Source organism: Lynx canadensis, chromosome B1, assembly GCF_007474595.2.
Source record: "Lynx canadensis isolate LIC74 chromosome B1, mLynCan4.pri.v2, whole genome shotgun sequence".
NCBI lineage: Eukaryota > Metazoa > Chordata > Mammalia > Carnivora > Felidae > Lynx > Lynx canadensis.
In genome coordinates, this window is record NC_044306.2 from 103436218 (window position 1) to 103580396 (window position 144179).

The 144179-nt window shown below is 37.6% G+C and overlaps 1 protein-coding gene across 1 annotated transcript; it reads left to right on the forward strand.

Moving 5' to 3' along the window:
- The first annotated feature begins 36210 nt into the window (after positions 1-36210).
- On the forward strand, positions 36211-80576 carry QRFPR (pyroglutamylated RFamide peptide receptor). The gene is made up of 6 exons (XM_030311907.1): positions 36211-36550; positions 71200-71358; positions 74046-74107; positions 77830-78065; positions 79257-79354; positions 80117-80576. Exons 1-6 carry the CDS (start codon positions 36211-36213, stop codon positions 80479-80481), a joined length of 1260 nt encoding a protein of 419 aa, XP_030167767.1. The 3' UTR covers positions 80482-80576.
- Positions 80577-144179: the final 63603 nt, after the last annotated feature.

A 144179-nucleotide genomic window follows, 5' to 3' on the forward strand; every position in this document is an offset into this window, starting at 1 on the left:
GCTCAGGTCATGATCTCACGGTTTGTGAGTTCAAGCCCCATGATGGGCTCTGTGCTGACAGCTCAGAGCCTGGAGCCTGCTTCAGATTCTGTGTCTCCCTCTCTCTCTGTCCCTCCCCTGCTCATGCTCTGTCTCTGTCTCAAAAAAAAAAAAAATAGAACTATCCTATAACCCAGCAATTGCACTACTAGGAATTTATCCAAAGGATACAGGTGTGCTGTTTCAAAGGGGCACATGCACCCCCATGTTTATCAACAATATCAACAATAGCCAAAGTATGGAAAAAGCCCAAATGTCCATCGACAGATGAATGGATAAAGATGTGGTATATGTATGCAATGGAATATTACTTGGCAATGAAAAAGAATGAAATCTTGTCATTTGCAACAATGTGTATGGAACTAGAGGGTAGTATGCTAAGTGAAAGTAGTCAGAGAAAGAAATATAAGACTTCACTCATGTGGAACTTAAGATACAAAGCAGATAAACATAAGAGAAAGGAAGCAAAAATAATATAAAAACAGGGAGGGAAACAAAACACAAGAGACTCTCAAATACAGAGAACAAACTGAGGATTGCTGGAGGGGTTTGGATGGGCATATGGGCTAAATGTGCAAGAGGCATTAAGGAGGACATTTGTGGGGATGAACACTGAGTGCTATATGTAGGGGATGGATCACAGGATTCTACTTCTGAAATCATTATTGCACTATATGCTAACTAACTTGGATGTAAATTAGAAAGAATAAAGTGTTTGTTATTTAAAAAAATAAATTAAATAAATAAATTCCAGTTAGCATATAGTATATTAGTTTCAGGTGTAGAATTTAGTGATTCATCACTTACATATATCACCCGGTGCTCATCACAGCAAGTTACCTCCTTAATCCCTATCACCTATTTAACCCATCCTCTCCACTTCCCCTCTAGTAACCATCAGTTTGTTCTCTACAGTTAGGAGTCTGTTTCTTGGTTTGCCTCTCTTCCTCTCCCCCACGTTCATTTTGTTTCTTAAATTCCACATATGACTAAAATCATATGGCATTTGTCTTTCTCTGACTGACTTATTTCACTTAGCATAATACTCTCTAGGTCCATCCACGTTGCTGCAAATGGCAAGATTTTATTCTTTTTTTATGGCTGAGTAATATTCCCCTTATGTACATATACACATAAATACATATATATACATATACACACATAAATATACACACACATATCACCTCTTCTTTATTCATTCATCAGTCAATGGACATTTAGGCTCTTTCCATAATCTAGCTATTGTTGATAATGCTGCTATAAACATTGGGGCACATGCATTCTTGTGAATCATTATTTTTGTATGCTCTGGATAAATACGTAGTACAACTGGTGGATCATAGGGTAGTTCTATTTTTAACTTCTTGAGGAAACTTCATGCTGTTTTCCAGAGTGGTTGCACTAGTTTGCATTCCCATCAACAATGCATAAGGGTTCCCATTTCTCCACATCTTCACCAATATCTGTTGTTTCCTGTATTATTAATTTTAGACATTCTGACGGGTGTGAGGTGATAGTTCATTGTGGTTTTGATTTGTATTTCCCTGATGAGTGATGTTGAACATCTTTTCATGTGTCTGCTGGCCATCTGTATGTCTTCTTCAGAAAAATGTCTTTTCATGTCCTCTGTCCATTTTTTAACGGATTATTTGTTTTTTGGGTGCTGGGTTTGATAAGTTCTTTATAGATTTTTGATATTAACCCTTTATCAGATATATCATTTGCAAATATCTTCTCCCATTCCATCGGTTGCCTTTTAGTTTTGTTGGCTGTTTCCTTTACTGGGCAGAAGTTTATTTTGATGATGTCCTAATAGTTTATTTTTGCTTTTGCTTCCCTTGCCTGAGGAGACAGTTCTAGAAAGAAGTCACTATGGCCAATGTCCAAGAGGTTGCTTCCTGGGTTCTCTAGGATTTTGATAGTTTCTGGTCTCACATTTGGGTCTTTAACCCATTTTGAAATTATTTTTGTGTGTGCTATAAGAAAATGGTCCAGTTTCATTCTTTTGCATATTGCCATCCAGTTTCCCCAAAACCATTTATTTTTTTTTTTTAAATTTTTTTTTTTAACATTTATTTATTTTTGAGACAGAGAGAGACAGAGCATGAACGGGGGAGGGGCAGAGAGAGAGGGAGACACAGAATCGGAAGCAGGCTCCAGGCTCTGAGTCATCAGCCCAGAGCCGGACGCGGGGCTCGAACTCACAGACCGCGAGATCGTGACCTGAGCTGAAGTCGGACGCTCAACCGACTGAGCCACCCAGGCGCCCCTCCCCAAAACCATTTATTGAAGAGATGGTATTTTTCCCATTGGATATTCTTTACTGCTTTGTCAAAAATTAATTGACCACATAGTTGTGTGTCCATTTCTGGACTTTCTATTCTGTTTATCATTGGCTGTCTTGATTATTCGTTTAGTCAGATGTCATGGCATGTGTGCGTAGTTGCAAGTGTGACCATGTTCTTTTCTTCTTGTGTCCACAAATGGTTATATTTGCTATATTTTGAAGTCTAAAAAAGATCTAAGCTGTGCTGACTTTTTTAAGTTATAAATTCAGCAGAAAAAGCACAACCGTTTTTTGTGGCAAATGTAGCTGCGTTGTCTCCCACTTTTTATACACAAAAGGCTATAATGCACTGTAAGTTTGAAATCTAGCATAAGAAATAAGAAGTAGTCCAGAAAAATAAGTGCAATAAAAAATTATTACTAGGTGTAAGACATATTGTTATCATTATTGACCTTATTTCTGTAACATCTGGGTTAATCATAAAACGAGGTGACTGGACTTGATAAGTTGTTCTCAAAATTTCATACAGCAGAGTTTATAGAGATCAGTGTAATTATGTAGAGTAGGATTTAATTCCATTAAACTAATGGGTACCAAATTTATAATTAGGTTATATAATAAATCACAACCACTAAAAGCAATTTAATATGCCCATTCAATTAGTTGTAGGATAATACTTAACAGTGGATGAAAAAATAACATAACCAAAAATTTATGAAAAAAATGGTTGGCCAAAAGCTTAAAATGCCAAATATTTATCCTCTGACTAAATATTTTCTTTACATTGAAGGAAATGCCAGTGTCCTTCATTAGACTTAAACCCTTTTGTCTAATATATTGAAGACTGGGATTCTAAAGAAGCACAGTTTAAGAAGCTCTGGATTGTATCTCCAAGCTCTAAAATATGTAAAATGCCTCATGATCAAATGTTGCTTGTTCTGATTCTGATTGCTTTTCAGTTTACAGATGCCAGGTAGGTATTTTACAACTTTCTGTAAATACTAACTTAAAGCTTTTAATGAGATAGTCATTCAAAGTGGAAATTCAGGTACAAATTATGCTCTGGACCAAAGCTTCTGGAACATAGTGATTGCTCTGGACCAAAGCTTCTGGAACATAGTGATTCCAGTGTTGCTCAAATGTCTCCATGGAAACACTACTTCCCACAGAGAAAAGTGTATCTCAGCATATGGCTACTCTGAGGCCCATTACATGTGCACGATATCTTCGAAATATGGATTCTGTCTTTAAGAATTCTTAAAACTTCTTATAAAATTTTTAAGGTACTTATCACTAGAAGAAAAAAATAAAACCCTGAAGACGGAATGGAGTTCAGATGGCTGTACTCTTCCTCCTGAGACCTGTTACTCTATGAGTGGTGGGAGGTAGGGATGCACATTCTTAAATGCATAAGCCTCATCTTAGTTCACAGCCCCCTTTTATCCACCTAGCACAGACCTATCATCAAAATACCACTGTGAGGACAAAGAATTTTAATTCACCCACAATAAGGACACTGGTAGCCCTGTTACAGACTAATTGCAGGGAAAATGAAAAATAAGACTTTGTTAAATGTCAGGATTTGTGTCCACATTACCATTAGGCTATCTGCATTTATGTGTCGACTCCATTCCTAAGTGACTCATAATGTAACCTTGGGATCATTGCTTTTAGTGAGAATGGAAATATAAGTCAATTTTTCTAAACAGAGATGAGCCTCTCTTTTGTGATGCCTGAATCCTGCATGAAAGGAAACTGGTAAAAAGGCAGAAGTAGATGAAAGAGCATATTAATTAATGTGTGTTCTCTTTTTCTAAGGTAGCATTTTAAGCCAATCTGAGCCACTATTGAAATATTTTAAGCTTCTCTAAAACACTCCTGAATATTCAGATAGTTTATATGACATATATACCTATACTTTGGATTACTTAATTACTTCTTTTCATTTTACTTTCATTGTTCAGATCAACAGTAAATGTCTAAGGCATTGTCTTATTCACAAACAAAAAGAAAGGGAACAGGGAAGGAAATTACCTGTTTTGCAAGTTCAAGATTAAATAGACACAAAGAAAGTAGGTCTTGCAGCACGACCTCAAAATCTCTTGCTTCTTTGGCTTTTATGGGAACCATTCTTTCATTCATTTATTCAACAAGTAATTTTAAAGTTTCTATAATCTTTCAGAGACTGCTGCAGGTACTGAGAAATAGGTATACAACATAAAGCTCCAGTCCTTGAAGAGTGGACATACAAGAGGCAGGAAAGGGCACATACAATGCCGGGTAATGATCAGTGGTCCACAAAAAAATAAAGCAGGGTAAGGTAATAAAGAGTGCCCACACAATGCTATTAGAAAGAGTGCTCTGAGAGAGCCTCTTTAAGAGGCTGTCCTTGATGTGGGTCTTGGCAATGATTTCATAAATTTGACACCACAACCAAAGGCAATAAAAGCAAAAATAAGTAGGACTACATCAAACCACAAAGCTTCTATGTAGCAAACCACTGACAAAATGAAAAGGTAACGTACAGAATGGGAGAAAATATTTGCAAATCATATTCTGATAAGGGGTTAATATCCAAAATATGAAGAACTTCTATAATTTAATAGCAAAAAATCAAATCTGGTTAAAAAATGGGCAAAGGTTCTGAACAGACATTTTTCCAAAGACAACACACAGATGGGACAACAGGTACATAAAAAGATGTTCAATATCACTAATCATCAGGGAAATACAAGTTAAAACCACAATGAGATATCATCCTATACCATTTAAAATAGTTACCATACAAAAGAAATAATAAGAGTGTTGGTGAAGATGGGGAGAAAGGGAACTGTTGTGCACTGTTGGTAGGAATATAAACTGGTACAGCCACTGTGGAAAAAAAGTATGGAGGTTTCTCCAAATATTAAAAAAAAATGGAACTACCGTATGATCCAGCAATTCTACTTCTGGATATTTATCCAAAGAAAACAAAATCATTCCTGAAAATATATGCACACCTACACATTCATCATAGCATCATTCACGAGAGCCAAGAAGGAAACTATGTGTCCATTGATAGACAAATGGATAAAGAAAATGTACACACACATACAGAATATTTGGCCATAAAATTTTTTAAAAGACTTTTAATGTTAATTTGTTTTGAGAGAGAGAAAGTGCACGTAAGCAGGGGAGGGGCAGAGAGAGGGAGAGAGAGAGAATCCTAATCAGGTTCTGTGCTGAGCCCTACATAGGGCCCAAACACACAAACTGTGAGATCATGACCTGAGCCAAGATCAAGAGCCAGACGTTTAACTAACTGAGCCACCTAGGCACTCTGCCATTAAAAAAAATAAATTAAAAAAAAATAAGATTTTTTTGTGACAGTATTGATGAACCTTAAGAGCATTACACTAAATAAGTTAGAGGAAGACAAATACTATACAATCTCATTTATATGTGAAATCTAAAAAGCCAAAAAAAAAAAAGACAAAAACAAAAACTTACCAAACTCTTAGATACCGAGAATAGACTGGTGGTTGCTAGAGGCAGGGGCCAGATAGGGTGGGTGGGTGCACAAAATGGGTAAGGTGGTCAAAATGTGCAAACTTCTAGTTATAAGTCCTGGATATATAATGTAAAATATATATGAGAGAGAAAGAGAGAGGGAGGGAGGGAGGGATAGGGACGGGGGGGGGGAGGGGGAGAGAGAGAGAGAGAGAGAGAGATATGCTATGTGAACGGCAATCTGAAAGAAGTAAGGGAGAGAACATGGTAGAAATCTGGAGGAAAGATGCTCCTTCCTTCAGGGGAATAGTTGGTGTAGTGAAGGAAGAGCAAGAAAGAAGGAAAAGATATATAAAAATAAAATAAAAATTTTAGTATTATATAAATACATACATACATATATAATTTTTTTTTTTTTTTGAGAGGAGAGGGAGCATGTGGGCAGGGAAAGAACAGAGAGAGAAAGAGAATCTCAGGCAAATTTCATACTCAGGGCAGAGCATGATGTAGGGCTTGATCTCACCACTGTGAGAACACGACCTGAGCCAAAAACTGAGAGATACTTAAATGAGTAAACCACCCATATTTGAAAGTAGAGCTCACAAATGAGTTGTTTAGTGGGCTGAATGGTGGCTGCTAAAATGTATATTTTAGATAGATAGATAGATCTACCTGGATCTATGTATATAGAAAGAGAATATATATACATATGTATTTATGTACATCCTAACCCCTGGAACCTGGAAATAGGACTTTATTTGGGGTGGAGAGGGGGGCGGGGTCTTTGCAGACATAATTAAGGATCCCTAGATGAGATCACTCTGGATTATCCAGGAATGCCCTAAATCCAATGTAGGTGTCCTGAGAAGATAAAATACACGAGGTGGGGAGGGGGTGAGCCACATGATGATTAAAGCAGAGATTTGAGTTACATGGCCACAAGCCAAGGAAGGCTTGGAGTCACCAGCAGCTGAAAAAGATGAGGAAGGACTCTACCTTATGGCCTTTGGAGAGGACACAGCCCTACCAATACACCTTGAGTTCAGACTTGAGGCCTGTAGAGCAGTGACAAAATTTTTGTTGTAAACCACCAAGTTTGTGGTAATTTGGTACAGCAGCCCTAAAAAATTGGATATGCTCTATAAGAGGGGTCTGTAGCTCAGGGGAGAGAGCAGGGGTAGAGTTGGACACTTGGTAGTTGTCTGTATATAATTACATTGAAAGCCAGGGCTCTGAAAGTAATCCACAGGGAAACACTGTAGATAAAGGAGAAAGAAAGGGTGCCTAACCTGGGAGTAGTTCAACATGGAGAGGTTAAAATTTAAAAGGAAGTAACAGTACTCACAAGAGAATCATAGAAGGAGAACCAAGGGAAAGAGTGATGCCACTGCAGCTAAAAAGAGTTAACCAGCTTTATAAAATGATGCCAAAAGGTTGAGTGAAATGAGGGGGAAGACTTAACCATTGGATTTGTTGAGGTGAAGATTGCTTGTGATCCATCAAGAATGGGGTCAGTAGTGAGACAGGACATAATTTTAAGAGACTTCCCAAAGTCATCCAGCTAAAGAAGTCACAGACTTCTAAGACACAGAAAAGTTTAAATATTGTCGAGTCTTCTAGGTTCTGTTCTGCTTTGTTATGCAGATTCAAAAGGGGGATCATTGAGTAGAACTGGAATAAATGCTACTTATGAAATTTATTGGCATAATCATAATATTTTGATCATAGTGATTGTTTATTGAATGTTTATTATGTGCTAGACCCTATATGGAAGCATATAAAAATATAATAGGTAGTCCTATCCTTCCATCAACTTTAATAGGCTTTATTCCCATTTTACTGATGAGAAAATGAAATCTTTGGGGCTTAATACTTTAGCATACTTAGAACCTCTAACATTAAAGGATTCCATAATCTAAAGTCTGAGGCTTTTTGCATTTGGATAGGGAAATTGATACAATATCTTTTGTTGGATGATCAAGATATATTCTCTACTGACCTTCCTTTTCCACTTGGGATTTCTAGAACTCTAGAGCACAGATAAAGATTAAAGTATATCTGAAATATTCACTGCTCTGACAAGATGCAAAATCCACAAGAAAATAATGTTATGAATTATTATATACCAGGAATTGTGCTAAATGTTCTATGTGCATGAATTAATACAACCAATACATAATAAGGCCCAGAGTGCTTAAGTGATTTAACCAAAGACCACATCTAACAGGGAAAACTAAAATTTGGTCAGTCTACTTTTTTTTTTTTTTTTCAACGTTTATTTATTTTTTTGGGACAGAGAGAGACAGAGCATGAACGGGGGAGGGGCAGAGAGAGAGGGAGACACAGAATCGGAAACAGGCTCCAGGCTCTGAGCCGTCAGCCCAGAGCCTGACGCGGGGCTCGAACTCACGGACCACGAGATTGTGACCTGGCTGAAGTCGGACGCTTAACCGACTGCGCCACCCAGGCGCCCCAACTATAATAGAAATTAAGATATCTTAATTTTCCCCCATGTTTTCTTACTTTTTATTAAAAAGGAGCTCAAAAGTCTGGTGATTTTGTGGGTGAGGATGTACGTTTAGGTGTATGATTACATGAAGGTTTTCTTAAGAATCCAAACCTGGCCATGCTTTGACTTTCCATATTGGACATCAAGAAATGTGAATTTTTCTCATGATTTGTATTCACCTTGGGAGATCCACTGGCCTGAACCCAGAACAATTCAAAGACTGGTATCTTGGTGATCCCCTAGGCCTATGTGGCCCTAGTCACAATTTATTTTTCTTGGTGGCAGACACTGGCCAAAATCTGTAATTGAAAGAATAATCTCTGCCCAGAGAATTCCCAACCCCAGAAAACTCTGAGCAGCAGAGGCTTTTACAATTTCATGTCTCTTGTCCAGACTGTAAAAAAGCTACACAATAAATACAAAAAAAAAACCAGCAAGAAAGCTAGCAAACCAACAAATCACTGAATAGAATTTTAAGAATGAATGCATGAATCATATGTGCGGTTTGGTATTCTAGAAACTCAAGGGAGTTTATTTTACAGCCCATTCCCTGATAGGAGTGTAATAGACAAATTATGCCCTCAGATTCATAAATTATATCACTTACATCCCAATACCCTCTGAGTGGCTGTTGTAACACAGTCTTCATTCAGGTAGAAAAATCCTGGCAAAACAAGCTGAAAGAAGCACTGCTTAACTTATTTTCTCTACTTCTGAATGCCAGAGTTGGGACTTTTTATCAGATAGGATGTTCTTGATTCAGGTGTCTAAACATACACTCAGAAGGTAATTTCTAATTTGAGGCTGGATGAAGATTTACTTATTCCAGAAGCAAGCATCTATAGCAGCTTGAAGGCATTTTTCTAGGTGGTTAACAAAAATGAATTTCCCTAATATTCATAACAGCTTTTTGACAAAAGGTACTTTTGTGGTTTCTTTTACAGATGAAGGAGTTGCCCATGTTTCCCCAGTGGGTACATGGCAGAGTCAGGGTTCAAAACTGGGAAGCCTGATTAGTAGTACTTCATTGTGCTGCCTCACATGGACTTGCCTAGACTGCGTGTAGATGTGTTCTGTGGTAGGAATTACACATTTAATCATGTAGGTGACATACCAGAAGGTTACACAGTACGTGTGGATGACCTCCACCCCTCACTAAAGACCACAGCCTTTGACCAATGTAGCGCTGAAGGGCTTTTGTCAGTACCGGTCCTGTGTACTTCAGAATTCTCAGTACAAATCAGAGAACTTGGTCCTTAAGCAGTAGGCAATCAGTTTCTTCAGGAAGTTTTGCTTCCTTCCAAACACTGCACAAAATTCTGGCTAGCTGCCTTGCTTTACCAACTTCAGGCATTCTGTGGCTTGCTAAGTCTCTAACCTGAGCATCCCACGTCCACCTGCTATTTCGTGGCTGTGGTTGCTCTACAATCATCAGATTCTGCTGTGCTAATGGGCGATGAAAACACTTTGATCTCCCTTTGGCCGAAAGAACTACTTATTATTCAGACTCTGAGATAAAAAACTGATTTCCCATTCTACGACATGCTCACATTTCCTAGAAAATGTAGCATTGGTAACTATTTTTTTGTAGAAGTGACTCAGAAGTGGTTTGGGGGAGAATTTCTGTTTAAACCAGTGGCATGTGGGCTACATTGTCATGACAGTATCATGAGAACATCAGCAATCAGGTGTTACCCTCGTCATAAAACAACCCACAGGAATAATAAAGGATTCTGAGTATAGTCTTTGTGTATAAACTTTGCAGGGGTACATACACATGAGAGGGGACATTTCCCCTTTGTGGCTCCTTGAGAAAGCATCTGGCTCAATTAATCTCTTGCTCCATCATTTTGACAATTTATTGGTTTGCATGGGTTTTATGGTCATTATCCTAGTATAAGAATCTATAAAATCAGCATTATGAGCTCAATGCTATCACTTCCAAAATTTGGGCCACAAAGCTGGTACTTTCCAGTTGGTTCTATATCTGCCATTTGATTAGCTGTCATTCGTGAATAGATTAGACTCACTTATTATAAGAATGATCTATTTAATTAAACAAAACTCCCATTACTTAAAGCAAGGGAGTTACTTATATTAGCGATTCTTCAAACTTGACTAGCCATTAGAATCATCTAGGGAGGTTTAACCCGAAGACCCAAGCTGTATCCAAATCAGTTACATCAGTAGCTCAGGGGGTGGGATCCATTTGTCCTGCATTTTGAAGTACCCCCCAGGAGATTCCAATAAGTAGCTGAGTTCGGGAACTACTGAATTAGGAGATTTTAAAATATATTATTTAATAAAACTTACCATAATAGAGAACACTTGTTATATTTTTACCTGCTACATTCTAGGTACTGCTGTAAGCATTTTATGAATATAAACCCAATTAATTCTCACTATGACCCTATGGTACTATCGTTACCTCGGTGTTACAGTTGATGGAAACAGCAGACAGAAATTAAGTGACTTGTTCAAAATCACCCACGTGAAAAAGCAGCAGAGTAATGCTTTTTGCTCCGTCATTTTGGCTCTTAACCCTTATATTATTCTGCCTATTAAGTTTTTATGTTTTTAAATAGACCAGTTGTGCAGCAGCAGCAGCAGGCACACTTCTGGGTGCTTTTTACATACAGAAATACATTGCTGGTAATGAAAACTTCCTCAATAAATGCTAGTCTTATTGGTAACTGCTTGATCTATTGCTTATTGTTCTGGTCTCAGAATAAACCTCTTTTCAAATGTTTATAGAACTGACATTGAACCTTATATCATGTACCAGGAACTTTAGCTTAAAATCATTTGTTAATATTGGCAATGTGCATTGCTATGAAAATCTCATTAATATAGTTGTACTGCCTTTCACTCTCTTAAACAAACAAGTGATTCTTCCCCCTTCTAAACAAAGAAAGGAGTCTCTTGCTGTCCCCTGAGTGCTGCTGTTACAGAACATGAGGAGTGTTCCCCAATAGCCCTCTCCTATGTTGTGAACATTCTTACCCCATGCTAATAGTCTCTCCAACGTTCCTGATTTACCTCCTTTCAGCTTTATGGACACCCAAGTTCAGCACAGAAACAAACTGCTCATGAACCCACAAGATCCAGGGAGAACTTACCTTCTTCTGATGTGCAGCTGGAGGAAGAAGAGAGGTGTTCTCCCAGCCCTAGGCCCCAAGAAGCGGGGGGAGCCTCCATTACCTTCTCCCTAGAACCTATTTCCACTCTGCCTTATAATGATCATCAGAGTCTTGCTTATATGGGGCACATTTGAGGACATGCAGCTGGAGCCACTTAACTGTAGCTAATGCCACTTGAGCCTAGCTGGAGGCTCTGAATCTTTCCTCCATGAGGAGCATCAAAAGATCATTGTAAAGTTGGCATATCCATAGTCATTGGTCAGATAGACCGTTGACTTACTTCTGTGATCACATCTTTCTTTATATTTTAGTTTTAAGAACTGTGTCTCTATTTTTCTCTTCTATACACTTACCTTCACATTATAGCCTCTGATACAGTCCCCAAACTAAGATAATGGCACTTTCTTATTCGCTTTCACCCCCCTGGGGTCTGTACTCAAAGCCCCTAACTAGAGCCCCCAGCCTGGACTGGCCACCAGCAGCCAGATCTCGCTGATGCTGTCAGGCTCTCATGGCCCTCAGCCTCTCAGAATCTATTTGCCAATCTCCCCAGATGTTTTGTTGTTGTTGTTGTTGTTGTTGGTGGTGGTGGTGGTGGTGGTGGTGGTGGTGTTTTCTTTATTGCCAGCTGCTGAGACTTGTCCCAGTAACCTTTTGTGCCTCTTCAATTCTGGTGTGCTTCTGCTCTTTGGTCTTTTTAGCCTGATCCATCCCATGTGCCATATAAGCCCGGGGTTTGGCAGCCTTCTCTCCACTGGAGAATGGGGTTTGTGATAAATTATATGCACGTGGAATTTTGTTTTTACTGAGCTATGTCACAGGATTCTAGCATTTTTTCCCCCACCTGTCTCAGGATGGCTGGCAAAGATGTATCCTTTATTAAAGGGGCCAGGTTCTTTTCAGTAAAACATTTTAAACATCATTGTCCATCTGACCTCCACCCCAAGCTCATCCTCCCTTCACCCCTGCACATCCCTCCTCATATCCACTATCTATCAATTTCAATTCCTATTCCTCAGGCTGTGGCTGCATATTAGATTCACCTGAATCACTTTTTAATTAAATCAGGATCTCTGCAGACAGGGCCTTGGCAGTGGTGGTATTATGGGCTCTTCAGATGATTCTAATGTACCTCTAAGCCTGACTTAGGAAAATAGGTTTCTGTTCTTTTATATGAAGGCCAAAAGGCTCTGTCACCCAGAATTGCACTGTATCCAATTTATCATTTTATCCCTAATATATAACATAGCATGTAGCATATCTTTGAAAAAATGTATATTTGATGAATAAATAAGTATTCTGAAATGTGTTTGACTTTTTCCTGAGGCTAAAGGCCATGATTCCTGTTCACTAAACCTAACTGGCTAGAAAATTGAAACAAATACATTCCAGGTGTGTTTACATCCAATTATAAACAATTTAGATTTTGACATTTTGACATTCCTGATTGTCCCACTTGTTAAATTTTAAAATATTTCCCACATATATGGAGATATATATATATATATGCACATACATATTTTTTTCATTGTAGGAAAAAAATACTTATAACCAAAACAAAGTAAAAAGACATCTGTACTTGGTACCACCCAGAAATAACCATTGTTAATCCTTTATCATGTCTCCATTTAATATGTACACACATTTCTGCATGTATTAGATCAAATCATACCTTGCTTAATCCCTAATATACTGTGTGCAATCTTAGTTTTATTAAAGTGTAACTTATAGACAAGTCAGCTAAACATTAGGGAGGTTAAAACATAAATGTCAAAGTTCCCTAGAAGGACCCTAAGACTTTTCTAACATTCAGCTACAATATTAGTCTTGTGTTCCACTAGCGGTCAAATCCATAAACATTTGTGTTTGTAAAAATGAACCCAGGACAGTATAAAATATAAAAAGTTACTCCTCAGTGACTACAGATTGGGACAAAAAAGTATTTTAATGAAAAGTAAAACATTTCCTGAGGGGTTTGAGTCTTAAATTTATAACATTCTTTCAAACCTGTTCTTGCTTTAAAAATTTTGACAGAAAAAAAAATCACAATAACTAAAGCTTATCTACCACTCTTTTTTAGGAACTGTACTAAACATTTTACATAAGTTATTTTGTTTACTGCTTCTCCGTAGAAGCGTTCAGTAGTTATTAAAATCCCCAGATTATAGTCTAGGAAACTGAGGCTTAGATAGGTTAAGAAAGTCATCTGGGGGCGCCTGGGTGGCGCAGTCGGTTAAGCGTCCGACTTCAGCCAGGTCACGATCTTGCGGTGCGTGAGTTCGAGCCCCGCGTCAGGCTCTGGGCTGATGGCTCAGAGCCTGGAGCCTGTTTCCGATTCTGTGTCTCCCTCTCTCTCTGCCCCTCCCCCGTTCATGCTCTGTCTCTCTCTGTCCCAAAAATAAATAAACGTTAAAAAGAAAGTCATCTGACTTCTGCAGTTAGTAACAGAGCTGAGATTCATGGGTAAATAGGTTATGCCCTGACCAGTGTTCTGCTGTTAGTCTAGCAACACAAAAAAATATGTAGTGTTTGGACAAAACTTGTTTTTACTAAAAATCTATGTTGCTTATCTCCCTTCCTTTATTACATCACTCTAGAATTTAACTGGCCTCAAATTTAAGGCTTAAAATCCCCATTTTCCTTCTTGGGAAGTTAAGAATTTACCCATGTCTAATCTATACTGTTTGTCTTCTTATTTCCTAAAGATTTTCAGTAGCAGTTCCTCTACCACACCAGTTGTTAGTCCTCCTCATACTATAAGTTTACCAATCTGTTGCTGACTCCATGCACAATTGGAGGGGTTCACTTGAACAGTAGGACAACGCAGTTGAGCCCCTTAACTTGTCTCCATGGTTAAGTATATCCTTAAGTATTTTATTCTTCTTGATGATATTGTAAATCAATTTTTTTATTGTTTTCTTAATTTCCTTTTCAGATTGTTCATTACTAGTGCTTAGAAGCACAACACAATTGGTTTTTGTGTGTTTATTTTGTGTACTGCAACCTTGCTGAAATGTTCAATCTTACTCTTTTTTTGGTGTAGAATCGTTAAATACAATTTTTTAAAGGCATAAGGTATCTCCAATTTTCTTTTATGGTAATTAAGATGAATATAAAAATATCAAATATACACAGTTACATGATCTCATTTCCAAATTAGTGGATCTAGCTTTTACTTGTTCAACTTCTTGCTCTCAAAATAGAAAAAAAAAAAATTCTGGGGCGCCTGGGTGGCGCAGTCGGTTAAGCGTCCGACTTCAGCCAGGTCACGATCTCGCGGTGCGTGAGTTCGAGCCCCGCGTCAGGCTCTGGGCTGATGGCTCAGAGCCTGGAGCCTGTTTCCGATTCTGTGTCTCCCTCTCTCTCTGCCCCTCCCCCGTTCATGCTCTGTCTCTCTCTGTCTCAAAAATAAATAAACGTTGAAAAAAAAAATTAAAAAAAAAAAAAGAAAAAAAAATTCTTTCTGTCTCTATCTTTCTGTTGCTCTTTTTTTTTTCTTTTTTGCTATAAGAACTTTTCACAAAAATTAGTTTATTATAGGCCTTCCCCAAGACCACTCTTGTTAGATATAATCAAATGAAATTTCTGCTTATAATCAAATGAATTTCTGCTCTTTAGTGGAGTTCAGAATATTGGTATTATGCAACCTTATAATATTCTGTGCCTGCTTCTTTTTGTTTTTTTCTCATGTGATACCTAATGCTATGTTGTGGGAAACTTAAATTTTGGAGCTTCTCATCCCACTTTAGCCAGTTTCTATTTTAAAAATTCAGACCAGATCATATGGACATTTCTAAACATCATTAACTGGGTTTCTGGAAGCTTAGGATTCCCACCTAACTGTATGCCACATGTCCTACCTCTCCTCATAGTCAGAGTTGACAACAGTAATATTCTCAAGCTTTCTGTCACTCCCACCCTCACCATCAAGTCTTTCCATATTGGCCAGAATTAAGAACAGAATACCAGTTCTACCAGATACCTCTTCCTTCTGAGTGACAGAATTCTCAGCCAGGTGAAGAAAACATGTACTATATATTATGCTTTCAGACTATTTATACCTTTAGCTGATGTCTAGTTAATCCCTCATCTCTGAAAATTTTGTGATATTTTCTAAGAAAGAGTTGGTTATTACACCCTCTCTGGCAAGATAAACTCTAGAACATTCCCATAAAAGCATTGCTTAGCTCTTCTTCTACATGTATCCATTACTTCCTGTTGTGGTTCCTACCCTAAAGGGTAGAGAGCTCTTCAATGCTTCTGCTTCACTTAGTCAGCGTGTGTTTTTGTTTGTTTGTTTAATTTTTTAATGTTTATTTTTGAGAGACAAAGCATGAGCAGGGGAGGGGCAGAGAGAGGGAGACACAGATCGGAAGCAAGCTCCAGGCTCTGAGCTGTCAGCACAGAGCCCAACACAGGGTCTGAACTCATGAACCATGAGATCATGACCTGAGCTGAGTCAGACACTTAATCGACTGAGCCACCCAGGCCCCCCTTTGTTTGTTTTTTAAAAGGACCCTCTTTCAATGCTGTCTTCTAGTCATGAGTATTGGCAACAAGTATCAGAGCCAACCCTACCTTCCCCACTTTGTATTTCTCAGCAGTCCCTATCTCTAGGATAACCATTCCTACCACAGCCTCAGTGCCTTTGGAGAGGCTATTCCCTCAGTGTGAAATAAGTAGTCTTTTTCATCTCTAACCTTTCTTCTAGGCCTAAGTCACACTTCACTTTCTCTATTCAGCATTTGTGGATCTGCCTTGCTTGAATTTTTAGAAAATGTCTTTTCTGTGTATGGATGTGGCTTTTACCATCTTGCTTTGGGCTATGGACATTTGTGTCCATTCTGTCTCTTTAACAAGATCAGAGTTTGGCAAACTCTTTTCTGCAAAGGATCAGTTGGTAATGGTTTCTTCTTTGAGGGCCATACAGTCTCTGTTGCAAATATGCAATTCTGCCATTATAACATGAAAGAAACCATAGACAATATGTCAACAATGAGCATGATTCTGTTCCAGTCAAACAGTTTTATTTTTCCAGACACTGAAATTTAAATTTCATACAGTTTGCATGTGTCATGAAATATGTTCTTATGATTATTTCAACCATCTAAAAACGTAAAAAACATTCTGTGTTAATGGGCTGTACAAAAGCAAGCACTAAACCGTCTTCAGCACAGGCTGTAATTGGCCGACTTTGGAACTAGATGATGAGGTGCCTAAAGTCTAGCTATATTTTATGCCCCTGTGTACAAGCTATGGTGTTATGCCTATCAGAAGTTTTCTCTTAGGGGTTGGGATAGTAGGGGACTTTAATATCCCACTTACCACAATGGACAGATCATATAAGCAGACAATCAACAAGGAAACAATGGCTTTGAGTGACACACTGGACCAGATTGATTTAACAGATATATTCAGAACATTTCATCCTAAAGCATCAGAATACATATTATTCTCAAGTACACATAGAGCATTCTCCAGAACAGATCACATATGGGGCACAAACCATCCCTCAAAAGGTACAAAAAGATTGAGATCATACCATGCATGTTTTCAGATCACAGAGCTATGAAACTTGAAATCAACCACAAGAAAAAAATTTGGAAAGCCCTCAAATACATGGAAATTAAGGAACATCCTATTAAAGAATGAATTGGTTACCCAGGAATTGAAAGAAGAAAAAACTGCATTGAAGCAAATGAAAATGAAAACATGACAGTCTAAACTCTTTGGGATGGAGTAAAGGCAGTCATAAGAGGAAAGTACATTGCAATTCAGGCCTATCTCAAGAAGCAAGAAAGATCCCAAATACACAAACTAACCTTACACCTCAAGGAGCTAGAAATGCAGCAAATAAAGCCCAAAGCCAGGAGAAGGAGGAAAATAATAAAGATTAGAGCAGAAACAAACATTATAGAGACAAACAAACAAACAAAAACCAGAAGAACAAATAAAACTAAGAGTTGGTTTTTTGAAAGAATAAACAAAATTGATAAACTCCTAGCCAGACCTCTCAAAAAGAAAGGAAAGTGGGCCCATATAGATAAAATCAGGAGTGAAAAAGGAGAGATCACAACCAACACCACAGAAATGCAAACAATTATAGAGGAATGCTATAAAAAATTATATGTCAAAAAAACTGATCAATTTGGAAGAAATGGATAAATTCATAGAAACTCAGACATTAACAAAACTGAAAAAGGAAGAAATAGAAAATTTGAACAGACCCATAACCAGCAGAAAAATTGAATCATTAATCAAAAATCCCCCAACAAATAAGAGTCCTGGACCAGATGGCTTCCCAGGGGAATTCTACCAGCGAGCTAAAGAAGAGTTAATACATATTCTTGCCAAACTGTTCTGAAAAATAGAAATGTAAGGAAAGCTTCCAAACTCATTCTATGAAGCCAGCATCACCTTGATTCCAAAACCAGATAAAGACCCTACTAAAAAGGAGAATTATAGGACAATATCCCTGATGAACCTGGATACAAAAAATTGTCAACAAGGTACTAGCAAATTGAATTCAATAATATATTAAAAGAATTATTCACCATGATCAAGTGGGATTCATTTCTGAGCTGTAGGGCTGGTTCAATATTTGAAATCAATCAATGTGATGCGTCATATTAATAAAAGAAAGGATAAAAACCATATGATCTTTTCAATAGATGCAGAAAAAGCATTTGACAAAATACAACATCCTTTCTTGATAAAAACCCTCAAGAAAGTAGGAGTAGAAGGAACATACCGCAACATCATAAAGGCATATATGAAAGGCCCACAACTGATACCATCCTTAATGGAAAAAACTGAGAGCTTTCCCCCTATGGTTGGGAACATGACAGGGATGTCCATTCTCACCACTGCTGTTTAACATAGTGTTGGAAGTCCTAGCCTCAGCAATCAGACAACAACAACAACAAACAACAACAAGTTAAAGAAACCTTCAAAAAGAAGTCAAACTTTCACTCTTCACATGGAAAACCTGAAAGACTCCACCAAAACCTGCTAAAACTGATCCAAAGTTCAGCAAAGTTGCAGGATATAAAATCTTGTACAAAAATTGGTTGCATTTCTGTACACCAATAATGAAGAAGCAGGAAGAGAAATCAAGGAATCAATCCCATTTACAATTGCATCAAAAACTATGAAATACCAAGGGAGATGGAGGCGTAGGAGGACGCTGGGCTCACCGCGCGTCCTGCTGATCACTTAGATTCCACCTACACCTGCCTAAATAACCCAGAAAACCGCCAGAGGATTAGCAGAACGGAGTCTCCGGAGCCAAGAGCAGACGAGAGGCCCACGGAAGAGGGTAGGAAGGGCGGCGAGGCGGTGCGCGCTCCATGGACTGGTGGGAGGGAGCCGGGGCGGAGGGGGCCCGCCGGCCAAGCAGAGCCCCCGAGTCTGGCTTACAAAAGCGGAGGGGCTGGACGGAGTGTGTTCCAACAGCAAGCAGGACTTGACATCTGGAAGGTTATAAGCTAATAGCTCTGCTCAGAGAACGGGAGGGCTGGACGACAATGGGAGGGAGAGTTGTTGAGCCCTGGAGGACACAGCTCAGCTTGGCGGGGAACAAAGGCACTCGCCAGTGCCATCTCCCTCGCCCATCCCCCAGCCAAAATCCCAAAGGGAACCTATTCCTGCCAGGGAACTTGCTTGCACCCCACAAACACCCAATGCTGTGCTTCTTCGGATCCATCCCTCTGGTGGCAGCTCTGACTCCCTCCCGGTGCAGCAGGGCCCCTCCTGAAGTGGATTACCAAAGGAAAAGGGAGCTGGAAAAGCAAGCTGAGCCTGCCACTCCCGCCCCTATGCACCTTGCCAATCCAGACCAGCTAATACACCAGATCCCCAGCACCACAAGCCTGGCAGTGTGCAAGTAGCCCAGACTGCCACGCCACCCCACAGTGATTCCTGAGCCTAGGAGAGGGGAAGAGAAGGCACACACCAGTCTGACTGTGGCCCCAGCGGTGGGCTGGGGGCAGACATCAGCTCTGACTGCGGTCCCACCCACCAACGCAAGTTATTCAAGACAGCACAGGGGAAGTGCCCTGCAGTCCCACACCACTCCAGGGACTATCCAAAATGACGAAACGGAAGGATTCCCCTCAGAAAAACGTCCAGGAAATAACAACAGCTAACGAACTGATCAAAAATGATTTAAACAATGTACAGAGTGAATTTAGAATAATAGTCATAAAATTAATTGCTGGGCTTGAAAACAGTATAAAGGACAGCAGAGAATCTCTTGCTACAGAGATCAAGAGACTAAGGAACAGCCAGGGGGAGCTAAAAAAAAATGCTGTCAATGAGCTGCAAAATAAAATGGAGACAACTACAGCTCAGATGGAAGAGGCAGAGGAGAGAATAGGTGAACTAAAAGATAAAATTATGGAAAAAGAAGAAGCTGAGAAAAAGAGAGATAAAAAAATCCAGGAGTATGAGGGGAAAATTAGAGAACTAGGTGATGCACTAAAGAGAAATAATATACGCATAATTGGTATTCCAGAGGAGGAAGAGAGAGGGAAAGGTGCTGAAGGTGAACTTGAAGAAATAATAGCTGAGAACTTCCCGGATCTGGGGAAGGAAAAAGGCATTGAAATCCAAGAGGCACAGAGAACTCCCTTCAGACATAACTTGAATCGATCTTCTGCATGACATATCATAGTGAAACTGGCAAAATACAAGGAAAAAGAGAAAATTCTGAAAGCAGCTAGAAATAAATGTGCTCTAACATATAAAGGGAGACCTATAAGACTTGTGACTGATCTCTCTACTGAAACTTGGAAGGCCAGAAAGGAATGGCAGGAGATCTTCAATGTGATGAACAGAAAAAATATGCAGCCGAGAATCCTTTATCCAGCAAGTCTGTCATTTAGACTAGAAGGAGGGATAAAGGTCTTCCCAAATAAACAAAAACTGAAGGAATTTGTCACCACTAAACAAGCCCTACAAGAGATCCTAAGGGGGATCCTGTGAGACAAAGTATTAGAGACATCACTACAAGCATGAAACCTACGGACATCACAATGACTCTAAACCCATATCTTTCTATAATAACACTGAATGTAAATGGACTAAATGTGCCAACCAAAATACATAGGGTATCAGGAGAGATAAAAAAAACAAGACGCATCTATTTGCTCTCTACAAGAGACTCATTTTAGACCTGAGGACACCTTCAGATTGAGAGTGAGGGGATGGAGAACTATTTATCACGCCATTGGAAGTCAAAAGAAAGCTGGAGTAGCCATACTTATATCAGACAAACTAGACTTTAAATTAAAGGCTGTAACAAGAGATGAAGAAGGGCATTATATAATAATCGCAAGGTCTATCCATCAGGAAGAGCTAACAATTATAAATGTCTATGAGCCGAATACCAGAGCCCCCAAATATATAAAACATAAGCAACCTTATTGATAAGAATGTGGTAATTGCAGGGGACTTTAACACCCCACTTACAGAGAGGGATAGATCATCTAGACACATGGTCAATAAAGAAACAAGGGCCGTGAATGATACATTGGATCAGATGGACTTGACAAATATATTTAGAACTCTACATCCCAAAGCAACAGAATATACTTTCTTCTCGAGGGCACATGGAACATTCTCCAAGATAGATCACATACTGGCTCACAAAACAGCCCTTCATGAGTATACAAGAATTTAAATCATACCATGCATACTTTCAGACCACAATGCGATGAAGCTTGAAATCAACCACAGGAAAAAGTCTGGAAAACCTCCAAAAGCATGGAAGTTAAAGAACACCCTACTAAAGAATAAATGGGTCAACCAGGCAATTAGAGAAGAAATTAAAAAATATATGGAAACAAATGAAAATGAAAATACAACAATCCAAACGCTTTGGGATGCAGCCAAGGCAGTCCTGAGAGGAAAATACATTGCAATCCAGGCCCATCTCAAGAAACAAGAAAAATCCCAAATACAAAATCTAACAGCACACCTAAATGAAATAGAAGCAGAACAACAAAGACAGCCTAAATCCAGCAGAAGGAGAGAAATAATAAAGATCAGAGCAGAAATAAACAATATAGAATCTTAAAAAACTGTAGAGCAGATCAACGAAACCAAGAGTTGGTTTTTTGAAAAAATAAACAAAATTGATAAACCTCTAGCCAGGCTTCTCAAAAAGAAAAGGGAGATGACCCAAATAGATAAAATCATGAATGAAAATGGAATTATTACAACCAATCCCTCAGATATACAAATAATTATCAGGGAATACTATGAAAAATTATATGCCAACAAACTGGACAACCTGAAAGTAATGGACAAATTCCTAAACACCCACACTCTTCCAAAACTCAATCAGGAGGAAAAAGAAAGCTTGAACAGACCCATAACCAGTGAAGAAATTGAATCAGTCATCAAAAATCTCCCAACAAATAAGAGTCCAGGACCAGATGGCTTCCCAGGGGAGTTCTACCAGATGTTTAAAGCAGAGATAATACCTATCCTTCTCAAGCTATTCCAAGAAATAGAAAGGGAAGGAAAACTTCCAGACTCATTCTATGAAGCCAGTATTACTTTGATTCCTAAACCAGACAGAGATCCAGTAAAAAAAAGAGAGATACAGGCCAATATCCCTGATGAATATGGATGCAAAATTCTCAATATGATACTAGCAAAACGAATTCAACAGCATATAAAAAGAATTATTCACCATGATCAAGTGGGATTCATTCCTGGAATGCAGGGCTGGTTCAACATTCACAAAGCAATCAACGTGATACATCACATTAATAAAAGAGAAGATAAGAACCATATGATCCTGTCAATCGATGCAGAAAAGGCCTTTGACAAAATTCAGCACCCTTTCTTAATAAAAACCCTCGAGAAAGTCAGGACAGAAGGAACATATTTAAACATCATAAAAGCCATTTATGAAAAGCCCACAGCTAACATCATCCTCAATGGGGAAAAACTGAGAGCTTTTTCCCTGAGATCAGGAACACGACAGGGATGTCCACTCTCGCCGCTGTTGTTTAACATAGTGTTGGAAGTGCTAGCATCAGCAATCAGACAACAAAAGGAAATCAAAGGCATCAAAATTGGCAAAGATGAAGTCAAGCTTTCACTTTTTGCAGATGACATGATATTATACATGGAAAATCCGATACACTCCACCAAAAGTCTGCTAGAACTGATACGTGAATTTAGCAAAGCTGCAGGACACAAAATCAATGTACAGAAATCAGTTGCATTCTTATACACTAATAATGAAGCAACAGAAAGACAAATAAAGAAACTGATCCCATTCACAATTGCACCAATAACCATAAAATACCTAGGAATAAATCTAACCAAAGATGTAAAAGATCTGTATGCTGAAAACTATAGAAAGCTTATGAAGGAAATTGAAGAAGATATAAAGAAATGGAAAAACATTCCGTGCTCATGGATTGGAAGAATAAATATTGTCAAAATGTCAATACTACCCAAAGCTATCTACACATTCAATGCAATCCCAATCAAAACTGCACCAGCATTCTTCTCGAAACTAGAACAAGCAATCCTAAAATTCATATGGAACCACAAAAGGCCCCGAATAGCCAAAGTAATTTTGAAGAAGAAGAACAAAGCAGGAGGCATCACCAACCCAGACTTTAGCCTCTACTACAAAGCTGTAATCATTAAGACAGCATGGTATTGGCACAAAAACAGACACATAGACCAATGGAATAGAAAAAAAAACCCAGAACTAGACCCACAAACGTATGGCCAACTAACCTTTGACAAAGCAGGAAAGAATATCCAATGGAAAAAAGACAGCCTCTTTAACAAATGGTGCTGGGAGAACTGGACAGCAACATGCAGAAGATTGAAACTAGACCACTTTCTCACACCATTCACAAAAATAAACTCAAAATGGATAAAGGACTTGAATGTGAGACAGGAGACCATCAAAACCCTAGAGGAGAAAGCAGGAAAAGACCTCTCTGACCTCAGCCGTAGCAATTTCTTACTTGACACATCCCCAAAGGCAAGGGAATTAAAAGCAAAAATAAACTACTGGGACCTTATGAAGATAAAAAGCTTCTGCACAGCAAAGGAAACAACCAACAAAACTAAAAGGCAACCAACGGAATGGGAAAAGATATTTGCAAATGATATATCAGACAAAGGGCTAGTATCCAAAATCTATAAAGAGCTCACCATACTCCACACCTGAAAACCAAATAACCCAGTGAAGAAATGGGCAGAAAACATGAATAGACACTTCTCTAAAGAAGACATCCGGATGGCCAACAGGCACATGAAAAGATGCTCAACGTCACTCCTCATCAGGGAAATACAAATCAAAACCACACTCAGATATCACCTCACGCCAGTGAGAGTCGCCAACATGAACAAATCAGGAGACTATAGATGCTGGAGAGGATGTGGAGAAACGGGAACCCTCTTGCGCTGTTGGTGGGAATGCAAATTGGTGCAGCCACTCTGGAAAACAGTGTGGAGGTTCCTCAGAAAATTAAAAATAGACCTACCCTATGACCCAGCAATAGCACTGCTAGGAATTTACCCAAGGGATACAGGAGTACTGATGCATAGGGGCACTTGTACCCCAATGTTTATAGCAGCACTCTTAACAATAGCCAAATTATGGAAAGAGCCTAAATGTCCATCAACTGATGAATGGATAAAGAAATTGTGGTTTATATACACAATGGAGTACTACGTGGCAATGAGAAAGAATGAAATATGGCCCTTTGTAGCAACATGGATGGAACTGGAGAGTGTGATGCTAAGTGAAATAAGCCATACAGAGAAAGACAGAAACCATATGGTTTCCCTCTAGTGTGGATCCTGAGAAACTTAACAGAAACCCATGGGGGAGGGGAAGAAAAAAAAAAAGAGGTTAGAGTGGGAGAGAGCCAAAGCATAAGAGACTCTTAAAAACTGAGAACAAACTGAGGGTTGATGGGGGGTGGGAGGGAGGGGACGGTGGGTGATGGGTATTGAGGAGTGCATCTTTTGGGATGAGCAGTGGGTGTTGTATGGAAACCAATTTGACAATAAACTTCATATATTGAAAAAAAAATAAAACAGAGGTTATCATTACTCATCCTGCAAACATCAAAAGGATAACAAAAGAATACTATTAACAACCTTATACACATAAATTTGATAAATAAAATTTATCAATTCCTCAAAAAATACAAACTACTACAATTCAGTATAAAATAATTTGAACATCCTTATACTATTAAGTGAATTAAATTCATATTTGAAATATTCTAAGAAAAGAAACTCTCAGACCCAGAAGTCTTCATTTGAGAATTTAATCAAACTTTTAAAGAAGAATTAATACCAATCCTACACAATCTCTTACAGAAAATAGAACAGAAATGAACACTTTCCAATCCATTCCATGAAGCCAGTATACCTGGATACCTGTAAAGGAAAAACACACTTTGTATATCTCTCCTTTATACTCACACTGTTACTACCTGCACACTTTTGATACCAGGTGTGTGGGTTTTCCACACATTATGCAATTCTCTGACACAAGCTGGGTGCCCTCCAATTTAACTAAATTCTGACACTATCTACCTAGAGATAATGTCAGATCATACAGTTTAAGGATTCAATTAAACAAGACACCCACCCCTGCGCACGCACACACACACACACACACACACACACACACACGTACCATTTCAGATGACAATTGCAAGTCTCAGGTTGTCCCCTGACACTAACTCCCCTAACACCCCTCAACACTAACAGCAAATAACCCACAAACCATGAGATCATGACCTGAAGTCAGATGCTTAACTGACTTACCAGCTAAACATCAGGGTTCCCATCACCCCCTCCTTGAGGTTGATAATTTGAATGGCTCATGGAATTCAGGGCAACACTTTCATTTACTGGTTTATTATACAAAATATGGTAAAGAATGCATATGAACATCAAGATGGAATAGATGAATAGGGAAAGTATGAGGGAAGGGGCACAGAGCATCCATGCCCTTGCCAGGAATGTTACCCACCCAGTACCTTTATGTGTTCAACAACCTAGAAGTTCTTAAACCCTGTACTCTGAGATTGTTATGGAGGCTTCATCATATAAGCATGATTAACTATTAACTCCATTTCTACTTTACAGAGAATGGGTGATGAGACTGAAAATTCCAAGTTTCTGGTCATGGCTTGGTCTTTCTGGTGACAAGTTCCTGTCTAGGAGCTCACCAAGAGTCACCTCAAGTGAAAAAAGATATTCCTATCAACCAGGAAATTCCAAGGGATCTAAATGCTCTGTTTCAGGAACTGGAATCAAATACCAAATGTTAGAACAAAAGATGCTCCCAGTGCTCTTACCACTTAGAAAATTTTAAGAATTTCAGAAGATCTCTGCTAGGAACTGGAGGCAGAGACCAATAAATCTTTCCTGTTATTAGACAAAGATAGTACAAAAAGAGAAACTCATAGACCAGTATCATTCTTGAATATAGACATGAATATCCTTTAAAAATAGAATTCAGCAATATATAAAAATAACTATATACCATGCCCAAATAGGGTTTATTTCAGATATTCAAGTCTGGTTCAATATTCATAAGTGAATCAATGCAATCCACATTAACAGGTTGAAGGAAAAAATAACCCATATGATTGTATTAATTGATGTAGAAAAAGTATTTGAAAAAATTCAACATCATTTGTGATAAAGTCTCTCAACATGTTAAGAATAGAAGGAGTATCATCAAACTGATAAAGAACCTGTAGCTGACATCGTCCTTAGTGGTGAAAGACTTAGTGGTTCCCCCAAGACTGAAGATAAGGCAAGGATGCTCATTCTCATCTCTGTGATTTAATATAGTCATTGAAGCTCTAGCCATTGCAATAAGGCAACAAAAAGAAATACAAGACACACAAATCAGAAAGGAAGAAGTAAAACTGCCCCTCTTCTCAAATGATATGATTGTCTATGTAGACAATCCCAAGAAATTTACACAGCAAAATCTCCTAAAACTAATAAGTGAATTCAGCAACATGGTAGGTTTCAAGATCTACATACAAAATAAATCACACTTCTATTGTAATGAATACATGGAACTGAAAATTAGTAATAAAATACCACGCACAAATGCTTTAAAGAAAAGATATGCTTAAGTGCAAATCTGACAAAATATATACAGGACTTATATGCTAAAAACTGAAAAAATGCTAATGGGAGAAATCAAAGAAGACCTAAATAGTGGCGAGACATACCCTATTCACAGATTGGAAGGCTCAGCATAGTAAAGATGTCAATTTCTATCAAAATCCTAGCAAGGCTTTATTGAGGACATAGATAAATTTATTGTAAAATTTATATGAAAAGTCACAGGCTCTACAATATCTAAAATGCTTCTGAAAAAGAAAAATATAGTGGGTGAAATCACTCTACCTGATTTCAATACTTACATAACTACAGTATCTATGACTGTGTGGTATTGGAGAAGTTAGACACTTAGATCAACACCTAAAATAGAATGGAAGGCCTAAAATGAAAAATGAAAAATTTTAAATCAAAATTTGGAAGACATAGGATGTGGTGAAGAATTGTTAGACTGTACATCAAAAGTATAATCAATAAAAGAAAAATTGATAAATAGTACTGATTAAAAACTTTGATCCATGAGAGACCCTGTTAAAAGGGTAAATAACAAAACATAGACTAGAAGAAAATATTTGCAAACCATTTATTTAACAGAAAATTGGTATCTAGAATATAAAATGACCTCTCAACACTAACAGCAAATAAGTGAAACAATTCAATTAGAAAATGGGAAAAATAGAGGTTTTGAGGGGGGAGTTAAGATGGCAGAACAGCATGGAAACCCTGAGCTTATCTTGTCCCTGAAACACAGATAGATCAGCACCAAAACATTTTGAACACGTAGGAAGTTGATATCAGTATTAATACAACAACCTGAATAACTTGAACCACAGAACCCAACAGGTACAAGGTGTAGAGAGGTGAACCAGAGGACAGAAAAGCTGTGGAGGATAGGGAGTTGTTTTTGCAGAGAGAAGACAGAGAGAGAAAGGGGAGAGTGTGGCAAATCGGGACTGTGCAAGAAAAGCACTGCCCCAAAAGTAGCTGTAGAGAAAGAGAGAGAAAGAGTGAAAACACTCGCAAGGGACTGAATAACAAATCTGTTCCCCAAAACCATTGATGGGAAGAAAGGAGAGGGTTTCTTTCTTTTTCTTTTTTTTTAATGTTTATTCATTTTTGAGAGAGACAGAGCGTGAGTGAGGGAGAGGGAGAGAGAGAGAGAGAGAGAGAGATGCAGAATCTGAAGTCGACTCTAGGCTCTGAGCTGTCAGCACAGAGCCCAATGAGGGGCTTGAACCCACAAACCATGAGATCATGACCTGAAGTCAGATGCTTAACTGACTGAGCCACCTGGAGCCCCTGAAAGGAGAGGGTTTCAATACCAACATGATTCTATAAACAGTGGAGTGCAGAGTCTGAAGTTCTGGATCTCAGTGCACGGTGGTGCTCCCATGAGGAAACAGAGAGAATCCTTAGGAGCTGGCAGTGGGGTCTGAGGGGTCCACGTGCCACATGGGGAGAAATGGTTCCCTTGCTTAGAGAGCATTTGGTAGAGTCATATGGCCTCCCCACAGGCAGAGGTCCCAGTGATCCCTGGAGAGCAGCCACATTTGCTGGTATTGGGACAAAGTACATTGAAACTTGGTGCCAGCTGTGTGTTGTGATTTGCCATAATCTCTGAACCTGTGTTGCTGTGTGATAGCATGAATGTTTTCTGGGGCAAGTGAGTACCCAGCCACTGCTCAGCAAGTCTATCACCCAGAGAGTTGGCATGGGTCCAAGCCTCAGAGGTCTCTGAAGAGTGAGGTTTTGAAACACAACCCCATTGGAGATAAAATTCTGGAGGGAGGTACTGCTTGGCAGGTGGACAGTTTGGACACGAACATGGTAGAGACAGGGTATGGATAGAGGCATGAGACAAAGGATGGGTGCTTGATTGCAGGTCAGTGAGAACATGAAATCCTGTACCAGAGACTAAGGAGCTGGGTGAAGCCATTTCAACCACTCCCATGCACACACATGCACATGTGAGCCACAGTGATCCACCCCAATAAGGTAAGCAGCACCAGCTAGTGAAGAACAGAGCCATTACAACAAGCTATGCCCAACTGCACCCTCCAAACACATCCCCTAGAAGACCAGCACAAGGAACTCCATCTGCTTAATGCATGTACTGACTATAGAAGGCTTCATAGTTTCCGATCTAGGGGAAACTGGATGTAACTTCATTCAGGTTTCATTCCGTTTGCTGGCTCATTTATTTCTTCATTTTCTTCATTTATGTTTTTGCTTAATTTTTCTTTTTTTTTTTTTTTTCCTTTCTTTCCTTCCTCATTCTTGGATACAGAAAGAAAAAAAATTGTTTTTATTTTTTTACTTTATTTTTTATTTAAAAATTTTTTTTCTATTTCATTTTCTTCACTTCATTTTCTTCTACTTTATTATTTAATCTTTCTTAATTTTTTTTTCTTACCATTTTTTTCTTTTCTTTCCCTTTTTTCTCTATTCTTTCAAACTTCTTTCAGCAGGCAGACCGAGCACACTTAGGATCTACCTTCCTTTATTTGATTATTTGTGCTGTTTTTAATTTTTTAATTTTATTTTTTTATTAAATTTTTTCTTCCTTCCAATGACAAAACAAAGGCATTCACCCCAAAAGACAGAATAGGAAGAAATGAGTGCCAGGGGGTTCATAAACAGATATAAGCAAGATGTCTGAATTAGAATTTAGAACTAAAAAAGCATAGAATCCCCTTCTGTAGAGATTAAAGAAATAAAATCTAGTCAGGATGAAATTTAAAATGCTATAACTCAGATGCAAACTTGAATGGTGCCACGAGGGCAAGGATGAATGAAGCAGAGCAGCAAATCAGCAATTTAGAATATAAAATTATAGAGAATAATGAAGCAGGAAAAAAAGAGGAAAACAAAGGCAAAAGATCACAACACAAGACTTAGAGAACTCAGTGACTTATTAAAAGGGAATAACATCCAAATCATAGGAGTGCCAGAAGATGAAGAGAGAGAAAAGGGGGCAGAAGATTTATGTGAGCAAATTACAGTGGAAAACTTTTTTAATCTGTTGAAGGACACAGACATCAAAATCCATTAGATAAAAAAAAAAAAAAAAAAACCTGACCATCACCAAGGCATATCATAAACAAATTCACAAAATGCACAGACAAGGAAATAATTATGAAAGCAGAAAGGGGAAAAAAGTCCTTAACATATCAGGGAAGACAGATCAGGTCGCAGTAGACCTATCCACAAAAATTTGGCAGGCTAGAAAGGAGTGGCAGGATATATTTAATGTGCTGAATTGGAAAAATATGCAGCCAAGAATTCTTTATCCAGCAAGGCTGTCATTCAAAGTAGAAGGAGAGATAGAGTTTCCCAGGAAAATAAAAACTAAAGGAGTTTGTTACTACTAAACCAGCCCTGTAAGAAATTATAAAGGGGACCCTTTGACTGTAGAAGAGACAAAAGAAAAAAGACCAAAAGCAACAAAGATTAGAAAGGACCAGAAAATATCATCAGAAACACCAACTCAACAGGCAACACAATGGCATTAAATTCATATCTTTTAGTATTAATTCTAAATGTTAATGGACTAAATGCTCCAATAAAAAGACATAGGGTATCAGAATGGATGAAAAAACAAGACCCATCTATATGCTGTTTACAAGAGACTTATTTTAGACATAAAGACACATGCAGATTGAAAGTAAGGGGATGGAGAACCATCTATCATGCTTATGTTCATCAAAAGAAAGCTGGAATAGCCATACTTATATCAGACAAACCAAATTTTAAAATAATTACTGTAACAAGAGATAAAGAAAGGTACTATATCAAAATTATCTACCAAGAAGCTCTAACAACTGTAAATATTTATGTCTCCCATGTGGAGGCATCCAAATATATAAATAAATTAATCACAAATATAAAGGAAACTCATTGATAATAATACCATAATAGTAAGGGACATCAATACCCCACTTAAAGGAATGGACAGATCATCTAAGCAGAAAATCAACAAGGAAACGATGGCTTTGAATGACACACTGGGCCGGATGGATTTAACATATATATTCAGAACATTTCATCCCAAAGCAGCAGAATACACATTCTTCTTGAGTGCTCATGGAACATTTTCCAGAATAGATCACATACTGGGTCACAAATCAGTCCTCAATAAGTACCAAAGGATTGAAATCATACCTTGCATATTTTCAGACCACAACTCTATGAAACTTGAAATCAATCACAGAAAAAAATTTGGAAAGACCATGAATACTTGGAGATTAGAGAACATCCTACTTAAGAATGAATTCATTAACCAAAACATTAAGGAGGAAATTAAAAATTACACGGAAGCCAATCAAAATGAAAACAAAACAGCCAAAACCTCTGGATGCAGCAAAGGTTGTCATAAAAGGGAATTATATAGCAATATAGGACTTCCTAAAGAAGGAAGAAAGAACTCAAATGCACAACCTAAACTTACACCGAAAAGAATTGGGGAAAAAAATGGCAAAAAAGTGCAAAACCAGCAGAAGAAGGAAAATAATTAAGCAGAAATAAATGATATAGAATCCAAAAAAAAACCAGTACAACAGATAAATGAAACCAGGAACTGGTTATTTGAAAAAATTAACAAAATTGATAGACCCCTAGCAAGTTTGAACAAAAAGAAAAAGGAAAGGATCCAAATAAATAAAATCACAAATGAAAGAAGAGAGATCCCAACCAATACCATAGGAATAAAAACAATAAAAAAAGAATATTATGAGCAATTATATGCCAACAAATTGGCCAATCTGAAAGAAATGGATAAATTCCTAGAAATATATAAACTACAAAAACTGAAACAGGAAGAAATAGAAAATTTGAACAGACTCCTAACCAGTAAAGAAATTGAAGCAATAATCAAAAATCTCCCAACAAACAAGAATCAAGGGCTGCATGGCTTTCTTTTTTTTTTTTTTTCAATATATGAAATTTATTGTCAAAATGGTTTCCATACAACACCCACTGCTCATCCCAAAAGGTGCACTCCTCAATACCCATCACCCACCATCCCCCCCTCCCACCCCCCATCAACCCTCAGTTTGTTCTCAGTTTTTAAGAGTCTCTTATGCTTTGGCTCTCTCCCACTCTAACCTCTTTTTTTTTTCCTTCCCCTCCCCCATGGGTTTCTGTTAAGTTTCTCAGGATCCACATAAGAGTGAGAACATATGGTATCTGTCTTTCTCTGTATGGCTTATTTCACTTAGCATCACACTCTCCAGTTCCATCCATGTTGCTACAAAGGGCCATATTTCATTCTTTCTCATTGCCACATAGTACTCCATTGTGTATATAAACCACAATTTCTTTATCCATTCATCAGTTGATGGACATTTAGGCTCCTTCCATAATTTGGCTATTGTTAAGAGTGCTGCTATAAACATTGGGGTACAAGTGCCCCTATGCATCAGTACTCCTGTATCCCTTGGGTAAATTCCTAGCAGTGCTATTGCTGGGTCATAGGGTAGGTCTATTTTTAATTTTCTGAGGAACCTCCACACTGTTTTCCAGAGTGGCTGCACCAATTTGCATTCCCACCAACAGCGCAAGAGGGTTCCCGTTTCTCCACATCCTCTCCAGCATCTATAGTCTCCTGATTTGTTCATGTTGGCGACTCTCACTGGCGTGAGGTGATATCTGAGTGTGGTTTTGATTTGTATTTCCCCGATGAGGAGCGACGTTGAGCATCTTTTCATGTGCCTGTTGGCCATTTGGATGTCTTCTTTAGAGAAGTGTCTATTCATGTTTTCTGCCCATTTCTTCACTGGGTTATTTGTTTTTTGGGTGTGGAGTTTGGTGAGCTCTTTATAGATTTTGGATACTAGAAGGGCTGCATGGCTTTCTATGGAAACTCTACCAAACATTTAAAGAAGAGTTGACACCTATTTTTTTGAAGCTGTCTAAAAAATACAAATGGAAGGAAAACTTCCAAACTCATTTTATGAGGCCAGCATTACCTTGATTCCAAAACCAAAGACCCCACTAAAAAGAACTACAGACCAATTTCTCTGATGAACATGGATGCAACAATTATCAACAATATACTAGAAAACTGGATCCAATAGTATATTAAAAGAATTATTCACCACGATCAAGTGGGATTTATTCTTGGGATGCAAGGCTTGTTCAATATCAGCAAATCAATCAGTGTGATACATCACATTAATAAAAGAAGGATAAGAACCACGTGATCCTCTCAATAGATGCACAAAAGGCATTTGAGAAAATACAGCATCCTTTCTTGATAAAAATCTCAAAATACTAGGGATAGAAGGATCATACCTCACGTCATAAAGGCCACATATAAAAGACCCACCGCTAATATCATCCTCAATGGGGAAAAACTGAGAGCTTTCCCCCTAAGGTCAGGAATACTACAAGGATGTCTACTCTCACCACTGCTCTTCAAGATAGTACTGGAAGTCCTAGCCTCAGCAATCAGGGAACAAAAGAAATAAAAGGCATCCAAATCATCAAGGAAGAAGTCACTCACTCCTTTCAGATGGCATGATACTCTGCGTGGAAAAACCCAAAAGACTCTACCAAAAAACTGCCAGAAATGATACATGAATTCAGCAAAGTCACAGGATATAAAATCAAAGTACAGAAATAGGTTTCCTTTATATACACCAATAATGAAGCAGAAGAAAGAGAAATCAAGGAATTGATCCCATTTACAATTGCACCCAAACCCATAGAATACATAGGAATAAACTTAATGAAAGAGGTGAAAAATCTATACACTGAATACCATAGAAAGCTTATGAAAGAAATTGAAGAAGACACACACAAAAAAATGGAAAAACATTCCATGCTCATGGATTAGAAGAACTAATATTGTTAAAATGTCAGTATTACCCAAAGCAATCTACATATTCAATGCAATCCCTATCAAAATAACACCAGAATTCTTGACAGAGCTAGAATAAACAATCGTAACATTTGTACAAAACCAGAAAAGACCCTGAATGGCCAAAGTAATGTTGAAAAAGAAAACCAAAACCAGACCTTAAACTGTATTACAAAGCTGTAATCATCACAACAGTGTGGTACTGGCACAAAAACAGACACATAGATCAATGGAACAGAATAAAAAGTGTATGGCCAACTAATCTTTTACAAAGAAGGAAAGAATATCTAGTGGAAAAAACAGTCTCTTCAGCAAATGGTGTTGGGAAAAAGTGGACAGCAATATGCAGAAGGAAGAACCTGGACCACTTTCTTACACTATACACAAAAAATAAACTCAAAATTGATGAAATACCTAAATGTAAGACAGGAAGCCACCAAAATCCTAGAGGAGAAAATAGGCAGCAGCCTCTTTAACCTCAGCTGCAGCAACTTCTTATTTGTCATATCTCCAGAGGCAAGGGAAACAAAAGCAAAACTGAACTATTGGGACCTCATGAAGATAAAAACCTTTTGCATGGTGAAGGACAGGAAATCTAAAAGGTAACCAATGGAATGGGAGAAGATGTTTGCAAATGACCTATCAGATAAAGGGATAGTATCTAAAATCTATAAAGAACTTACCAGACTCAACACCTAAAAAACAAATAATCCAGTGAAGAAATGGGCAAAGGACCTGCATAGACACTTTTCCCAAGAAGACATCCAGATGGCTAACAGACACATGAAAAAGGGCTCAACATCACTCATCATCAGGGAAATACAAATCAAAGCCATAATGGGATGTCATCTCATACTTGTCAGAATGGCTAACATTAACAACTCAGGCAACAGATGTTGGTGAGGATGCAAAGAAAGGAACTCTTTAGCACTGCTGGTGGGAATGCAAACTGGTGTAGCCACTCTGGAAAACAGTATGGATGTTCCTCAAAAAATTAAAAATAGAACTAACCTACTACCCAGCAATTTTACTACTAGGAATTTGCCCAAAGGATAAAGCAATGCTGATAGAGGGGACACATGCACCCCAATGTCTACAGCAGCACTATTAACAATAGTTAAAGTATGGAAAGAGCCCAAATGTCCATTTTAAAAAATAAATATGAAAAAAGAAAGACAATGGGCAAAATACATGAAAAACTATTTCTCCGAAGAAAATACTGGGATAGCAAATAAGCCCACGGGAAGATGCTAATCATTAACTATCAGGAAAATGCAAATTAGGGATGAAGGAAATATCACTGCACACTTATTAGAACATATATAAAAAACAATGACAATGCCAAATGCTGGTAAGGATGTGGAAAAATTGAATCTCTCATATGTCGCTATGGCTAATGTAAAATGGTACACTTTGGAAAGGAATTTGACAATTTCTTTCAAACCTAACTATATAAATCATAGACCCAACCACCAAATTTCTTGGCATTTCCCAGAGAAATAAAAATATTCGTCCACATAAAAACCTGTACATGATTCTTCATAGCAGCTCTATTTTTAATAGAGCTGGAAACAACCAAAATGTCCTCGTCTCCATGAATGGTTAAACAAACCCTGGTCCATTATCAGCAATAAAAAAGGAATAAGTATCGGTATACCTATCAACTTGGGTGGATCTGAATGGCACTATGCTGAGTGGAAAAAATCAGTATCAAAAGGTATAATTTGTGATTCAATTTGCACAATCTTATGTCAAAAGCATAGAGATGGAGAACAGCTTAGTAATTGCCAGGGGTTCAGGGCTGCGGGGGGAGGCGAGGGGGACTTGGTATGACTACAAACATGTAGCAGGAGGGAGATCGTTTTGGTCATAGTTTTGTATCTTGATTTTGGTGATGGTTACGGGAATCTACACTCGGGATAAAGACGGACTTTACACACACACTGTAGCTATGTCAAATTCCTGGTTTTGTATTGTACCTTAATTAACTAAGATGTAATCACGGGAGAAAGTAGATGAAGGATGCTTGGGACCTCTCTGTATTATCCTTGCAATTTTCTGTGTGCTGTAATTATTTTTGAAAATATAGGGAAAAAATTAAAAATCCCATTTTGCCTCCGGTAGCTGTGGCCTACATTATTTAGTCAAAGGAGAAACCGTGAGACGGTACAAACCCCAATTCCGGGTTTTACACAGAAGCATGACCTGGGGCAGAAGAAAGGCTCAGGGCTGCAGAAGGCGGGGAGCCAGAGAGAGGTTTCCCTCTCCCTGAGGGTGTGGGAGGCGGCGTCTGAGCGCCTGAAGCAGGGAGGTGAGTGGCGCGCCGCCCAGTCCCAGCCCCACCCTCCGCGGGCTCCTGGAGCCCGTGCGATCCCTGCAGCAGAAGGCTGGGGAGCCAGAGGCGCGAGGACTCTGGAGCGGCACTCCTGCATTCCCGACACCGCGGCTCCAAACCTTGAGAGGACCAAGAGAACTTTCTTTGAACTGCGAACAGTTTTGGTCAACGGGATAGCCTCCCATGCTTTGGCTTCCCGCCTCTTCATTGTGGTTCTGATCCCTCGCTGCTTTCCTTCTCGAACCTGCTGGGGTGCAATCGGGAGCCCGTCAGCGCGCCAGACGGCTGTCTGGACCTGCGAGGGTGGGAGGAGGCCGCCAGCCCTGTCCCCTCGCAGCCCCCGCCCCGCCGCGCAGCGGTGCTCGCCCGGGGTAGCTGGCTGTGCCTGGCGCTCGGGCAGCGCGCGGCATGCAGTCTCTCAACATCACCCGAGAGCAGTTCTCCAGGCTGCTACGGGACCATAACCTGACGCGCGAGCAGTTCATCGCGCGTTACGGGCTGCGGCCGCTTGTCTACACCCCGGAGCTGCCGGGGCGCGCCAAGCTGGCCTTCGTGCTCACCAGCGTGCTCATATTTGCCCTAGCGCTCTTTGGCAACGCGCTGGTGGTCTATGTGGTGACCCGCAGCAAGGCAATGCGCACCGTCACCAACATCTTCATCTGCTCCTTGGCGCTCAGCGACCTGCTCATCGCCTTCTTCTGCATCCCGGTCACCATGCTACAGAACATCTCTGACACCTGGCTGGGGGGTGAGTCCGCGAGCGCACCTTCTTCTCTAAACCCCAGTCTGCCAAGGGACTCTTCCCGCCCCCTCTATTCCTTACATTTCTGTCTCTACCAAATGAATCCACTGCTCCTTCTTAGAACTTCCTCACTTGTGCTCACTTGGAGAGAAGTTTTTTGCCACTTTTAATTCAGCCCAACGTTTCTTTTCCTTGTCGCTTAAAGACATAGTTAGGAAAATGCCTAGGAAACGTACAAGGCAGTGAGGTGGGGAGTTGCACCTCTCTCCTGTTATTTCAACTCCTTTTTCCATAATTACCAGGATTTTCCCTATTTCCAATAAAAGTAAGATAAAAATATTTCACATAATAAAAGTCTCGATATCCGTTCTTCCTGCATACCTCTAGGCTCACTCCACAGTTGCCTCTGTGGCTTCCAAAGAGTGTTTTTGTAGATCTAACTCTTATATGAGGATTTAAACTATATATATATATATATATATATATCTTGTAGGTATTTGTAGATCTAACTCTTATATGAGGATTTAAACTATATATATATATATATATATATATATATATATATATCTTGGAATAGTCCTTCTTTTTAAAGATTGTATTAACAGTCAAGAAGGGAGAAAGAACACAGAAAACATAACATACCCCCTGCTGACTGATAATGAAGGAGACACCGATTTGTCCTCCTTCCTTAAAAGGGGAGTGGAAATGGCAGAAAAGCCATTCAGAGTCATTGAACTGGGAGCAGTATGTTGAGGTTGAGAAAAAAATAGACACTTCACTTCCCTAAATGATTCAGTCTTTCCAGAGACACAGCTTTAGAGCATCCTTGTAATCCGTAAGTAATATTGTCTTCTATTGTCACCAGTGTTCTTGGTGTGCCTTGGGGAGGAAGCACAGGTTGTGTTGTACCCCATTGTCATGGATGGGTGCATCCTTGAGGCCTCATCAAAATTCTTAGAAAGTGGTTGGAAATACAGAAAGAATGTGAGAGAAATGGATCATTATGCCTTTAAACCCTGTCATTTCCACTCCTTTGCTACTTCCTTTAAATCTCACTGCGGGTGTTCATTTCATCCTACATTAACAATTTGAGATTTTCTTTCCCTGGCATAGCTTTTTTCCCCCATTAATTTGCATTGGATTTTATCATTAGTGGGTCAAGAGGCTAAAATCTTTGATTCCCACGTCATCTGTAATGTAAATATTCCCAAAACTAAATTAAACATTAGAGAACATAGCATCCACTTGAGGGTGACACAGTGCAGGAATTTGCAAACTGACTTATGGGTTATAGCCTTTCTTATGCACTCTGATGAAATCATCGTCCTTGGGCATTTTAAAGTTGCCTGGTGCAACTAACTCCGCCAAATTAATGGATAAACTTTTGGTCATCATATATAACTTATTTTTTGAGGCAATGGTACAGGAGTTTTCATTTCTGCATGTTTGTGAAGACAGATTTATGAAGCATATATGTATTGCTGGATGATTATAGCTCTGTTTGTAAAGGTAAACATAGTTAAGAAAAGTGGGATGTTATACTGGGAATTCAAAGACCTGGATTACTACTTTGGCTCTGATACATGTTGATTCAACACATCTGAGCCTCAGTTTCTCAATAAAATATTAGGAATTCTGGGAGCTTGGAAGTGGAATAAAGCAGATGTTTAGCCCCTAGCCATCCTAGGAAATCAAGCCTAGGAAAGATTATAGGGTGGATCTTCCTTTCAGAGGACTTAGGTGGGCGCTGCAAAGATTTTTCTTAAACTTTCTGTTTTCCTTGCTTCCCCATTCGTGAAGGACATTTCACTTTAGCTTCTAAATGCTGAAAAAGAGTAATACATTGGGTATGTATTTTACAGGTTAGTGTGAGGATAAATGTGTTAGTAAAAGTGCTTTGAAGCAATTTATTATTCCATGAAAGTATAAGGTATTAATTCTATTAAGGATTGTTTGATTTTAGGTGGCTTATGTTTATCTGAGACAAGATTTATAGAATAAATATTCTTATAAATCAAGTAAGTAACACCAAAATTGAAGTTCAGGGGAAAGAAGAGAGCTTGCAGAGTTTCTGGAGAAAGTGATGCAAACATATTTAACCTGTCCTTTATGGGATAGGATAATAATTGCAACACTCCTTTGATAAATTAACAAAAGAGCTTTCAAGGGAATGTAATCTAATAGTTCAAAGTTAATTCACAGTCTATTATTCCATAAAGCTATTGAGGATCTTCTTTATGGAAAAGCATTTTACCTTGGTAATACAAAAAATGAACAAAGCTTATCTAATGACTTTTGGGGCCTCAGAGAATATGAAATATCCCAGAATAAGCAAATATAGGATTTAATAGAAGAGGATCCATTCTGCTGCAAGAGCACAGAAGTCAGGAAGGCTTTACCAAGGACTTTTGAGCTAGATATTGAGGAATGATTCAGATTGTTCCTAGCAGAGGAAGAAGGTTGGAGTGTGTTCTAGGAACAGGGGTCAATCCAAAGTTTGGAGGAAAGGAAAAGGTGATGAATTCCAGGAATGCTGTGTAAGCCATTTCAAGAATATAGTTTATATGTGAGCAATGGTGAAAAATGAGACAGAAGAGTAGGCTAGTGCAAATGGGGAAGAAAAGGTATATTATCAGTTATACTACACCTAAAATATGAATACCCCTCAAATTCCTTCAGAAGTGAAATAGGAAACATAAATGGAACAGCAGAGACCACTAGGAGGAAACAGTGGAGAAGGAAGTCTGCTACCTCACCTAAAGCGGGCAGGATCCCTGCAGGCAGGGGTGTCAGATCTTCTTTGGTGGTTGTTGTAGTTACTGCCTTTTTTTTTTTTTTTTTCAGAGGAGCTGAGAATATGGAATGTTATGATCTTGGCATATAATTCAAATTTAAAAGTAGAATTGTGTAAAAGAAAACCTCTCTGTGGGTTTGGCCACGAATAATTCATGAACCTCCAGTTTGTGACTTCTCAAAGCCTCCCTCTCAAACATTTCTGACAAAGGTAGAGCTATAAATGACTGTTTTTTTCTTCTTTAGTCCACTTATCTCCCTTGCTAGGGACCAGTGTTACCTACTGAGTCAAAGCCTGCATTTGGACAAGATCTCCAGGTGATTCATAAGCACATGAAAATTTGAGAAGCACCACTATAAGTAATGATTTTCAGACTTGGCTGCCTAGAGAACCTCCTGAGAGACTTTGAAAATGATCTGTGCAGGCCCCAGTCCAAACTAATTACATCTGACTCTCTGGAGCCAGCTTGCACTGACTTACAGAGTCCATTGTGTTCATCTTTACTCAGTTCCCCATTCAGGGACATCATATTGTTGGCTTGAAATCAACCATGGTGGAGCTCATGGATGGCTCAGTCGGTTAAGCATCCAACTTCAGCTCAGGTCATGATCTCACCACAGTTCATGGGTTTGAGCCCCATGTCGGGCTCTGTTCTGACAGCACAGAGCCTGGAGCCTGCTTCTGTGGCTTTCTCTCTGCCCCTCCCCTGTTCACGCTCTGTCTCTCTCTCTCAAAAATAAATAAACATTAAAAAAAAAGAAGTCAGTCATGGTAGGAGTATTTACACTGTGGACATCAGCAGCTGCAGATCAGTTTATTTTTTAAAGAAAAAACCCCAAAACTCAAAACCATACAGTTGTCTTCCAGCACACCACTGAGCAAAACTTTGAGTTTCCATTTGTACAGTGGTGACACCATAAATGACAGGTGCAACAAATTATATCCATAAATATTTAGTTTATTTATATGATTTACACTCAATTTAGAAGATCTTAATTCAGCATCTGAGTTTGCTCAGCATTGAGGAAAGTGTATGTTCAATCCTTCTGTATATCTGGCATTACCATCCGAATGCCAACTCTCCGTGATCAACAGTTGATTTGCTCCCACACTACTCCCCAGAACTTCCAACATGGAGCTGGTAGGAGTAGAGATTCACTTCCCCCAAGAATAGTAAGTAGCATTTGCTTATGATTTTTTTAATCACTAATGTGAGGATGGGGTTTTATTGTCTTAGCAATTAGGAGTCCGGCCTTGGAAGTTCTGTGTGCATTCTAGTCACCAATCTGTTTGGTTCAACTTCAGCAGTGAACTTGCCTTTTGTGTTCTTGGCACCACAGAATTTACCTATCCTTATCTGCTGGCTGTTTTTCCTCATTTTGTCTCTTTTTTTCGTTCTTTAATATATTTCTTCGAAATATCTAAATGTTCCTCCAAATTTACTGACAGTATGGGGAAATTTTTTTCAACTAAATTCAGTACAATAGATTTTGCTTCTGAACAATGCTCCAGAACACTTTTCTCTCTTCTCTAGGTGTCCATAAGCTTCTCTTTTTCCTTCTTACTTTGTTTTCTATATATCAGTCTTTTTCTCTATATTCTTTCCTTCAGTGATTCTCATACTTTCTCTCATTTTTTGAGTGTGTGTCACCTGAAGCCTGGTACGCAATCTCTTTTCTTCCATTGTTCATTTCTGCATAGAGGCTACAATCAGGACTCTCCTTTTGTTGGTGATAATTCTGAAACCAGTATCTAATTATCTAATTATTGTAAGACATAATCTCTCTTATCTGTAAAGTAGGCATTTACACATGGATATCTAATTAGCATCCACCATTCTCTCACCTTACTTTGTCTCTCTGCCCAGGGTCTAAATTATTATTAATAGTACTATGAGTCATTCTTGTATTCAGCATCCTCTGAATATCTGCTGTGTGCACTGGAATATTGTAAGTGTAGAGAAAGCTGTGTCCTTGTGGAACTGCCAGGTTTCAGTTAGAGCAAGAAGGGGAAGGTGCCATTCAAAGAAAACATGGGCGAGGCAGGGGATTTCGTTGATATCAGAGATCCAGAGTGCACTATGGAGAAAGCGGGGGGGGGGGGTGTTAGGGAATGGGACCTTGGGTAATAATGGGGATATCAAGAGCCTAGATTGGGTCCAGGGGCAAGGGATGGTCTAGGAGAATAGGACTCATGGTGACTGAGATAAAAGTGAACTTAAAACATGAAGGGATTAATTCTAAAGTCTTTCCAGAAGGAGTTGGAAAATCAGTTCTAATCTTAGCCTCCTTTATGGCTCTCAGCATTAATAAATTGAGATGGGGAGGCCTTGATGGCCTTGCCAGGAGCCCACAGGTCTCTCTGCTGGCTTTCATCCTGCTGGGGGTGTAGTCACAGCCAGGGGAAGTGTGCACCCAGAGCTCTATGTATCTCCCTGCAATCCTGTTGTGGGCACTGAAAAGAATTTTCTAATGATGACTGGCAAATTGACTAAAAGCAATTACAAAAAAGGAGTTCCAAAAATACCCTAAGTAATGGCAGCCTCACTGGGAGAAGTGTACTTTCACATACACTTACTACATTTGAAGACTACTTGCTTAGGTAAAAAAAAAAAAAAAAATTGTGAAAATTAATTTTTTCAGTAGCTGATAGGAAAATTCCTATTAGAGCAGTGATTCTCAATCTTGCCAACAGATGGAATCACTTGGGGGAGTTCTTAAAATGATGACTGTTCCTACCCCTTAGAGATTCTGATTTAATTGGGCTGAATGTGATACCTAGGTACTGGATTTTCAGAAGTTCCTGAATCATATAATTTGTAGCCAAGGTTGAGAACCACTGATGTAGGGTAAATGTTGACAGCACCAAGGCTTGGGCTATTGTGAAGGTGAAAAGAAATAATGAATGTAAAGTGCTTAAATAGCACAGTGCCTGCCACCTATGCTGTATAAAAAAAGCAATCGGAATTAGAATGCTTGGAAAATGCAAAAGTAAGCTGCATAAAATGGAATCCAACATGGAACTCTGAGACAGTTCTCCCATTGTACCCAGCCACGTCTTTACTAAAGCCATACACTTTTTTGGAGTCTTAATGGTGGATTTAGAAAGAAGTCAAAAATGATTAAAATGTTGGGCTGATGTAAGATGAAAGACAAAAAGAATTATTCTCTCACTTGGAGAATGAAACTCTAACTTAACATTTTTAAATTAAAAAAATTTTTTCAATGTCTATTTATTTTAGAGAGACTGGCCGACTGTGAGCAGGGGAGGGGCAGAGAGAGAGAGGGGGAGAGAGAGAGAAAGAGAGAGAGAGAGAGACATGGAATCTGAAGTAGGCTCCAGGCTCCGCGCTGTCAGCACAGAGCCCAAGGCAGGGCTTGAACTCACAAACTATGAGATCATAATGGGGGCAAAACTCGGACGCTTAACTGACTGAGCCCCCGGGTGCCCCTGAAACTTAGCACACCCCACAGCAAGGTTTTCAGTGCATGTTACCCAGAGCCATGGTGGCTGGTGTCAGTGTGTATGGAACAGGCGGGTTCCCAGGCTTTATCAAAATAGCCCCCTTCTCTCTTGTTAATAAATGGGGTTTTGCATAACATTTCATATTTGTAAAAAAGGATTTTACTGGAAGATAGAACTGGAAGGAGGGAGGGTGAGAAAAAAACGAACACTCACTGTACACAACACAGAAATTCAGGTGAGTTTTTAGAGATTTCAGCTTGATAAATTGTGAAATAGGTTATTAAAGGAAATTGTTGAACATTATGTGGTGAAAAGATCTTAATTAGGGGGGCCAGCTCAGAGCAGAGGGATTAGACTGGAACTATTTCATTATTTGATTGGTGATTAGAAAACATCACTTACACATAATAATTTTCTCTTTTCCTATAGCATTTCAGAAACTTCAGAGTTTCTGGGGGAAATTTAAATATGGTGAAACTGATGTAAAACCAACAGTATTATGGGGCTTTTTAAAAACCATTTAATGGGAATGATGAAAGCTCTTGACAAAGAGTAGACTTACTGAAAAAAATAAAAGAAAGAAATCAAAGAGAGACCCAATGGTAGTTTGGAACTCAAATGAAAAAATGTGCCAAGGCTAACCTCTGGGTGATCTTCTCTAAAATCAATTATGGGCACACTTTAAGAAGAAAAGATACCATGGTCAAGAAATTCACTAAGTTTTCTTGGAAGGCTGCAGGGTGGTAGTAAAAGCAGTGGGATTTGTATGCGTCTCTACGTAGAGACAACAGCATTTCATGGTTAAAATAAGGACACAGAAGGGATGCCTGGGTGGCCCAGTCGGTTAATCATCTGACTCTTGACTTCAGCTCAGGTCATGATCTTGCAATTTGTGAGATTGAGCCCTGTCGTGGGGCTCTGCGCTGACAGTGCAGATCCTGCTTGGGATTCTCTTTCTCCCTCTCTCTCTGCCCCTCCCCCCATTCACGTGCTCAAAATCAATAAATAAACTTTTTTAAAAAAGGGACACAAAAGGATTTGGCAATGACAAAACTTGGAAAAATTCATTGGGCACTTAAGAGGCATAAAAAAAAATCCCTTTTTCATTTGCTTTTCTAAAATAGAGCTTAGCATGTTCTTTGGCCAGTGGTTGGTTTATTATGAATTCTTGTTTGCAACTAGAGAAGCCCATCTTAAACTAACTTAAGAAAAGGAGCGGGCGGCGGGGGGTGGGGGGGAGGGGGGAGGAGGTATTCTGTCTCATGGAACTGAAAAACTCAGGATTAGGGTTAGCTTCTGGCACAGCTGGATCTAGGTCCTCTGACAGTGACTCCGGAGGCCCCCCATCCTTCCTCTCTGTGCCCAGCCTCACTTCCTTCTGTTTTGCAGCTTCATTCTTGGACTATCTTTTTCAGGTAGTATGAAAGATGGTCCTGGACCATCTGGCTCACATTTTCTTTAAAACTCCCTATCTCAACTCAAATGTGTATCCACAGATAATTTTGTTGTTTTGATTCCTGCTTTAAAATTAAGTATTGATGGGGCGCCTGGGTGGCGCAGTCGGTTAATCGTCCGACTTCAGCCAGGTCACAATCTCGCGGTCCTGGAGTTCGAGCCCCGCATCAAGCTCTGGGCTGATGGCTCAGAGCCTGGAGCCTGTTTCCGATTCTGTGTCTCCCTCTCTCTCTGCCCCTCCCCCGTTCATGCTCTGTCTCTCTCTGTCCCCAAAATAAATAAACATTGAAAAAAAAATTAAGTATTGATTTCATTTTTTTTAAGTTTATTTATTTTGAGAAAGTGTGAGCGAGGGAGGGGCAGAGAGTAAGGGAGAGAGAGAATCTGAAACAGGTTCTGTGAGCTGTTAGCAAGGAGCCAGAGGGGTCGATCTCATGAAAGGTGAGATCATGACCTGAGCTGAAATCAGGAGTCAGAAACTTAGACGCTTAACCAACTGAGCCGCCTAGGCACCCCTGAAGATTGATTTCTAATTATTAATTTTTAAATACTCAACACAAAATTTATCTTATCTATCTAGGCAACACAAAATTTGTTCTTCTTGTGGCTGTTTCTGAGAAATACATCGCGTATAGTACCAGAAAGATTGTAGATTATTAAGGACTAGTGGAATTCTCCTTAAAATGTAATGTGTTCTTATAACACAGGAGAAATAAAAGAGGTAAAAAGACAGTTTGGTTCAGGGGCGCCTAGGTCGCTCAGGTGACCGACTTAGGCTCAGGTCACGATCTCGCGGTTCATATGTTCAAGCCCCGCGTCCCACTCTGTGCTGACAGCTCAGAGCCTGGAGCCTGCTTCGGATCCTGTGTCTCCCTCTCTCTCTTCCCCTGCCCTGCTCATGCTGCCTCTCTCTGTGTGTCAAAAATAAATAAACATTAAAAAATTATTAAAAAATTAATATAAATCAAAATGAGTAGGTCCTTAGTGTGGACAATACTGGGTTTTAATCCTGTCACATCATTTATGACTCACAAGTTACTGTACTAACTATTAACTACATTTCCTTGCATTCCATCTGCTCCTATTAGGAGATGTTATACCATGTTATAAGCTGAGAAGTTATAAAATAATGTCTGATGTTGCCCCCCAGTGGACAATGTAGCAGCATACATTACATCAAAATGCAAGATTTACATCATACTATATTTTATCAAAAATATTAATGCATATTCAGTTCTTATGATTTCCCATTGTATTTTAGTATGAAGTATACAATATTTACACATTTCCACCTATAAAACCTTTCACCTATAAAACGTGAAACGAGGTTGAAAGTCTCTTTCAATACATGTATAAAAAATATTTTAAAAAATCTCTTCTTTGCAGAATTGAGATGCATTTAATATCTGCAGTGTTATTTGCAGGTTGACAAACACAGTGTTTCACACTGGGACAATTATTTTATTTCTCCTTGCTGTAGCTTCTTCATCTGTAAATTTGGGAAACATATGCATACTTTATAGGGCTGCTGTGAGAGTGAACGACCCTGTATGTGAAGGACCCAGCGCTTAGTGGGCACCCAAAGAAAGGAAGCTAATTGTGACTTACGGCTGCAAATTATTACTATTTAAATGTTAGGGTGGCACCTGGGTGACTCAATTGGTTAAGCATCTGACCCTTGATTTCGGCTCAGGTCATGATCTCATAGTTGTTGAGGTGGAGCCCTGCATCGGGCTTTGTGCTGATGGTGCGGAGCCCGCTTGGGATTTCTCTCTTCCTCTCTCTCTGCCTACCCCCTGCTTGTGTTCTCTCTCATTCTCAAAAAAAAAATAAACATTAAGATAAAATAAAATAAAATAAAATGTAAATTTTATTTTAATTTGGTTTATAGACAATAAGGATGACAGAGTTTAAAAAAACTGTAATTACAGAATTAATTTCTCAACAACATATGATATGCACTTATATAAAACAACTATAAATAGTCCCATCCACATATAACTTAGTTTTGTTAATAAAGTCTTGAATAATTACCATAAAAATATTTACTTCTATATTCAATGAAAAGTCAAACTAGTCATTTGTAGTCTAAACACAGAAAAGAGTACTTACTTTCATTCATTTCGGAAGCAATAATATATCCTGAAAAGAGGCTTAAGTGGTAAAAGACTTGTTGGGGCTGATATAGATTTTGTAATTCCTTGCAAGGCCCATGTGTCTTTCCAGGACACTGCAGACCATAGGCACAGTCTTGCCACACTAGTATTGATACAGACACGTCCTGCTATACTGGCCTAGGGCACGGTTTCTCTTTCTGCAGCGTGTTGTGTTTCATCACCTGTTTCTGCCCCATTTGTGCACAGTTTTGCCTACATAGTTAGACCTCATATGCTAGTTTCTGGGATCTGGAGGACAAATTTCTGAAATAAAAAGTTGTCCTGGTCTTTTCCTCAGAAACTTTCACGAGAACAGACTCCTGCACATTTACTCTCAGTGGTTCTGCCCACCTGTGTACTAAAGTTTGGGGCCCTAACACACAACACATATTCCCAGAAGTCCATATTGACTCAGCTTTAGAAGTACTGTCAGGTTATTCTACAGATAGAGCAACATGTGTGGCTTTTTAAAACTTTTCCTCTACTGCAATATCTACAAACAATAAGGGATTTATTTTTTATGAGGAGGAATTTTATTGAGTCAAAATCGAATCCAAGTATCAATATAGACCTAATCCAAGCAGTGATTTCTTCAGTGGATTCTGAGGAAGAACAGTTTTACTTTAAAAAAAAAATCAGAGTGATGGAGCTTTGGTCTAATGCTTAAAATGAATTAAATGAAGACTTAATGACATAAAACATCACTCTGGGCAAGATCCGGTTAAAATTTTATATTACCTATAAATAGAATCATTAGGTGTAAAATATAGATCTTCACACTGTGTTTGCAAGATACAAAAATAGCTGGTCTATTCAATGAACACATTATTCAAATTAGATTTTCAGTGTTGAGGAAATAATACATGTGAATTTTATGACTTTGAAGACACAATCTATTTGCCTGTTTTTGGTCTTCTGCATTAGAAGGTAAGCTCCATAAAGTCAAAGACTTCATCTCTCTTGTTTATCCATCATTTAGTTAATTGCACGGTAATAGTTCTCAGTATCACCTAGTAGCTTCTCAATAAATATTTTTGGATGCATTAAAGTATATCACCTTATTCGTCATTGTACTAATATTTGAGACTTTTAAGGAATCAGTTGTATTTATTTTTGCAACATGCGGAAGAATGAGATTATATTTATCTTTTGTATATATTTTTGCTTTTTTTGGTTGCAAGGAATGAAGATTCAATTTACCTCAAATAATTGGAGTTATGGCAAGCCTATTTTGTAATAAAGAATAGAGGGATCTCCTTTGAATTTAGGGACAGTAGCAGGTAGGTCTCATGAAAACTGAAGCGGGATCCAAAGCAGCAGCTATGTGGAGTTCAGCATGAAGAATTCATGAATCTCCAGGGCTCAGCCATGAATGTGACTTTGCTCCAGTCCCCCAGTGGACAAAAACTTGCTTATGAAGTCTGATTGCTTTGTACTACCATGGTGAGCAATCGTTTGGTTTGGTCGATCTTTTTACCATTACATATCTTTCCCTTTCTGCTTTCTACTCTTGGAAAGCCGAATAAATCCTAGGGTTCCAGGTGGCTCAGGCTTGGTACAGTGTCACATGCAAAGAGACTTAGTCCAGTGACCAACACTAATGTAAAATAATTTTGATCAAAGAAATTTTCGAAGATTTTAGTTCATTACTCACAAAATTATTTCTTGAAACCCCTCTCTTCCATTTCATTCAGGTCTTTAATATTACACGTAGTAGTGCCCCACAAAACTTTTTTCACCTTGCAAAGATCGTGTGTCTTTTCGGAACACCCCAGACTGTACTGCTGCCTCAGTGATATTAATTCAAAAGCTATCACTGACTTGTGCTCTCATCTTGTAATGCAGGATGTCAAGGTCTCTCAACTTCCCTATCCCATCCCAAGGAAGCCTCCCTTGGTTAAGAACATATGCTTCAGTTACCTGTGGGAATTCTTACTACCTACTTCTTTCTATTCATCCTCATCAGTCTTTTCTCAGGTCTCCCTATTTCTATTCCTTCTCTACCCATCTCCCTCCGCCTCCTACCCTCTCCCTCTCTGTCTTTAAATCTCAGTCTTATTTATGCAAATATCCCATCCTGATATGTGACCCCAATTATTACATACAATCTGGTTAATAAAACAGCCCATAGAGAGAACCATCCAGCAGGCATGTCTTTGAGTTAAAGAGAAAAGGGTAGAGGAGAGAAAGAAGCCAGGAGAACTCTTATGCTCATTTTATCCCTGTCATATTTGTTTGTCTTTAGATTTTCTACTTTCTCATAACCCTTGTGGCCCCCACTCTTACTCATGACTTTTCTATATATCTGTCGGCTTCATCTCACAGTCCTTATTCTGTTTCCTATGTCTTAGTCCAAAGAGAAGGAATTTGACTGGCTTAGACTTTGGGCCCAAATGTCAGCAAAGGGCTAGGGGGAATAGGTGGGTTCATGTGACCCATGGGTTCATATGGGACCACTCCTTCGACAGAGTTGGAGAGAAAAGGCAGTGCGTTAGCCTGGCAGGATTGGCCTGAGATAAAATAGAGTTTCGGCTCCTTCTTTAGGAAATTCCTAGAGGCTGCAAAATGCACTAGGTTTGCATGGAATCCAGAGAGGTTAACTGACTAGTTTATGTCTCTTAAACTATCTGTGAAATTCTCAAATTTTTGGAAGAACAGTTCTCTGTAATATATTTGCAAAGTTATTTCAATAACAATGAGGAACATTTCAAATCAGCTAAGCATGAATCTTGGTTAGTTATTTCAATTGCCTTTGCTTTTTATCCTTGTCAGACTTCATTTTTAAAGGCCTTTCTTGTAGTAAATATGTCAAAGAAAGACTTTTTCTGTTTTTAAAGCAACTCTGTACACTTACACCCATTTCCTCTCTTCCTGGAGAAAGGTATATAGTAAAAAGGAAAAGAAAAAAAAAACTTTTAAAAAGGAAGAGAACTGGGGAAAAACATCCACATTTTTCTAATATTGTCAGAAAATCTTGACTTACAGATGTTACTGACAGATGGGAAACTGACTATATGAGAATGGAATTTTATTATCTTCCATTAAAAACTTTAAGGAAATCTCTAACAGAAAAAAAATTATTCAGAGAGAAGCATACAAGTCAAAATTGTATACTGAGCTATTTGGGTACTGCATGGTTTTCATACATCTTTTCAACATGTTTTCAGCTCTAGGTAGTAGCAGTGGTAGAGTATTACAGACAATCGAAGGGTTTTTTTGTTTGTTTGCTTGTTTTTTTTTTTTAAGTTCCTGAAATAAAGGGGTAAATAAAAAGTGGCTGCTTCACTGGTAACTAGAAGGAACTTTATTTGGGGGTAAACTGTACTGATTCCTTAAATTTGAAAAGGGAAAAGGAGCTAAGTGTCTGGAAAGAGCCTAAGGAAAGGAGACGCTGGTTCTTTGCTAAAACAGTTCTTCTGCCAGGCGTAAGAGGTCATTAGGTCAAGAGGTGGTAGGACCCACCTCTCCTGGCCCAGTTACCTTGGTAACAAAAATGGGCCAGGAAAGAGCATTCCCTAACAGCAAAATAGAAAGTCTTCAATATACTGTGTAACTTTCCTTGCTGTTTAGAATCTGCTCCATGGACCACCAGCAGCAGCAGCACCTGGAACCTTGTTAGAAACTGTCTCAGACCCCATCCTACGACCTATGTGGTCCATATGCACAAGGGAGTTTGAGGCTGGTTTATAATATACCATTGCTGTGTTCCACTTTTGCTTCTGATGAACATGGGATAGATTCTTTTGACCAAAGGTGAAAGACTATTGAGCACTTTTCATTAGCAAATAGAATGGCTAAATACACCTCTTTGATTACCTATTGTACCATAGAGGCAGTTACTACAGTAACCAGGACTTATGCCATTATTTTCTTCCAAGTCATCGTTATATCCAGAAGGGTACAGAATTTTATATACAATCAACTTTATTTATCTGCTTGATTTGTTGTGACAAAAACCAAGCTGATCCAAATTTAAGGGGTGAAAATTTCCTGAGTAAGTAAGCTTTTACAAAACTGTTTGCTCTGATTTTTCAGAAATTACATTTTTCCTTAATAAACTTATAGGATATTGAGTGCTTTTTCTGCTTTCTGTAGCCTAGGTGTGGATTTTCAGAGTGAAATCGATGGGATTTTGTTGTCAAAAGATATTCTTTAAATAGATTTTGATAGAATTTTTACCATTTATTAATTTATTCATTCATTTACTCATCCAACTAGTGTTTATTGACTGCCTAGTAGATGCCAGCCACAATGTCAAACTTGAGATACAAGGGTGAACAGTACGCCGTGTAGACTGTGTAAAGATTTTGAGAGACATCAGGCTTCCTGGAAAATACAAGTAGCTCCATAGCCCTGGAGTTTAGCATTCAAAGGGGAAGTGGTGAGAGATAAAGCTAGAGAGAAAAGGAAGACAGATCATGGAGAGCCTTCTACTGCTATGTTAAGGAGTTTGAACTTCATTTTGGAGCAGAGGCATCACTGTTCTAAGGCAGTGAATTTCAGAGTATGAGTTGTAACTTATTAATGAGTCATGAAGTCGTTTGGTGAGTCAGGATTAGCAACTGAAGAAAAATACAAATATATTAAATATATTAGAATAGAGAATATCAAAGATCATTTACATAATAAAACTTTTGGTTACATGTGTACACACACACACACACACACACATAAGTAAAAGTATTTCTTACTGTGTGTGTGTGTGTGTGTATATGTGTGTGTGTGTGTGTGTGTGTGTGTAATATAAAGGTATTTCTTATTGAGGTCAGAACCACTGATGGAAAGGGTTTTTATAAGGAACACAGATAATCAAAAAATCGATTTACCTATGATTGTTAATAAAGTAGTAAGTCTTTTGTATCCATTTTGGAATGTGTGGGTGTAAATGAGACTGACAAAGGCAAATTGTTTAGATTATGCCAAAAGATGTAAGCATTGGCTGAGTAGAAGAATGGCTGTCTTACATATGATTTTTGCCTAGGGCCTCCTAGCTCTCTGTTTGTATTACTGTTACTTATTACTATTTATTAGTAATTTCATTACTATTATTAATAAAAACAGCTTTTATTGAAAAAAAGTATGGCGTACTCTCTGTGGATAATGTATTTTAATTTTCGGACTGTGTTGTTAGATATTAGTAAATTATAGCATAGGAGACCCATCACTCAAATAAAGTTTAAGAAAATATTACCCCAATAAGACTCAAAAAACTAGTGTTTAGAAAAACAGGGTGGGAAAGCAATAAGAAATGTGAAAGGTGTAGAGATGAGATGTGGAAAAGAAGAAATGGAGATAATCAACATCTTCCGAGTCTAAATACACACACGGGTAGCTAATAGAGTTGTATTAATTGGGCAAGTAGTGAAGTAATTTAAAGGAATTTAAAAGAAATAACATTGATGCTTCTAAACCAGTGTGGCACACTGAATACACACTTCTTTTGTAAAGCCTTCACTAATTACTTAAAACCTGTGATCTAGGGGCTATTTTTCATGGTGGCTAAGAGCATAGAGTCTGGAGCAGACTGCTTGCTCCATCATGTGGAATATTGGAATGACCTTAGGGAATTTGGTTTAGTCCTCATTTCTTTCTACAGCTGGAGATGTTAGCAATTCCTACCTTATAGTGTTGCTATGAGGATTTTATGGAGTTTATGGCTTGAGTTAATGCTTGCTAGAACAATACCTGGCATATGGCAAATGCTCAGTAAATATTACTGGAATGGAAGTTAGTCTTTTAACTTTGAACATATCACTAGTTTCTCAGCCAAAGACACTGCTGGAAGATATAGGACACTAAACAGTGACATAGGAAGAGAGAGTAGGGGAGATCAGAGGTGGAATTTCATGCTGTTGCAAAATTCTAGAAGTTAATGAGAGCAGTGCAGAGAAAGAGATGAAAGATAACATATTAGTCAGGGTTCTCCAGGGAAACTGAATATGTATATATTGCATATAAACACATATATATTATATACCGTATATATATATACACATATATATGTGTGTATATATACACATACATATACATATACATGTATATACATATATATATACATACATACATATATATATACACATACATATACATATATATGTATATATATACAGTATATAATATATAGTATATAATATAGTATATAGTATGTAATATAGTATATAATATATAATATAGTATATAATATATAATATATAGTATATATAGTATAGTATATATACTATAGTATATAGTATATAGTATATATAAAGTATATAGTATATATATAATATAGTATATAATATATAATAGTATATAATAGCATATAGTATATAGTATACAGTATATTGTATATATTATATACTAGTATATAATAGTATAGTATATAATAGTATATAGTGTACAGTATATATATAGTATATAATATATAGTATATATATTTAGCATATAGTATATAGTATAGTATATAGTATATAATATATATAGTATATAATATATATGTATATATATAGTATATAATATATATATACTATTATATTTTATTATAATGATTGGCTTACATAGTTATGGAGGTTGAAGAGTCCCACAACATGTTGTTTGCAAGCTGGAGACACAGGAAACCCACTGCTAGTGGTAGTTCAAAGGCCTGAGAGACAGAGAATCAATGTGTAGATTCCAGTCCATGTCTGAAGGCCTGAGAATCAGAGATGTCCAGGGCAGAAGAAGAAAATTGGTTTCTCAGCTCAAGCAGGAAGGCAGAGAGCAAACTCAACCTTCCTCTGCCTTTTTGTTCTATTTAGGCTCTCAACAGATTAAATGATGTCCACTCCTGTTGGGAAGGGCCATCTGCTTTACTCAGTTCACCAGTTCAAATGCTGATCTCTTCTGGAAACAACCTCACAGACACACCTAGAGATACTGCTTAGCCAGATATGTGGGCATTCTATGATCCAGTCAAATTGACATCAAATTAACAAGAATTCATCTATAAAACGCAAACCTCCTTTTACAACTAGTCCTTTCAAGAATAGTGATTCAGATAAAACAGAGAAAGAACAGAAGAGAAGAAAACAAAACCAGAAGTCATTAAACATATATTCATTGGCATTATTTTTAGTTATAATTTATTTGAATATTATTATGTATCTGATGGTATGCTAGAGCTAGCTTGCACCAGCTCATGAGAACCACCTGTGTGCATGTCTTTCCAACTCCACATCCACTGATACCATGTTGGTAGTTTGGAATTGGCCACGGTGAGAGTATTTACAGGAGGGATATTCACAAACACTACAAATCATAATCTTTTTTCTTTTTAACTTGGAAAGCTGGTTTTTAATAATTACCAGCATATCTTCACTTGTATCCCTTGTAATGTAGATGATAAACAATAGACGGCATTCTAGGTATTACTTGCCACTGTTGGTGTAATGTATATTTTTCTTTTGTCATTTATCAATTAGATTTAGCTCATTTTTAAATGCTTTTTTTAAAATGCTTATTTATTTTGAGAGAGAGAAAGAGCATTAACGGGAGAGGAACAGAAAGAGAGGAAGAGAGAGAATCCCAAGCAGGCTCCAAGCCGTCAGCATAGAGCCCCATGCAGGGCTCCATCCACCAACTGCAAAATCATGACCTGAGCCCAAATCAAGAGTCAGATGCTTAACTGGCTTAGCCACTCAGGCACCCCAACATTTTGCTTTTGGTTTTTAAATATTTTGATTCCTTTATCCTTATCTGTATCCAAGCAAAATTATTTGGAATACTACTTTGTAATTAAATGTTTATTTGTGGGATATTGTTTAATGTCTGTTCTCTTTCCATGAAGAACAGCTAAGAGTGTTTATGTTTTGTCTTAGTCTGAATCCAAAAAGCCTTGGGGCACCTGGGTGGCTCAGTTGGTTAAGCGTCTCTTAGTTTTGGTTCAGGTCATGATCTCAGGGTTAATGAATTCGAGCCCTGCATGTGCATCCAGCTCTGTGCTAACAGCGTGGGGCCTACTTAGTATTCTCTCTCTCTCCCTCTCTCTCTCTGCCTCTCCCCATTCATGTGCATGAGCTCTCTCTTTCTCTCTCTCTCTCTCAAAATAAATAAATAAGCTTCAAAAAAAGACTTAAAAAAAAAGCCTTAAACAGTATATGACCCATAGGTGAATGAATGAACAAATGTGTAAATGAGTGAGAAGATAGAATATAGAATGTAAAATCAGTGTGATAGATTGAGAATATCCCTCCAAGCCCTTCCCACCCCACCCCCACGCCCCACAGTTAGAAGCTATGTTGGAAAGGTAGACCTTGAAGTGAAGGCTCACTCTCAAATACATTTCTACCTCAGTGGTTCTCAAATTTCACTACATATTAAAACCACCTGGGAGCTTTTTAAAATCCTAAGGCCTCACTCATATCCCATAAATTAGATTCCCTCAGTGTGAGATTTAGTCATTGATTTCTTTTAAAGATTTCCAGGTAATCCCAACATGTAGCCAAGTTTCAGAACCAGTGCTTCCTAGGGCCTGAAATCTGGGGCTACATCTTAGAATTCCAAGCACACACATATTCCCTGTTTTGGGGAAGGGAGTCTGAATATCTATCTAGAAGTGCCTGCTGACAGTGTAACCAACTGATGGTACTGTTTCTGTCTTCAGATATGTGCTCATTTGCAGTCTATCTGTGTTCATATATTTATCTAATACTTTTATTTACAGCAGATAATTTATCTGTTTAGAGTTCACTTTTGTATATGATGTAGGATAGGCAACTTGGTTTATTTTTCTCCACGTAGAGCTAGTCTTCTTTACACCACATATAAACAAACAGTTTTATAATTACCCACTGATCTGTGGTGCCCTTTTAATTATAAATCAATTTCCTATCTTCTTCTTAAATTTCTATTTTGGAACATTGTCTAGTTGCCTATGCCCACACCAGTGCTATAGTGTTTGTTGCAAAGGTTATTAGCATATCTACATATTGCATAAGGAAAGTCTCCTACTCCTTTTTCTTTCTTTTTTAAATATTTACTTTTGGGAGAGCTCAAGCAGGGGACAGGCACAGAGAGGGGGACAGAGGATCTGAAGCAGGGTCTGTGCTGACAGGCTGACAGCAGTGAGCCCAGTGTGGGGCTGGAACCCACGAACCGCAAGACCATGACAGGAGCTGAAGTCAGACGCTCAACCGACTGAGCCACCCAGGTGCCCCTCACCTCCTTTTTCAGAGTTGATGTAGCTATGTATGGACTTTTATTATTCCATACACATTTAAAAATAAGTTTGTCAGTTTCCTAAAAACTCCCCCTGGAATTTTGATAGGTATTGTATTCAATTTGCATATTGTTTTGGAGATAATTGACATCTTTGCCATGTTAAGTCACTGTATGATATTTTTATGTTAATTTTATGTGGTAAAACAGAACATTAGTCCCTCAAAGATTTCCATATTATAATCTCCACAATCTTCTACTTCTATATTACCTGTATGACAAGAGGGCTTTTACATGGGAAAAGGATCTGGAGATAGGGAAATTATCCTGGATTATCTGGGTGGGCCCAATTAATCACAGGGTACTTATAAAAGGAAGTCGGGAGTGTCAAAGGTAGAGAAGAAATGTGACAAGTGTCAGGGATCAGAGTAATGCAGGGCCATGGGTCAGGGAATGTGGGCAGTCTCTAGACATAGGAAAGGGCAAGGAAACAGATTCCCTTCTAAAGCCTTCAGAAGGAATGTAGCCCTAAAGACCCATTTTAAATATCTGACTTACAGAATTGTAAGATATAAATTTGTGTTCCTTTAAGACACTGAGATTGTGGTTATTTATTATAGCAGCAATAGGAAAATAACACAATCACCCTAGGCATATATAATAACTCTCCATTTGTTGGGTCTTGTTTGATGTTATTCCTTGGTAACCAAAACTTGATACGTTCAGGTATTGGGTGGGCATTTCCTTTCTTTTTTTGGGGGGGTGGTGGTGGTGGGCATGTGCTGTAAGAGAAGGTTAGGACCCCTTCCCAGCTCTAGGAGTTGCATTTGATTAATTTAGACCAATATTTTAAATTTCATTCTCCTTGTCAATAATGAGTTTAAAAATGGGCATGTGGCCCATTTTGGCCATGGGGTCTGAGGTTTTCCTCATTTTTATAAAGGGCTTATAAAAATATATATACTTTTCTTTACTCTTTTGCTTTTTGAAATGGTCTGAGATACTGCAGTCATTTATTTGGACAAAGGGACAATCCTAAGAACAAAAGCAAAAATATGCTGAGGAGGACAAAGTAACCCAATGAAGAAAACCCAATCTGTGGTGAAATCATTCAGCTGTGGAATTTACCACACTGTTATTTCCCTACCTATGGAATGCCTTTTATATGAAATGATACATTTTCCTTATGTTTTCGTTCAGTTGAATTGAATTTTCTTTTTAAAAAAATGTTTATTTTTGAGAGAGAGAGAGAGTGTGAGCAGGGAAGGGGAAGAGAGAGGAAGACACAGAGAATTTTCTTTTATTTGCAGTCTGAAATATCCTAATTAATTAATATGTAAAACAAATCAATAGAAATAAAAATTATTTATTCCAACATCCAGAAATGATTACAGTGATCATTTTAGTGTGTTACATTTTAGTTTTTTCCTATGTATATTTTTAGAAAAATAGAAACATTTTAGTGTTTGGATATATGTGTGTGCATATGTGTATATTGTTTGTTTACTGCTTGTTTCAGTTTTCTGTTTCATTTTAAAATATGCTTTGAAAAATGATTTAATAATTTAGTAATTTACAACATATTGACATATAATTTATTTCTCAATTTCCCTGTTTTGACATTAGTTTATACTAATTTGAGGTTATTGTATGTTTGGTGAGAAAAAGAGTACATGAGTTACATGAATATTTTGAAAATTTCATTTAGCAATTCTTGGGAAGGACACTTCATAATGTGTTTTGTTGGCCGATAACCTTCATTTTCAAGGATTCTTTTCTGATGCCTAACCTGACCTTCTCCATATCTTTTATCATTTATGAACACAAAAAAATCCTCCTTTATTACTTGACAGTGAGTTATTTTAACATTTTAGCATAAAGAAATCACATTAATTCTTCTTTTTGCTTTATTTCCCTAATGTTTAACCTGGGCTAATTTAATTCTATTATTTGAAAGTCTAATTATTGCCATCAGTGGAGAGGAAAAAGCCAATTCAGTTATTTTGCTAAAATGGTATTTATAGCTATTAGAATAACAAAAATTAGAAGAAAAATACCAGAACATGCATAATTTTACTGTAGTGGACTTGTTTTCTGGCACAAATATACACCCAGAAGATTCTTCTTATAAGGTAATTGAAGGAAGTGCTCTGAGCAGAATTACAATAGTAGTATGAGCTTTGGCTCCACAAGAAAAACCTTAAGGTCTTATAATCCATGAGGCTCCTGGTGTAGGCCTACTCATCCTAAATCAGAGTCTTTCTTGGGGCCACTCCAGCCCATGAATGCACAGAACACCAGTTGTCTGTACATTGCCACATTCTTAAATATGTATAAGGCAACTAAGGATTGTCAGACAGTTTGAAGAAGATGTGCAAAATAAAAGGGAACAAGACAGATAAATGAAACTGGAAGGAATGGATTATTTATAGATTAATTTAGAAATAAACTCTAAGTAGTATTTTTATATTTACAGACATAACCCTGAAAAATGTCTTCTCACCTGATATTTTCCCAGTGGAATTACTATTTGTTTTTAAGTCTCAAACTTCTACAGTAAATGTATCATTCAGCACCACAATTTGCATGCTGATGTTTACATAAGAAAAAATTTATGTCCCTCAAATTAATAAAACATTTTAAGCAAAACGATACATAGAAACATTCTTTAGCTATGTTCCAAATATAGTTGGTAGAACAACATTACAAATAGATGTTTTGAAAAGCATGCCGAGTGTCCACAAAGAGATGCATGTGCCAAATGTTGCTGACACCAAGAGAAACATCATGTCATTTTATTCATTCTTTGCAATTGAGCCATTCTTTGCAGCTCTTTGTTAACACTTGCAAAGAAGACTGGCTTTGAGAAGAGGTCAATGAGGAAGATGCTGAAGAATTTTTTAAATGTCATGCTGATAAATTAACAAGTACTGAATTTGTTTGGAATATCTGTTGGAAAAATTAATCACAGTGATAAGCTCGAAAACATTCAATTTAACCACTAGACATTGCTTGCTGAAAATAACTTGTGGGCTATACAGATACAACGCTAATCATTACCCTTGAAGTTGGTGGAGATATTATTGCTTAATATTTCTTATAGCGCCACGCAAAGAATTCTATAAACTTGAGCTAGAAGAGAGTAAATAAAGCACTGTTCTGTCTTTTTTCATCCTGAAGTGTCATCTGCCACCCTGAAGATCCGTTTAGTAGCCCCTACCAACACAAGAAGGATAAAGAATCTGTCAGCTTCTGAGTTTGATAGTTTGCCTGAAATTGCACCTTTGCAACCCAGCTTACCCATGACTTTACTTACCACAACCAGTGACAGTGATTATACTTCAACCTTCCTCCTCTTTCAAATGTCCAATCTGTTCCCTTCTTCATAAGTAACAGGACACCCCAGGTATTTGCCCTGTTTTGTTGCAAATTTTACCTTCATTTTTCTAATATATTTTTTAATTTATGTGTGCTATTTGCTATGCCTTGTTTGAAAAGAGATATTAATGATGTGCATGAAAATGCTGCATGCAGAGCAGCATAGGTACAAACCATTTGATAACAACCACTCTGTTTTTCAACCAAGAGCATTATTTTAGACATTTTATATAGTACATGATGGTTTTACTGTGTTTTAGTTACAAGTTACACTTAAGGAAATCTGTTGGGAGTTTAATTTGGCTTTTTAAAAAATGGAAAATGGACTACCAGTCCATATTTCACACAATGTCTCATTTTCATGAATGAGTTACCGATGTTGAGTGAGAGACCTCTGGATTTAAGGAGATACTGACTTCATAAATCATGAGTAAGCTTCTCTGAAAAAAAAAATCAAGAATAAGGAAAAGCTCTTAAAAGTGAAAATGTGATTGATGAATTTATATAAATATTATAAGAAGTGGAAGACAAAGACAAGAAAATCTCCATAATGTGGAGCAAAAGACAAAGAGAATCTATAAAGCAAATATATACATATATATATATATATGTGTATGTATATACATACATATATGTGTATATATATATATATATATATATATATATATATAGAAACAAAAGTGGTAACATAGTAAGATCAATCCAGCAATTCCAACACCTGATTAATAGGAGTTCCACAAAAAAAAAATGCACAAAGAAAAGCACAGAGATAGTTAGAAATCTCTAATTTCAAAAGGTGCATACAAGGCCAAAGAAAAAGAGTAAAAAATGGTACATGCTCCAACATATCCCTGCAACATTTCAGAATTTCAATTGCAAAGAGATCAATAAAATCTTCCAAATAGTAAACCAGGATACTTGTAAGTGAGGAAAAATCACATGGACAATAAAGATGCTAAAAATCAATAAAGAAAGGTCTTCAATATTCCAAAGAAAGATGATACTGAATTTAAAGTCAAATTATAGCCATTTTCAGATACACAAGAACTTAAAGAGCTTACTTTAAAATCATTATTTTTGAAGAAATTACTTATAAAATATTCACATGAAACACAAGAACCAAGAAGTTATGAAATTAAAGAAAAAGTGGAGAAGGAATCCACTGAAAATGAATATTATGATAACAGTTATACAGCAGTCTATTAAAAAAAAACCAAAAACTGCAGGCCTCAAAATTAGAAGTCAGTAGTCTTCTAGAAGAATCTTAAAATAACAAATATTGATGAAGTCCCAATAGTTTATTTTTGCTTTTGTTTCCCTTGCATCAGGAGACATATCTAGTAAAAATTTGCTATGGCCTCTGTCTACTGCTTGTGTTCTCCTCTAGGATTTTGATGATTTCCTGTCTCATATTTAGGTCTTTCATCCATTTTGAATTTATTTTTTGTGTATGGTTTAAGAAAGTGGTTCAGTTTCATTCTTTTACATTTTGCTGTCTAGTTTTCTCAACATGTGTGTAATTTATTCTAAGCAGCAAATGTTATGTGAAAAGTTGAGATACAGTATAAAAGTGATAAGAATGGTGATAATGGTGATGATGACAGCAAAAATATAGCTAACATTTATGAATGCACTTTCACACAGTGCCAGGCATGTCCTAAACACATTATTATTATTATTTCATTGAATCCTCTTTTTTTTTTAATTTTTTAACGTTTATTCATTTTTTGATAGAGACAGAGCATGAGTGGGGGAGGGGCAGAGAGAGAAGGAGGCACAGAATCCAAAGCAAGCTCCCGGCTCTGACCTGATAGCACACAGCCCTACGCGGGGCTCGAACTCACAGAGTGTGAGATTATGACCTGGGCTCGAACTCATGGAGTGTGAGATTATAACCTGAGCTGAAGTCAGACGCTTAACCGACTGAGCCACCCAGGCACCCCATTCACTGAATCCTCTTATAGCTATGTGAGACAAGTACTATTATCATCATCTACATTATCTAAAAATAAGAAAACCTGGGGCGCCTGGGTGGCTCAGTCGGTTAAGCAGCCGACTTCGGCTCAGGTCATGATTTCGCGGTCCGTGAGTTCGAGCCCCGCGTCGGGCTCTGTGCTGACAGCTCAGAGCCTGGAGCCTATTTCAGATTCTGTGTCTCCCTCTCTCTCTGACCCTCCCCCGTTCATGCTCTATCTTTCTCTGTCTCAAAAATAAATAAACGTTAAAAAAAATTAAAAAATAAATAAATAAAAATAAGAAAACCCAAGACACAGAGAAGTAAGATAATTTGCTTTAGGTTACACAGTTAAGTAGTAGTAGATCCAGGATCCAAATTCAGGCAGTAATTCCAGACCTCATACTCTAAACCACTAGACTATGTTGAAGAAGGTACATGTTTCTTCTTCCAACTAGAAAAAATACAATAAAAAAATACCTGGAAAAAATAATAAGCAAAAAATACTCTAGAAGAAAATTATGGCCCAAATATAAAGCACATTAAAATATGGCACTTTAGAGCATTAAATAAGTTAACAAGGATCATGATTATAAAATCAGAGGAAGAGAAATGTATTTAGAACATATATGTTGGCTTTGCCATTATAAAATATTGAAAATGCTATTTATAGTTTTAATCTTTTATAATTATAATATAGGTCAAGTGAAGAAGATTTAATATGGCTATGAAACAGAATGGAAAGCTATCGTGTTGATAAAGTAAATGCAAACGTGAGCTGATAGAAGTTTGAAGGAAGAAGAAAGGAAGCAAAGGAGGAAGGAGGTGGGGTATCATTATCTTACAAAGTGGGAGACAAGATAAGCTGTTGGAAGTTGATAGGCCAATGAATAGGGGTTTAAGTATATTACTTTATGGGCCTAAGATAGAGAAGACTCCATTCAAGAATTTAGGAAATAATCTCCCAAAACCTTTCCAAAGAAGTTATTGAAGAGAGTGTTATAATTCTAAGAAAATTAAAAGCTGTGGAGAGAAGCAAGAGTGAGAGGTGGTAAAAATGAACCAAAAGCCCATCTATCCTAGAAGAAAGTCAATAGATATCAGTAAAATCAGTAAATGAAGAAAAGGCTATATAAAGCAATTAGTTTAGAGATGTAAAGGTACTTGGTAGAAGAATTAAAAACAAGTAGGTGTTGGGAACTAGAACAGCAGATGAGCAAGGGTGGGCAGAGACCTATTCGTTTTCATTATAGCCCTTCTGACTTTAAACAATTTGCTCATAATTCTGTGATTTAAAAGACATTTTTTAAAAGAAAGAGAAGAAGAAATTTACTTTGCAACTGAAAAATCTCTCCAAAAAAAAATATCCAGGCCCAGATAGTTACACTGGAGAATTCTATGAAACATTTAAATTAACACTAATTTTACACAAATTCTTCCAGAAAATTTAAACAGAAGGAAGAATTACTAATTTATTTCATGAGGTCCTTATTACTCTAATAAACCAAACAAAGACAGTACAATAAAAAGAAAACTGCAGTCTACTATCTTTTAGAAATTTAGATACAAAAATCCTTAATACATTACAGACAGAATACAACAACATATAAAAGAATGATCAAGTGCAATTTATCTAGGTATGTAAGACTGACTCAATATTAAAGTTGATTAAAATAATCCATGCAATCCACCATAGCTAATCAATATAATTAGCTAAAGAAGAAAAACCATACAATCATAGCAATTGGCACAGAAAAAAAAATTTTGACAAAATCTAGCACTATTCATGATAAAATTCTCAGCAAGTTAGTAATAAACTTCCTCAACTTAATAAAGACAATGTAAAAAGCCTACAGCTAATAACATACTTAATGGTAAAAGACTGAATAATTTTGTTCTAAAATCAGGAACAGGGCAAGGATGTTTGCTCTCATCATTCTTATGTAACATAGCACTCAAAATTCCAGCCACTGCCGGGAGACAAAGAAAGAAAATAAAAGACATGCAGTTTGGAAAGGAAGAAATAATACTACCTTTATCTGCAAATGACATTATTTTCTACATAGAAAATCTCTAGGAATCTACAAAAATCTCCTATAATTGAATTCAGCAAGGTCACAGTATACCAGATCAGTGCACAAAATACAACAGTATTTCTACATATTAACAAGTAACATTCAGAAGCTGAAATGAAAAATATCATGCTCTTTATAATTACTCCAAAGAAAATGAAATACGTACTTAGATATGCTGTGAGCCAAAAACATACAGGTCCTATGTGCTGAAAATTACAAAATGCTGATGAAGTCAGAGAATACATAAGTATATGGAGAGATATACTGTGTTCATGGATTGGAAAACTTTAACATATCAAAGATGCCAGTTCTCCCCAAATTGATCAATAGGTCTAATGTAATTTCTATCAAAATCCCTTCAAGGAGTTTTGAAAACAATATGCTTTGGAAAACTTATTCTAAAATATATATCAATAGACACAGGACCTAGAAGAGCTAAGGTCATCTTGACAAAAAAAAAAAAAAAAAAAAAAAAAAAGAATGCAGTGGGAGGATTCCCTTTACAGAATATTAAAGCTTCCTATGTAGGTGAAGTAATCAAGACACAGTATTGGCAGAGAGATAGATCTAGATGAATAGAATAGAACAGAGAATTCAAAAATATATGTACACAAATATCTCAACTGTTTTTGACAAAGGTACATTTCAAAGGAGGAAGAACTACCTGTTCAACGATTATTGCTGGGGCAATTGATTTTCATAGTCCAAAAGAAATAAAGCAAACAAAAACTCCTTAGCTTAAAAACCCCACTTTATAAAAAATGTACTCAAAATGGATCACAGACTTAAAGGTAAATGCAAACCATTAAAACTTATAGAAAAAAACTCATGAGAAAATCTCCAGGACTTCTTAAGAAACACCAAAAGCACAATGTATAATAGGAAAATTTGGGAAACTCGCCTCATCAAAATTAAACGCTTACTCTGTGAAAGCCTATGTGAAGAGATGAGGAGATAAGTTACAGACTGGGAGAAAATTCTTATAAAGCATGTATCATACGTCTGACAAAGGACTAGCATCTATATCATATAAACACTCTTAAAACTCAGCAATAAAAAGATAATTCTAATAGAAAATGGATAGTAAAAGATATGAGGAGACATTTTATCTCAGGGAATATACAGATGGCAAAGAAACATATGAGATGTTCGGCATTATTAGAAATTGGAGGGGCGCCTGGGTGGCGCAGTCGTTTAAGCGTCCGACTTCAGCCAGGTCACGATCTCACGGTCCGTGAGTTCGAGCCCCGCATCAGGCTCTGGGCTGATGGCTCGGAGCCTGGAGCCTGTTTCTGATTCTGTGTCTCCCTCTCTCTCTGCCCCTCCCCCGTTCATGCTCTGTCTCTCTCTGTCCCAAAAATAAATAAACGTTGAAAAAAAAATTTTATAAAAAAATAAATAAAAAGAAATTGGAGAAATAAAAAAAAAACCCACAAGATATCACTATACAGCTATCAGAATGATTAAAATTTAAAGAAATGACTCTAAATATTAACAAGAATATGAAGAAACTGAGTCATTCATACATTGCCAACAGAAATGTAAAATGATACAGCCACTCTGGAAAATAGTTTGACAGTTTCTTATAAATGTAAACATGCAATTACCACACAACCAGGTAATGACATTCTTGGGCATTTATCCCAGAAAAATGAAGACTTATGTTCACATCAAAGCCTGTACACGAATATTCATAACTGCTGTATTTGTAGTAGTAAAAAACTGAAATAACCGAGATATTTTTCAATGGATGAATGATGAAACAAACTGGGGAATATTGCTAAGCAATACAAAGGAATAAACTATGGATGAATTCCAACAGTTGGAACAATTGGCCAAAACTTATGAATCAGTATATATAAGTTGACATAAATGTAATCATCACAACACCTCTCCTTGCTGGATACAACTCTCACTCTCTTGTAATATAGACAGGGTCCAGCAGTGTTTCATTTCATCTGGTTTCTCTTCAGTTCACTTAGGGGAAGTGCCTCGCTATGGTCTGTGTGTTTGTGCCCACCCCAAGTTTATATGTTGAAATCCTATTGCCCAATGTGATGGTTTTAAAATGTGGAGCTTTTGAGAGGTGCTTAGGTGGAGAGGGTAGAGCCCTCATGAATGGAATTGGTGTTCTTATGAAAGAGCTCCCACAGAGCTCCCTAACCCATTTCACCAAGTAAGGATACAAAAAGTCTATGACCTGGAAGAGGTCCTCACCCACCCATACTGGCACCCTAATCTCATATCTCCAGCCTCCAGACTGTGAGAAATAAATTTCTCTTGTTTATAAGCCACCTAATCTGTGGTATGTTGTCATAGCAGCTCAAGTGGACTGAGACGTGCCTCCTCTCAGAGCCAGTTGGGCAGTTTCTGTCTCCTTCCCTAAGTCGAGCAACAATTCTGGAGAAAAATGGCTCAACTTCTATCTGTTTCCTATGGCAACCTCTCTACCAATTTTTCTCTTGGCACCCGGTAGCTGTAGGGCTCTTCCGTCTTTCCCTCCACTCTGCAAGAGCTAAGGCTCCTTCTGCTTCCTCCTAGGTTTCTCCTTTGCCCCAAACCAAGCTTTCTTTCCCTTGGGCTAAGTTCTATCCTGCTACACAAATGCAGTGTTAGTGGACACTTCATAGGTCTTAAAATAATAACTAGAGTGCTTTGTCATAGTCTCGTGCTAAATATGAATAAATATCAGAAGGGCCAAGATCCTAGGAGGGATAGGCAACACATTTCTTTTCAGATATTTAGCAACTATTTTCCTCTTCAGTTTGTATGCTTTAAGTAGGCAGAATATTCTAGGGTACTGTATAAGACCACTTAAGGGTTTTATAACTTCTTTAAAATTGCAGATGACTTGTGTGCTGGAACCTCATCAAATTAAACTAGATGCAGTTGGAGCTGCTCCAGATAAGGCAGGGTCAGAGCTTAGAACCTCTTCTCCCTTCCTGCTTTGGACCTGCCTCTCTTCCTTATTGGCAACTGCTTGAGAACCCCTGCAGAAATACAGAGCTCTGTGGGATACTGAATGAGCCTGGCTCATCTCTGGGAGGGCCTTCCATGGTTCTAGTCTTTTGTGGTTATCAGCCACAGCTTGCATAACAATTCTGATTTTGACTATATTTCATTTGTTCCTCACTTTCCTACTATCTGATATGTTTCAGGATTTGGTAAATTTGCTTATTAACAGTTGCTTAAGAAACATATTGGACAAAGCCAGAAACTCACAAGCTATATTGTGACAGAATGTATCAATTGTTTCAATATGGCTTGTTTTGGTACAGAAAATTAAGGTAATTATAATGCCAGATTTTTCCAGATTGTTTTATAATGCGTTAAACCATTGTTTCAAATAGTGGTTATATAAAGTAGCCTTTTTTTTTTGTAATATAAACTGTATATGTCTATTCACATTTTTTATTTGTTTTGTTTTGCTTTTGTTTTACTAAACTTGGAACAGATTCTTCAGAGAATGGCTATCATTAGATACTTTCATGCAATTATACTTCATTGTACCAGTTTCTAAACTAATAAAAGAATGTTTTAATCTTTTCTACATATAAATACCCTGTTCTTTTTACTCTGCCTTTCCACTTTGGTCATTGTTAAACTCACCATTACACTAGGATGAAAATAAATACTGGCCAAATGTTTTCAATTTCCAAGCACCAGTTTTAGAAATAATGAGGTCTTGTTTCTATTTGAACCACTAAGACCAATATTATGCACGGTGGGAAGTGAGGGCAGGATTGAATAGATAGAGTGGGCACCATTCTGTCAGAACACAAGAATTCTTGTTCTGGAAAATAAAGTTGTATAAATAAGTCAAGGTTGGAAATAGAAGGCAATAAATAGTAAACAAAAACATTTCTTCTTAATCTAGTAGTCAAAGGAGACTTGTAGTTTCTTATGCAGGAGTCACACATAGTAGAAATAGAAGCAGCAACGGAAAAACCGTAATAGTAGGATCCGACTGTTATTTTAGAGTTAGCAATACACACAGAAAGAACATTGATCAGAGTAGTCTGCATTTTGGGAAATCCATCTTCTAAAGAAATGATAATAAAAATGGAGTATATCAAATAAGTTTACTCAGTTACAAGCAACTGTTGATAGCTAAGTGGCTTAAGAGAAGGGAAGGTACTGGAAGGATGTGGGAGGTTCAAGGATCAGTGTGAAGCTTGAGGAATGGGTCTGTAACAGAGGAACTGAGGGTACTCAGAGGTCAAAAGCGGTAACTAAGCTGTGGTCTGTTAACACTCAAGATCTGGTGAGCACAGGATTGCACCACCTCGACCCCCCTTCCACCTTCAATGTGTTCTTTCAACATATTAAAAGAATTGAAGTAAATTTGGAACACTGGAAGCTGATAGATTGTGAGAATTCTTTGTCTTCTATAGCAGGACTTCTTACCTAACCTGCCCACATACGGTAGAGTTTATACACTAGAGGATATTGTGTTGCTGTTAGGAAATGCAGGTGGATGGTGGATAATAAAAATATGAGAAATAGGAATTCCAGGCAGGCTTAAACAAACACAATCTGTTATTAAAATCAGGTAATCCCATAAAGAAAAAAGGAAGGACATTCCAAGAAAGCAGTGCCCTATATAGGGAATTCTAGGATTATTTCAGTTTCAAATTGCCACTGTTAGGAAGACATGTTGCAAAGGACACATTCTTCCAAAGTAGCTCAGACCTATAAATTTTACACTAGGAAATCTAAAGTGTAGAACAAGCTGACTGAAGAGTCATCAGAGAGAGTACTAGAACAAGGGTAGGAAATTTAATGGATGACAGAAAAAAAAAATCTTCAGTGCCTTTTTTGCTTTGTCTTCTAGACCTTGAAAAATGATCTCCAAATTTAAAAAGAGCATACCAACGATGTTTAGAATGAAAAATAAAGGTCCAAGATAAGTGAATGGATAGCAAAAGAGCATCTATCTATTTAAAAATTTTTTTTAATGTTTATTTTTGAAAGAGACAGAGACAGAGCATGAGTGGGAGAGGGGCAGAGAGAGAGAGAGAGAGAGACACAGAATCTTAAGCAGGCTCCAGGCTCTGAGCTGTCAGCACACAGCCTGACGCGGGGCTCGAATTCACAGACCGTGAGATCATGACCTGTGCCCAAGTGAGATGCTCAACTGACTGAGCCACACAGGACACCTGAACATCTACCTATTTTTAAAAGAACTCAAATCTTCAGCCTGGATAAATACCATACCATAACACTGAAGAAACTTGGCAATGTGATCAAGAACACACAGCCAGTAATTTCTTAAAACATTGTTTGAAGAAATGTCAGAAGCAATGAGTTGGGCAAATGCTGTCTGGATGCATTAAAAGGGTAAGATGACAGATTATAGAACTACGACAACCTGGTGCAAGATTCTCAAGTGGATTATTAAACAGATGATTTATGAGACAAGAAAACTGCCACATAACATGGATGTGTTAAGTGAGGATGACATAGTAGAAAGAATTGGAGTCAGACGACCTGAGCACAGGCCCTCATCTGTCAATAGACAGCTGTTTAGACATGAGCAAATCATTTGAGTGTTTTGAGCTGCATATCTTGATTTGGGAAATGTTATAAAACTAGATGCCCTTTGATGGTAGTTTAGAATGTATCCACAAAGAATCTATTAGCTCTAAATGTACCAAATTACCTCAATTCTTTTTGATGATAAAACGGCTTCCATTTATTAAAGAATACATCCTGTGATGGGCATTTATATGATTTTATAATCACATCAGCACACCCATAAGTCCTGTGACAGATGGGTGTTATTAATCCCTTTTTACAAATGATGAAATTGAGACTCAGAGTGGCTAAGTAAAAGATCAGAAGAATCAGGATCAGAGCGTATCCTAAAAACAGGGAATCAGTTGACCAATATCCCATGCTATTATTATAGACACAGTGAATATATTTAGGATGGATAATACTACCATGAGATAAGACTACTGTAAACATTACCATAATAATTCTTACTTTTGGATAGTTACACATAAACTGTGTTGATAATGAATCCATGTTTATCTCATGGAAAGTTTCTTCTAGTGTTTCTTAACCTCAGCCTATCCAACTATTTTTTAATAAACAACTTGGTTGAAAGAGTAGAAGAAATTCTTATCAGATTTTTTAAAAAACAAAAAAGGAGACATTTTCAGATGAATAATTTATTCACATTTACCTTTATTCAAGTATCACATCCAAGATAGGATTAAAGGTGATTTAATTCATTCATAGTATGATCAGTATTCAAACAGTGAAATATATTAGTATGAAAGCAAATTTCTGCACTTAGCATTTAAACAACTCTAATAGACAAGGAAAGGCCTTAACTTTGAACAGGGTTTGGATTTGGGAAACTGGAACAGAGGATAAATGAGTGTGATTGGCTCTTGGATTGAAATTTGGAGCTCCCAAAAAGGATTGGAAAGGAAGTATCTAGAGTGATATCTAAATACGTCTTTTCCCTTAGTTTCAGCAATATTGGATGGACAAAAATATTCTATTAAAAATAATTTTCTGTTAAATGGACCCAGTTGGTTTCAAGTTGATTTCAAGTGCAACAGAAACCAACCATTTGAAAATCCTAGCACTGAAAGTTGTTGTAAATTCTAGTCACAGTCACAGAACAATGTGAGGGGTATTGGAAAGGAAGCAATATAATCCTTCAGTTTCTGCTTTAGCTAGACCACATCTTGGGATGGTGAGTTTCCTTCAGGACCATGTAGTTACTAAACCAAAGAAAGTCCATGGAAGGCATCCAAGGAATTGAAAGGTTTGAAAACATGTCAAATGAAGAACAATTGGAGAAACTATAAAAGAAAAGACTTAGGAGTGGCATGGCTCTTTCAAAGATACGAAGAGCTGATGTTTGGAAAAGATAGTTGGTTAGTTTTGAAACTCTCAGAAAGCAGAAAGTGAAACTGGAAGAAGTGGGTGGAACTACTGAAAAGCACTTTCTCCAGTGACAGCCTTTCTCCCAAGCTGAATGGAGGCATTTTGAGAGGTTAAAAGCCCTCTGGTTACTCATTATCTTCAATTCAGTGAATTCTGGCTGAGAGCCTCCTTGTGCCATTCTAAATGCTTGAAATGTATCAGGGAAGAAAACAGATAATTCTTGTTCTTGGATTGTTTACATTCTGGTAGACATAGGGAAACTTTTAATGAAAATGAAACCAATCAGTAGATTATGTAGTCTTTAGGAAGGTGAAAAAGTTAAGGAAAAAAAAGTAGAGTAAGAGTGAGGAGGAGTTCTCTGGGGGAAAAGCATTCCAAGCAGAAAAGGAAAGCCACACATCAGCATGAGATGGGAGTATGCCAGAAAGGAAGCCTCTTCTGCAGATATTTAAGCAGAGCTTGGCAGAGAATCTATGAGAGAAGCTGAAAAGATGATTTTTATTTTTGGTGAGAGCTTGGACTCCATGACTTCTGAGGTCTCTTCCAACTCTTCATATTCCCTGAGTTTCTGATTCTCTGATAATTCAGAGTAACTAATTTGGTAGCAATGAACAAGATAGAGTCAAGAGCAGAAATGTTAGACCAGGGTTACAAATGAATGGTGAAGGGGCAAGGCAGATAGTGTAAACATTTCAAAATACTGGCAATGCATTCAAGTATTGTAAAAAATATTATGCAAATCATGCAAAGTCTATTTGCACACCAAATCTTGCCCAGGGGCCACCAATTTGAGATCTTTGCACTAGAGAAAGTGAAATCAGTTATGAGTGTAATGATGTAATCCACACATAAGGTCTTGGACAGAAAAGCAAAGGAGAATAAAAAATAAAATAAGAAATCTGAGTCTTTGGTGAGAATTCTTCCTTTGCCGTGATTTGACAAAGAACCAAAAAGAAAGACATAAAGACGACTACCTGTAGTTGAGACACCAGGAGACCACTTCACGCTGACTTTGTTGTTTCTCGATCAAAGCTCACATTGATTTTTTTTCTGCCTGTTATCAATAACCAGATACTAACTGGTCCTCTCATTGTCCTCTTATACATAATTACCTATAATTAAGGAACTTAAAGATAATATCAGCCAGTTCAATCTTTTTCAATTATTTTGAGTCTATAATGTCACTATAATCATAAAACTTTTGGACAGAGGCTCAGAATTAATCAACTGTAACAATTACAAAAACACAGATAAAACTTTTATCTTGATGTTTAACTGGTCCTGTTTCCTTGCTGCAGGTGCCTTCATTTGCAAGATGCTGCCATTTGTCCAGTCAACTGCTATCGTGACAGAAATTCTTACTATGACCTGCATTGCTGTGGAAAGGCACCAGGGACTTGTGCATCCTTTTAAAATGAAGTGGCAATACACCAACAGAAGGGCTTTCACCATGCTAGGTGAGAGTGTGCCAGTGGCAGTACTCATGCTCTTCTTCAGTACAGAACAAAAGAGTTTCTTCAATGTGAACTATATTGATGAAGCGGACGAGTAGTTTCTTGTCTAGCCTTGTAGGCATCAGGGAGTAATTTCAGAGTTTTAGTCCTCTCCCCATTTTACCTTGACCTCCACTCCTTTTCTTCTTTCAGTCCTAACATCACACTTCAAATCTCCTAATCTCAGACTCACTTCTTCAGTTTAAGTCTTAAACTTTTAAGCACTACTTTTAGTTGATTTAAGATAACCTTCAATGGCATTACCACATTAACATTTATTAGATTAATAAACTGTCATCCTGAGGTAAGAGGCGTGTAACCTAAAATGCCCTTCTTAGGGCCAGTAGATTTTGACAGGGGGAAGGAAAGGTGTTTTTAGATGGGTAGAGAACGAGGGTGCTGCTCAGAGGAGGCCCCAGTGCTGAGGACACAATAGCCGTGGGGCTCATGGGGACGCTAGGTGCTTGCTGAGTGCTGGAGGTGCCTGATGAAGACAGATTCCATCCACTTCATAATTTTGCTTCAGACATTCCTGCATCCTCAGCTTGATGTAACCATTTCTGAGTCAGCAAGACATGAGGAGCATGTACCTCTTGATAAGTGGAAAACTGTAAGTGGTGTCCTAAAGCCTAGCACAGTAAGATGGAAGCATTTCTCTATTCGATAATTACAATCGAGCCATTTAAAGTAGAGCCGTAGCATATCTATTACAGCTAAATAATGAAAGGTTGAGGAAAAAACTAATGCAATAACCAAAAAGAGCAATTTTTACTAGTATCTCACTTGAGAGGAATAGGTAAACATTTATTTCTGCTTTAGGAGTTTAGCCAGCATGGGACAGTAGAATTACAGAAAGAACTCCTAAGGGTTTTGCCATGCCAAACTCATTTTACATAGTATGAAATGAATAGATAAACCAACGGGGAAAATATTCGTTAGTTTTAGTTAGTTATTTTCAAATTTATGTCACATCCTCCCTACAAAGAATTCAAAGACCTCTTGGCTTTTAATAATTGACATCTTCCCACCTTCAAAACATCTGAAAAGCATGTGTGGGTGTAGAAAGAGGATGAGGAAAGGAATACATGGAGGAGGGAAGTCATTAAAAAAGGAAAGAGAAGTAGAGATTCTCAGCATCTGAGGGCAAAGTCGATAACAGGCAGTCAAGGCAGTTTCTACTCAAAAAATTCATAGGAGACAGAAAGGATTTTAAATCAAGAAGGCTTAGCATCCCATGGGGCTTTCACACAGTGTTGCCTGATGTCTCTCTCTGACCAAGTACCTCTTAGCTGAGACTGCTTTGCCTCCAGGCCCCCACCATCAGAGACCTGCTAGACTTATTTGCCCACAAAGGTTCATTTACACCAGTAATATTCATCTAACCTCAACCTTTCTATCCCTGAACAGGCAGTAGACCCAGAAGGATTGGCAAGGAGCTAAGTCAATTAGACTCAGTTAGAATCCAGAATTTCTACTAAAGATTGGAAAAGTGATTGGACATAAGATTACATAGTGAGATAATGATTGGACTAGATTAGAGCAGATGTTTATGGCGATGTGGATAGAGAGAGATTGATTTGTGAGTCTGAGAACTGTCTTGAATCATCGAATAATAATGACTATCTATAGGCAGTGCCAGTTCACGTATTTCTTTATAATAAACCCCTGTTATGGCTTAAGTGAGTCCCAGTTCCTTGAAATCCAAGGCAATATACTGTTTTCTTAATAGTACCTAATACAGATAGAATAAGAAGAATTTGAGCTGGGATATTTCTCTCAGAATTGATGGTGGGTCTCTTGGTTATGGCCTCATCCTAGTCTGTTCTGATTCTCTTTTGTTCCTTGCTAAGGACACATCATTAAAGCAATTCTGTCAACAAAATCATGAAGGACAGGAAATTTGGAAAGAACATTCTGGTTTCTTATCAAATGTTTGCTTTGTAAATAAGAAAATAATACTCATATTATGATGCATAAGATAAATGTACTCAATTTTAAGAAGAAATTGTAGAGGGTGATCAATATCATGTTTAAGTTATTCATCCGTTTGACAACCAAACAGCAGGTGCTTCTGAGGGCCAGGAATTTTCTTTGGGGAAAATTTCCCTTGTTTAGGGAAACAAACAAGTACAAAAATAAATTGCATTGTGTTTGCCCTTAATGAGCTTAGAAGAAGTTGAAAAGAAACAACTAAGGCAACAAAGGTGCCACTCTAGAGGGCAAATGGAACCAACAGGGAATTAGTTCTATCAGGAAATGATGGTGGCCTTCAAAGATTTCCTAGAGACAGTGACTTTTGAGTTAAGTCCTGGGAAATGAAGAACGTGGACAGAAATATAACAGGAGAGAGAGGCAAGTGAGAGAACCTCAGGGATCATGTTAAGGGTTTAAGTTTTATCTTATAGGTAGTACAACACTATTAAAGATTTTGATTAAACACTTAAAAATGTTTCAGGAAGACTATTCTAGCAACAATTTTGAGGACAGAGAAATAGCATCAGTGGGAACATGTAGCCCACTGCACTGCTCTAGGGCAGAGATGATTGCACATAAGGAGTCTTCATGCTTACAGCATATGCTTTATGCTTAAGTATGCATGTGTCCTGCTTCACTCACTGAATCAGATTCTGATGATTTTAATGTCTTAGCAGGTGTGGTCTGGCTGCTGGCAGTCATCGTAGGATCACCCATGTGGCATGTACAACGCCTTGAGGTAGGTTCGGGGCTGGCTTGATCATCATATTATTGAAATGTTCCCCAGCCTTCTCAATTACAATCATTTTTCTTCCTGCAAGAGCTTTATAGCAAATTCTGGTGACCCCAATTATTTCACTGAAAAATTTTCAAATGGAATAAAATAATTTAAGATTTTTTCCTCTGTTTTATCTAGTTCTTCCTTGGTTAAGACTTTAATGCTTAAAAGAAAACTTATCAGAGTCATTTTCTACATTTTCCTGTCAGCCGAACATATTTTCCTAGTGGCCTCCCGTGTCTTATTACATTTTAAGAGTTCAACGGTTGCTTTAGATTTTTATTTTATTTTTAAAACACATCAAAAAATTGTAATCAATCATCTGCTTATTTGTTGATTGTCCCTCATAAGTCCTTTCTTCTCTGCCTCCCATACATTGACAAATTGAAATTTGAATTGGAATGTGTGACAGGATCATCTTATCTGATCTCTCCCTTTCCCCCACACCTTAAACTGATGGTCTAGCATTGTCTGGCTATTCACAGCAAGGGGATACTGTGCTGTTTTTGGTGACCCAGCCTATCCCATGGGGCATACATACACGTCCTGCATCGGTGATCTAGCCCAGACAGTAGTCTTCAAAGGCAGTAGTGGGTTGATCACTAGATAATTTTTTTTAACTGTATCCTTTTATACCTTTTTAAATTGATATAGACAAAAGTGAAACTTTACTCGATGGCAAATGTCGATTGGCAAGGATAGCAAATGAGCCCTCAGGAAAGGGTACATTTAAAACATGACTTGATTTTTTCTTTCTTTCTTTCTTTCTTTCTTTCTTTCTTTCTTTCTTTCTTCTTTCTTTCTCTCTCTCTCTCTCTTTCTTTCTTTTTTCTTTCTTTCTTTCTTTCTTCTTTTTTTTTATGTAATTGGTATATTGAATGAGCTGGACTCCACAGGTGAGAACTGGAAGTAATTTTATTCTATCCCTTGCTACCTATAAAAATGTGACCTGAGAACTTTCCAATACTCTGACAAAATGTTGTGGATGAAGCTCTGAGCAGACCCTGTAATTCTTTCAGCCATTCAGATAGCAACATTCCTATGGTCACTTTTAGTCACAACAACTTGTTAATTCTGTCATTAAAATTCCAGCCCGGTGTCACAATCACATAAGTCCATATTCTCAATCAACACAAAATGTCTCCCAGCTCAGCTTGAACTGTTTTTAGGTCTAGAATCCTACTATATGCAAAGGGGAGGTGATTCCCTTCTTCTTTGCTTCCTTACTGGGCGTTTCTCTTTCTCTCTTCCCATCCAAGAAAATGGCTGCCTTTGGCAACTTGGGAGCTGGTGTTAAGGATGGGGAGAGGAAGGGACAGGTGTACTGGTATCACCGCCCTCTGTGAGTGACTTTGCTGCCCATGATCGACTCCTTATTCATGGGTTTTTCAAAGGTAACACCACTGAGGCTTCTGACTGCTGCTCCAGCAGGGTGCTCATGTATCTTCCACACACAACTGTAAGTGGCTGGGTCTTTTCTCTAAGGCTGTCCTTATTCCGGCAGGTATCCCATACTGATGGAGGCGTCACACGTGACCCAACCCAGTAGTCATTTGTGGGGCCCATTTCTGGCCCACAGAACACAAAGAGTTTTGTCTATTTTTTAAAATAAAATTATTTTATCATATGCTCTAAATATGTTTTGAATATGTAACTCATTTAGTTTTTAGGAAATACATATGTAATTGGCAGAGTCGGTCCTCACTATCAGACAAATCAGCTAAATCAGATTTGCTTTCTGTCAGGAAAAAGTGTGATTTCATTTTTCCTATCAAACAAATCTATTAATATGCATCCCATGGCCACCTTCCCACTTCTAAATTCTATTAGAGAGAGTGTGTGTGAGCATGCATAAAGCCTGAATTTCTCACCTGGATGAAATAAAACACCACCAACTTTACCATTTCCACCCACTGATGTTCTCTTTGCTTTGCTGTCAATGGGCTCTCTCTCAGGAGTGATGTATTTGACAATTTTCATGGGATGGAAGCAAAGAGGTGGCTAAATTAAAATTGTCATCATCACTTCTGCCTCTTCACTGTATGAAAAATGTAAATTCACAACATCTCAACATCTGTCAAAATACCTTTCTTCTAAAGCCAGAATAGAAATATGTTTGATATAGGGAAAACACAAAACCCTATCATGGATTTATGGTGTCTTGATTACGGTGGCTTCACTGACATCAGTAGTTCAAACCACCTCCTTTTTTAGTGCCTCATAGTAAGAGTAGGACTGAGTGTGACATCTGACTTATGTAGATGGGGAGAAGAGAGATAGAAGCGAGCTGGGAGTGCAGGGCCAGCACAACACTCAATCTCAGGCTTCCCCTAGGCAGCGGAATTTTAGAGAACTGTATGGTTCCAAAGAGACAATCTGAAATTGATTCCCATAAAACCATGTGCCTGTGCACTCAGAAAGTCTTTGCTTGTTCCCAAGGCAACATGCACCCCCTTGGAGACTATCAGTCTAGCTTTGTGTTTTAAGATGTGCCAATATGTTGCCCCCATGGTCGTCAGCATTTGTGGGCTCTGCCTACATGGGGTCAGCATGAATTTCACCTTAATATCCCGTTCCCAGGGAGTTTGGATCTTGAAATTATTATTCAGTAAGTGTTTTCATCCCTTGTTGCATTTGTAAATAACACCTAGATCAGAACTTGAATTTTCTTGCCTTTGATAAGTATACCAGAAAGCTTTTTCCCCCCATTCAATTGACTAAAGATTGGCAATAAAAATTGCAGGAATGGAGGCAGAAATATGTCTAGGACCTAGGGATACTTCATCTGGAAATCTCTGAAGTGACTAAAATGGCAATAGTTTTGATAAATTTTCTTTTATTCTTATTATCCAGATAAATGACTTTGCTTAGTTTGTCCCTTCTTAGCATTTGCTACTGTTATTAATATTGTTTTTAATAATATTTTTAACCCAACCATCTGTCAGAAATAGTATTAACAAAGAGACATTGCATTTCTGTAAAATATCTACCTCAAAGGCTGATAGCTGAGTCTGAATATTTGTAGATAGACAATAGTTTGAATCCCAATTTCTTATTCATCTCAAATCTTAAAGCTATCAGATGTCTTTCTAAAATCTTTGCAAGCAACCTGATCACTGCAATCTGAAATAGCAGTAACAAAATGCAAGCTTTCAGTACTGTGAACTGAAAGATAGCTGATACTTTGCCAAAATCTGTCTCTTCAACAATTGAGGAAGCAAAATAATGGAACATTAAACTAGCTGGCGTGCAATTACAAGATGTTTTCTTTTTTTCATATGTACCTTGATTGATGTAGTGTATTCTTCCTCTGAAAAGTAATAATCCTCATCTGGACAGTATGCATACATACTTTGGTCAAAGAGTATAGCTCTTTCATCGAATTGAAAAAATTCTGACTACAGTGTAAAAAAAGTTGAGAAACATTAAAAAAATAGCCTATTGACCTCAATTCCATTTAAAATAGAAAAGAAAGTATAGAACTGTTAAGAATGTAAGAAATGATGTGGAGAAAATGACACCTTACAACAAACGAACAATCAAACTCGTATCTAATTTGCAATATGGATCCACAGTAAATACAGGAGGGTTTGAAAACTGCAGCATTATAGTAGTACGTGGCTGTTTTCTGTTCTTTTGATGCTGACTCTGCCTCCTCTAACTGATTTGTTTTTATGTTAAAGATTAAGTATGACTTCTTGTATGAAAAGGAGCATGTCTGCTGTCTGGAAGAGTGGGCCAGCCCTGCGCACCAGAAAATCTATACCACGTTCATCCTTGTCATCCTGTTCCTCCTGCCTCTTATGCTGATGCTTATCCTGTACACTAAAATCGGTTATGAACTTTGGATAAAGAAAAGAGTGGGGGACTGCTCAGTGTTTCGAACTATTCACGGAAAAGAAATGTCAAAAATAGCCAGGTCTGTTTAATGAAGCAGTCGCCTCCGTTTAAAATACTTTTAATTAGTCGTGCTTGAGGGGGAAGTTGCTAGAGCTCTCCCGATTCTTGGGAACTTTAGCCCAAGTGCCATTTGTAATTCATGTTCAGAGAATGGGCTGACGTTCAACTTTGGAGATTTTAGGAATAGCAGGTATTTAGACAATTTGGAAAACTGTTGAATTTTCATCTATATGTCAAGATGACATGCTAGGAAGAGCTGTGGTGTTCTCCTCTCTACCACTCGGCAGTCACATGGTGCAGATAAGTATCCTTACGCCTAAGGCTTCCGCTTTCCTCATGTGTGACAGGGAGCATAATAAATATCCATCCTCAGATGATGCTGAAATACATGAAATCTGTATGAAAATTCTTTGGTGACCAGAGTATGCTATTTACTTTATTATTATCTATACTATCATAATAAGGGCTTTCTTTTCTGATTATATTCATTAATAAAAATTTTAAAACACAATTTACTGATATAGTACTTGTATTCCATATCATTTATTTTATAATCTACATGGAACAGCTATTAAAAACAAAAACAAAAATCTTAGAAGTTTAATGGTTAGATGAAATTCTATCATTCCTTCAAGTGTGCAGCGACCTCTAGCGTCCAGTTTGTATGAAGAAATCCTCCCTGTCAGTGTCCAGGGCTGGATCTTCAGCTCTTTGGGACTTATTGCTGATTTCACTCTCCACTTCACTTCCTCAGAAGAGTGTTCTTCAACATAAAAATGAATAAGAGCTTAAACACTTGACTTTAGCTGCCTAACTTTAAGTTCAAACTAGCCCTTACAGTTTAAATCCCTTATTAGTCATCTGACTTTGCAAGTTACTCAACCTTCTCCGTGCCTCAGTTTCTGCATCTGTCAAATGGCTTACTGAGAAGATTAATGACATAACCCATGCCAAGCATCTAGCAGAGTGTTAGATCTATAATGAGCATCCTTCATAATTGTGTTTATAAGATGAGAGATTTGGGAATGAGGGCAATAGCAATGGGAAGAGATGATAAACAGCCCACAATTAACCTATCATGAACTTTATTAATATTTGAAAAGTTATGGTTGAGAGACTTAGGCTCAAACTTTATTTAATAGCTTTGATATCAATTTGACAAATTTGCCAAGGAGAAGTTAACTAATGCGATGTGTCCTTGTGGGTCCAGGAAGAAGAAGCGAGCTGTCATTATGATGGTGACAGTGGTGGCTCTCTTTGCTCTATGCTGGGCACCTTTCCACATCGTGCACATGATGAGTGAATACAGTGAGTGCTTTTCATTCTCATTTGTTAGAAGTTCTAGTTCATTTCTTGCTAGACTAGACCATGAATCGTTGAAAAATTTGTTGCTATTCCCATGGGTAATCAAATATCAAACATTTAATGGGTTTCTCTCGTATTTTCAAGATTACCAGATCATTACATGGTGGGTTAATTATGTACAATTTTGAACAAACCTTTAATAATCGCAGAAGGGACAGAAACATTTTTGAGAGTCTTTTTTCGTGCTCTGTCCCCTGTTCTCCCTAAACCATTCAAACATGGAGGAGGTGTGACGGCCTATGAGCATTCTCTGTTTAGATCTAGAATCCTGACTTGAACCACATGAATTTGATAACACCTAGGATTTCAGCCAGACCCCCGGTGTATTACCTGTGATAATCTGAGACTTAACATGATTCTCAGATACAGATTGTATTTCTATAACACAAGTGAACATTTGAATGGTAACTGCTGCTTCCCAGTTTACATGACATTTGGAATCAAGTCAAAATGCGGTAAGTTCCTTAATATGAGCTGGGCACCAGGCTAAGCTTGTAAGCCAAGATTCTCTAAGAATGGGAACTCATCACAGAGCTCATTTTTCTTCAGACATCAGATGGCTCTTCCCAAAATTGCCTTGAGTATTTTTCACACCTTTAACCACTTGTACAAGTGTAAGTGTTTGGTAAAGATATATGATAAACAGAAATTTTATTTTATGCTCGTGAAGACATAATACATTTAGACTATTACTTTTTATTTCAGGCAATTTTGAAAAGGAATATGATGATGTCACAATCAAGATGATTTTTGCTATCGTGCAAATAATTGGATTTTCCAATTCCATCTGTAACCCCATTGTTTATGCATTTATGAATGAAAACTTCAAAAAAAATTTTTTGTCTGCAGTTTGTTATTGCATAGTAAAAGAAACCTTATCTCCAGCACGAAGGCATGGAAATTCAGGAATTACAATGATGCAGAAGAAAGCAGTGTTTTCCCAGAGAGAGAACCCAGTGGAGGAGACAAAAGGAGAAGCATTCAGTGATGGCAACATTGAAGTCAAATTGTGTGAACAATCAGAGGAGAAAAAAATACATCAAATAACATCTTGCCCTGTTCAATTCTGAACTTTCTGAAAATTCTGCTTTAGGTGGTGGCCGCTAATTATAACAATGTCTGCATAATTAGGACTGTTTGTAGCTTAATTGGAAGAGAAAATTATTTTGAGCAAAGGTGGAAGACTTTTTTTTTTATTCTCAGAATGAGGAAAAGAAGGAAAGAAATCATTTTCTTCATAAAAATATAACATTATACATGAAAACACAATTTTGAAAAATTAGTAAACTATCCTTGTAGATTATTTAAAAAAAACTTGTATAGAAATAAATGTTTTTGGCTGGTAATTTTTCCCCTAATGCAGTCAATGTAATGTGACTTTCTATGTATTGCTAAATGAGCTGAGGAAATAACTTAAAAATTATGCCTTCTTTTTTGAGTAAGTTAATGGTTGAACACAGTAATGTAATTTTCAGTGCTGTTGAAGCTTGGTAATACAGTCTCTTACAAATGAGGTCTGTCCAATAATCATCAAGTCAAAGAAGATGGCGAAGCCGCAAAATGACCAATGAATGTGATTCAGAGGCAGGTGCCCGGGTGTGAGCTTCTTCTAGCCCTACCAGCTACCACTGCTGTGATGACTGGCAAGCCACTGAACCTCTTTAAGCCTCTGTTTCTTCCTGTGTATACTGGTGAGGTACCTCTTCTTCACAGGGTCACTGCCAGAAAACGAGATGTGAGCAGGAAAGCCCTTTGTACTGTACAGCACCCTCAGGTTCTGAAGCATCATGGCAGCCCCCATGTTCCAGGCCTCCCCTTTCTGCTCCCTTTTGCTTCCTGAGAGTTGCCCTCAACCCTGCCAGCTTTCCACCCATGCCTGTTTTGTAGCTGTTTTCTCTAATCAAAAGAAGGATGTTTCTGGGATCCTCATTTATAGGCTGGCTGTAATATATGTAAGCCAGTCTAACTATCTCAAATATTTTTATTTTTAAATCCCTTACTTTAGTAGTGGGATGAATGACTGGTTGTTATATAAAAGGACTTTTAGATGTAGCTAGCAGATGAGAGCATTAACTCCAAGCCCATGATTTTACTGTGCCCAAGACTGACCCCCGAGAGAGCAAGGCTAGGAAGGATGGAGTTCCCCACTCATATTCCTTACCTTACCTCAATCTCCCTTAAACATAACCTCTCTTCTTTCCAATCTTCTCCTCTTACCTTCAAATATCATGGAACCAGTGACCACATCCCAGTGCCCTGTCACTTCCCCTTTAACAACTGTGATTCCCAAAGTCCATTCACAGCCTCTTGCCTAAAGTGTTTCTTTCGCCTCCAGTTTTGCAGCACTTATTCTTTCTGCCAGGAAATAGAGAAAGGAAGAGAAGCTCAAGAATTATCAGGGTATTATTTCACTTGTAAAGCTTTAAGGTTTGGCAACCAGAGAACTCAGGCTATTCGGATCTTTCAAAATGTAGACATTTAACTTTTTAGGTGTGTCAGGATAAAATGGATACAGCAACACAACTGAAACAGTGTGTGGTATTAAGAAAAAATGGCAATATGACACAGAAAATTAACAAAGTCAAGAGAAGACAACTGATGATTTGGTTTGTGTTGAAATGGACTTACTATGGATTATGTGTGTGTGCCATTCTCCTGTTATGACTAGCTATCTTGTAGCAAAACAGTAATTATCATTAAATCATTAAACCATTAAAAATGAATCATATTCACTGATTTTGGTTATCCTTATTTAATCAGCAGATATCCATATGACTCTTCCTAAATTTGATGTACATATGTTCCCAATATAACTTACTGAAGATGGGATCAATCAACACTATTACTGACCATTTAATTATTAAGGTTAGAGATTTTTAAAATTCCTAAACATTGCAGAGATTGATCAAAAAACATCTGGCTGCACCTGGGTGGCTCCATCTGTTAAGCATCCAACTCCTGGTTTCGGCTCAGGTCATGGTATCTCAGTTTGTGAGTTCTAGCTCTGGGTCAGGCTTTGCGCTGGAGCCTGTTAGGATTCTCTCTCTCCCTCTCTCTCTCTCTCTCTCTCTGCCCCTCCCCTGCTCTCTCTGTCTCTCCAAATAAATAAGTAAACCTTAAAAAAAATAAAAAATAAAAACATATAGATATTAAACAATTTAAATAATTACTGTAAAATGTCCAGACATCCGTGAAAGATTTTTTACCCCTCACATTGCATTCATGCCATTTCAGAAATAAAAAATAGAGCAGTTTTGTTTTTGGTCCTTTAAGCATGTAATCTTTTTATTCTGTTATAAGAGTTTGGAAGAGAAAACTGGTTCAATCCATTATTGGGAAACTATTATAATTAGTCAAAGAAGCTCCAGTCTGGACACTGAGCGCTGACGATAGTGTAACACAGCTTATGAGCCCATACAGAGTTCACCTTGGATTTGCAAAAGGAGCCCTGGTTCTGAGCTTTCTTCTGGTTTCCTCTGACTTCCCTGCCCCCTGAGTCTCTTAGGCCTTTTGTCCTCCACCCAGGCATCTGCTTTCTCCCCTTTTTTTTCTTTGCCCTAGGCTGTCACTCATTTTATTCCATCTGATTTCCCCTGAATTTGTGCTTGAAGTGAGAATTGACAAAGTCTCTTTGGATCCAGAAGGGAGGGTTGTGGAGGGGTACAGAAGGCTAGTCATTAAAACCATTCATTAGCATTTGGGTAAAATGTCTATGAAATCAGTGAAAAGATATGCATCACTGCTTAGACCTCTAAGCCTTTTATTTCATTAGGGATCATTATGCCAAAAAGAGCTGTGTCTTTTCTTGTACTCTACAAACAAAACACAACAAGAAAAACTAAAACCAAAACAAAACAAAAAATACACATCTCTCTTTTCTTAGTTTCTTATGGATCAGGACATCAGCATTTTGCATACTCGTCTGACTAATTTCTAAGCCTAAAAATGTTTTAAAAAATTTAATGTTTTTATTTATTTTTGAGAGAGAGACAGAGCTAGTGGGAGAGGGGCAGGGGGGGGGGGGAGATACAGAATCTGAAGCAGGCTCCAGGCTCTGAGCTGTCAGCACAGAGCCCAATGCAGGGCTCAAACTCACAGACTGTAAGATCATGACCTGAGCCAAAGTCAGGAGCTCAACTGACTGAGCCACCCACATGCCCCAAGTCCAAAAATGTTTCAAAAAGAAGAACCAAGAGGGGCGCCTGGGTGGCGCAGTTGGTTGGGCATCCGACTTCAGCCAGGTCACGATCTCGCGGTCCGTGAGTTCGAGCCCCGCGTCGGGCTCTGGGCTGATGGCTCGGAGCCTGGAGCCTGTTTCCGATTCTGTGTCTCCCTCTCTCTGCCCCTCCCCCGTTCATGCTCTGTCTCTCTCTGTCCCAAAAATAAATAAACGTTGAAAAAAATTTAAAAAAAAGAAGAACCAAGTTGCAGGGCTTATACTACCTTATCCGCAGACCTATTATAAATTGCAATAATCAAAAATTACAAAAATCAAAATTATAATAATCAAAAGAGTGTGGCACTGGCACTGCAAAAGAACAGTTACCCGAAGTAGATGCACAAGTATATGGTCAACTTATTTTGACAAAAGTGGTAACATAATTCAATGGGTAAAGGAAAACCTTTCAAACAAATGGTTCTGAAACAATTGGATGTCCATATACCGAAAATGGGAACTTAGGCCTTATACTACATACAAAAATTAACTTAAAATGCATCATATTCTTAAATATAAGAATAAGAATAAGAATATTCTATAAAACTTCTAGAATAAAACTCAGAATAAAATCTTTGTAGCCTGGATTAGGCAAGGCAAAGATTTTGTGGACAGGGCACTGAAAGCAAAGCAGGAAGCCTAAAAGAAAGAATTGATAAAATAAACTTCAACCAAAAAAAAAAAAAAAAAAAAAAGAAGAAGAAGAAAGAAAGAAAAGAAAAGAAAAGAAAAAAGAAAAGACCTATACATGAATGAATGTTCATAGCAGCTTAATTCAAAATAACCAAAAATTGCAAATAACCCAAACATTTAGCAACCAATGAATAAATAAGCAAATTTTGTTGAGGCTATCTAATTGAATATGACTCTGCAATAAAAGGAATTAACTACTGATACATGCAACAAGGATCCATTTCAAAAGTATTATGCTAAGTAAGAGAAGCAAAACAGAAAAGACTATATACTCTATGACTTAATTTACCTGAGTTGTAGAAAAGACAAAACTCTAGGAATAGCAAACAGGCAAGTGGTACTAGAGGCTAGCTAAATTTAGGCAACTGAATGTAGAGGGCATGAGAGACATCTTTGGATGATAGAAATGTTCTATATCTTGATTCTGGTCGTGGTTATGTGACTTTATACATACATATATTTTATTTATTGCCATGTTTATTGCCATGTGTGTCAGGTGAAGTTATGGTAATAAAATGTGAAAATCACACATTCAAGAATTTTCTTCTAATACTCAACCTGACTGTCTCCATTCCACATATGGTCTGTAAAAATACAATTCCTTTCTTCATCACTCCATAAAGAGTTGTTTTTACATTCTCAGTTCATCAAAGTAGCCTTAACATGATTTTCTGCTTTATAGCTACCAAATCAACCAGGAGCCATTTAATTCCATTATCTTTCAGACTAGCAGGCTCTTAAATACAATCTTGAGAAGTTAATTGCTATGAGCAGAGAGTCAAAAAGCAGTTCAACTACATTTCAAATGGAGTAGCTGTAGGTTTTATGGGCCATGCAGGAGCTCTTGAAATGTTGAAACAAAACCAGACCCAACTCATGAAAAAGTGTAGATTGGCTGCACTTTTTAGATGTTGTTCTCATTCAACAATATTCAACAATATATTTGGAGTTCCTACTATGTGTAAAACCTAGACACCCTGTTTTCATTTCAGGATCAAGAAAATCCTAAAAAAAAAAAAAAAAAAAAAAAAAAAAGAAAAAAAAAAAAAAAAAAAAGAAAGAAAAAGGAGAAGGAGAAGGAGAAAAATCCTTTTTACTCTGAACCAGATAAGGCTAAAGAGGGTTGGTTGGCAAATGAGAGAATAGGGGAAAGTCATAAAATCAGGTGAATCTGTATGTGTGTATATATATATATATATATATATATTTTAATTTTTTTAATGTTTATTTATTTTTGAGACAGAGAGAGACAGAGCATGAACGAGGGAGGGTCAGAGAGAGAGGGAGACACAGAATCTGAAGCAGGTTCCAGGCTCTGAGCTATCAGCACAGCATCTGACGCGGGGCTCAAACTCATGGAGATCATGACCTGAGCTGAAGTCGGTTGCTTAACCGACTGAGCCACCCAGGCGCCCCGAATCTGTATATTTTAAAACCGTACATAAATTTACTGGCTTATATCTCAGGCCCTATGTTTTCTTGTTCACTCAAAGTTTGTTTTCTAGAACGGAGATTATGATCCATCTATGAAAGAAGAAATCAGAAAGAAATGAGATAAAATGACATAAAAATGCTCCAATTTATATCTTTAGAATCCTGAGAAGACAGGAGTAAATGAAATATAGGTCCAACTCTACAGGTTTCTTTTTTTTTTTAATGTTTATTTATTTTTGAGAGAGAGAGAGAGTGTGTGTATCTGAGTAGGGGAGGTGCAGAGAGAGAGGGAGACAGAGGTTACAAAAGAAAAACAAAACCGGAGGCATCACAATTCCAGACTTTAAGCTGGATTACAAAGCTGTAATCATCAAGATAGTATGGTATTGGCACAAAAACAGACACATAGATCAATGGAATAGAATAGAAATCCCAGAAATGGACCCACAGCTGTAAGGCCAATTCATCTTCAACAAAGCAGGAAAGAGTATCCAATGGAAAAAAGAATCTTTTCAGAAAATGGTGCTGGGAAAACTGGAGCGACATATAGAAGAATGAAATTGGAACATTCCTACACCATAGACAAAAACAAATTGAAAATGGATGAAAGACCTAAATACCTAAATGTGAGACAGGAAAAGAGGATAAAGATCCTAGAGGATAAAACAGGCAGCAACCTCTTTGACCTTGGCTGCAGCAACTTCTTACCTGACACGTCTCCGGAAGCAAGGGAAATAAAAGCAAAAATGAACTATTGGGATCTCATTAAGATAAAAGCTTCTGCACAGAAAAGGAAACAATCATTTCTGCCTTCTTAAAGTCTTGTTAGACATTTTAGAACATCCTACAAAATGAAGGAATAAGACTATGATAGAGATAGAAAACTGAGTCTAGAATAACGAAATAATTCAAGATAATAAAAGAGGGCTGAGAAATAAATTTAATTAGTACTATTCTCAAGGAGATTTAAGAAAACTGTTTTTATAAAAACATAAATAAAGCATGCTACAAAATGGGGAAAAACGGGTTAATGAAACTCTGAGAAATTAAAAATACGTTGCTGAAATTAAAAATAGACTATGTACTCATCTTTATCCCCCATATATTTAAGAAAAGCCCCAACATTTTCCTTCAAAAGCATTTCCTAAAGTATGTTTATATAGCAAACCTCTTGAGGCTATGTTTATTATCTGGAGTGTTGTCTGGAGACAGATGGCACATTCAAACGGAGTAATTTGAGGTGTAATTAATAAAGGGACGATTTACAAAGGAGTGAGCAGGGTACAGAAAAGCAGAAGGGTTAGTGCAGTATCAGCTGTTCATTATAGCAAGGCACAGTTCCCATCCCTAGGCCTGAAGGGGAGCCAAGAAGATGGAGGAAGATGAACAGGAGGAAGACGAAGAAGAGCAGGAGGAGAAAAGGAAGAAACTGAGGGAGAGAGACAGTGAAAGATCTGTGTGTAAGGGGCTACCTATTGGAGCTGTGACTGTGGATGGAGGCATGATGAGCCAGCCCATGCTACTCCTCGTGGTGGGTGCCATGGGCACTAATGCACTGACCTGACCCCTAGCTCCCTCTAATCTGCAAATGGTCTCCATTCCCCAGACACAGCCTAGCAGCAAGGGAGCCCTTTGATCCAGGCACAGAGCACAGTGATGCAGGGTGCATGGTTCTGGGTGGACAAACAGAAAATATCCAGTACATGTATGCATGAACACCTTTAGTCCTGCATTCATACTTAATGATGGATTAGCTAGATATTAAAGTCTAAGTTCTAAATTCATTTCATTCATTACATCTAAATCTGTGAAGTTTTGTTTGATATCAATGTGGCTCTTTTTTGTCTGTGTTTGTTTTTAATATAATTTATTGACAAATTGGTTTCCACACAACACCCAGTGCTCAACGTAGCTCTTTAGAATTCTGATGTCAGTCTGAGATATCCTCTTTCTCTTTGATACCTTTTAAAACTTGTTCTTTGAATTAGAGCCTATAAAATTTTACCACCTTGTGTTTAGATGTGTATTTTTTTTCTTTGATACTCTGAGTACTTTTAGTCTGAGGTTTCTAATCTTTATTTTTGAAAACCTCTGGTTATTATTTCTTCAAATATTTCCTTCCCTCTCTTTATTTTTTCTTCTGGAATTTCTTTTCTGTAGATTTTATATATCCACTTCCACTCCCCATTTCACTCAATTTTTCATTAATGATTTTTTTTCATCCCTTTAAACTTCCTTGATGTCTTCTGGGAGAGTTTCTTAATTTGATATTCTTGCTCAACAATTTGTTTGTTTTCTCTACTCTGCCTTTTGATCCTGACTTACAATATTTTTATTTCAAATTTTATATTTTCATACTGAATATATCCATTTGATTTTTCATTGTAACTGTTAGTTTTTTTCTCATATCACTGGAATCCTCCTTAATATTAAAAAAAAAAAAATTGAGTGTGCCTGGGTGGCTCAGTAAGTTAAGCAGCTGACTCTTGGTCTCAGCTCAGTTCATGATCTCATGGTTGTAAGACTGAACTCCAAATTGAGCTCCCCACTGAGCATAAAGCCTGCTTGGGATTCTCTCTCTCTCTCTCTCTCTCTCTCTCTCTCTCTCTCTCTCTCCCTCCCCACTTATCCTCCCCTCCCAAATAAATAAATAACATTTAAAAAAATAATTGAAGTATAGTTGAGCTCCTTAACATTTCTATCTTTTTAAGTTTGTTTATTTAAGGAGAGAGAATGCAATCAGGGAAGAGTCAGAGAGAGAGGGAGAGAGAGAATCCCAAGCAGGCTTTCTGCTGTTAGCACAGAGCCTCACATGAGCTCAGTCTCACAAATTGTGAGATCATGACCTGATTCAAAATCAGGAGTTGGATGCTTAACTGACTGAACCACCCAGACACCTCTTAACATTTCTTGAAGGATATTTATTATGCTTATTTTGAGTTCTTGATCTCCTCATTCCACTTATTTTGCATGGCTACATAGATTATTTATTCTATCACTGTCCTTTAATATCAGTTATGCTTTTCAGATGTCTCCTTAATTTACTCTGTGAGTTCATATTTCTCTTAAAAAATAGAGATCTTGGCTTACTATATAAATGGGGACTTAAAGAAAGAGAGGCTACATCCAGATGCTGCCCTTTTAGTGAGTTTACAGAAAGAGAGGATGTCCCTCAGGATGCAGAGTTGCCAGCACCCCAATTTAGACTACTATCATCGTTTACTCCTATCTCCCTCAGGTAATCCTGGTCATTTTATTATGATGTTAACTGAATTCCTTTTTCCAATGAAGATGAAGTCATCACATTTTTATTCTAGCCATTTATCTATCCATCTAATATATATTTGTTGAGTGACTTCTATATGCCAACCTTGCATTTGCAAGATAGTTAGCTCTAGTTATTAGTTATTAGTCCATTGAATAGGCTGTATCTTTGGAGAAAACTAACTGATCACCTTGAAAACAGGTATATACATATCACTTTACTAATAACCATTTTCCAAACCTTTAAGTATGTGGTAAAGCAAAAATTTTTTAAATGTGCAACAACTAAAATATTTATACCTGTAAAAGAATTATTTATACTTACAAATGCAGCCTTCTTAAAGTGCAAATTCTGAAACACTATAATAGGGGTTATCTTATGATTTCTGTGTTGATGTTTATTGTTACTCAAGAAGGCAGAATATGCATATGAAAAGACAGCAGTAGACAACAAAACTGTGTCAAATGAGATTCAAATATTACTGTGGAAATTTAGAGAAGGTCCTGGAATAGTCAAGGAGACAGTGAGGCAGCAATAGCTGCAATTTGAAGTGTTTGGACAAGTTGTGAGGTTAAAATAGTCTGGGGAAGAAAGGATGTTCTAGATAAGAGAAGTAGCGCAAATAAAGATTCATAGAGGTGCTGAGGGAGAATTCTGTTGAAAATGTAATAAGATTTGTTTTAAAGCAAAGACATCTCCTATGAGTAGGGAATAGTGGTTGGAGTGTTAGATTGTATGGAAATGGTCCAGAATAGTCAACTATGGGAAATGTGTCAGTAAGGGAGGATTGAAAGGATTTCTGAGTTAGCAGGTGGACCAGATAAAAGTTAGGTTTCACAAGTTATTGGTCAATCAAAGCAGCATGGTCTTATAAAATTTTCTAATAATGCCAAAGAATAAGTGGGGTTGTCTGGGAAATTCAGATCAGCGAATAAGGTGATCACAAAAAGAACACTAAAGGGTATTTTCTTGAAAATATAACAGCTGTTCTATTTTTAATAACAGAAAAAAAATGATTAAGAAAGCAAAAGAAAACAGTAAGGAGGAAGAGAACTGATTTTGACAGGAATGAGTAGATATGAAAGGTCTTCTCTCTGTCATCAGACACAGATAATAGGAGTAGATACAGAAGGAAGGTGGGAAATGTGCAGTGTGGCACAGAAAACACTGGTAGGTGGACTTCTGTGAGTAGATGAGATTTCAGACTGTCTGATATCATTACTCTGGTTGAAAATTTGATGTGAGGGGCGCCTGGGTGGCTCAGTCGGTTAGGCGTCCCACTTCAGCTCGGGTCACAATCTCGCAGTCCGTGAGTTCGAGCCCCGCGTCGGGCTCTGGGCTGATGGCTCAGAGCCTGGAGCCTGCTTCCGATTCTGTGTCTCCCTCTCTCTCTGCCCCTCCCCCGTTCATGCTGTGTCTCTCTCTGTCTCAAAAATAAATAAAAAAGTTAAAAAAAATTGAAAATTTGATGTTAGTGAACATCTGTACACCACCTCTCCCTCATCACCTCCCTGGGTGGGAAAAGAGGAGGGTGTTTTTCTCTTTTGAGGCTCTGACCTCGCTAGTAATAAGGTCCTCTGAGAATGGAATCTCACTGAGGCTTTCAACATTCTGTAGGAGACATGGAAGCTCTTAAATATTTCCCAAGAACTGATTGAAGCTTTGTGTTTCCGTGGTTTTAGATGACATCCTTATCCTTAGCTGGTCTTTCATCAAAACATGCCTATGTCATAAGACGGATAAGATAAAAACATATAGTTAAAATACATCCAAGAAGTTACTACTTACTGGGGGGAGAGAAGCAACTAAAAGCACATATTTTTGTTTCCTGTGTCATCTTCCTATGGGGAGGACAAAACGTTTTTTTCTGTAGGTCTCCCTGAAGAGTTTGGCCTAATCAATTTGTTTCCCAACTCTTAAGGCACTTCTTGCCTGTGACACATGTCTCTGACAGTCAGTCCTGTACTGCCTTTTGTTGTCTTAGATCTTGTTTTGATCTTGTTTTGGGGTCCTCATGTAACGCAAATATATACAGACAGATTTCTATAAAAGTGAGGGATGAGTGAACTGTTCACTGTTTTTGCCCATTCTGGGGACCAGAATCTGAATATATGTTGGCAGTATTTTTCAGCAAATCACCAAATTTTCAGTAAGACAACAGTAACTCTGTCCAGGGTGGATAAAGAAACACATTCTGTGCTGTACCATGTTGCTCTGGCCTCCTAGTCTCATCCACTGAGGCTTCCTCATCTTGTTGGGGGCCCAAACTTATAGGTTTGAGGCTTTGTTTTATCTTACTTGTTCTAAATATTGAGTTCTATATTTTAATAAACCTGCCACCTTCACCATTGAAAAAATGTGGTGTATGCTATAGTTCTTTCTCTCTCGCTCTACAAGCTTTCTGTAGATACCAGTATTTTTCTGCCCTGGTAGCAACAATAATCAAAAAGTGTAAAGGTCTTGTAGTGGGAATCCGTTGGTTTGTTGTTTTTGCTGGACTGAAAACATTCATCCTTTTTATGGTAAAAAATTCCTTTGGGGAATCACCCCTTTCTCATATTAGACTACAGTGTTGGACTGGAATTATCTCTACTTGCAACTCCAGAATGTTCCATGATTAGTATAGGCCACGGTGATTGGTTTAAGGATGAGCACATGGCCCAATTTTAGCCAACAAGAATCAGGCCTAAGACATTTTTGCCAATTTTGAAATAGAAACACTTTTACTTTCTTGTTGGATTCAAGACAAGTGCTGCTGCACCCATCTTTTGAATAATGCCAAATAGTGACTTAATAACAAGGCTTCCACTGAGGAGGTGAGGCACAAAATGGAAAGTAGAAACCAGGCCTTGGATCAAGCTTCACTAAGGGAAATCAGCTCCTGGGATGCTGAAATTTGTGTTCATAAATTCAATTTTGATGAAGCCTCTTGGAATTTCTTTTTGTTACTTATAACTGAAAAGATATAAGGCATTGAATGAATAAAGCCTCTTTAAACATCTGTGTGCAGGTTTTTGTGCGGACATAAGTGTTCAAAAACAACTGAATGAATATGTTACTGACTGCTTGGAGTTCAAAATGAAAATGCATCCTGATTTGCTAATACCTTGATATTTTCTCTGTGTTTATTCATTCATTTATCCGACACATTTATTGAGACATATTCTGTATCATTTCTGTATCAGAAATTTTGTTAGATTCTGAGAATAAAGTGGTAAGCTAAATGAGATATGGTTTCTGATCAGTGGAGGGTAATGATATCTACTGGGAAAGCTGGATATTATTAAGAGACACACATCAAAATCAGGATGGGAAGAATTAAAGAGATTGAAGAGATGCTTCATAGGTGAAATAGACAGGATTTGCTAGTGCATGGGCTTTGGGGAGTGGGTAGAGGGAGAGATCTCAGGTTCCCATGTAATGTAAGGTTAGATGGTCATATCATTTACTTAAATTCATATTTAATTATTTCATGCTCAATATTTTATGAATTACATTTATGTTTTATCTTGTCAGCTCCCAGGAGCTGAATTGGTTCAGGTAAGTCCTAATCTTTCTGAATCTCACCTTTCTTATTTATAGGACAAGGTAAGGATATAAAGATTCAATGAGATTGTGGTCGTTGAAACTTTAAACCTAAAATTCAGAAATGTAAAGAATACCTTATTACTTTATTAAAAATTAATAACATTATTCTAACCATAGTCTATATTTTACTGTGTTGGTTGGAAATCTGGTTGAAGAATTGAGTCACTGGTTCTAACCTCCTTCTGCAAATATTACATTTATTTATAATTTGCTGTTACAGAAATGTGTACCTTACTGTGTAGGTTTAATTTAAATGCCTACACAAGTAGAACTAAGTTTTTCTAAGAACATGATTTCTAAAACAAATTTTAAAAACTAGACACATAATTAAATGAAAATAAAAGAGGCATACTATAAGCTTTCTTTTGGTAGAAAGAAAAGAGAATTGGACTTCATAGTAAAAATAAAGCAATTTAGGTAAATGGCTAATTTAAATTGGAATAATCCAAGCCAATTTTTATCTCCAATAGCTGTTTTGGGTTATTTATCTGGTGATTACCTTACTTTTACAGATCATTGAGAGTATAAAACTCAAGACCTAAAAGGAAAGTAATTATTCTTATTTTGCTCACTAAAATTGAAGTATTACTTGTCTCATGATATCAATCTATATTGTCTTACATCTGGAAAAAATACAATGGTACAGATAGCAAATGGATAAAGCCATTTATATTTGGCATTAGAATGCAAGTATATTAAAATTACAATTGTACTCCATCTTGGAATTTTTATCCCTCTACCAAAACTGTGCAGTTGTCTTTTATATATACTCATTAATTTATTATGTATTATTAAATACCTGTAGTGGCTAATACACTGGGCATGCAACACAATAAATGCTCACTCTGGGGGCTTACAGTCTGTATTAGTGTAGGAAAGGGAGAAAAAGATTCAAGTAAAATGGACAAGTTGAAAAAAACAAAACTCTACTGAGAAATCAGCTGTTTTGGAATCAGAGGAGGGGGGGTATGCTACAGATGGTGGTGAAAAGGAATCAGGAATAAGCCATGATAGAACTGACCATAAATTGAAAGGAGAAAAAGGCCTTAAATCACCCAACATCTTTTCTGAAAGTATTTAATGATTTTAATCAGAAGCTGATTTATGGGATATTGAGTTTTATGCCCTGAACATTTTTCTAGATGTGTTGTGTTTGTGTGTGTGTGTGTGTGTTATTATTGTTGTTTTTTTATCTTCTAGAAATTTCAATTATATTTTTTAATTCTATTCAAGATTTTTCTGAAGTATTTTCCCCTTATGTTTTATACATGATTGTTTGATCTTCAAATTAAAATGGACACTTATCCAATTGGGATTTCTTGGATCACTTCTTTCCTGCTCACATCTTAGTATGTAGCCTTTCTTGTATTTTCTGTAATTCTAGTAAAATGTAATGAATAAGTATATATAAGTAATTATAATATATAATTATAATAATATAATACATAAATATAAGTAATAAAACAGTATATCATGCTGTTGTGAGGATTAAGAAAACATCTATGTAAATGCACCAACACTGTGATGCATATGAAAACATTTATTCATTCCACTTATAGTAGTTTCCTTCCTTTCTCATCTTACCTCTGAAATTTTTTTGAGAACTCACTTATTCCAAGATATTGATTCTGGGAACTGAAAAATTTGAAATACTTAACTTCTTTCTGTCGGAGAAGGGGAAGAAACTCATTAAAGAAGCATGTAGAGAATTAGATTTGGTTCATTTTCATTAAAAAAAAGATTATTTTAGCAAAATAAAAATTGCCTTTGCTCTTAAGACACGTAGATTTTTTTTTTTTGCAATGCATCTGACATAGCATAAAATTTACTACTTAAAAGTATGAAACTCAGGAGTTTCCAGTGTATTCACAAATTTGTGCAACTATCACCACTGTCTAATTTCAGAATATTTCCATTACAACAAATCAAAACCTTATATTCATTAGCAGTCACTCTCTACTATTCCCTTCTCTGGAAGCCACCAATCTACTTTCTGTCCCTATGGGTTTCCCTATTCTGGCACCTACTTACGTATTCTGCCTATTCTTAACAAAATAGAATAATTATAACAATATACTGCAATAAAGGCTAAATGAAAGTGGCTTCTCTCAAAATATCTTATTGTACTATACTCAGCCTACTTTTGATGATGTGATGTGATGAAATGCCTCTGGGATAAGATGAAATGAGGTGAATGAAATAGGCATTGTGACATAGTGTTAGGCTACTACTGACCTTTTGAAGGAAAATCGTATGCTTCCAGGCCCCTGTTGACCACAGGTAACTGCAACCAAGGAAAACAAAACTGTAGATAAGGGGGAGGGACTACTGTAATGTTTATTATGTTGTCATATGTACCAATAGTGCATTCCTTTTTATGGATAAACAATATCCCATTGAATGGACCTACCACTTCTTATGAATTCATCAGTTGATGAACATTTTCTTCTACATTTTGTCTATTATGAATAATGCTGCTATGAAGATTCATGTGTAAGTTTTTGTCTGACAATATATTTTTAACTCTACTGTCTATATACCTAGGATGTAATTGCTGGATCATAAGGTAACTCTATGCTTAACTTTTTGAGGAACTGTCAAAATGTTTTTCACAGGAAGTATACATTTTACCCTCCCCAAATCAATGTTCAAGAGTTCAAATTTCTCCACAATCTCTCCACACTTGTTATGCTCCAATTTTTTGATCATAGAAATCTCAGTGAATGTGACATGATATTTTATTGTGGTCTTGATTTGCACATCACTAATGATGTGGTTCTTTTCATGTGTTTGTTGTCCATTTTTATATCACTATTGGAGAAATGTTGATTCAAATCATTTTTCCATTTTTTAATTGGATTATTTAGGTTTTTAGTTGAAAGAGCTCTTTATATATTTGGATACTAGCTCCTTAACAGATTTATCATTTGAAAATATTTCCACCAATTCTGTGGGTTATCTTTTCACTTTCTTAATAGTGTCCTTTGATATATAAAAAATTTAAAATTTAATGAAGTCCAACTTACCTATATTTTCTTCACTTGCTTGTGTTTCATGTCATGTCTGAGAAAAACATACCTAATCCAAGGTAACAAAGATTTAGATGTATATTTTCTTCTAAGAGTTTTATTTTCTCTTTAGATGCAATATCTATCTCCAGTGATATCTTTTCAAAGGTGTTCTTTGTTCCTTTCAGCTTTTATATATTTTTAGAACCTTTTTTTAAAAAATCTGGTTATTTTTGAGAGAGAGAGAGAGAGAAAGAGAGAGAAAACATGAGTGGGGGAGGGACAGAGAGAGAGGAAGACAGAGGATCCCAAGCAGCAGGCTCCCTGCTGACAGCAGAGAGCCCCATGTGGGGCTGGAACTCAGGAACTGTGAGATCATGACCTGAGCCCAAGTTAAAACTTAACAGACTGAGCCACCCAGGTGCCCCTATTTTTAGAACCTTTCTATTGTACTCTTCTTCACATAATTCACGTTTGCATAACTGCTAGTATTGGCATTTTTGTTCTCTGAGTTAAAGTTTATTTTAATTTCCTCTCTACACCACCATTACACATTTCTGAGATAAAAAGTACTTACATTTTCCAAGTATTTGAAAGAAGAACACCTACATTTAAAATGTCTGGAACTATAATGATATAGTGCTATAGCAACAAACATTTACTTGAAGCCATAAGGAGAAGAAACAATTTATATGACATGAGAGGAAGCCATAATTAAAAAAAAAAAAAAACACACATAATCTTTACTCAAATCAGGAGGAAAAATAGCCAAGTGAGAATCCTGAATGAAGAGTAATTTTCAACAACTTTTCCCTTTTGACTTAAATCCATTTGTATTATGGTATAAAATAGGAGACTCTTGGATTTGAAAAACAATCCTCTATTGCGATTCTAAGAAAACATTGTAAACATCTTTTTCTTGCTGTCTTCATTCTACCAGAATACCTAATCTGCATTGCACATTCGTTCCATAGAAAGTGTCTTGTTTTCTAATTTCATCAACCTATGCCCAAATCTGTTTGAATGAAATCTCTTGGCACTTCTATTATAAACTTTTTATTGGAGTATAATATATATAGAGAGAAAAGTACACAAACCATAAACATAGAGCTCAAAAAATGGAAGCAATTTTAGCATTTTTTCTCTACTGACACCAATGTTGGCTTTACTATATATTGTGCTCCACATTTCCTTACTGAGTGAAATCCCAGCTTATTCCATTGGAAATAGTTGTTCAAATAGCATATATTTAAATACCTTAGATTTCCAGAGAGATACGTTACTATATTAGAACCTTTGAAAAATTAGAAAATATTTAATAGTTTATCATTTTCAGAGCACGGGGTGGTTGATCTGGCAACCACATACATGTGTTGTGCTACGTGTGTTATGACTGAATCCTCCTGGGAAAGTGGAGGTCAAAGCTTAGTGAGGTTACTAGAGGTAGAGCAGGACCAGACCTAAATCTAAAGTCTGCACTCTTCATGTGCCAGGGTGCCCAACAGTGGCACGTAAGATGAATTTTTGGTGGCATTCAGTTGAACATTTTGAAACTTAATGTCCTGTGTTTATTTTATATGCCCTAGAAAAAAATATAATAGTTATAACAAGGTGATAAGTTCTCAAAGAAGAGTTTAGTGAATCACAGAAAAAACTCTGAGGCTGCAATCCTATGAGGCTGGTACTGAAGACTGGATCACTACCTCCATTCCCACCTGCATGAAATGGACCTTATGGCACACTACAGTCTGGGAAGAGAAAAAACTACATCTCCTAGATGCCTTTAGAGGTCAGGCTTCCCTGGGATCTAGCATCAGCCTGGGATCTAGGAGGCACACCCTACTGCATCTATGTATTTATCGTCATAACTGTCCCTTATCATTATTTGAGGGCATAGATGGAACTTACATAGAGGCCCCACTTCTGCTGTTTTTGCCGCCTCTGCAGAGAAATACAGCCATGGGAGCGACTGGTTTTCTGTGGAAGCAGCAGAGGCGTTGCCTTGACTCAACTTCTGTTACTAATCTTTTTCAGTCCCATGTCATCATGTAGAGTTAGGGGTTGGTTGAAGGCAACAGAACACCCTTTAGTCAATTTATGTCAAAGAGGTTAAACAGAAGTTTTGTGGTGACTCCCAATAATTTTGGAAGGGCTGGAGGAGCAAGCTCTAGACTGAGTTTGCAGGAATTACTCTCAAAGTGTAACTGGCCTGACGAGAAGCCACTTTCTCTGCTACAGTCTGGAAGATAAGGAATCAAGGACTACCACCACACTTGTTGGCTTCAAGAATCCATCTCGTTTATCATGATTCACTCACTACATGGATCATGATTTGTTCATTCCAAATTTATTATTTTCTCTATTTATGTTATATCTCTTCCCTTTTCACATTTTAAATAAAACAATTTGTTGATAATGAAAAATGCAGAGCTGTATTTAATGTAAATATAACCTAAACTGACCAAGTGCATATAGAAAATACACTGTAAAATACTATAGTTAAAAAAAAAAATGTTATTCTGCTCTTTCCACCAAATCTGACCTCCATCTTTGAGGCATTTGTTATTTTTTTCACATTGTTCTGCAGGTGGCGCCATTGCTGCACACTGTCAGGTCAGTTGCATAAGAATTGGCCTTCAAGAAGGCTCAGAACAGGTTAATTTTAAAGATCCTCTGGAACTCCAGCACATGGTTGGGTCAGAGCTAAGTATTTTCAGGTTTGGTCTGTGGTTAAATGTTGGCGAGTTGCCTCTACTGTCTGGAAAGTAAAGGTAAAAACGGGTTTGGCAGTCCTAATCCACAAGTGGGTTTGTCAGCAAGAGACAAGGTGCAGTGCCTTAACCTTTAGTAGGATGCTTTTGACAGCCCAGTTTGTGTATTATTTTTCTTCTTTCAGAGCTCATCTGGGCTGGTATAAAAATATGCCATCCTGCTCAAGAGGTCATCTTAGTCTGTGGGAAGGTGGGCTAGGAGTTGCCTGGAAGAGGAAGCCATGACACTGTTGCATTTTCAAATTCATGCTTTGTCCTCCTCTTGCCCTGACACTCTTTCTTGCTTTAATGAGAAAACATTGATTCTGTCTCTTTCTGATTTTTGCTTTATGAAATAAATCATTCCTTCAAAACTTTATTTTTGGAACAAAAAGTAGAATATGAATGTGAGTGATAAAGCCCAAATAAAGATAAATGCTGAGGCTCATTAACCTATTCAAAAGCCGGACAATGTAACTGAAGAGGAACCTTAGCTACTGTGATTTCTTTCAACTTTTAAAATCTTCTAGCAAATTTGAAAATGGGTGGAAGAATAATAATTCCTAGAAAACTCCAGTTACTTAGAATTCTATTCGAGCCACTTATTTGTGAAAAGAATACAGTTGCATTAATAACACTATCAAACAGACATGCTTGGTAAAGATTCACCTAACCATGACTCTGTGGGTGAGCTCTTTTGAGGGAAGTCCCTTGTATTCTTAGCACTATAATCTGCTATGGGTTTCACAGAATATAGTTTGTACAGCATACATACATTTTTAGTAGGTAGAGATTTTTGTTTGTTTGTACTTAAAAAAAAAAAAGCATAGCCTGGAAGAGTGATTTCCATATCTTAGAACAAATATTTCCTGAGCTCCACCTAAATGGATTACAATGCATTAGGTCTGAGGCAAAACTTGATAATCTGTATTTCTAAATGCTTTATAAATCACTCCAAGAATTTGGCAATTCTTGGAAGCCTGGCTTGTAAAGAAGGAATAAGAAAATTGATGTTGGAAACCAGAAAAAATATGGCTATACTCCCAGGACTTGTGCTACAATTTGAATATCAGTACACTTATAAAACTGGAAATTAATAAAAAGATGGGCTGAAGGTGAGAAGTGAAAATTTGGATTTTGAAACCCTGAAATCTAAATCCCTTTACTGCCTTCTGATGACACCTTGATCAAAATTACTTTTACTCTCAAATTCACTTTAATACTTTAAGAGTAGAATCATACTCACTGTCTGATGGTATCTAATAGTGGAATAGAACTCATTTTTGGCAAAAAATATATATATATATATAATAATAATAATCTTTGTGTTGGCCCAATTCTTTAGAAGCTGGTCTTTGGCCATTGGGCATGCTGCACCCTTACGTGTCTTGGTGTTATAAATTTTCTATTACATAAAGCGTCAAGCGAACGGAGAAGGTAGCATAATCTAATACACACCCGTATGTAATTTAAATTGACTAATAGAGAACCATAGTCCCAAGTTGTGAGCATACGGATATGGAGTGGGAAAGAAAATGGAGACTGTAGTAAGGTACATGTTGTTTCTAAAGCATATTAAAATAACATGAAAAACCCAATGTAGAAGCTCTTAGTTCAAATAGTTCAACCTTGTATTTAAAAAACAAAAGTTAAGGGGTGCTTGGGTAGTTCAGTCCATTAAGCATCCGACTTTGGCTCAGGTTATCATTTCCCGGTTTGTGAGCTCAAGCCCCACATGGGGTTTTGTGCTGTCAGCTCAGAGCCTGGAGCCTGCTCACTCTCTGAATTTATCTCTCTCTCAAAAATAAATAAACATTAAAAATTTTTTTAATAAATAAAAATAGAAGTTAGGGGCACCTGGGTGGCTGAGCCACTTAAGCATCCAACTTTGGCTCAGGTCATGATCCCCTAGTTCATGGGTTCGTGCCCCACATCAGGCTCTATGCTGACAGCTCAGAGCCTGAAACTGCTTCAGTTTTTGCGTCTCCCTCTCTCTCTGTGCCTCCCTGACTTGTGCTCTTTCACACTCTCAAAAATAATAAACATTTAAAAAACTTTTAAATTCCTAGCAGTGCTATTGCTGGGTCATAGGGTAGGTCTATTTTTAATTTTCTGAGGAACCTCCACACCGCTTTCCAGAGCGGCTGCACCAATTTGCATTCCCACCAACAGTGCAAGAGGGTTCCCGTTTCTCCACATCCTCTCCAGCATCTATAGTCTCCTGATTTGTTCATTTTGGCCACTCTGACTGGCTTGAGGTGATACCTGAGTGTGGTTTTGATTTGTATTTCCCTGATAAGGAGCGACGTTGAACATCTTTTCATGTGCCTGTTGGCCATCTGTATGTCTTCTTTAGAGAAGTGTCTATTCATGTTTTCTGCCCATTTCTTCACTGGGTTATTTGTTGCATAGGGGCACTTGTACCCCAATGTTCATAGAAGCACTCTCAACAATAGCCAAATTATGGAAAGAGCCTAAATGTCCATCAACTGATGAATGGATAAAGAAATTGTGGTTTATATACACAATGGAATACTACGTGGCAATGAGAAAAAATGAAATATGGCCTTTTGTAGCAACGTGGATGGAACTGGAGAGTGTAATGCTAAGTGAAATAAGCCATACAGAGAAAGACAGATACCATATGGTTTCACTCTTATGTGGATCCTGAGAAACTTAACAGGAACGCATGGGGGAGGGGAAGGAAAAAAAAAAAAAAAAAGAGGTTAGAGTGGGAGAGAGCCAAAGCATAAGAGACTGTTAAAAACTGAGAACAAACTGAGGGTTGATGGGGGGTGGGAGGGAGGGGAGGGTGGGTGATGGGTATTGAGGAGGGCACCTTTTGGGATGAGCACTGGGTGTTGTATGGAAACCAATTTGTCAATAAATTTCATATATATAAAAAAAAACTTTTAAAAAATTTTTTAAAAAAGTCACAGTCATGTCATCCTTTTATTCTTTACTGACTAAGGATAGTACTTATTTTTGCATTAATTTTTTTTTTGAGAGAGAGAGATAGCATGTGAATGAGGGAGAGGGGCAGAAGGAGAGAGAGAATCCTAAGCAGGCTCCACGCTGAGCCCCAACACAGGGCTAGATCTCATGATAGAGAGGTCGTGACCTGAGCGGAAATCAAGAGTCTAGGACTTAACTGACTGAGCCACCCAGGCACCCTTTAATAAACCACATTTTATTATTAATTTTATTAGTAGCTTTATGCTATACATTTTTGCATCACTAGTGTAGATATTACCTTAGAAATACAAAACATAACCATGACTACGGTCTGCTTTTACTATGTCCTAAATACTGTAAGGAGAATATAATAGTTTAACTCCACTTATTCCCTTACCATTATTTTTTTGCTATTGTCACATTTTTTTTTTTCCTTCTGAATAAGTTATAAACTCTTCAGCTTCTGTTCCTGGACTTCTGTGTTTTCATCTGGGGCCATTATCTTTTGAGATGGAAAACAACTTTTAGTATTACTGCTATTATAGATCTACTAGCAACAATTCTTTCAACGTTGGTTATATGAAAGTTTTTATTTCTTCTTCATTTTTCAAAGGATATTTTCACTCTGCCTAGAGTCCTAGGTTAGAAGGTTTTGTTTTGTTTTTCTCATTCAGTTTTTTAACAGTATCTTTTAGCATATAGTTTTTGACTAGTATTTCTATGAAGGTAATGTGGGCTTTTTCTCTGTTTTAAGGGTTTTTCTTATTATTAGTTTTAAAATAATAAGAGTTGAACTTTTCTTTGTATTTACCTTGCTTAGAATCCATTGAATTTCTTGAATCTGTGGGGTATTTATCATCGGATTTGAAAAGTTTGGGCCATTACTTCTTCAAATAGTTCTCTTGTGTCAATGTCTCTCTTCTCCTTTTGAGACTCCAGTTATGTGTATGTTAGACATTTTAATCATATCTCATCTCTCTTATATGTTGCATTTGGTTTCTTCCATTCTCTTTTGGTGACTGTGCCTCCTGAATACTGTCTATTGAGCCATTTTGAGTCTACAAACCTTGTCTTGTGTATTCAACCTGCTCTTAAACTTATCAAAAGATTTCTTAATTTCAAATTCTGCTTTTTACATTTCTAGAATGCTTGATTCGTTTTTGCAGACTCTAATTCTGTATTGCAATCCTCTGGTTTTTCATCCATTTTGTCTATATTTACCTCAACTTTCTTTAACTTGTTAATCATGGTTACTTAAAGTCCTGTTACCCACAACTTCTGGATTCTCTCTCAGCTTATACTATCTGGTGACTTTATCTCATGTCCTCTTTAGATCCACCACTTTATTTTGTGTTTTTATAGTATTTCAGATTCTCTTTTGTTTCTGAGATCATTTATTTCTTCTGAGTCTGTGCATCAACCAGTTCATTTGGGATTTTTTTAACGTATATTTATTTTTGAGACAGAGAGAGACAGAGCATGAATGGGGGAGGGTCAGAGAGAGGGAGACACAGAATCCGAAACAGGCTCTAGGCTCTGAACTGTTAGCACAGAGCCCGACGCGGGGCTCGAACTCACAGACTGCGAGATCATGACCTGAGTTGAAGTCGGCCGCTTAACCGACTGAGCCACCCAGGCTCCCCTCATTTGGGATTTTTAATAGTACTTCTTATTCTATCCTGCTTTTTATACCATTTATTTCTTATGCGGCCTGTGTTGGAAGATAACTTTCAACGGCAGAAAATTCAAAATTCTTTCTATTTGTAAGTTGTTGAAAAGTCACACCTTGAGAATAGTGTTTTGAGAAAATTTCTGTGTTCTGGTCACTGTACAGAAGCATGAAATGCTGGAATCTAAGGACTGTTCTTGCTTAATATGTTCTACAAAATGCTATCTGCAGCTTTTTAGTCCAGAGTAGCTTCATTTTTCCTGACTATATTTCTCTCTGTGACATTGTTATTAGTGGCAAGAAGAGTATTTATTTTAATTTTTACTTTCAAAAGGGGAAAGAAAAGTTTCTAGATTCGTTCCAGTATGAAAAGGGTTCTCTTTTTCCTTTGAAAATTATAGCTCACATATAATCCATTTTCCTTCCCAAATCATCAATTCCACTTCTCATGTTCCAAATATTGTTATTTTATTTAACTACTTCATAGCCATGTGAGCTACACAAATATTATTTATGCATAGACTAATGCCAGAATGGTTTAATTAGCTATAAATTTATTTTCCTCCTAAAAATCAAACATACTACATGTGTTTTGTACTTGAAGAGCCTCAATCAAACATTGGAGACCCACTTAATTGTAGTGAAGGAAGGGAAATTAATTTAGGGCATTTAATCCCTGAGCCCATTTTTAAATAACATCATACATTTTAAAGTAGACTCATTTTATTTGTTTTCTAACATATTTTATAAAACCTTTATTATCAGGAATAATGAATAAAAGAATACATTTTCACTAAACAGACATTCTTTCTTCTATTAGGGTCACCATGACCTAAAAGCATTATTTTGAACTTCTGGAAGAAATATCCCCAGATTTATTTGTCCTTAATAACCCTTTTACAGCACATATAATAATAAAAGTTTAGTAAGATTATGATTCCATTAGATTTTACATGTGTATGTGTGTGTGTGTTTGTGTGTGTGTCTGTGTGTGCGTGTGTGTGTATTCCAGGCAAGCAAGATTTATAAGCAAATTTTAAATAAATTTGCAGAAATTATTTATTCATCTCCCTCAGGTTATAAAGGAAGACTGATTTTGTTTTGTTTTGCTTTGCTATTGAAAAAATACGGCACACCTTGTTGAACAATAGACAAAAGACATAGCTTGTTGAACCCGATTTGTTCTTGTAGAAGGAAAAATCAGAGACAGCAGTGTCAAGTCAGCCTCAGACCCATGTAGGGGATTTTTCTGAGGGTTTCCAGTAATACCCACCCACCTTCTTAAACTCTGGTTCTCTGCCTTGACATATAAGCCTCAATACACACAATTTTCCTCTGATTGGTATTTCAGTCATCAGATTCAGATTCACAAAATTTTTAACTAGCAACCTTTCTGCTATCATCCAATGGTGTTTATAGAGAAAACCTTTAATATGTCCTGCCTATTATTACTCCATTTATCTACCCTCTGACTACCAAAAATAATTTTAATTTCCACACACAGTAATCCACACTCATGAAAATACTTCCCAGCATGGGAGCAGAGAATCATTAGGATATTTCGTTGAAAAATCCATGAAGAAATTGTTAGTACTTATCATTGATAGGTAGATTGAGCCTCCTACAAATATGATCCCACAATGTCTCTCTAGCACACCTGATGCAGAGGTGCTGTGGATTGAATGAGGTACGGCATATAAAGTGTTTAGTGTGAGGTCCTACATTCAGGAAACTCCAGCAATTTTAGTTATTATTACTATTACTATTAATATTAGACAGTAGTGCTTTTGCCAGCTCAGCATGTAGCCATTTCTCTCTTGACATTGGTGTGTCCCAGAATGTTTGTAAATAAAACATGGGCCATTATCAGAAAGTCATCTTTTCTCCAAAAGGTGGCTAAGTTGCACACCATCATTCAGTCATATCATAGTTAAGCCAAGTCTGTACTCTCGAATACTTGGTTTACCCTTGTTGAAACGAAAGCTTTAAATTTGTCTTTTCAAGTGAATGCCTTATTTTTGTGACAAAGGTGGAACTGGCTCTTAAGTTCATCATCACGTGGAAATACATTAAGAGTGAATTACATGGATAAATGTGTAACTCCTGGATTAAACATGAATTCCCCACGACCTATCTATCAGCCTGTATAAACCTCCATAGACAACCTGCTCAGATGTGTGTGTGGGTATGTATAAGATTGCAAGGTTGCAATACATGTTTGTATTATAGCAGGAAAATTGCTTTCTAATCTTCTCATGAAGAGATTCAACTGAATGGTTTATTGTGTTTAACCAATTCTCTACTGTTCCAAGTTTCAGCTTGTAATGCCTTATAGTATTGAAGAAATTTAGCAAGGCTCATTTTACTCATTTTCTTTCTATCAGAAGCCAAATGTGCTTTAGAAATATGAGTGACTATATCATTTGTTAAGTTCAACGTGTAATTAAGTGGGCCACTTTAAGCAACATGCAAAGATAAGAAAATAGGATTTTAGCCACACATCTGCAGCACACCTACACAATGCAAAACTAGGTAGGTTGTATAATTTATTATCTAAATCAGGTGACTTTAGAGAATGAAAAGTTGCTCTGTTCATAATGACAACATGAGAATAGGTATGAACAGAGACTGTCCCCGGTTAAATAGGATGTATGGCCACTCTAACTGTAACCCTCCTAGGAGCTTGGAATAATACTGGAAAACATGAGTTTTGTTTTCTTGTAAACTCTCCCACAGGTCTGTATCATGCCTGGCCAAACTGTAGCTCTAACAGTTAGGTGATGACCTTTGATATTAGTGGATAAGTACATATAGATAATAAAGATAATAAACCTTACAGAGGAGGTGAACAAATTTACCAGCAGACTGGGGACAAGGGAATGATGCCTGAGCATCTACTGCAGGAACTATGTCAGAATGTCTGAGCCTGCCCAGGACTGAGTCTGCCAGGTATTTCCATATTGGGGTCCAGTTCACATTTCCTAGGTATTCTGGGGTCCTGGCCTCAGTTTCAGGCCCATCTATGCACCCATCAAGACTGAAGGTGGAACTAGGTCTGTCAGGGCTATGGACAAAAATGAAGGCCTGAAGAATCATGGCCTGAATGTGAAACAGAAGTACATACAGAAGTTGTAGAATAAAAATCAGTCAGCAGAAAGAACCTCAGGAAACCCTGGGTTTACAAAATCAACATCCAGGGATACAGAAAAAGTTTTCAAACTGAAGGAAACCTTCAGCCTCAGATTATTTTATACATCCAAGGGATTAGCTTGAGCCTCAGAGGAGCCCAGACCTAGGTGGTGCTTTTGTTTAATGAGACCGAAAGGTAGGATGAAGGAGAGATAGGAAGTTAAACATCTCAGCTGGGGTGAAAGGAACTCAGACAGTCTGAGTTTTAAGTCTTTCATTCAAAGATGCAGTGAGAGAGTGTGACTGCATCTGTAAATGGTTCCTGGTATGTTAAGGCCTATATTTCTGTACAGATAAAAATACAAGGGAGAATAGCAACAAGTAGACAGTGAAAAAGCGTGGGTTTCAACATTGAATATTTCCATGTGTCTGAAAATATGGAAGAAACCCCTCATTTCTCTTTCTCAGCTCTAGGGAGCAAATAGCCCCAAAAGATTAAGGGCCACAGAGGTCCTGATAGCTGTGTGTTTGTAAGTCTTACTCAGAGAATGAGAGGAAGATGGGTTTAGGAACGTCAGAGAATGACTAAAAACATTAACAAAGCTTCTGGGACTTTACTCTTCCAGGAAAATTCATAGAACCATGAGATCGGAGAACCAGAAAGGAGCCTAGAGACCAGTGATCCAGATCCCCTCGCTTGATAGATGAAGCTAATGAGACCCCACTTTGTTAGTAAGTTGTCTGGAGTTGTCATACAGCCAGACAGTGGCAGAACTAGTGTTGAATCTCAGTGCTCCTGACTCCCTGTTCAAGGCAGTGGAGGGAGGGTAAGAAGGAACTGTTTAGGGGGGAAAAGAATTTGAAATCTAAAACATGGGAGGTAGTGAGGTAAACTTAAAAAATGGATTTTCAGATTTGGAACATGCAGTTAGAAAAAAGCATAGAAATGGAAGTAAGCATGTAATCAGAAAGTAAGGGTGGTGCCTTGGCTGGAAGGAGCAGGTAATAGTGAGAATAAGGAAGCCAATATTAAGGAAAATTTCTTTTTTTTATTTTCTTTTTTATTTTTTAAAATTTACATTCAAGTTAGTTAGCATATAGTGCAACAACGATTTCAAAGGAAAATTTCTAAAGGCAACAAACACATGTCACCTGCCACCAATTAGGGTCATTGTTGCTATGCACAATATAATGCACAAATAATCGTCACCCAGATTATTTCTTTGACAATGATATTTTAGAGGAACTTCCCTGACACTCTGTTTCCCAACACCAATGACATTTTCTTTTGTGTACTCTATAAATATTTTGTAGATTAGTCAAAATGGTTTGTCATGGTATCCATAAACTGAGGGGGTGGGACTATGGCAAAGATTCTGATCTGGACTCCAAACTTTATGTACAAATTTTCCAGAATCAAAATACCTGGTTCATGGACCCAGATGCAAGCTGGTATATTGCTTACGTGTCTCACCATTTGGCTGTAATGAGATATCCATGATGTTCACTATCATTCCTGGAATACGCATCTCCTTACACTTCAAACACTCTTTGAAGGCTAGGATTAGATTTGTCAACCTCTGCAGGTACCTTGCCTACCACATGCCTGGAACATAGGTGGTGCTCAGTAGATATTTTTTAAGTCCATGAAGGATAGATGAGTGAATAGCTGTCACTAATAACATGACCTAGTGAGGTTGAATTGCCTGGAGCATCTCAATCAAAGAGAACTTGTTACTTATTACATACAAGAAGCCCTGATAAAATGTGATAACCAGGCAATTACTGGAGCATGTCCACCCCCCAAAGAATTTTCCAAACCTGTGAGCTTTTTTCATGACTCAACTCTTCTACACTTTGTAATAACCAAATACAGAAATGAAGGCCATATAGATCTGTGTTTAATCTATTCCATTGACCTTGTTTCACTCGTCAATCAACCAAAGTCAATGAAAACTGCCTGAAGGAGCTAAATTTTAGTGAAACAAAATTTTAGATAAAAATCTGACAATGTAGCTAGTGGATCGGGGTTTCTGTTTTTCACATTGCTGAAGGTAAAAGTCACAGCAGCAGGGAGCCCATGTCACTAAGGAGCAATCAGCCACAGCCCTAAAGTTCCCCTACTAACAGAGCTGCAGGTGGCCTGGAGCCAGCACAGACTGCCCTAGCCAGGCTCTGTCAACCTCACCAGGCTTCCTCCCTGTCTGCAGTATCAGTCCCACAAATGAGAACTGTAATGTCAGTTTCCATCAGAAAAGTAGCTGAAGACTATTTTTAAAAGGCTTCTGCATGCACTGTTTTGACTGATGAACAGTGGAACTGGTAGATATCCTTTTCTTCCTAGTACAGCTAGCCCCTTTGCAAATAGGATGCATCGGAGAGGGAAGGAAATTTAGAAGCATATGAAGTAAACAGTGGCCAATCATGAGGCCTCATGCCCCCCCCCCATAACCTTCACTGGGGGGAAAATGGGCACATCAATTAAGCAACTAGGACATTTTTGGAGGCAGATTCAGTTACCTGAGAAGAGTCAATCCCTTTAAGAGAGCATAGAAACAGCTCTTTGGGTATTTTCAGAGCAGTGTACCAGAGATGCAGGTTAACTCAGGTGTTCAAGAAAAATGTAATTTCCTCCTTGTCAGAACTCACTTGATCTTCCTCAAGAGATCCTGCTCCTCTGAGTAGGAGGAAAAAAGTATTTAGTACAACTTGGAAAACCAAGTTTGATCTAATAATATAAATATTCTCTTGAGTAACGCTCAGTGTTTCAGGAATTGCCTCCTTCCTCACCCCAGGGCTCTAGACAGGTAGACTCCAATGGAGAGACAGAGACTCCCCAGCAGTGTGTGGTGGGGAGTGAAGAGTTTGCATAGCCTCACAGTGACAGAGAAGAGGGGGGTCTTGGGGATCCCTGCATAGGTCACTGAGGATCCCTCAGCTCTTCTGTTGCCATACAATGCTCCTTGCATCTGATTAGTGTACAACCGATTGGCGTATAAAGCTGAATTTTTCAGCAAATGTACTCAGCTTTCTCAGGGCCCCTTCTTGTGCACTTGGCAGTACCTTGGCTCTTACCAGATCCATTTCTGTCCCTGAGTTTGAGCTCCAACTCAGCTTGTGGCCTTGGATCCAGGGTCATTTTGCCTGTGCAGCTGTGACACTCTTCTTTCACCTAAGCTGATCGACCTGGACCACGGCCTACTGTCCATGTCCGTCTGCGGGAACTCAAGATGTTTCTAATACATTTGTGCCACAAAGAGTTTAATGGGGACTCTGGAAAGTTGTATTCAGAACTTCCACTCTGGCCATGTGGCCACGCAGTTCATCGATCCCAAAGCAAGAAAGGTGCAAAAGTCTCTGTTGGTGGTGGTGACAGCAGCGGCCGCAGCGGTGCTGCTGGTGGTGGTGGTGGTGTGTGTGTGTGTGTGTGTGTGTGTTGTGCATTGCCTTCAAATTATTTATCATGCCTTCTACGTTCAAAACTTTTGCTCAGAGACAGGTGTCTACCTGTTTTGTCTTCTATGTCCACCCTCCTCCCACAAGCCAGCAAAATGAAAAGAGGCAGACCTTCCCATTCTTCTTCTCAGGTAAGGAATTCCCTTACAATAAACTTAAGGATTAGATCTACCAGACCAAGATTTTGATATGTTTAATAAATAGGTTAGAATAAGTTAGAACATCTTTTAGTATTTTGAAAAGGCTGCTTCAGTACTATTGTCTTGCTGGAGCCTAGAGAAATCTACCTGTGAGAGGTAATGTTGATGGTAGACCTCCTATTCTTGGAGGGACTCAGCCAAGGGACTTCCAGGGAGCAGGATTCACAGGAGGAAATGAAACACATCAGTCTGTTTTACTCCAAATACTATCCCCACTGTGGGAGGGGGGGTGGCTGCTGGATCTGTTCTGTTCCCCACTTCCCTCTCTAGAGGGCTCATGTGCCCTCTAACAGCCTCTAGGTTACCCCCTCTTCTTTCCCTGGCCCCCCTTAAGCCTCGAAGCCCCCGTAAACCTGACCTCAGCCATTAATGTAAGGAATGAGGAGAAGAGCATGTCAATGGGAAGTATAAATGAGTGTGCAGTTTTCCAAGACAACCTCAGCACTATCTTAACTGTGTTTAACGAGAAAGGTACACAGACAGCACTATTCTTGAGAGCCCTTCCTTCTATAGTAAATTCATGCTTTGTCTTCATGCAAGTGAAAACAGAAAAGAATCTTTCCATACTTCTCTTACCTCTGTCATCAAACCAGGAATGTGATATTAAAAACTGATTTCATACTTATGTTCAGAAATTCCAGTGCTTTTTGTGCAGTTTGACAGAGAGGCATGGTATACCAATACCAATAAAAACAAGAATTACAATTCTCCTAAGTGAATGGAGTGAGGACTTCAAGACTCACAGACAAAGAGCTCTTTGAAGCAGAGTCCTCATTTATATATGTTGTGACAAATTTAAAACTCAGAATTGAGGCAAAAATTACATTTTAATTTCACACTGTTAAAACCAGAACAGTCCTTGCCAGGTCCAACTCACCCTAACAGATTTTATTTTTTGCTCTTTAGTATTTTATAGTCTTCTAATTCTCATGCTTTTGTGGTGCAGTAAAGACTAAATGAGAAGCAGTAGGGAAGAATCAGAACCATCTTGCATTTTAAAAGGTGGCTCTTAAGGGGCACCTGGGTGGCTCAGGCGGTTAACCATCCCATATTTGATTTTGGCTCAGGTCATGCTCTCACTGTGAGATCCAGCCATGCATTGGGCTCTGCACTGACAGTGTGGTGCCTGCTTGGGATTCTCTCTCTCTCTCTCTCTCTCTCTCTCTCTCTCTCTCTCTCCCTCTTTCTCTTTTTGCTCCTCCCCCACTTATGCTCTCATGCTGTCTCTCAAAATAAATAAAATAAACATTTTGTTAAATATGGCTGTTAAAAATAACCTTTAGAGAAGATCTAGCAGCTACCTATTAGCTCCCTGACCAGGATGTACCAAGTCATTTTGTCTAGAACTTCGTTAATGGAGGGTGGAGAGGAGGAAGAGGTGAGAATATTCTAAATGGCCAATACTCCTTGCCCTTGGAGGATATGATTCAGAGTCAGACTGTTTTGACTTTTGAGTAATTTTGTTTTGTTTTGTTTTGTTTTTGTTTTTTTACAGGAAATCTTTTTTTTTTTTTTTTTTTTTTTAAGTAACCTCCACATTCAACATGGGGTTTGAACTCACAATCCCAACTGAGATCAAGAGTCACATGCTCTACTGACTGAGCCAACCAAGTGCCCCTAGTTTTGTTTTTTAAATATAGACCTGCCCTTTGGTGTGCAGAGCTTAGAAAAGGGCTAGATAAATTTGCATCCGGAGCCCAAAAGTCTTCTTGGAAGGAAAAGAGCCATCTGCTCCTAACAATTAGAAGTTAGGGAAATAGGGCATGGTGGAATGATGTGGCCCTTCCTAGAACCTGAAGGCACAAAAGAACATCTTTTCATCCTTCAGGGAAAGAGTAATGATGTAAGCTGGTGACCCAAAAGTTATGACCTGGGGCTGATTCTTGCACAAGGCTTGCTCCATATAGGAAGGCCCTCTGCTAGAGTACAGTGCTTGAGAACAAAGACCGAGCTTGTAGGCCTGATCTTGGAGCCTGGCAGAGCACCATCGAGGCTTGGACAGGGACCTGGGCCAGTATGGACATCCTGCGCTAATGCAATCACAGCCACCAGAACATGCAGGATCCAAGTAGCCATGCAACAGCAACCGCCTGGTGTTTGGAAGAAAAGCTCTTTCTCGATGGTGTAAGTCCCTGGGAGCAAATGAAAGGAAACTTGATGACCTGTACATACCTAAGAGGTATGAACACATTTGTATTCTGACCTGGGGAATGAGTACACTTAGGTTACAAATTAAGCCATAATCAAGATTTAGTGAACTGCTATATTCCTGCCCCACATTTAGGTGCTTAGGCATAGAAAGTAGTTTACAGCATGGCACCTATCTGCAAGGAGTTACTGCTGAATGTTAGAGAGGTAGTTGCGTCAGAGAATAAGAGAGTGTATTGAAAGCATTAATTGTGCATAAATAATGACACATATACAACATTTACTAGTTACCAGATGCTGCTCTTGATGCTTCACATGTTTAAACTTGACACTAATCCCGTTATTTCCATTTCACAGGTGAAGACAGTAAACACAAAGAATTTCAGTAATTTGCCAAAGGTCCCACAGCAGTATGCGGAGAAGCCAAGACTGGAAATCCATAGTCCGGTTTCAGAGTCTGTGCTCCTAAGTAACTATGCCACATGGCCACCATGCATGAGGTCACGGGAGCTCAGAGTAAACAATAGCAAAACTTAGGTAGTGTAGATAAATGCACAAGACTAATTTAACATGGAGAATAAAAGCAAAAGTTACATTTTACAGAGCAGCAAAGTAAAGAGATGTATTAAGAGCACGTGTGTTTAAGCAAAGTTAGATTGATTTCTTTAAACTACAGCGATAAGATAAAGAACTTTTAAAGAAGCCATCAAGATGTTGAACACTATGTTCACCTTCTCAGAGGATTACCACAGGAGCTTAATTTCATTTTCATACATCTAGCTTATCTTTTTATCTTCATGTTTGTATTCATTCAGCAAATATTTAATAAGCACTGGAGATTCAATAATGAATACGATATATTCCCTTCCTTCAAGGAACTTACAGGTAAACAGGGATGATAAATAATCAAGTAAAATGATCAAAATAGTGTGAAAAGTGCTGTGCTACAGAGGCAAATATGGAGAGCTGTGGGCACCCAAGGTGGGGAATGGCTAACTCCTGGTGCGAATCAGGAAGGGGTGCATAAGAAGGGGTCATTTGAGCTTATGGGAGAAAGGGTAGTGTGTGGAGGACAAAGGAAGCAGCACATTTAAAGTCCTGGCAAGAGAAAGCATTTTAGGAATTAAAGTTATTTAGTATGTCTGGAAAAATTAACTTTATGTGGGAAATGGCTTGGCAGGCATGGTATCTAACGAGACAAGAGACACCTTTGAGTTGTATCATGAGGGTCTTACCGATTGTATTGTGAGGACAAGGGGGAATTGTGGAAAGGCTTAAAGCAGGGATATAACAAAATTTGATCTATATTAAAGAGAACAACCCTAGTAGCAGCATAGACAAGGTTGGAGGCTGCTGAGACTGGGGATGATTCCAATGAAATCAGATTCAGTGAAATTAAAGTGGAAATCAGATCCAGGAGGGTTGAGATATGAATGATTGGTGAGGAAGTAAACACTAAAAGCAAGCAAACTCTTGCTAGAAATTTGGAAATTTAGGGGATACTAAGCTAGTTTTTTTTTTCTTCAATAGGAAAGATTAAAAACTTAACCCCAAAGAAAAATGGGACTTTGTTAAGCAATCTGAACCCTTACTCTGAGTTCTTTCTTGACTTCTAGGGAAACTAATTCTGTGGGGAAAACTTTTCAGACTTAAAAATGGTAGTAAAAAAAAAATACTTAAACCTTGACTGAAAGGATTACAGTAAGTTAATTCTCTCCTACTCTTATCCTTTCCTTCTTGGACCTGAGATAGAGTGAAAATAAGTCTTGTCAAGAAAAAAATAACTTAGAGGAATTTGATGTTTTAATCTTTAGTTTCTTGTTGATTCAAAAATCTTTCCCCCATCTTGCACAGTCCACTTTAGTTTAATGAAATATAACAAGTGATGCCGTGGTATAAAGCAGAAATCATAATTAATATTCACAAGAAAGCGTTGAGCAAACATTGGTAATTACATCCATGAATAATACATTATGGACTATTAAAAATACAAAATATAATTTTAATTAAAATGAAGTTTTACAAATTTATTTAATCCCATCTTACAAATAAACACCATACAATTTTTCAGAATCATTTTTGTTGCATTATGTACAAAGACATGTAATCAATGTCCCTTTTTTTTCCCCCAGCAGGCTGATTTTTATTTAAAAAGTAGCTACTTCCTCATTTAAGAAGCTACACAAAATATTCTCAGAAATCTGGTCTGAAGACTATTTTTCATTTGAGGATTCATCCTCCTAACGGCCCTCACCATATTTTTCCTGTAGGAGAGCTTCCTTCCCTCCCTCAGTGAGTCCACCCATGTCTGGATTAAACCAGTCTTGAGTATTTACTCCACACAAGCACACTGTCCCAACAGTCTTTGCCTCAGATATCTTTATTTTATACTTTCAAAAACAGATGTGTAATAAAAGACCTTCCTTTCTTTATGGACTTGATTTAATGATCTACAACGTGTTTTTCTTTTTGTAGTCAGGGGTTTACACAATCCATTTATACTGATCTTTATACTCCTTTATGTTCCTTTGCTCAAAGTAGGCAGGGACAAAATTAAATAATTAATTCAATAACTATAATGTATGCCAAGGCCTGTGATAAACCTTAAGAACACAAAGATGAATAAAACATGGTTTTATGATCTAATAGAGGAAGGCAGGTGTTTAAATTTAAATTTATTAAATTTGTTAAATACGTTAAAGATGCTGTCATAAAATTATGGTAAAGTGGATCCACAAGGAAAGGAGCAGTCTTTCTGTGGAGGGTCTGGAAGGAGTTGGGGAGAGCTTCATAAAGAAGATGGTTAGGACCAATTGAATTATAGTGCCCAGATCTTCAGTGCCTCTCTATAACAAAATTATGCCTCCACACCATTTTCTATGAGACATTACAGCTGACCTCTGAACACATAGAACTTTTGACTCCCCAGAAACTTAACTACTACTAGCCTACTGTTGACCAGAAGCCTTACCAATAACATAGAGAATTAACACATATGTTGTATGTTACATGTATTTTATACTGTATTCTTACAATAAAATAAGCTAGAGAAAAGAAAATGTTATTAAGTAAATCATAAGGAAGGGACGCCTGGGTGGCTCAGTTGGTTAAGTGGCTGACTCTTGATTTTGGCTCAGGTCATGATCCCAGGGTCATGGGGTTGAGTCTTGTGTTGGGCTCTGCATGCTGAGCTTGGAGCCTGCCTGAGAGTCTCTCTCTCTTTCTCTCTCTGCCCCCCCCCCCACTGCCCCTCTCCTCCACTTGTCTGCACTCTCTCTAAAAAGAAAGAAAGGAGAAATTCATGAGGAAGAGAAAATACATTTACAGTGCTGATTGTAAAAACTTCATGTATAAGTGGACCCTCAGAGTTCAAACTCATGTTGTTCAAGGCTCAACTGTACTGTGACTCTGAATGTTGAATAAGGAAAGTGTACTTTTCTGCTCCATTAATTCTGTCCTTGGCCACGCACCTTGTATCGAGTAATGGAGTGTTAAAAATCTTTAAATTTATGTTAGTGATTGAGTGCTTTTCTGGACCTGCCATTCACCAAGGAGAAAAATGGGCCCTAGGTAGCCACATGTCCCTCAATGAGGGACATGAGGAATAGATGTAAACCTGACCCACAGCCTGAAACTGAGCTTCCCCAGCTCATCTGAAAACCCATCAGCATGAGATAAATGACTATGGTTGTAATCCACCAAAAATTTGGGGATTATTTATCACCTAGCATATAGCTAGATGAAAAGCTACTGAAACTTCAGTAATACAATGATCCTTCATCAAAGCAAGGAAGATGTATGTGTCAGGTGGATGGTGTATGAATGGCATTCCAAGCAGGAGGAACAGCATGAGCAAGTTCCTCCAGGTCCACAAAAGTCTTGCTGTGCACTGAAGTTATTCAATAGATGGTAATATAGGACATGAGCGGGGCATAGAATTAGACTGCAATAATCAGGAACAGACTTTCATAGAAGAGTTTGTTGCCAGGCTATGACGGTTTAGCCTTTATCCTATAGGTGTTAAAAAACCACTGGAGGGGCGCAGGGTGGCTCAGTCGGTTAAGTGTCCGACTTCGGCTCAGGTCAGGATCTCACGGTTTGTGAGTTTGAGCCCCACATCGGGCTCTGTTCTGACCACTCAGAGCCTGCAGCCTGCTTTGGATTCTGTGTCTTCCTCTCTCTCTGCCTCTCTCCTGCTCATGCTCTCTCTCTGTCTCTCAAAAATAAATAAACATTAAAAAAGTTAAAAAAAGAGAGAAAGAAACCACTGGAATAGTTTAAGCAGGTAAGAGGTATAGTTAGATCCACATTTTGGAAAGAATTTAACAGCAGTGCGGGGCCAGTTTGGAGCCGGGCCAAAACCAAGGAGTTTCGGGATACCATTGAGCAATACTGAGGACAGAGGAGAGTGCAGGCTCTAGAGAGGTTGTGGGATTAAGATCATCATCGACAGCATCATCATTGTTCACAAAATCAACCTTCTACAATACTTTTCTAAGGGAGCTCAGGGGAAGTTCTCAAAAAGTCCAATTTATTGACTGCCAATATTCAGACAAAGCACTGCTCTGAATAATAAGCTTCTTGAAAATCAATTAGCCAAAGGCACATTCATTTAAAGCCAATTGGCCAAATAATTCATTTCTCCCTAAACCACCATTTCTCCTTAACCAATAGTATAAAATGAGTACAGGACCCTGTGAACATACGGAAAAGGGAGAAGCAAGGCCACATGCAGGGGCAGACACAGGAGTTAGTGTGGGGAAAGGGCGCAGCAAAGTTGGAGGGGCAGGGAGAGCAGGCAAGAGGAATGGGGAAACCACAACAATCCTTAATAATTCAGCAAATTAGCTTTTGGCAACTGGCTTTCATTGATTTTTGGTGAATTGCTATTCATCAGTTGGAGCCCCCCAGGGAGCAAATAGCACATTCCTGGGATAGAACTGGAAAGACTTTAATGAAGGGACGATTTAGAGAGGAATGAAAGTCAGCGAGGTCTGACGAAGCATTAAGAGACAAGCAGTAGCAAAAATGCTTTTCCACTTGGGCCTGCAGGGGTAGGCCCTGCCTTTGGGAAGAGGACTGCTGGAGAGGGATGCAGCTTCTGACCATCCTGCTGAAACTGCACCGCCCATGCGCCCTCTTGAAAGTGTGCTCCACGGAGTTTGACACCCCTGCAACCGGAGCGTAGTGGGGAAGAGGTCCCTGGTGTGTGTGCGCGCATGCGTGCATGTGTGCGTGTTTGTGTGGACACAGGTAGGTGAGAGAAAGGGCTTGGTCCTCTACCTCTGCTTCAGTCCTCTACCTCTACTTAACTGCTTCAGTTAGGGTGGCTCCATTAGTTGTTACATATTAGAGTTTCTTATAATAAAAACAAAATAATAAAAAAAAAAGGACTTACTGAATTATAGACCTTCTATTATGTACACACTAGAAAATACAAAACAATATGGAAGGGTCTCTGCTCCAAGTAGCCTACAGTTCAGGTGAGGAGAGAAAACATGTATCAAAATAAACAACTGTAAAAACTAATAGATAGACACTAGATAATTAGGGCCACAGAATTCAGAAAGAAAGGCAGCATTAAAGTTAAGGATGGTGGCTCTCTTTAATTTCTCATGATTTTGTGAATCATGTAGGTGAAAATGCTTCCCTCTTTTTTGAGCTACTTTTTGGTTATTATTTGTATTTTATTTTATTATTAAAAATTTTTTTAATCTTTATTTATTCTTGAGAGAGAGAGAGAGAGAGAGCATGAGCAGGGGAGGAACAGAGAAAGAAGGAGACACAGAATCAGAAGCAGGCTCCAGGCTCTGAGCTGTCAGCATAGAACCCGACATGGGGCTGGAACCCATGAACTGCGAGATCATGACCTGAGCCGAAGTTGGATGCTCAACCACCTGAGCCACCCAGGTGCCCCTATTATTTATATTTTAGTTGACATTCACTGCAATATTGGTTTCAGAAGTAGAATTCAGTGATTCATCACTTACCTACAACACCCAGTCCTTATCACAGTGCCATCCTTAATACCCGTCACCTATCTGGCCCATCACCCTCCCACCTCCCTCCATCAGTCCTCAGTTTATTCTCTGTTGTTAAGAATCTCTTGTGGCTTACTTTACTTCTCTTCCCCACCCCCCTCTTCCCCTATGTTCATCTGTTTTGTTTCTTAAATTCCACATATCAGTGAAATAGTATGATATTGTCTTTCTCTGCTTGACTATTTCACTTAGCATAATGCATTGTAGTTCCACCCACATTGTTGCAAATGGCAAAATTTCATTCTTTTTTATGGCTGAGTAGTATTCCATTGTCTCTCTCTCTCTCTCTCTCTATATATATATATATATGCACATCTTCTTTATCCATTTATGGGTTGATGGGCATTTGGGCTCTCTCCACAGTTTGGCTATTGTTGATAGCACTGCTATAAACATCAGGGTGCATGTATCCTTCTCAATCAGTATTTTTGTATACTTTGGGTAAATACTAAGTGCAATAGCTGGATCATAGGGTAGTTCTATTTTTGGTTTTTTGAGGAACCTCCATACTGGTCTCTAGAGTGGCTGCACCAGTTTGCATTCCCACTAGTAATGCAAGAGGGTTCTCCTTTCTCTGCATCCTTGCCAACACCTGTTGTATCCTGTATTGTTTATTTTAGTTGTTCTGACAGGTGTGAATCTTTCCGTTTTTTATTTCAGAGCAAAATTTGTGGTCCATCCTTAGGCAGTATATTGAACTTTATGGCATACATTTTATTAATATAAACTTTATCCCTGACTCCATTTTATAACATGATCTTTGTTTTTTCTTGTTCTGCTTTTTCTTACATAAGACTAGTTACTTTCATGTTTTGGAATCAGAAGAGTATGATTCAAATTCTTATGCTACCATTTATTACCTAAATGACCTCAGGTAAATTATCTAATTTTCTCAGTTTAGTCACTTATAAAAGTTTAACCTAAGATAATTTTGTGAGAATGTATATTTTTAGCACATAGTACCCTAAGTATAGATTAATCTGAAGCCTCTAGTGGTGGTTTTCTTAGTCAGGACTATTACCTTCGAGATTTAGCTAAAGGGTCAGAGTTAAGAACATGAGGCAGTAATTGTCCCCATGTTCAAAACTTAACTGCTGGAGGTCTCAATGAGGGCATTACAACTCCTCAACGGGGAATTTCTGGAAACTTGAGGGGGTAATTTTGGCTGTCAAAGGGGTTGGAGTGCTGTCTCTGACATTTAGTGGGAGGAGGTGGGGATGCTTGACATCCTGCAATGCATAGGACAGTCCCACTCAGCAGAGAATTGTCCCACTTCCCCCACAACCTTCAACTGTCCCATTGATGGAAACCCTCTTTATAATTCTCTGAACCCAGAATTGCACATGTAAACACTTGGAACTTTTGGCACCGTTTTAACAAAGTCTGATATTTCAGGGATGGAACTACTGAGTAAACAGTAGAGAAATTAACCGAGAGTTGTTCACCATTTTGGAAAGTTCCACAGGGACCCTCCCAAAGAAAATCACAAATGTGCTCAAAGGGCATCTGGTTCCACCTGCCCTGCAAGGCACTACTATCACATCAATTATAGGAACCTCTGGAGCTCTGTGCCTTTCCCCTACCCATACCTTTTGGCCACAACACACAAGAGAAGGAAGCAAAATGCAAGTAGCAGAGTTGCAAAGGCAGTAGGAAGAACAAATCATCTCTCTTCCCCACTGAAGTCTCCAAGCCATGGCACAAAATGGACACTATGAGATGATTGTATTGATTACAAGAGTATAAAATCGCACTTCTGCATTGGATTGGACTGGGAAGTTTTAAAGCCTGAAAACAAGTTGTAAGTACTGGAAAAAGGCATAAGAGCAAACTATGGGGCCTGTCTCAAGGATGATATCTGACAATGAAGATGTGTAAGAGCTGTGATGAGAGAAAAATGCAGTCAATCCCTGTCTGTTCTCCCTCTGAGATATCCACGTTCAATTCACCAGCTGCATAAGGGATCTAAACACTATTATCACCTACCCCTCTTATGGTCATGCTCTAAATAGGTGAGCTGGCAGATACTGGAAGTGAGACTCTCCTGACAACATTGTGTGAGGCACACTCTAGCCTTCAGGTAGGGGGCATGTGAGTCTTTTCCTTCTAGCCTTGTTTCCACACCATACAGGGGAGGCTCTCTAAAATCAAGTCAAAGAAAAATTGAACTTTTAGGAGCTGTCAATTAGACAACCAATATGGAGATAGAACTTAGGATGTTTGAATAAAACTGGACTAGGGCAAATACTATTCCTTTAGAAATCCCTTTCTTTCCCAAAAACTTCTGCTCCTTTAGATAGCTACACTATATTGCTGGGTTGGTCCTTGGAAGATCAAGAAGGGACTGAAAAGGGATCAGGGAAATGGAGCCATGAAATAAGTAGCCTGGTGCTGTCTCCATGCTCCATACATTTCATGGAGCCCACATCACTAGGATTGGCATGAAAATAGTGATTCAGGTTCCACACCAGCCGGTAATCAAACAAGGTTGTTTACTATATGCTCTAACCATGTACTTTTCAGGAAGCTGGTGTATTTGTAGGCAGCTGGACAAAGATTTGAAAGTTAAGACCTAGAGAAATCCTTTCTCTAGATCACAACAACCAACTAGCCCCAGAGCAGCCCATTCTTTTTTTTTTTTTTTTAATTTTTTTTTCAACGTTTTTTTATTTATTTTTGGGACAGAGAGAGACAGAGCATGAACGGGGGGAGGGGCAGAGAGAGAGGGAGACACAGAATCGGAAACAGGCTCCAGGCTCCGAGCCATCAGCCCAGAGCCTGACGCGGGGCTCGAACTCACGGACCGCGAGATCGTGACCTGGCTGAAGTCAGACGCTTAACCGACTGCGCCACCCAGGCGCCCCAGAGCAGCCCATTCTAATAGCTTTGTTTTATATCCTGGGAGAACTTCAAACATTTTCTCCCCTAGGGAAATTTGTTTCTATCATTATTTAATTATGATTATTAATAATTTGGGTTGGTAATTTGACATTTCATCTATGGAGCTGGGTTTAAAAATACTTATAAACAAGAGATAAAAGAATCTCGTTTTCTGCTACTTAGAGAATGCTACATTTTTGCATGATTATTAAGTAGCAAGTTTTTTGTTCTTTTACAACTTATAGTGAAAGTATTTTTAGGAAATTTTAATTCTTAAAGTTTTTTCTAAGTTTAAGAAGCAAAAGTTGTGTTTACATATTAAAATTGTACGAGCTGTTAGATTATTGACAATTTTATTTTATTTTTATTTATTTTTAATTTTTTTTAACGTTTATTTATTTTTGAGACAGAGAGAGACAGCGCATGAACAGGGGAGGGGCAGAGAGAGAGGGAGACACAGAATCGGAAGCAGGCTCCAGGCTCTGAGCCATCAGCCCGACGCGGGGCTCGAACTCGCAGACCGCGAGATCGTGACCTGAGCTGAAGTCAGACGCTTAACCGACTGAGCCACCCAGGCGCCCCTAGATTATTGACAATTTTAATTGTCATTTCCTGAGGAACTAATTCCTAAGAAAGCTCTTTTTAGACCTAAAAACTCCCAAGTGTGGGATCTGTGTTGATTTTAATCAGTGCCCAGTCTCCCTGACTTTTCTTAAGGCTTTAATGCCGTATCTTTCCTTTCTGAATCTGAGCCTGGGAAGTATGATAGAACAAAACAGGAAGAAATGGAATAACATTAATTAATCATCTATACCAGTCATGGAGCTAAGTGTTTACTTGCTGTGGAGAAACTTATTGCATTTTAAAGTCTCTTTTTAACGAGAACCCTGAGGACAAACTTCTTTCTGTTGGCCTTTCTGTTGGTACTAGATGTGCTCCAGAACATTGATTTTTTAGATAACAAATGGGGCTGATCATGTTTCCCTTTCTGTTGTCTTTTTTTTGGTCCCACAACAAAAATTAAAGCCAAAATTGAGTTCTCCATTTTGTAAGTATTTAGAACTTTATGGAGTGCATTTGCAGAATAGCCTCATTTCTGCCTTCTTATCTCATTTTCTTATCTCATTTTTTATCTCATTTCTACCTTCTTATCTCCTTACATCAGTTCCAATTTATGTTATCTTTTTGCTTTGTATTCCTCTTTATAAGTTTATCTAAATCCTTATAGTCTGGAAAAAGAAGGCATCAGGCATTCATACATGAAAGCTCTTAGAATGCTGCCAGCAATGTATATTCTAGAACTACTTATCAGTTGCAGGCATTACTCAGGGAGAGAAAGCCCATGGGAAAGGGAATTTATTCTATTGTCCTGGAATATTTGTACAGCTCTAACACTATGGAAAAGGGTTTCAAGCACCCTCACTTTATGTATTTTTTTTTTATTTACTTATTTTGAGAAAGAGATAGAGAGGGAGAAGGGAGGGGCATAGAGAGAGGAGAGAGAGAATCCCAAGCAGGCTCCATGCTGTCCGTGCAGAGCCTGACATGGGGCTTGAACTCATGAACTGTGAGATCATGATCTGAGCTGAAATCAAGAGTTGCACACTTAGGGGGGTGGGAGGGAGGGGAGGGTGGGTGATGGGTATTGAGGAGAGCACCTTTTGGGATGAGCACTGAGTGTTGTATGGAAACCAATTTGACAATAAATTTCATATATTGGGAAAAAAATAAAAAATAAATAAAAAATAAATTAAAAAAAATAAAGAGTTGCACACCTAACTGACTGAGGCACCCAGGTGCCCCCAAGCAATCCTGCTTTCTAAAAAAACTACAAGACATATTTTTATGGACCTGCTCAGAGGTGTCTAACGCAGTACTTTGCTTTTTCACCCTGATATCTAGTTCTTTGGGAGGATTCAGTGAAGAGATTACAGAGGAGTGGAGAACGTTTAGATGTTTCTTCCCATTCCTACCTTAAGCCTATAGGGACTTCTCAAAGAATTACCTAAATTCTAGAAATTTGAGGACCATCTCTAAGAAGTCACCAGGCAAAGAGTGAGTGCAGTGGAAGAGCTCTTAAGAGAATGTGATGGGTGGGGCACCTGGGTGGCTCGGTTAAGTGTCCAACTCCTGATTTTAGCTTAGGTCATGATCTCATGGTTCATGAGTTCGAGCCCTGTGTTGGGCTCTGTGCTGATGGCATGAAGCCTGCTTGGTATTCTCTCTCTCTGCCCCTCCCCTGCTCTCTCCCTTTCTCTGTCTCTCTCAAAATACATAAATAAGAGAATGTGATGGGTATTACCTGGGGTTAGGAAATGTGAGCATAGAACTGGTCCCTTCTATCTGAAGAACTCTGAAGTCAGGAAGCTGGTGGGAATAGTGTACAATGGTAAGGCAAGGAGACAGGGCAGTAGTGAGAGCAGCCCCATTCAGAGAAAATTTTATGGTAATAATATGGAGGAGTTTTTCATTGTCCAGGTAGGTGCTCCCAAAGGTAGCTAAACTCAAGCTTATTTGTTTTATTTTTTACTTTTTTACATTTATTTATTTATTTTGAGAGAAAGAGCACGAATGGGGTAAGGAGAGAGAGAGGGAGAGAGAATTCCAAGCAGGCTCCACACTGTCAGTGCAGAGCCCGTCGTTCAAACCCATGAACTGTGAGATCATGACCTGAGATGACATCAAGAGTTGGACACTTAACCAAATGAACCACCCAGGTGCTCTTACACTCAAGCTTCTTGAAACCACTCCACTCAGTGGTGATCCCGTGCAAGGGCAAGATTACTCCAGGGGTTGTAAACCACTAGAGATGGGAGCCCAGTAGGGGTCATGGAGGTCAGTTAGGAAGTATATTGCTCTGGTCAAGAAATTGCAGTTCAGAGGTTTCCATGGAGCCCACATATATGCCTAGGAAATTGCCAGTATTTGATTATCTGCATCACTGGAGGACATTATTTGATCCACCATTGGAGGACATTCTGAAATCCAGCCTGTACAAATCAGCACCAGTTAAATGGTGGCTAACCCAGTACTCTGCTTTAATATATAAATATATATATTAAATATATATTTAATAGTTATATTTAAATATAAAAACCTGGTCTTTTTTTAAATTGAAATATAATTGACATGCAACATTATCAGTTTCTTCTTTTTAAGTTTATTTATTTTGAAAGAGATAGAGACAGCACCAGTGGGGGAGGGGCAGAGAGAGAGGGAAAGAGAGAGAATCACAAATAGACTCCACACTGCCAACGCAGAGCCCAACATGGCTCCAAACCCATGAAGCCACCAGATCATGACCTGAGCCTAAATCAAGAGTTGGACACTTAACTGACTGAGCCACCCAGGTGACACACCACATTATTAGTTTCAAACATACAACATGATTCAATATTTTTATATTTTACAAAATGATCACCACAATAAGTCTAGTTAATACCAGTCACCATACATATTTATAGCATTTATTTTTCTTGTAATGAGAATTTCTAAGATTTATTCTCTCAGCAACTTTCAAACATGCAAAGAAGTATTAATTACACTCTCCATATTGTACATTACATTATCATAACTTATTATTTTTTAACTGGCAGTTTGTACCTTTGGACTCCCTTCATGCATTTTTCCCCCACACAATTCCTGTCTCTGGCAACCACCAATCTGTTCTCTCTTCTATAAGCTTGTTTTTTGTTTTGTTTTATTTTGTTTTGTTTTTAGATTCCTCATACAAGTGAGATCATACAGTATTTGTCTTACTCTGTCTTACTTATTTCACTCAGCATAATGCCCTCAGGTTTCATCCATGTTGTCAGAAATGGCAAGATTTCATTTTTAATGACTGAATAATATTCCATTGTGTGTGTATAATATCTATTATATTATGTATTATATTACTATTATATATATTATCTTTATCCACACTCATCCATTGATAGGCACAGGTTGTTTCCACTTCCTGGCTCTTGTAAATAATGCTTCGATGAATGTGCAGGTCCATATATCTTTTCAAGTTAGCATTTTTATTTTCTTCAGATAAATACCCAGAAGTAGAATTGCTGCATCATATGGTAATTCTATTTCTAATTTTTTTGAGGGAACATCTATACTCATTTCCTTAATGGATGTACCAATTTGTATTTCCACCAATAATGCATAAGGGTTTCCTTTTCTCCACATTGTGGGTGTTGAATTATCCTTGCATCTCTGAAATAAATCCCACTTGGTTATGGTAAATGAATCTTTTTAATATCTTGTTCAATTTGGTTTGCTAATATTTGTTGAGAACTTCTGCATCTATCTTCATCAGAGATACTGGTCTGTAGTTTTGTGGTATCTTTGTGTGGCTTTCTCTTTGTCTTTGGTTTTCTGTAATTTGAACATGGTATGCCTATGTGTGTAATTTGTTTTTGTATGGTATTTATCCTGCTTGATATTCTCTGAACTTCCTGGATCTGTGGTTTAGTGTCTGTCATTAGTTTTGGAAATTCTTGGCCATTTTTGCTTTAAATATCTCTTCTTTCTGTTTTTGTATCCCATTTATACATATGTTACACCTTTTGAAATTGTTCCACATTTCTTGGAAGTCCTGGTTTTTGTTTTTTGTTCCTTCTTTATTCTCTGTATTTTAGTTTGGAGATTCAATTGACCTATTTTGAAGCTCATGAATTCTTCCTTTGGCTGAGTGCCAGTCTGCTGGTGAGCCCATCAAATGCATTATTTATTTCTGCTACAGTTTTTTTGTTTGTTTGTTTTTCCTAGCACTTCTTTGATTCTTTCTTAGAGTTTCTGTCTCTCCGCTTACACTAACCTTATGTTCTTGCATGTTATCTATGTTTTCCATTAGAGGTCTTAACAATGTTAATAATTATTTTAAATCCCTTGTGTCATATTTGTGTCTGGCTCTGATGATTGCTTTATCTCTTGAAGTTGTGTTTCTTTTTACCATTTAACATACCTTGCTTTTTGTTGAAAGCCAGACATAATGTGTAGGATAATAACTGATCTAAAGCCTTTTATTGTGTGGTTTTATGTTAATATGGCTAGAAATCAAACTATGATAATGTTTTTTTGTAGCTGTAGATATGAGAAGCTTTAAACTTCTCTAGTGTTCTTGATCTTCTCCCCCTATTGTCTTTGGGCTTTCCTAGAAATTCTTTAAGTCTGAGCCATGAAACTCTTTTAGTTGTAGTCCACTGTTATTATTCTGCAGTCTTATTGCTGTGACATAAAATATTGAAAGGGAACGCATTCTATACTCTTATGATTAAATCTCAATCTGCTAGTGGGCTAGTGCCCCAGGCTGTGACCTTCACAAGTGTTTCTTAGATTTTATTTTATTTTATTTTTTCCTTTTTAGGTGAGACAGGATGACTTGAGGGGGCTGAAGTTGGTTAATGTTCATCCCTCTAAGTAGGATAAGGCTTTGGTAAAGCATTTTCACCAGGATAATAGCTCTTTCTTATGGAGAATGCTGTGAGCATATTTTGAAATATTTTTCCTTTCCCCCTGCCAGAGCCATAAGGGGATCTTTCCTGAGTCTTTATTGTGAAGACTTGGTGGGGTTTCTGGAGGAAAAATGCATAATAACCACAGGAGTGATGTCACATTCACTGGGGCCACCCATACTCAAGGGGAAGGGAAATGTACTAGGACAAGGCTTATTGAGGATAATATTAGGGTTCTGCCTATCACAGTGACATTCTGGCAAGCTAAATTGATAGCAAGAATTCTAGCTTAATTGAAGTGCACAATGAAGGGTCCATTTTATTATCACTCCATTGGACTGATAATAAATATAAGTTATAGTATACTTAATACACTATATTAGGGGCGCCTGGGTGGCTCAGTCGGTTAAGCGTCCGACTTCGGCTCAGGTCACGATCTCGCGGTATGTGAGTTCGAGCCCCGCGTCGGGCTCTGTGCTGACTGCTCAGAGCCTGGAGCCTGTTTCCGATTCTGTGTCTCCCTCTCTCTCTGACCCTCCCCCGTTCATGCTCTGTCTCTCTCTGTCCCAAAAATAAATAAACGTTGAAAAAAAAAATTAAAAAAAAAATACACTATATTAAGTTATAGTATACTTAGTATAGTATACTTATAGTTGTAAGTATCTTTCTGAGGATCAGTTTCCTCTTCAGTAACATTCTTAACCTAACACAGTTGTTGCAGGTGTTTGTATGTCTAACTTTTATTACAGTGACAACCATGTAGTACTTGCAAATGTGGTTGTATCTGAATTATCACAGTAGCTTTGAATTTCTGTGTGCCAGAATGACCTTAAACACTGACAGCAAGAGAGAAAATTGAGGGTTCTTTAAAGCACAAGAGAGTGATAAATGAGTTCACATTGTAAATGGAAAACTGTACACATATATTAAAGGTTTCAAAAGCAGCCTTTAATAGTGAGACAAATGGAATTGCCCTTCAGCTCCTCTTAACAAAACCAATGTCCTCTTTCAGGTACCAAATAGATTTGATGGGTCAAGGGATCAAAGCTACTATTAGAAAAGAGAAAATAACTTTTCTAACTGATAGAAAGTTATATTCTTTATAGAAACAGATCATCTGAAAGAATAATCAGGAAATAGTAGCAAAGTAATTTCTTAATAAATCATGAAATTAGTATGAGAGTGGGTGGAAGAAGCTAGTTTTACAAGCTACTAAAATACATAAAGACAAAGAATATAGTATTAGCAACACAATAGGAGATAGAGTTACAAAATTGATAGCTAAGCCCTAAAACAGATTGTTGTTTGTTGTTGTTGTTGTTTTGAGGGGAGCTAAGATATATCTGTCTGGAAAAAAAGAACAATTTGTAAATAAGAAAAAGTTATTACATCCCCTTCTTCTGCAATGTTCCAATATAAATTCTAACCTTATTTAGCTTATTACTACTATTAATAACAGAGGCAATAATCATTACTATTCAGGAAACAGCCTTCAAACCTCTGAGTTACCTGGTTGATTGTTGTTGTTGTTTTTTTAATGTTTTCATTTATTTTTGAGACAGAGAGAGACAGAGCATGAGCAGGGGAGGGGCAGAGACAGAGGGAGACACAGAATCTGAAGCAGGCTCCAGGCTCTGACCTGTCAGCACAGAGCCCAACACAGGGCTCGAACTCACAGAATGTGAGATCATGCCCTGAGCTGAAGTTGGACACTTAACCAACTGAGCCACCCAGGTGCCCCTTACCTGGTTGATTGTTAACAGCCATCAGTCCATGTCCCTCAGGTAGATGGTGGTAACCTATCAAAAGTCCTGTGCTTTTGTTTCTTTCTTCCTTTTTCCTACAGAACAACACAAGGCTACAACCCTGGATAAGTGCTTCTATTCTGGAGGCTCCTATATCTTTCAGAAGTGGTAGGAAGGATAGATTCCAAGGTGAGCCTTGTAGAGAAAACAATAGTATCATTTGACTTCCATCCCAAGCCATATTCACCAATAAAGCTTTATAAGTAGTAAAGGTTTTATTTTTATTTCATATGCCTGACTTCTACAACTGTCTTCTAATTGCTACTAAACTTGGGCTGGATAAAGCACTGCTTTATTACACCTGTCAAACTCCAACAACTGTTTGCTGAAGAAAATTATGTTTGAGCTACTCATATTATTTTACTCATTTCTTTTTACTAACTTTAGTGACCAACGTTAATTGCTCCATTTTATAGAAGAAAGTGTTGAAGTTGAAAGACTTTAAATCATTCTAAAGGTCACATAAGTAGTGTAAAAAATAAAAGAGAAACAAAACTAGGTGAACATAGAAATCATTATCAAATCTCTAAACAGAACAAAGTTGTCTGAGTTTAAAAGCAGTAGAAGTATGTAAATTTTCACTCTTATTCAACGTAGTCCTGGAAGTTCTAGCAAATTGCAATTAGGTCAGAAAAAGAAATAAAACCATACAACGTGGAATGGGAAAAAAAAGAAAGCTTTTCTGATTTACAGATGACATTATTGTCTACAAACACAATCCCATGGATCTACCAAAAAATCTCCTAGAACTAATGAGTGAATTCAGCAAGGTCATAGGTTACAAAATCAACACACAAAAGTGAATCATACTTCTGTGTGCTAACAATTAAACATGTTAAAACCAAAATTAGAAATTCAATGCCATTTAAAATTATTTTAAAAAATGAAATGCCTAGGTGTACATAAAATAACATTTTAGGATCCATCTGATGAAAATTATAAATGACTGGCGAAGTAAGTGGCTCAGTAGGTTGAGTGTCCATTCTTGATTTTGGCTCAGGTCATGATCTTATGGTTTGTGGTTTCAAGCCCTGTGTTGGGGACTCTCTCTCTCTTTCTCTGCCCCTCCCCTGCTCATGCTCTTTGTCTCTCTCCCCTTCTCTCTCTCAAAGTAAATAAATAAAAAACCTTATCCAAAACCTCACACCTTATACAAAAATTAACCCAGAATGACTTGTTAACTTAAATATAAATATAAAATCATAAAATGTTTATAATGTGTATTATGTTTTACAAAATTTATTTAAAAATTTTATTAAAAAACAATGAGAATTTTTTTAAGGATCTAGGGATAGACAAAGAGTTCTTAGGACTGACATCAAAGCACAATGCATAAGAGGAATATTGATAAATTGAACTTCATCAACATTAAAAATTTCTTCTTTGGAAATACCAAGTAAAGAGGATGTAAAAATAAAGCTACAGACTGGGAGAAAGTATTTGTAAACCACTTATCTGATAAAGGATTAGTATTTACAAATATAAAGAACTCTCAAAATTCAGCATGAAAAAATTCAATTAGATGGGACGCCTGGGTGGCTCAGTTGTTTCAGCATCCAACTTTGACTCAGGTCATGATCACATGATTTGTAGATTCAAGCCCCACATTGAGTTCTGCACTGTCAGCCTGTCAACATGGAGCCCCCTTCGGATGCTCTGTCTCCCTCTCTCTGTCCCTCTCCACCTGCCCTCTCCCCAAAATAAATAAATATGAAAAAAATGCATTTAGAAAATAGACAAATTTGTTGCATACACCAATAATAAAGCAGCAGAAAGAGAAATCAAGGAATCAATCCAATTTACAGTTGTACCAAAAGCCATAAAATACCCAGGAATAAACCTAACCAAAGAGGTGAAAAATCTATACACTGAAAACTATAGAAAGCTTATGAAAGAAATTGAAGAAGACACCAAAAACAAACAAACAAACAAACAAACAAACAAAAAACAACAACAACCTTCCATGCTCATGGATTAGAAGAACAAATATTGTTAAAATGTTGATACTACCCAAAGCAATCTACATATTCAACGCAATCCCTATCAAAATAACACCAGAATTCTTCACAGAGCTAGAACAAACAATCCTAAAATTTGGTTGGAACCAGAAAAAGTAATGGCTATGAAAGAAAGAAAGCCAAAGCTGGAGGCATCACAATTCTGGGCTTCAAGCTGTATTACAAGGCTGTAATCATCAAGACACATAATCAAGTATGATACTGACATGAGAACAGACACATAGATCAATGGAACAGAATAGAGAACCCAGAAATGGACCCACAAATACTGGCCAACTAATCTTTGACAAAGGAGGAAAGAGTATCCAATGGAAAAAAGACAGTCTCTTCAGCAAATGGTGCTGGGAAAACTTGACAGTGACATGCAGAAGAATGAACCTGGACCACTTCCTTACACCATACACAAAAATAAACTCAAAATGGATGAAAGACCTAAACATAAGACAGGAAGACACCAAAATCCTAGAGGAGAAAACAAGCAATGACCTCTTTGACTTTAGCTGGAGCAACTTCTTACTTGACATGTCTCCAGAGGCAAGGGAAACAAAAGCAAAAATGAACTACTCATCAAGATAAAAATCTTCTGCACAGCAAAGAAAACAATCAGCAAAACTAAAAGGCAATGGATGGAATGGAAGAAGATATTTGAAAATTACATATTGGATAAAGGTTTAGTATCCAAAATCTATAAAGAACTTAGCAAACTCAACACTTAAAAAAAACCCAAATAATCCAGTGAAGAAATGTGCAAAAGATATGAATAGACACTTTTCCAAAGAAGACATCCAGATGGCTAATAGACACATGAAAAAGTGTTCAACATCACTCATTATCATGGAAATACAAATAAAACCACAATGAGATACCACCTCACACCAGTCAGAGTGGCTAAAATTAACAACTCAGGGAACAACAGATGTTGGTAAGAATGTAGAGAAAGGGGAACCCTCTTACACTGTTGGTGGGAATGCAAACTTGTGCAGCAACTCTAGAAACCAGTATGGAGGTTCCTCAAAAAATTAAAAATAGAACTGCCCTATGGCCCAGCAATTGTACTACTAGGTATTTATCCAAAGGATACAGGAGTGCCTATTCATAGGGCAAATGCACCCCAATGTTTATGGTATCACTATTGACAATAGCCAAAGTATGGAAAGAGCCCAAATATCCATTGACTGATGAATGGATAAATAAGATGTGGTACATATATACAATGGAATATTGTATTCCTTGGCCATCAAAAAGAATGAAATATTGCCTTTAGTAACAACATGGATGGAACTAGAGTGTGTTATGCTAAGTGAAATAAGTCAGTCAGAGAAAGACAAATATAATATGATTTCACTCATATGTGGAATTTAAGATACAAAACACACGAACATAAGGGAAGGGAAACAAAAATAATATAAAAACAGAGAGGGAAACACACCCTAAAAGACTCTTATATACAAAGAACAAACTGAGGGTTGCTGGAGAGGTGTTGGGTCGGGGGGATGGGCTAAATGAGCAAGGGGTATTAAGGAGGACACTTGTTGAGATGAGCACTGGGTGTTATATGAAAGTGATGAATCACTAAATGCTATTCCTGAAATTATTATTACACTATGTGTTAACTAACTTGGATTTAAATTAAAAATAAATAAAATAAAATAGGCCTTTTGAAAATAAAAAAAGAGAAAGTAGACAAAAGACATGAAGAGACATGTCATCAAAGAGAATATACAGATTGCAAATGAAAAGATGTTCAACATAATTAACCATTCAAGAAATGCAAATTAAAACCACAATGAGTTACCATTATGCATCTATCACAATTCCTGTAATTAAAAAATAATGACAATACCAAATGTTGAAGACAGTGCAGAGAACCTGAATCAGTCATACACTGCTGGTAGGAATGTAAAATGGTACAGTTACTCTGGAAAACAGTTTGGAAGTTTCAAATAGAACTAAATATGCACCCCCATTAAGATGGCTATTATTAAAGGGAAAAAAAAAGCAGAAAATAAGAGTTGGTGAGGATATGGAGAAGTTGGAACCCTGTGGGCATATAAAATTGTATAGCCACTGTGGCAAACAGTATGGTGCTTCCTCAAAAAATGAAACACTGAATTATCATAGGATCCAGAAATTTCATTTCTGGGTATATACCCAAAAGAACTGAAATCAAGAACTTAAAGAGATATTTGTACACCCACGTTAGAACAACATTATTCACAATAGCCAAAATGTAGAGGCAACCCAAGTGTCCATCTAGGGATAAATAGATAAAATGTGGTATGTACATACAATGAAATATTATTCAGCCTTAAAAGGAAAGAGATTCTGGGGCGCCTGGGTGGCGCAGTCGGTTAAGCGTCCGACTTCAGCCAGGTCACGATCTCGCGGTCCGTGAGTTCGAGCCCCGCGTCGGGCTCTGGGCTGATGGCTCAGAGCCTGGAGCCTGTTTCCGATTCTGTGTCTCCCTCTCTCTCTGCCCCTCCCCCGTTCATGCTCTGTCTCTCTCTGTCCCAAAATAAATAAACGTTGAAAAAAAAAAAAAAAAAAAAAAGGAAAGAGATTCTGACAGATGCTACAACATGTGTAAACCTTGAAAACATGCTGAGTTAAATAAGTCTGACACAAAAGAACAAATATTTTATGATTTCACTCATATGAGGTTTCCAGAATGGTCAATTTATAGACAGAAAGTAGAATAGTAGTTATACAGTGGCCTGGGGATGGGGAGTAATGGAGCATTATTGTTTAATGGATAAAGAGTTTTAGTTTTGGATGAGGAAAATGTTCTGGAGGTTGTCAATTGTTACACAATAATGTGAACATACTTAATGTAAAATGGTTTAAAGTGCAAATTTTATGCTATATATCTTTTACCACACACAGACACACAAACTAAATTAAACATGCAACTACCATAGGACCCAATAACTACACTCTTGGGTATTTATCTGAAAGAAATAAGAACATGTATGTAAATAAAATACCGTATACAAATGTTCACAACCACTTTATTTGTAATAGCCAAAACCTGTAAACAGTCCAGATACCCTTTAATGGGTGACTGGCTAACAGTCTAGATACCCCTTAATGTGGCATGTACTTACCATGGACCACTACTCAGCAGTAAAAAAGAATTGAATACTGGTACACAGAATCACTTGGAAGGATCTTTAAAGAAATATTTTGAGTGAAAGAAAGCCAATTCCAAAAAGTTATATGCTTTATGGTTCCATTTATGTAACAATTTTGAGAAAATTTTAGAAATATAAAACAGATTAGTGGTTTTCAGAGGTTAGGGATAGGGAAAGAAGGGAGGCAAAGGGCAAAAGATTGTGAAAAAATCATGTAGAAGAAGGAAATGCATACATTTCATACACACAAATGAATACAAATAAAACTGGGAAATCTGAATAAACCAATGCATTATATCAATATCAGTATCATGGTTGAAATATTGTACTATTTTTTTGTAAGTTTTTTTGTTTTGTTTTGCTCAATGGTACCATTGGGAGAAAACTTGGTAAAAGGCACCTGGATCTCTGTGTATTACTTCTTATAGCTGCATGTGAATCTACAATTATATCAATAAAAATTCAAATAAAAAAAGAAAACAATAAATAACATTACACACAAAAAAGATCAGTGTACAGGAGTTTATAAATGCTTAAAAATCTGTGCATACAAAATAAGAGCATGGCCAAAATTCTAATATGAAAACAAACAATTTTGATAGCAAATGTTATAGCAAAAGGTTCAATGAAGCCATACCCAAGAAGCCTCTGAGGGGCAAATGAGAAAAGGATGTGAATAAAAAGTTTGCTTTAGTAGTAGTGTTGTCTACTGTGTTGTCTACAGACCTGCGGAAGTCCCCAAGACACTCTATGTTGACAGTGTACAAAGTAATGGTGGGTAAACAATGCCTTAGCATGAAGCAAGACAATGGCACCAAAGTAGTAATCATTGCATTTTTCACTGCTATGCACTCAGAGTAAACGGAATGAAACAAAATAAAACAAAACAAAAAGGCCAATTTTACTGAAAAATGTCCTTGATGAAGCAGTAAAAGTGATGTTATGAGTCTTATTAAATCTTAATCCCTGAGGACACATATTGTTAATTTTCGGTGAGACAAAATGGCAAGTAGAACAAAGCACTTCTGGTGAGTACCAAAGTAAAATAGTGTCTCAGGGAAGCACTTTGTCATTGTAGAAACTGCAAGCTATACTAGCCATTTTCTTTTCATGAAAGATTTTTACTTGAAAGAAATGACAGGCAAATTATAGCTACCCATACTTAGGTATTTGGCAGACTTTTTTTGTTTGTTTGTTTGTTTGTTTTTTGTTTTGTTTTTTTTTTTTTTGAAACCAAAGGAAGTGAGCCTGTCACGTGCCAATGATGAAATCTGAGTTTTCAGGTGAAAATTAGAATACTGGAAAATATATAACTACCATTGTGAACTTGGTATCTTTCCATTTCTTCAAGACTTTTCTGATGATATTGGTGGCAATATTAACAAGTATGAGTTTTTGACATTTTATAATAAAATATGATAATATTTGGAAGATTTGCAGTACTCAGTGAACTAATATTTTTAAATATTAGTAAAAAAAAATCTATCCAGGGGCGCCTGGGTGGCGCAGTTGGTTAAGCATCCGACTTCAGCCAGGTCACGATCTCGCGGTCCGTGAGTTCGAGCCCCGCGTCGGGCTCTGGGCTGATGGCTCGGAGCCTGGAGCCTGTTTCCGATTCTGTGTCTCCCTCGCTCTCTGCCCCTCCCCCGTTCATGCTCTGTCTCTCTCTGTCCCAAAAATAAATAAACGTTGAAAAAAAAAAATCTATCCAAAGACTAGAAACATCAGTGGATTTTAATGAAAAGAACACTAAAGCTTCATTGATATGGTTTCAGATTATGCTTTGCAAGTAATCCTCAAGAAATAGCCACTTGTCAAGGTCTGGTGTATTATCAAAAAAGAATGCCTCTATTTTCTCAGAAAATAGAAATATCCCTCCTTTACCAAGTAGAGTAGACCCATAAACAATGTGAAGTTTAGGGACCCTGATCCCCACTGAAGTCCTAAATCCATACATAATTTTTGACTCCCCTCAAATGAAACTACTAATAGCCTACTAATTGACCGGCAGATTTACTGGTAACATAGTCGATTAACAGATATTTTGTATGTTATATTCATTATATATTGTGTTCTTACAATAAGGAAACTAGGGAAAAGAAAATAATATTAGGTAAGTCATAAAGAAAAGAAATTACACTTAAGAGTACTGTAGTGTAGGGGCGCCTGGGTGGCGCAGTTGGTTAAGCGTCCGACTTCAGCCAGGTCACGATCTCGCGGTCCGTGAGTTCGAGCCCCGCGTCGGGCTCTGGGCTGATGGCTCAGAGCCTGGAGCCTGTTTCCGATTCTGTGTCTCCCTCTCTCTCTGCCCCTCGCCCGTTCATGCTCTGTCTCTCTCTGTCCCAAAAATAAATAAACGTTGAAAAAAAAAATTTAAAAAAAAAAGAGTACTGTAGTGTAAAAAATTTGTGTATAAAAGACCCACACAGTTCAAGCCCATAAATTTCAAAGGTCAACTGTACATATCAGTGGGAGACTGAATTTTCTTCATATAATTCAACCAAAGCAACATATTGTGACTGATTAACAAAGCAAGTTTGAGAATTCAGTTGTCTTCTAATCAGTCTGATATTAGAAATATTTGTAAAAATGTAAAATAATGCCACTCTTATCAAAATGTTTTTTGTTTTGGAAATTATTATCTTTCATTAAAATGTTATATGTGATAATATGTAATAGATTTATTTTTTCAGTGAATTAATAAGTACATGTTTTAAAACTTCTCAGTTTCAATTTCTGATATAGTGACTTATCAAAAGATATGACCCACATAAGCTAAATTTTAAGGTCCTCAATATTTTTAAGAGGTAAAGGATCCTGAAACTAAAAAGTTGAGCACTGCTGTAGGATAGGAAATAGAACTGGTTAGAATAACAACAGAAAGATGTTTGATCTCATTTGCAACAAAAAAAAATTCAAGCTAAGACAATACTAAGTTTTCTTTGGAAAAATAATGCTCAAGGTGGGTAAATTATTCAAGGTAAAATAGATGTGAATGTTCAGCACTTTTTTGGAGGGTAGGGACAAATTAAAAATATAAGAAGTCTACTGGGCACCTGGGTGGCTTTGTCAGTTAAGTTTCCAATCCTTGATTTCAGCCTAGGTCATCATATTACTGTTCCTGAGATTGAGCCCCATGTTGGGCTCTGCACTGACAGCACAGAGCCTGCTTGGGATCCGCTCACTCCCTCTCTCTGCCCCTATCCCACTCACATGCTTGTGTGCCCTCCTTCCCCAAACAAATAAACATTAAGTTAATAATAAGAAGAATATCAAAATCCTTCAAAATTTTTGACCTGGTATTTAACTTTTAAGGATTTCAGGAAGGAAATATACCATAAGGGGAAAAGAGTACTGTGCATGAAGATGTTCACTGACACTGACTTGTACATTAATAAGAGTAGTAAAATTTTTAAATTATTTTTTAAGTTTATTTACTTATTTTGAGAGAGACAGAGACAGCATGAGTGGGAGAGGAGCAGAGAGAGAGAGAGAGAGAGAGCAAATCCCAAGCAGGCTCAGCACTGCCAGCACAGAGCCAATGTGGGGCTTGAACCCACGAAGCCAAGAGATCGTGGCCTAAGCCAAAACCAAGAGTTCGATGCTTAACCAACTGAGCCACCCAGGTGCCCCAAAAGTAGTCAAATGTTTAAAACAATCTAAATATTGGAAAAAAAGAACAATGGCTTAGGAAACAAGAATATTGACAGTAAGTAAAGTTTTATGCAGCTCTTTAAATCACGTTTCAAATAATTTGAGCTAACATAGAAATACCTGCGTTACAACTTAAATTTTAAAAATAAGGTATATACTTTTGAATACAATAGGATTAGAAGTACACATATAACTATGAGTTTAAAAAAAGACCAGATGGACATACACTGTAATATATGTCATTTTTCTATCTTTATTTCTCTTATCTTTTGTAATAGGTGTGTTTTTGTTTATAACTGATTTAAAGATAAACTTTTTCAAAAAAATACATGGCATTTCTACACATTCAATGTAATCCCCATCAAAATAACACCAGAATTCTTCACAGAGCTAGAACAATTTATATGAAATCGAAGGACTCTGAATGGCCAAGTAATGTTGAAAAAAAAAAAGAAGCTGGAGGCATCATAATTTTGGACTTCAAGCTGAATTTAAAAAATGTAATCATCAAGATAGTATGGTACCGGCACAAAAACAGATACACAGTCAATGGAACAGAATAGAGAACCCAGAAGTGGGCCCACAAATGTACGGCCATGTAATCTTTGACAAAGCAGGAAAGAATATCCAATGGAAAAAAAAAAAAGTCTCTTCAGCAAATGGCTTTGGGAAAAAGCAGGAAAGAACATCCAATGGAAAAAAAAAAAAAGTCTCTTCAGCAAATGGCAACATGAAGAAGAATGAATCTGAACCACTTTCTTACACCTTACATAAAAATAAATTCAAAATTGATGAAAGACCTAAATGTAAGACAGGAAGCCATCAAAATAATAGAGGAGAAAACAGGCAACAACCTCTTTGACATTGACCACAGCAGCTTCTTACTAGACTTCTTACTACTTGCCTCTGGAAACAAGGTAAACAAAAGCAAAAATAAACTATTGGGACCTCATCAAGATAAAAAGCTTCTTCACAGCAAAGGAAACAATCAACAAAGCTAAAAGGCAACTGACAGAATGGGAGAAGATATTTGTAAATGACATATCAGATAAAGGGTTAGTATCCAAAATCTACAAAGAACTTATCAAACTCAACACCCCAAAAACAAATAATCCAGCAAAGAAATGGGCAAAAGACATGAATAGGCACTTTTCCAAAGAAGACATCCAGATGACTAAGAGACATATGAGAAGATGATCAACATCACTCATCATCATGAGTGTTAGGTACAAAAAGATAATTTTCCATTTCAATTAGTCAAGATTCTCCAAAGAAATAGAAGAAATAGGAGATTTTTCTGTATACACACACACACACACACACACATTTATAGGTGTGTGTGTGTCTATATGTATATATATATGTATATACACACATATACATATATATATATTTACACTGGTTTCTCCTCATGGGAGGCAGATGTGGCAAAAAGACTTTACATTCATTGTTTTTAAGCAAAGTACAAGATCTGTGTGCCTCTTGCCAAAGTAATTTTACTTATAGGAAGAGGAATGGAACAAATACTGGCATTATGTAAATATTACTTAGAATGATATTTTAGAGGAAATAAAAGGGCTGTAAAACCCTTTAGGCTTGTCTTTGTCTCTTGGACTCTGAAATGAATTAAAACATGCTTTGGTCTAAAAGGGGAGGAATCCAAAATTTTAGTAGATATGCTAAATATTATTGAATGATGAAGTAATTCCTGCCTCATGTCCCTGGCAAAATAATCTTCAAGTAAGGTCATAAGTAATCATCTTGGTAATGGACTTGATGTCCTTTTAAATATATATATGTGTGTATATATATATATATATATATATATATATACACACATATGTATGTATATATATGTATATATCAAATATATATATAAATATATATATATAAATGTAAGTAAATATAGGATTTGATGTCCTTTTATATATATGTCCTTTTATATGTGATATCCTTATATATATACATATATAAATGTAAGTATATATAGTATTTATACATATAAAAGGAAGTAGTGATGTCCTTTTACAAATATATAAAATGTAAATATGTATGTACATATGCATTTATATATATAAAATAAGGAGCAAACTGAGATATATTTCCTTGTGACCTAAAAATATTAATAATAGGAAATTTTATTTTATATAGAAACATATCAAGCTACATAGAAGCATAAAATTTAAGGAAAAAAATGATTATTAGCAAAGTCATTAGATTGATATTTGCATATTACATATTAAAAAAATTATTTTGAAGTGACACTGTGAGACTTCCAAGGTAACCTTTTTCAGAAAAGAGTTATAGCTTTGGCCTCTCTCTGGCTTTTGCTCTGGATCTCTATCCCTCTGTCTGGATGCTTGCCCTTGGAAAACATCCATCATTCTGTGAGGACGCCAAGCTGCCACATACAGGGGCCACATGTTGGTGTACCCACCCCATAACTGCCAGATGTTTGGGTCAGCAAATCTTCATATGACTTGACCCCTCAGGCTTGAAGTCACTCCAGCTTCAAAATGCAGGAGAGAGTAAATCGGATACAAGTTGTGCCCCCTGAGTCTTGTCTAAATACAAGTGAGCAAATACATGTTGCTGCTGTTTTAAGCCATTGTGTCTTGGGGTGGTTTGCTACAGAGAAAAAAAAGGGGGGGGAGGGGAAGATACAAGATACTACCTAAGTCTAAATTCAAGGCTACATGGGACACCTGGGTGGCTCAGTCGGTTGAGCGTCCGACTTCAGCTCAGGTCATGATCTCACAGTTCATGAGTTTGAGCCTCGTGTAAGGCTCTGTGCTGACAGCTCAAAGCCTGGAGCCTACTTCAGATTCTGTGTGTGTGTCTCTCTCTCTGCCCCTTCCTCACTCGCACTCTGTCTCTCTCTCTCTCTCTCTCTCAAAAATAACTAAACATTTAAAAAAATAGATTCAAGGCAACAGATGTTTTTGTATTGTTATAATAGAAAGCATATTATTTTTGGTTATTTTTCCCTCTTTGCATGTGCTTTCTGTCTCTCTGTCTCTCTCTCTCTCTGTCTCTCTCTCTCTCACACACACACACACACATACACACAGGTTCTAATATCTTAATTACTTGAAGTCTGGATCTAAACAAACACTGAGATCAGCCACAAAGAATTGCCTGAACGTGATCTGTTCTGGTAACAGGTGGTCCAACAGTATGAATGTGCTTCCCAGCTCAAGCTATATATTGATGATTTATAGCAAAAGAACACATCTGGAGATGACACAGCTGATTGTGAATGACGGTGGACCTAACAGAAGAGAGAGATGATGTTTCCAGCAAGCATTAGCATCCTGTTATGACTCACTGTGTCTTCGGGCATGAGAAAGGCACAATGTCTGTTCCCTTATCTTTAGAACATTGGAGGCATTTTGTCCCCACTTTGCTACACTGAAAGAACGGATGACTAAGCAAGAAGAGTTGAAGGTAGTGCTGATTCTTCTGAATACATTCAGAAAGTCTCTGGCAACAGTAATATAACTATTCAACTATCCCTATTTTTCTGTGATGGTCCACAGATTAAACACAAGTATTGGTCCTTCTGTGTCAGGCACTGTGCTAGGCACTTGGGCTACCACCCTAAACAGGGCACAATCTCTGGCCACAGTAATCCTGTATCTAGAAGAGAAAGACACATATATGGACAATTTCAGTGCAGAGTGATTAAAGCTGTAATGGAGTTGAATACAGAGGTATTCAAATGTCCTCCCAGAGAACAGACACTAAGCCAGTTTTGAGGATGGCTGGCTTTCACAAGGACCTTCTGGAAAAAGTGCAATCTGAATCCAGCCCTGAAGGAAGAATAGAAAGGGCCGGAAGGGAGCTTTCTTATATAGAGGATATACGGTGTCTATACAATCAAAAGCAAGACATTGCAGTACTATCAGGGAATGAAAAGCTCTTTTTATTCCTCGTTTGGTTGGTCATCTTTGGTTTTTAAAATAGAATGAGGCATGCTAAGAGATGAGAGTAGATATGAGAATGACTGTTTGATCATGGGGTACACAAGAGTTTCCATTTGGAAGCTAAATCAGGAAGTAATATAATCATACTTGTGCTTTAAAAAAACAAAAACAACACCACTCCGGTTGCAGCATGGAGACCAGCTTAGAAAAGGCTGGATTCAAATGGAGAGTTATTGGAGTTAATTGGTTACATGCTGATAAGAAAGAGAGCTGCCTCTGGTGATTTCCTCGGTGCTGGTGGGTGCCTCAAACCTCAGGTCCTGGAGTGAGGATGGCGGTGGCTTTAGTGCTCAGCGCCCTCCCAGTTACCCTTTGTCTGTGTCCAGTGACATCATGCCACATTCTGGGTGCTTGTCGAGCCCCGCACTTTTCCAAACACCCCCAGCCTTAACAAACCAATGCAACCGTTCATTTCCACCTTCTGCCTTTTATTTAATTCTGCTTTCTGCTATGATGGTATTATTATGGTAAGGAATGAAAAATAATTGCCACCATGATGCTAACAACTAATTATGAAATAAAGTTTAGATAATAATACTACAGTAATATCTGGATAACCCTCAAACTCCTCTACACATACACTGCCTCTTCAGTTTAAAGGTAAGACTGTAAATAATACAATAAATAAAACAGGATAGACATTTTGATGGTAAATAATGGGCAAGACGGGGACAATTTGTGTAATGTTTGATGTTTAAAAGTGAATGTATATTATTTCTAAACCCTAATTTTAAAATATCTTGCATATATTCATTTTCTCCTGTGACTCTATGTAATCAGCATGTTACCAAAATTTGAAGCAGATTTATATTGTTGTTATCTAAATAACGCATTAAATTTCAGAAATGGCCTATATTTTCACCCCTGCCTATATCCTCGCATTTGTTGCATAATTTTGCAGCACCCTACAATTTTTACTTTGGGCTTAACCATATAACTTGATTTGGTCAGTGAGTTGTTAGTAAATTGGAAGCAAATAAAGTCTTAAAAAGCACTTGCACAATTCGGCCTTCTCTGTCTTGCACCTTTGCCTTTGTAATAAGAACACACTTAGACTCCCCTGCTGGAGGATGAAAGACATGTGGAGTGAAGCCTAGGCACTGTGGTTGTCACAGCTGAAGCCAGTCTAGATCAGTATGCAGCCAGCTGCATATGAGGAAACCAAGCCAAACTCAAGAGAACCATCCGGTCAACCCCCATCTTCTTCCAGTCTCATGTACAATTATGCTTATTGTGGAATGCGACTGAGATTTTGCAGTTGGTACACAACATTTTAAGGAAATAAATAACTGATACAGAGAAAATAGAAAATTTCCTCTGGCGTGATTGGTCAAAATTTGTTGTTTCTTTTACAACTGCTTGTTTAGAAAAGTCTTTTTCAACCTCATTACTTATTATTGATAATGTCATTGTTTGTTAAATTGACAACTGATCTTGGTTATACAACTTTTTAAGATCATTGTCAAGTTTGGGGAAGGCTTTATCAAATTTCTTTTATATTTATCACAGATATAATTGTTGCTTGTATTAATACTGCTACTATTTATTGGTTTGTGTCCTACAAACATAGGAATTCTGGAAAGATCTATCTTGCATGATTTTTATCAAAATCAGGCAAAAAGCATATGGCACATTGATATTTGTATTTACTGCATTACTTAAAATGTTCCTGACAGGGAATACCTTCCATTTTGAATAGCTCTCTATGGGATCTGAAGCCTCTAATTACAATTTTACACATCTGATTGGAAGAGTTTTATGTAAACTATCTTCTAGTTTTGTACATTTAAGATCTTGATTTTCCTCCTGCATACGTGTACTTCTGATGTCACTCTCTATAGGATGTATTTGGATTTTGCCATCACCACTCGCCCTGTTCTGCATTTCCTAATACCTGATGAGTTGCCATGTGGGGCAGTAGGAATATTCCTGGCAGCCATTTCTATTGGGGAAAGCAAGCAAAATTTAATCACATATGACAAAATAATTATGAAACACATACATATATCTTTCTATACTCAAATGTATCAACAACTGAACTTCCCTGTAGCTGGATCCCAAAAATGTCTGTGGCCACTCCAAATGCCATAAAATGAGGGGAATTACAAAAGAGGAAGACAGCAAAAATACCTTATATTTGCAAAACTTCAAAAAGGTATGACTAAGTAAACATATTTCTAAAGTTCCTCCTCCCTTTGAAGGGAGCCCAAACAACTGAAGAAGCCCAAGCATAGTTCAGAGAGATTTAAAGAGATTAAGTAATTTGTTCCAGGCCACAATGTAGCAAGAGGCCAACTAAGACTCAGACCCACACTGTCTAAATTCAGAGCACAAAGATTTTAACCACCCTGGATGCTGATTCTTGCTGCAAGAAAAGGTTTAACATAACCTGAACTACAGTTAGTGATAGGAAAGAAGAAGAGGTTTTTGGAAGAAAGCTTTGACTAAGTTGTTACTCACTGGATAAATTGGTGTGGAAGATCTGAGGTTCGGCTAGGACTGTCTGCAGGCAGGGATTAAACATCAACTATGAGGAGAGGAGAGATACAGAGACTGGAAAGCCAGCTGGGCCTGGAAGTCCAGTGGGAAGATAACTGGTGTGGGAGTCATATTAAGTAGCCGAGAAGGAAGGTGAACTAGAGGAAGCAAGGATTAAAGGGTGGGTTGAGTGGATAAAGAGATTACAGATTTTGGTGATGCAGTAGTAAGGCCCTAAATGCTCCTTGATGGTGAGTTAAATCTGTTATAAATTTGAAATCCAAGTTTAGAGTTAAGAAGGAACTGTTTTTGAGGTTGCAAAGAATAGAGAGTGGGGGAGAGGATGAAAAGAAAAGTTCAAGCAAAGTCATGAAGGCCTATCAAGAAGATAAGAAAGAAATTAATTGCCTCCTATTTAAAATTTTCTATTATTTGAAAGTTATTATTAAATCCTTCACACTTCTCCGTTAACCCAAAGTAGACCTTCAGACCTTCATCCAAGGGTCTTTCTAACCTTATAGTTACTTTTGACTTATGAATTCTTGGGTTTCTTCTTTTCAGTTATCATATCTCCAAATGAGTCTATTGCACAACCTTCTAATAATGTTCTGGCTAAGGTCAGAAACAGAGAGAACTTCATTTCTACTGGTTAACCACAGTAGTGTGTTTGTTTACATCTATAATACTGTGGTGGTACATGGCCCCTCTTGCATCAATGTCAAATTCACAATACATAACAATGTAGAGGTAAGTTGGTTAGACCTTCAAAACCAATGCCACCATGACTTCCCTTCCAGAGTTCATGGTTGTATGTTTA

Excerpts from the sequence above, each read along its gene's own strand:
- QRFPR (XM_030311907.1), top strand. The coding sequence starts at position 36,211 with ATGCAGTCTCTCAACATCACCCGAGAGCAGTTCTCCAGGCTGCTACGG. Across the intron at positions 71,359-74,045 it reads AAGGGCTTTCACCATGCTAG|GTGTGGTCTGGCTGCTGGCA; the intron begins GTGAGAGTGTGC and ends ATGTCTTAGCAG. Across the intron at positions 78,066-79,256 it reads GAAATGTCAAAAATAGCCAG|GAAGAAGAAGCGAGCTGTCA; the intron begins GTCTGTTTAATG and ends TTGTGGGTCCAG.